This window comes from Ovis aries, chromosome 12 (genome assembly GCF_016772045.2).
Source record: "Ovis aries strain OAR_USU_Benz2616 breed Rambouillet chromosome 12, ARS-UI_Ramb_v3.0, whole genome shotgun sequence".
Lineage (NCBI taxonomy): Eukaryota > Metazoa > Chordata > Mammalia > Artiodactyla > Bovidae > Ovis > Ovis aries.
In genome coordinates, this window is record NC_056065.1 from 37,464,632 (window position 1) to 37,608,810 (window position 144,179).

At 40.2% G+C, this 144,179-nt stretch overlaps 1 protein-coding gene across 3 annotated transcripts; it reads left to right on the forward strand.

Annotated features, from left to right (window-relative positions):
- The first annotated feature begins 23,166 nt into the window (after positions 1–23,166).
- PRRX1 (paired related homeobox 1) lies at positions 23,167–101,512 on the forward strand. 3 transcript variants are annotated; one of them, XM_027975594.3, is made up of 5 exons: positions 23,167–23,787; positions 83,605–83,780; positions 88,476–88,657; positions 92,424–92,495; positions 98,202–98,253. In XM_027975594.3, the coding sequence occupies exons 1-4, from the start codon at positions 23,547–23,549 to the stop codon at positions 92,476–92,478; spliced, it is 654 nt and encodes a 217-aa protein (XP_027831395.1). In that variant the 5' UTR covers positions 23,167–23,546; the 3' UTR covers positions 92,479–92,495; positions 98,202–98,253. The 3 variants fall into 3 exon arrangements, with proteins under 3 accessions (XP_027831395.1, XP_014954687.2, XP_060252064.1); XM_015099201.3 differs by lacking the exon at positions 92,424–92,495 and having other exon boundaries at positions 98,202–101,512; XM_060396081.1 differs by lacking the exon at positions 98,202–98,253 and having other exon boundaries at positions 92,424–93,052.
- Positions 101,513–144,179: the final 42,667 nt, after the last annotated feature.

Here is a 144,179-nt window from a genome sequence, read left to right on the forward strand (position 1 = left end):
TAGTAATGAATGGCTCTTGATTATAATAAACACAATCAGTTCAACTCTTCTTTGTTTAATCAGTCACAGAAGCCAGTCTTTGACTATCTAAGATTTATATCTGACTTCTGTTAACAGAATTTTATATGCTCATTAAGAAGTTAGTTCACTCCTGAAGCAACTAAATTCAAAAGGTATAATATCAGGTAACATTGTGTTTGCCTTCGAAGTGTCTATAAATTTCAGCAGGTGTCTTTGGGTACTCAAACTAGCTAGTGATGCTATTTTATCACAGCATCAAAGAGAATTGAGAATTGTAACATGACTATATTCATGCAATGATGTTCTACCATTAAGCTTTATTAGTCAAATGTCTTTCAGCATGGTAGAGCTGAGCTTCTGCTCACATGGGGAAAGGGGGAATAGGGTTAGCTGGTCATAGGGTGAGATGCACAGGGCATCAGTGACTTAATGGATCACCAAATCCTGCTAGAAATATCCTTCCTGAGGCCTGTGCATGTATTGTACACTTCCAAATATATTCCAAATTATTCAATGTTAGTAATACTTTTTGTGAAAGTTGCTCAGTTGTGTCCAGCTCTTTGTGACCCCATGGACTATATAGTCCATGAAATGCCCCAGGCCAGAATACTGAAGTGAGTAGTCTTTCCCTTCTCCAGGGGATCTTCCCAATCCAAGAATTGAACCAAGGTCTCCTGCATTATGGGCAGATTCTATACCAGCTGAGCCACTAGGGAAGCCATTTGATTTGTACTGATTTTAAAGATGATAAAGCAACATTATCCTACAGCCTCTGAAGTCTCTTTTTGAATTAATAAACTGTATGATAGCTCCCCACCTGACTTTCCTTCAGTCTGGGTGGCTTATTGGAGTAGACTCTACATTTTAGACATTGTCCTTGGAAAATTTATGATTTATCAGTGAAAATCCTGAGAAGTAATAATAATGAGAAATTTGATTGTATCTCTTGCTTAAGTTTTCCAAAAGAAAGCAGATTATAGCAATTTAATTATATTTCTCATTTATTGACCCTAATATCTATAAAGATATGTGTTCCTTCTTGGTGTTTCCATTGTAGCTTCTGCATCTAAAAAGGGATAATATATTTTAAAACACTGTGTACTTGCATGTTATAAAACTACAAATATATAATTTATTTTAAATGTCATCAGATAAATATACATTATATGTAATAAACATTAAAATATAAACCTTTTCTCTTTCCATGTAATTATCTGTTTATTAGGAAATATCCATCTGCTGGAAATGGCAAATAGAAATGGAAAAAAAAAGTAGTTGATATTCAACTACTGACTACCAAAATGGCATTTCTGAGACATTTTTTATGACAAGATTCTTAGAAGCCAAGCACTGTGGAAAGAGAAAATAAATCTCTAATTTTTTTCTACTCTTTTGAAATATCAAGAAGCAGGACAGGCTGACCTGAATATCAAGTTCCCATGGGTAGAGAGAATCAGAAGACATACATCCTTTCCATATAGGAAAGTGAACAAATTCTACTTCTTCCAGGATAAAAGACTACGGGAAGAAAAATTTAAAGAGACATGGAGGAGGTTCAGTTCCTTAGGCATTCTCCCCACAAAGCCCCCGTCCTCCATTATCCCACCAACTCCAGGGGATTTTCCTCCTACTTCCTATTTGCAACTCTTAGAAGAGATGATCTCATAAGGTACTATCTTGTATCAAAACAAAAATAAAGAGCAAACTGCTGCTGCTGCTGCTGCTGCGTCTCTTCAGTTGTGTCCGACTCTGTGTGACCCCATAGATGGCAGCCCACCAGGCTCCCCCGTCCCTGGGATTCTCCAGGCAAGAACAAGATGTCCATCAGCAGATGAATGGATAAGAAAGCTGTGGTACATATACACAATGGAGTATTACTCAGCCGTTAAAAAGAATTCATTTGAATCAGTTCTGATGAGATGGATGAAACTGGAGCCGATTATACAGAGTGAAGTAAGCCAGAAAGAAAAACACCAATACAGTATACTAACACATATATATGGAATTTAGGAAGATGGCAATGACGACCCTGTATGCAAGACAGGGAAAGAGACACAGATGTGTATAACGGACTTTTGGACTCAGAGGCAGAGGGAGAGGGTGGGATGATTTGGGAGAATGCCATTCTAACATGTATACTATCATGTGAATTGAATCGCCAGTCTATGTCTGACGCAGGATGCAGCATGCTTGGGGCTGGTGCATGGGGATGACCCAGAAAGATGTTATGGGGAGGGAGGTGGGAGGGGGTTCATGCTTGGGAATGCATGTAAGAATTAAAGATTTTAAAATTTAAAAAATAAAAACTTAAAAAAAAAAAAAAAAAAAAAGCACAGTAAAACCTGTGAGAGAGAGATGCAGTAAGTCCCAACCAGCTTTGTCATAGAGGACCTAGAAATAAATGCAAGATTCATTCATGGGCCATGGATCTTATTTGTGGATCTTAGATTCTCTCTCTCCAGCCTTTGTGAGACTTGAAACCCATCTCTAACATTCTCAGATACTATCCAAGGGAAAGCCAGGGGGATGGAAAGCAAGCTGAAAGAGTGAGCATTAGAATCCTCAAGGATAAGGAATATCTCTGAGAAACTATTCAGTCCCCAAGAGTCTGTGATACCATTACTTACTGAATTTAAGATTATTTTGGCTTTCCTGGATGAAGGACTAGGGGAATAGATCCATTTTAGAAATTAAAGAAATTACTTTTTTTTTAATTTGAAAAATAAAGTGTTCAATCATCAACTCTACTACACAAATCATTTTCTAAACACATTTATCTTCCCTTTTAGAGATTGAGTATATTGTGTGAAGACCTGAGTTTTCTGTTTATTTGCTTGTTTGTTTTGTTTTTAAAAATCTTCAGTGCAGTGTTCAGAGCACTTATCAAAAGGATCCTAATCCTAGGAAGCTGAGTACAGTGGGCTCAGCTTTCAAAAATGGTAATGGGTGTGAATATAGAGAAAAAATAATCTAAGTATCCTTTGATTTATAGGATATATAAGCATACGCTTTATAATTCTTTCTTTTCCATTTTTCTACCAAGAAATCAGATTGAGTATATTCTTTGCATGTGTTAAGTAAGTGAATTAGTGAATGAATGAGTATCTAGGGAAGAAAGGCCTGGGGGATCATTTTTAAAGGACACATTTTGCTGGTTGGGATCTGAGGTAAACAGACATGAAAAGTGCAATGAAGACAGACATCCTGTTGAGAAGTAAAGTTCTGGGTGAAGAGATGAATACTTTGAATCTTTCAATATAGAAAATTAAGCCTCACAAGGATTACTGCATTGAATTATATTTGACCTTTAATCTCAAATGCCATTAAAAGCAACATAAGCAAAAAAAGGATGTTGGAATCTTCACTTCATGTGCTGTCTGACTCACTATTTATACTTTTCATTTGAATTTCAATAAAGCTCTCTTTGTTCTCTTACGTGAGAAATGGGTTCAGGGTTTTTATTAGTCTTCTTGCTGCAGCAGGGTGCAGTAGCTGAACTTCTTCTTCAACCTGCATGAGTAGAGATTCATTTTTCAATTGAGGATGTTATCTCTAGAAGGAATGTATTTCTCCAACACAATTCAAGAGCAGAGTCATGATAACAAGTCTTCCCAATGATCTAAGAACAGGGATCTGGCTCCTGGCAGCTGAAGAACATGCTGATGCCAATATGGCAAAGGCATCTTTCACTACAAGTAAAAAATGGCACCTTTCAAAAATGGTAATGGGTGTGAACATAGAGAAAAAATAATCTAAGTATCCTTTGATTTATAGGATATATAAGCATACAGTTTATAATCCTTTCTTTTCCATTTTTCTACCAAGAAATCAGATTGATTATATTCTTTGCAGCCAAATATGGAGAAGTTCTAGACAGTCAGAAAAAACAAGACCAGGAGCTGACTGTGGCACAGACCATGAATTCCTTATTGCCAAATTCAGACTTAAATTGTGTAGGGAAAACCACTAGACCATTCAGGTATGACCTAAATAAAATCCCTTATGATTGATTATACAGTAGAAGTGACAAATAGATTCAAGGGATTAGATCTGATAGAGTGTTTGAAGAACTATATATGGGAGTTCATGACATTGTACAGGAGTCAGGGATCAAGACCATCCCCAAGGAAAAGAAATGCAAAAAGGCAAAATAGTTGTCTGAGGAGGCCTTACAAATACCTGTGAATAGAAGAGAAGCTAAAAGAAAGATACATTCATTTGAATGCAGAGTTCCAAAGAATAGCAAGGAGAGAAAAGAAAGACTTCCTCAGCAATCAATGCAAAGAAATAGAGGAAAGCAATAGAATGGGAAAGTCTAGAGATCTCTTCAAGAAAACTAGAGATACCAAGAGAACATTTCATGCAAAGATGGGCACAATAAAGGACAGAAGTGGTATGGACCTAACAGAAGCAGAAGATATTAAGAAGAGGTGGCAAGAATACACAGAAGAACTATACAAAAAGATTTTAATGACCCAGATAATCATCATGGTATGATCACCAACCTAGAGCCAGACATCCTGGAATGGGAAGTCAAGTGGGCCTTAGGAAGCATCACCACAAAGTTAGTGGAGGTGATGGAATTCCAGCTGAGCTATTCCAAATCCTAAAAGATGATGCTGTGAAGGTGCTGCATTCAATATGCCAGCAAATTTGGAAAACTCAGCAGTGGCCACAGGACTGGAAAAGGTCAGTTTTCATTCTAATCCCAAAGAAAGGCAATGCCAAAGAATGCTCAAACTACCACACAATGGCACTCATCTCACACACTAGTACAGTAATGCTCAAAATTCTCCAAGCCAGACTTCAACAGCATGTGAGCCACAAACTTCCAGATGTTCAAGCTGGATTTAGAAAAGGCAGAGGAACCAGAGATCAAATTGCCAACATCCACTGGATCATCGAAAAAGCAAGAGAGTTCCAAAAAATCATCTACTTCTGCTTTATTGACTATGCCAAAGACTTTGACTGTGTAAACCACAACAACCTGTGGAAAATTCTTCAAGAGATGGGAATACCAGACCACCTGACCTGTCTCCTGAGAAATCTGTATGCAGGATAGGAAGCAACAATTAGAAATGGACATGGAACAACAAACTGGTTCCAAATAGGGAAAGGAGTATGTCAAGGCTCTATATTGTCAGCCTGCCTATTTAACTTGTATGTAGAGTACATCATGAGAAATGCTGGGCTGGAAGAAGCACAAGCTGGAATCAAGATTCCCGGGAGAAATATCAATAACCTCAGATATGCAGATGACACCACCTTTATGGCAGAAAGTGAAGAGGAACTAAAGAGCCTCTTAATGAAAGTGAAAGAGGAGAGTGAAAAAGTTGGCTTAAAACTCAACATTCAGAAAACGAAGATCGTGGAATCTGGTCTCATGGCATCTGGTCCCATCACTTCATGGCAAATAGATGGGGAAACAATGGTAACAGTGATAGACTTTATTTTGGGGGGACTCCAAAATCACTGCAGATAGTGACTGCAGCCATGAAATTTAAAGATGCTCGCCCCTTGGAAGAAAAGTTATGACCAAACTAGACAGCATATTAAAAAGCAGAGACATTACTTTGCCAACAAAGGTCCATCTAGTTAAAGCTATGGTTTTTCCAGTAGTCATGTATGGATGTGAGAGTTGGACTATAAAAAAAACTGAGCACCAAAGAAATGATGCTTTTGAACTGTACTGTTGAAAAAGACTCTTCAGAGTCCTTTGGACTGCAAGGAGATCCAACCAGTCCATCCTAAAGGAGATCAGTCCTGGGTGTTCATTGGAAGGACTGATGTTGAAGCTGAAACTCCAAAACTTTGGCCACCTGATGCGAAGAGCTGACTCATTTGAAAAGAACCTGATTCTGGGAAAGATTGAGGGCAGGAGGAAAAGGGGACAACAGAGGATGAGATGGTTGGATGCCATCACTGACTCAATGGACATGAGTTTGAGTAAACTCCGGGAGTTGGCAATGGACAAGGAGGCCTGGCATGCTGCAGTCTATGGGGTTGCAAAGAGTGGGACATGACTGAGAGACGGAACTGAATGAACCAAGAAAAGAAGTATGCCTGAATGCTATGATGCAACTTCTCTCTTTACTCCACCCCCCCAAAAGAAAGCAAAGACTGAGTCCCAAACATTCAATGGTACCCTACTTGAGAATAGGAACCCTTTGGTGAGAAAAATGAAACAATTAAAATTCTCTTCTTCCTCGTGATATATCTAGATTTTCAATTGCCACTGTAAAGTGACTCAAGAGAGTCAAGTGAGGATGGCTCAGATGGTAAAGCGTCTGTCTACAATGCGGGAGACCCGGGTTCGATCCCTGGGTTGGGAAGATCCCCTGGAGAAGGAAATGGCAATCCACTCCAGGACTATTGCCTGGGAAATCCCATGGACAGAGGAGCCTGGTAGGCTACAGCCCATGGGGTCACAAAGAGTCGGACATGACTGAGTGACTTCACTCACAAAGGTAGGGAAACAGGGAGTTTTGAAGCTAAATTTATACCAAAGCTTACATTTACAGTTTCAAACCATTGAACTGACATTTCTTTACATCACTGATACACACCAGCACAACACACAATTTTGCAAGGTAGTTAAGATCACATGCCTGACTGTCAGAGAGAACCAAGTACTAATATGGCTGGGTAACTCTCCTGGGAAAATTACCTAATGGTAGTTCCCTTATCTGTAACAGGGGATAGTAAAACCCTCCTCCCAGGGTTATTGCAAAGATTAAATGAAATAATGGTTATAAAACATTTGGCACAGTGTTTGGCATATAGTAACTACTCACAAAATAGTAGCAATTATTACTATTATTACAGCTCCAAAGTTATGAAGTTGAGATCACCATGAACACCTGTGTAGCTACGAGAACACTGGCATGTCCTTATATATTTCAGACATCTGTTTTCAGTGCTATAAACCTGGTATATCATTTAATTGAATGCATAAAAGCATAGTTAAGGTTCTACTAAATATCAGAAGGCAATTTGTGAAAATGATTAATGCTTCTTAGACCACATGATATTTTAAGCATTTTCTCTCATGCTTCTACTCACTCTTACAGAAATTCTCTGTGAAAGATAAGTGGTAAATGAGTGGCAGTTTCTGCAAGAAACATAATATGAGATATCTTCAGCTTTTGAAGTGGAACATGGAGGGAATCAACTTTTTAAAAAATAAATGGAACAAACAATATATGCTCTTTATGTCTGGCATTTTTACATGAAAATTATCTTTGTAAGACCCATCCATACTGTTGCATGAAGCAGCAGATACTATTTAAGTGTATAAATATGTGCTGAGTTGCCTCAGTAGTGTCCTACTCTTTTTGTGCTATGGACTGTAGCCCACTAGGCTCCTCTGTCCATGGGATCCTTCAGGCAAGAATACTGGAGTGGGTTGCCATGCCTTCCTCTAGGGGATCTTCCTGACCCAGGGATTGAACCCATGTTTCCTGCATCTCCTGCATTGCAGTCAGATTTGTTACTATTAGCATCACCTGGGAAGCCCCATAACACAATTTATTTATACATGATATTGTTGAGTATTTGGGTTATTTTCTCCTTCAGTATGTCATAAATAGTACAGTTACATATTTTAAAAATAATTAAAGAAACATTTATCTGGGTATATATTTCATATATTGAACTGTCCTTGCATTCCCATAATAAATCCCACTTGGTCCTCATGTACAGTCCTTTTGATATGCTACTGAATTTGGTTTTGTTAGCATTTATTGAGAATTGTTTATTTATGTTCATAAAATATATTGGTCTGTAGTTTTGTCAGAGGGATTGGGGGCAGGAGGAGAAGGGGACGACCGAGGATGAGATGGCTGGATGGCATCACCCACTCGATGGACGTGAGTCTGAGTAAACTCCGGGAGATGGTGATGGACAGGGAGGCCTGGTGTGCTGCAGTTCATGGGGTCGCAAAGAGTTGGACATGACTGAGCGACTGAACTGAACTGAACTGATACTATCTTTGTTAGACTTTTTTTTTTTTTCATATATCACATTTATTTCTTCCTGGTTCTTCTTTGTTGTTATTCCAATCCACAAAAACAGGTAACTAGACAAACCACAATTGTATAAAATGCCAGCTCATCCACTTTTTTCCAGCCCCTCCACAGGGCCCTTCTTTTGTTAACCAATGAAGTATTTTCTTTTGAAGAGTTCACTGCCCTTCCTACCAGAGACTTTGCAGTTTTCAACAATCTATTATAGTTTTACTTGTCTTAAAAGGAGCCAGAATTCCATTTATTTTCTTAAGAATGTTTAAAATCGTATTGAAACAAAATGGTTGATTTGAATAAAGCTATATGCAGCGTTTCCTTGTTGTTGCTTCTAACCATACCCACTCCACCTGAATTCATAATGAAGATGTCTTTGCTGACACCAATTTGCACTTACTTTCCCTTCTCTTGGCCTCTGCTGGTGCTTGCTATACAATGCCCACAGCTAAGCCCCAGATTCCAATTGCATAATTTCTTGGAAATGTCAAGTTTCCTCAGATTGTGTGCCTGCTAAGTCACTTCAGTAGTGTCCAATTCTTTGCAGTCCTATGGATGGTAGGCCACCAGGCTTCTCTGTCCATGGGATTTCCAAGGCAAGAATACTGGAGTGGATTGCCATTTCCTTCTCCCTTCGTTAGACTTAATTTCCTGTGATTTTTGTCTTTGATCCATTGTTTAAGAGTGTATCATTTAATTTCAACAAATGTGTGAATTTTCAAGTTTTACTTCTGTTGATTTCATCCTGTAGTAGTGATGAAAAATGTGCCAGGTACATTTAAGGAGAATGCAAATGCTGTTATAGTTAAGTAGAGTGTTCTGTATGTTTATCAGATCTCACTGATTTACTGTGGTAAGTTCTCTGTGTCCTTTCTTATGTTCTACCTGTTATTGAGAGTGGAGTATTGAAGTCTCTTTCTGTTAAGTAGAGCTATTTTCCCCTTCAATTCTGTTAGATTTTGCTTCATAAATTTTGCAAGTCTGTAATTAAGTATGTAAATGTTTATAATTATAACATATTCTTGATGTACTGAAGCTTTTATCAACATATACTGTTCTTCTTTGTTTCTTTTAACTTATTTTTGATTTAAAGTCTATTTTTTCTGATATTAGTATAGCCACCCTTGCTGTCTTCTGATTACTGTTTGCATGCACTATCTTTTTCCATTCTTTCACATTCAATCTGTTTGTATTTTTGAGGAAAGTGAGTCTTTTATAGATGGCATATAGTTTGGATCATGTGGTTTTATCCTTTCTGCCAGTCTCTGTCTTCTGATTAGAGTATTTAATATATTTACATTTAAAGTAGTTGCTGATAAGTAGAGGCTTACTTCTGTCACTTTGCTATTTGTTTTCTGTATTCCTTACAGCTCTTTTGTTCCTCATTTCCTGCATTAGTGTCTTTTTTTTTTTTTTTTGTAGTGAAACATTTAAATTTCTTTCTCATTTCCTTTTGTATATTCAATGGCTATTTTCTTTGTGGTGACCATGGTGATTGTGTTTAACATCCTAAGATTATAACACTTTAATTTGAATTTATACCAACTTAACTCTGATAGCATACAAAAAATTAAATCCTCTAGAGAGGATTCAACCTATTTTAGAAGGAAAGAAAGAGGAAAATCAGCTCAATTTAATCTAGGACTAAACTCTTCACAGCTCTGTCACTATCTGTTCCAGTTGCTGACATCACAAGTTTACTGTTCATATTGTGTGCTCTAAGACCTAAATTAATAATTCTTCTAAAAAATGCATTAGTCTTTTAAATCATGGATATGACAACATGTAGATTTACAAACTAAAATTATAATAATACTAACTTTTAGACAATAATTAAAAATGTATTAGTCTCTTAAATCATGTGTAAAAGACAGTGGAGTTACAAATCATTGTGTGATAGTATTACCTTTTATAGCTGCCATGTATTTAACTATTGAGATTTTTACTTTTTCAGATGGCTTCAATTTATTGTCTGATTTCCTTTCATTTTACCTTTCCTTTGTGCATTTAACAGGGAAGTTCCAATGGTAATGACATCTCTCAATTTTTATTTATCTAGAAATGTTTTAATTTCTCCCTCACTCTGAAGGACAGTTTTGCTGTACATAGGATTCTCAGTCGACAGTTCATTTTTTCCTTTGAGCACTTTGAATATATTGGCTCCTGGCCCCCAAAGTTTCTTATGAGAAAAATCTGATGATCTTATTGAGTATCCCTTGTATATGATGAATTGCTTCTTGCTGCTTTCAAGATCCTCTGTTAATCTTTGATTTTCAAAAATTTTATTATAATGTGTCTTGGTGTGGATCTCTTTGAGTTCATCTTACTTGGAGTTTGTTGAACTTCTTAGATATTTATATTCATGTCTTTCATCAAATTTGGAAAGTTTTCTGCCATTATTTCTTCAAATATCCTCTCTGCCCACTTTCTTTCTCTTCTCTTTCTGGGACTCTCACACTGATTAAGTGGTCTGTTTGATAGTGTCACTTAGGCTATCCTCAATTTTTCTTTCATCTTTTTTCTTTCTATTCCTCACTTTTAGTAATTTCCATTGTTCTATATTCAAGTTTGATGATGTTTCTGCCTGCTCAAGTATGCCTTTGAATCCTCTAGTGAATTTTTCATTTCAGTTATTGTACTTTTCAGCTCTGGGATTTCTTTTTGATTTCTTTTTATATTTTCTATCTCTTTACTGATATTTTCAATTTGTTTACGTATCATTTTCTTGAGCATCTTTAAAACAGTAGTTTTTAATTTCTTCACCCTGTATTTCTTCCAACAGGTATTTTAAAGGAACATTTATTTATCCTTAATAGACAATACTTTTTTGCTGCTTTGTTTGTCTTACAACAATTTTTGTTGAAAACTTGATGTTTGAATCTAATAATGTGAAAACTTTGAAAATCAGATTCTCTCATTTCCCCGGGGTTTGCTGTTTTTCTTTGTTTCTTTCTTGTTTTATATTTATGTTTTCTTTCTCTCTGTTCCAAGGATCAGCCTGAGGTGGAAACTTAAAATCTTCTCAGGTTTTTTCTAAGCCTTTACCTTTCCCATGCATGGTCATTTTCTCATCTTCCTCTGTATGTGCAGTTGCTTTTGAATGCCTTCAGCTTTAGTGTCTGTCTCCCAAAAGGGGGAAAAAAAAGAGAAAAACAAAGTAAGGAGAGAGGGCTCTGGCCATTTAGGTCCCTTAGAAATCACTTCAGCCTGAGGGGAACAGCTTGAAATTGGGGGAAATACAACAGTTGCCAACCTCCTTTTTGCATCTCTATGATCACAATCAGTGATCAACAATTACAGCACTATTTCCTGATATTTGGAGAGTAGGGTTTTTTGCCTACCCTTGCTTCCACAAGCTGTGTCTAGCTGCTGCAACAATGTGTGTATAGTTGCCTGCTGTGAGGCTGAGGCTAAAGGATGGGTAGTTACTACTGTGCTAAGAGCTGAAATTGACTGGTTAACCTCAATTTACTGTCCATGCCTTCCTCTGAAAGTTTTGCAACTTTAATTTCCTTCAATATACTCCAGAGTTTTAAATTAATTACACAGGACAGATTCTGCCAGTAAAATTGTTGTCACAGTAGAAAGACAGTTTTCTGGTGCTTTCTACTCCTCCAACTCCCCAGAATTCTCTCTACTTCTCATTATTTCTTTCCTCCACACTTCAGACTGGTTATTTTCTTCTGATCTATTTTTCAGGTAATTCTTTCAAACCATGTTAAATATCCAATTAAACTCATCTAGTGATTGTTTAAATTCACTTGTTGTATTTTTTAGTTCTATAAATTCCATTTGATTCTTACAGTTTCAGGGGCAGAATTCCTAGCCTATTAAAATATAATTACTTTGATTATATTAATTATTGCTATTTTAAATCTGTGTCTGCTACCTCCAATATTTAAGGATACCTTGTTTCTGCTGTGTATTTTTTCTCATGATCTTATTTCCTAATATAGCTTTTTTTTTTTTTTTTTACTCAAATGCTGGCCATTTTATATGAAAACAATAGTGACTCTGGATGTTATATTCTTCCAGAGAGTATTCAACCTATTTTAGAAGGCAAGAAAGAGGAAAAGCAGCTCAATTTAATCCAGGACTGAACTCAGTCTTGGTAAGCTTCAGTCTTCACCTTAGTTTCTTGCATTCTTAGGTTGTAGGTTTCTCTACTTCCTAACAGAGAGCCTGAAGAGTTTCCTGAGGATTCTCCTCCTTGATATGTCATGAACTTCAATTTTGGTCTTCCTAACCCTTTTGGGTTGACAAAATTGCTAATCTGCTTTTTATTCTCAGTATGTTATACTGAGCATTTTGTCTTATGCAGCTAGTTAGCAACATCCTGATGGGGAAATGGTATTAATGTTGGTCTTATTTGTCTCAGCCTTACTTCTCTATGAAATCTCAACAACTCCAAACTCTAATTTGTCTCTCTTCATGCTCATACAATTGCATAAAACTCTGCTGGATTATCTGCTTCTTAGCAGGTACTTTTTCTTTTCTTAAAAAAAATCTGTTGTTCTATTCCAAAATGTGGCAGAAAGTGGCAGTCAACCCAACAGTTAAGGAAGCTTGGAGAAAGTTTAGTTTACTTCGAAAAGTATTCTTCTCTGGAACATGATTTTCAAGTGTTGGTTGCCTTGGAAGCTCTTAGATATTCAGAGTAAGGACGATATAAGTATTTCAGATTTTCTAGTTGCTCTTGAAAAGAGCATTGTTGGTCTGCTATTAGCTACTACATAATAGAAAAGGGGGGAAATTTTAAACTTTTGTTGAGTATTTACTATTGCCAGGCACATAGTAAGGATCTGCCAGGAGTAGATCCTTACCATGCTACATTTTTTTCAGCAGTATCTTGAGATGCCGAGACTCAGATATTAGACTCAAAGGGGTTACATAACTTGCTCAAAGTTTTTAAGAGGCAGAATCAAGAAATACAGTTCCAATGCTTTTAAATCTTTTTTCATGATACCAAACTCAACATGGAACATAATAGACTATCTGGTAATGATTACAGGTTAATAGTAAAGTCCTACCTTATGCCATTTGGTTATATATACTTGGATATCTGAAGTCCCATATAATAATTTTAATAAGGAAACTGAGATAGCGAACAGTAATGAAAATTAAAGAGATCACTAAATCTTACTCTTCAGATTCAGGCAAATAATTCAGACTTCTGGCTTGAAGAAGAATATGCTCAAAAGAAAAATTGCAGCAAGAGGAAAAAAATAAAAAGATGAGTAGAAAAGGGGAGCTATTTAAAATCATGCATGTTGGAGAGAAGTGGTTCCTGTGTATTAAATGCAGAACTGGACATCATGTTTAAGAAAAGCAAAGGTATGATTTGCATAGAAAAGGTGAATAGTAACTTAAAGTGTTGAAGTAATAGGTTCACGATCAGCGAAGTGTTGAAATAATACATTGTTTTAGACTTAAAAAAAAAAACAGATTTCTAAATTCCATTATGTAAATTCTTCCTTCTTATCTGTAGTGATGAAAAGCATGAAAAGAATGGCAGGAAAATGTGACTGGAGGTAATAATCACTGCAACTGGTATACATACACATTAACTCACAGCATCCTTTTGAGGCAGACAAGAACAAAAATGTGAAATTTGTTACCAATATTTACTGTTGAGCAAAATCTAAAGTAAGGCAGATATAGATGTATTCAACATAATAGATAAAAACTTTTAAAGGAGGTAAAATATATACATACCTAACCAAACAAATAAAGGACAGAAACAGTATGGACTTAACAGAAGCAGAAGATATTAAGAAGAGGTGGCAAGAATATACAGAAAAATATAAAAAAAGATCTTAATGACCCAGGTAACCACGATGGTGTGATCATTCACCTAGAGCCAGACATCCTGGAGTGCAAAGTCAAGCTGGCCTTAGGAAGCATCACCACAAACAAAATTAGTGGAGGTGATGGAATTCCAGCTGAGCTATTCCAAATCCTAAAAGATGATGCTGTGAAGGTGCTGCATTCAATATGCCAGCAAATTTGGAAAACTCAGCAGTGGCCAGAGGTCTGGAAAAGGTCAGTTTTCATTCCAATCCCAAAGAAAGGCAATGCCAAAGAATGTTCAGACTACTGCACAATTGCACTCATCTCACACACTAGCAAAGTAATGCTCAAAATTCTCCAAGCCAGGCTTCAAAAGTACGTGAACCGAGAACTTCTAGATTTTCAAGCTGGATTTAGAAAAGGCTGAGATCAAGTTGTCAACATCCGTTGGATCATAGAAAAAGCAAGAGAATTCCAGAAAAACATTTATTTCTGCTTCATTGACTACGCTAAAGCCTTTGACTGTGTGGATCACAACAAACTGTGGAAAATTCTTCAAGAGATGGGAATACCAGACCACCTGACTTGCCTCCTGAGAAATCTTCATGCAGGTCAAGAAGCAACAGTTAGAACTGGACATGGAACAACAGACTGGTTCCAAATCGGGGAAGGAATACGTCAAGGCTGTATATTGTCACCCTGCTCATTTAACTTATACACAGAGTACACCATGAGAAACAGTGGGCTAGATAAAGCACAAGCTAGAATCAAAATTGCCGGGAGAAATATTAATAACAGATATGCAGATGACACCACCCTTATGGCAGAAAGTGAAGAGGAACTAAAGAGCCTCTTGATGAAAGTGAAAGAGGAGAGTGAAAAAGCTGGCTTAAAACTCAACTTTCAAAAAACTAAGATCATGGCATCTGGTCCCATCACTTCATGGCAAATAGATGGGGAAACAGTGGCAACAGTGACAGACTTTATTTTGGGGAGCTCCAAAATCACTGTAGATGGTGACTGCAGCCATGAAATTAAAAGACGCTTGCTCCTTGGAAGAAAAGCTATGACAAATCTAGACAGCATATTGAAATGCAGAGACATTACCAACAAACGTCTAGTCAAAACTGGTTTTACCAGTAGTCATGTATGGATGTGAGAGTTGAATCATAAAGAAAGCTGAGCACCGAATAATTGATGCTTGTGCACTGTGGTGTTGGAGAAGACTCTTGAGAGTCCTTTTTACTGCAAGGAGATCAAACCAATCAATCCAAAAGGAAATCAATCCTAAATATTCATTGGAGGGACTTATGCTGAAGCTGAGGCTCCAATATTTTGGCTACCTGCTGAGAAGAACTGACTCACTGGAAAAGACCCTGATGCTGGGGAAGACTGAAGGCAGGAGGAGAAGGGGATGGCAGAGGATGAGATAATTGAATGGCATCACCAACTTGATGGCCATGAGTTTGAGCAAGCTCCTGGAGTTGGTGATGGACAGGGAAGCCTGGCGTGTTGCAGTCCATGGGGTTGCAAAGAGTCAGACATGACTGAGCGACTGAACTGATCTACTGCTGCTGCTGCTAATTTGCTTCAGTTGTGTCTGACTCTTCACGACCCCATAGACTGCAGCCTACCAGGCTCCTCTGTCCATGAGATTTTCCAGGCAAGAGTACTGGAATGGGTTGCCATTGCCTTCTCCACTTAACTGAACTAGAATGAACCAAATGAATGGAACAGACAACAGAAGGTGTAAGCAGGTTGGTTGTTGATCTGTGAGCTAATACTATGGGAATAGTGGAGAAACTGAGGCTGAGAAGTGAAGACCTGTTTAGAAAATTAGAGAGTTATAGGATTCAGGAGAGGAAAGCAGGTGGAAAATGGGTTGTGCTTGGTTCCAGATTTATGAGAACAGCAAGCTCAAGAAGGTTATCCAAAGTGGCACACCCACTGGATATGCTATAAATAAGCACTAAAGTCAGCTGAAGAGCCTTATGTTTTAAACTGGCCAATTTTACCCAGGCTTGAGGCATTTTGTACCCATCCTATAAGATTCTATTCCACTTTTCCTTGGCTTAGAAACAGCTCTAAGGGCCCGATGTTTGGGAGTCTGCAGAGGCAGCAAGCCAGCCTGGGCCCTCAGCACAGCTCAGATGTGTTATTTAAGGCCAAGAATCCAGTGAGCATGCAGGTTCTCTATCAGATTGTGATTATATATTAAAAAAATCCACCAGGCCTGAGCCCTTCTAGATAGGATTGAAGGGTCAGCAATGGTTTCCCTGGCAGTGCAGTGTGCTGCTGCTTGCTTAGAACCATTCCCCGTTTTAAGCTTCCTAGTCACAGGCATTTCCCCAGGGTTTTTCTAAAATAAGAAGATAGCAAGAATTTAGTGTCCTATTTTTCCTTAGAGTCCAAAGGAACCTTAACCTGGCCATCTGAGAAAGGAAATTAACAAAGCAGAGGAAGGGAATTAACATTATTTAAATGATGACTGTGGATAAGGCTATTCTGCTTTTGTTTTCTTCTTGTCTAATCCTCCCTATGGCCATTTGTGGTTCATCTGAATCTGCCTGCAGAGTAAGACTTGGCTTCCTTAGGACAGAGAAGGTATCATACATTCATGTTTCCTCTGAGGGCGTTTGGCACATCTTCCTGACTACTGATTGTTATTACACTTATAAATATAATGTGAATACACTAAATATTATAGCTACATACTCACATGTAATGTTGCCTATTCATCTGCTCCAGTGTTACTTAAACTTCATTTGCAATTTGACAAGCACTTATTTGACTACTTAGCGGCTCAGATGGTAAAGCATCTGCAAGCAATGCGGGAGACCGGCTTCCATCACTGGGTCAGGAAGATCCCCTGGAGAAGGAAAGATCCCCAGGAGAAGGAAATGGCAATCCCATGGACGGAGGAGCCTGATAGGCTACAGTCCATGGGGTCACAAAGAGTCCGACATGACTGAGTGACTTCACTCACTCACTTATTTGACTACTTAGTGACAGGATTGACACTAGTTAGATAAAATAGGCAGAACTGAGTGGTTACCTGGATAAGCTGGAGGTGGTGTCAAAGCGAAAGGAATTTGAGGTAACTGCTAGGTTTCCTACTGGGGAAAGAGGAGGAGCATGGGAAGATAAGGCTGAGTTCAGTTTTGGACATGCTGAGTTTCAGTCAGTTCAGTTCAGTCGCTCAGTCATGTGCGACTCTTTGCGACCCCATGAATCGCAGCGCACCAGGCCTCCATCCATCACCAACTCCCAGAGTTCACTCAGACCCACTCCATCGAGTCGGCGATGCCCTCCAGCCATCAGTGCGTGGGCTTCCCTGGTAAAGAATCCACCTGTCTCTTCAGGAGATGCAGGTTCCATCCCCTGATTGGGAAGATCCTCTGGAGAAGGAAATGGCAACCCACTCCAGCATTCTTGCCTGGAGAATCCCATGGACAGAGGAGTCTGGTGGGTTATAGTTCATGGCGGTAGCAAAGAGTCAGACAGGACTTAGTGACTAAACAACAACAAAATGAAGTGCAAGTTCATCAAGAAAATAGCTATTCTTTTTTTCAGGGTTTACTATACAGTAAGCACTATGTCAAATAACTGCATGCATTCTCATGAACATTTGTGGTTTGTCTTATTTGGAAAGATGAGTAAACTGACGTGTAGAGAGACAAGTAGCTTGCCCAGTTTGCCCAAGGTGACAGTGAATACGTGGCAAAGCCTAAGATTTAGATGTTAGGCTCCCTGACAAACCAGTGGTAACTGACCCATGAAAGTATGAGATCTTCTACCCTTTTTTTTTGGAAATGACAGAGAGGATGAGGCACAGAACTCTGGATAATATGAATATTTAAGGGGTAAGCCGAGGAGGAAAAAGAACCCTCCACGAAAGCCAAGAAGAAGTGGTCAGAGAAACAGAGAACCAGGAGAAATCTCGAAAAGAGAGTGCTCAATACTGTCAGTTACCGCAAAGGCATTTAGCAAGTGAAAGTCTGAGAGTGCATTTGCCAACGTGCAGGTCCCCAGTGTCTTTAGTGGCACATGCAAAGTCAGTGTCCAGTGATCTGAAGAATATACGGCTCCAGTGAAACTGCATTAGGTCCCGCGTGGATATGTTGGGCCTCCCAAACTGTAACAAAATGAACCTATTACCAGCTCACTACTTGGAAATGTGTTTTTAGTCCTACTTTCTTTGATTATTGCAAAATTCCCAAATAATCCAATAGGGCTATTGGATGGGGGTGGGATGTGTAAAAAGCATTCACCCATGCATAGGAAAAATATTTCTAAAATGCCACTTATGATAAGAACCAGAAGTGGGAGGGCAAAGGAGAGTTTTTTCCAAGTCTGGCATAAAAAGTCATCTCAGAAACACTAAAGTATGGGAATGCTGCACAATCTATCTTGCATTTTACTCTTTCTCCGTTTTTGTTGTTGTTGTTGTTAATGAATACATATACTAGAATGTCAACCAGGAGGAGGAAAGCATTTCCACCCCTATAGCATGTTATTTGCATGAGGGTGGTATTGTCTTGTTTACATGTCATGGAACCTGTGACCTGTCACACGTGATTATCATGTCAGCTTATGAATATGTCAGAGACTGCAACTCCTGGCTTCCACCTCAGAGGGGAAACTGCCTAGGGTCGGGGGTAGGGGAGCATTCTGCTAGCCAGATGAGGCAGAGTTCTGCCAGCCCCCAGTGCCAGGGAACCCCTGGGCAATAATCAATACCAAACCTAACTATGAATAGGACCACCCAAGGGCACATGGCTGGGAACCAAACCTCCTTCCTACCTTGGTCTGATCTCTTGGCAACTTTCCTTACTAGTCCCAGATTTCCTCCCACTTACTTGGGGAGGAATCTAGAAACAGGAGTTATTTTTAAAAGGTTAGGGCAGGAGGAAGGGTTGGAAAGCCACTCTCAGATACTGGAGCAGTCATGAGGAAGAGGGTTCCGGTTAATTACACAATCCAGAGCTTCACATTTTAATAATCACTGATGGATGGATGGAAGTCAAGACAAAAGCCAAGGAGAGATCTACACATGTTTGGAGACTTTGAATTAGAAATGCTCTCTTCTAACTCTTCCCCAAAGGAAGTCACATGGGGAAAACAAAGTAGTGATTAGGGAACTACACAGGCCACAGCCTTCTCTGAGGCCTTCTAAGTTCCCAGGCAAAGCCTGCCGCCTACTTGGGAGATGAGCATGTGCTCAGAGCCACAGCTTCTCCTCTTCTGACATCTTTCTGCCAGATGGTTGTTCTCGCATTCTAGAGGTGCTTGGCCCTCCTGGTTCCTGCAACCTGAGCCCAGAGAACTTTGATCCACTAGTTTTCCCCTCCCTCTACCCCTCTGATGAGCAGGACCTGGCGCCTAGAGGAAAGGAGAGGCCAGGTGCAGAGACCCTTGGTGCTCAAAAGGAGCTCCCTTGCCTGCCTCTTTGTGCTCGAAGTACCATGTCCCCACTAACTCCAAGGCTGACTCTGAGGGTTCCGGGTCAGCCATCTCCCACCTGGTCAGCTGGCAGCAGGAATGGACACCTTTCACCATTTACCTGGTGAATGAGCTCCTTGCTCACGAATTTCCCTGTAGAGTTATCCTGATCGCTTTTAATTACAATCCAGAATCTCAATACATTACAAATGTTTTGTGTAAACATAATAAGGGTGTGGATCCAACCCACTAGTAATTGTTAATAGAAAAAAAAGCAAAAAAACCCCACAAGGACCTAAACAAACAAACAGAGATCAGTTCTGCAGGATCTGTGCCAGGAGGGGACCTTCCTGGAGGGTCCTCCCAACTCACCCTTGCTGCCCTAGATCCCTGCGGTGAGAACTCTTGGACTTGGTCTCTGCTGTTGAGGCCTATGGATACCCTGGAAGGAGCTGCCTTCTGGAGCAGTGAGGAGTCCTGGGGACCTTTCCCACAGGATTTCAAAAAAGCATGCCTGACTGCAAGAGGTGGGGGTGGGAGTGGAGTGCCGTCTGCCTTCAAACCTGGTCCCAACTTGGCATCTCCCTTCCCTTGGACATCCAGGGAGTCTGCCTCTTAGTTCCAACTTCTTCTGGGCTTCAAGGACACTCTGTCTACCTTCTGCCCCTCAAGTAGCCCTCAAATGCCAACCCAATTCCTGGAGCGGGCCTCCCAGGCTTCGGGACTTAAGCGCAGAACAGACAGCCCCGCTGCAGCAGCAGGACAATCCCGGCACAGTCTGCTGTATTGGTATTTGGTATTTGGGCTCTCGGTCCAGAAGACATTTTGGGGAAATATTGCGCATAGAAATGTACATATACATACGCATAAATTACATATTTGGTCAACAAATGTTAAGCAAATGTGTCTGGTGTTTCGTTGAAATTGTTAGCATCTTGGTATTGGCAAGATCGGTTGATAGTATTCCAAGTGGATGATATTAGAGAGCACCTGGTTTCCCTGAAAACACTGCGGAACAGTACTGGAGACGTTCAGTTACGTTTCCAACTGTTCATCTCTTCCCAGTCGCTCGCTACCTCTCGCTTAACAAGCAGGCAGACGGCACACTCTGGACAAGGCAACTTTCTCCGAAGTTCAATCTCCTCTCAAATGACGGAGATCAGCGGGTCTTTGGGGGAAGTGGCAAGTCCTGCGGAGTGTCAGAAGCCTCTGGTTTCTTATCCAGACCTTTGTCACAAAGCGCAGTTCGGTCGGTATCAAGGACGAGAAGAAATAGTAAAATAGAACCATGTAATGAGGGTGGGGGAGGAGGGAAAGGCTAGGGCCTGCTCCATTTCTGGGAAGATTCAGGCTGACTCGGCTGCGGGGACAAACCCAGCGGCTCCTCGCAGTGCGTGGAAAGGAGAAACAGCCCCTCGGCCCTTTCACCCAAGCGCGTGCAGCCGGACGCCGGGTGAAAAGCTCTCTATGAGATAAAGTCGCGTCCGTTCCAGCCGGTGGCACCGACACACGCGGCGCTCGGCTTCAGCGCCCGCAAGCAGTGGTTTTGGAAATCTTCGCGCAAGACACCCGCCTCCAACGCTCCCACTCCTGCGGGCCCACCCGGGAGCTCGTCCGTCTCCCACCAGCCTCCCGCTAACCCTGCCGCGCAGCTCGCCCCGGCCCAGACGCGGACAGATGTTTAGACTTGGAGCGGCGACCACTGGAGAGACGGAGCGACGGGCTCGGCGCAATGCGCGACGCTGGCGGGGCTCTGGGGCTCCCGGTCGGGGGCGCGAGCTGGCGGGTGCGGAGGAGGGGGCGGAGGGGGGAGCAGGGCGAAGGGATGGAAAGAGGAGGGGGGAGTGGGTGGACTAATGATGAAAAAGTCTTCTCCATCCCGGCTCCTTAATTAAATGCATGGAAAGAACCGAGGCGAGCACATCTGGTTTCAATCTGCAGCCCTTTGATGGCATCAAATGTTCTTTTCCTAGATCAGGGCTGGAAGTTCTGGGCTAACTATGGCCGTTTGGAGCCCAGAAACCATTTACACACACCCGGACCCTTCTTTCTCTCCAGCCCAGCCTCTGGGTTATAGCAGGAAAAGTTTAGTTATCAAGCGAGTGGGGGAATGTGTGTGTGTGCGTTTAAAGAACATAAAACGCCACAAATAAGCACTTAATATTTTACTTACTCGTCATATAGTAACTCATTTCTAATGAGACTATTAAAGCTGTTACTAAATTCCAACAGGTCATGAAAAAATCCCTCAGCACCTCTCTGTCCTCTGTCAAGTTAGGGCTCAGCAGTCGGACGACAAAGCCTTATCCGTAGATTTAGACGCGGGTTGGTCCACCCTTCTCAGTCCTTCCTCCCCTCCCCCACCCCGCGCCAGCCGGACTGGACCCTGAGCCTCCGTCCACAGCTGCTCTAGGAGTGCCCCGCTTCCTCCGCATCTGGGCAGCGCGACCCTCTCGGCTTAGCGTCGTAGGCTGGGGAAGCAACCTTGGCCGCACCAGAGAGGTTACGAAATTGGCCAGGATTGGGGGGAAGGGGAGCAATTATGACAAACTCCTAGAGTCCTTTCTTGCAGCTAAATAAATATGTAAATTTCCTACTGCCTGGCCCTGGGATTCTTAGCCGCGCGGAGAGACTCGAATCGATTCAGAGCCTTCTAGATCCCCAACCTGCCTTTAGTCCACGCAAGAAGCGTGGAAGAGCCTTCCATTATGATCGCTCTGGTCATTTTATCACATTATTTAATAGACTCTCTGCAGAACCGAATGTAGCCTTAATCTCCTTGCTCTCTCACTTGCTCTTAGGCGCTCCTTCCACCCCCACCACCCCCAAATTGTTAGAACAGCAGGAAATGTTATTTTTTTTTAAAAAAAAAGGCAGAGAGAGAAGAAAATTTGATTGAGACAGTTGTGGATTTTTTCCAACAAATTTCCCCGCAGCTGTTATCAAAACATGCAAATGAGATTTTCCAACAGGATCTTAAATCTGGAGGAGTTAATGCCGAAGCAAAATAATCAGCCCGTTTGAAGTGAATGTGGGTTTCAGTTTGTCTTTTCTCCCCGTGATACTATTGCATGGGAATGATAATTAGACCTTTACTTAAAAAATCCAAAGGGGCTCTCTTCCTTTCTTTTCCCTCCCTCTTCTCCCCCCACCTCCCTCTCTCCCTCTCTTGCTCCCTCCCTCTCTCTTTCTCTCTTGCTCAGAAGTTGGCAAAAGGGGTTTTCTTAATCAGACTGTTTTCTGGTCTGAGGGAAAGGAGGAAGAAGGAGATTGTGATGGAGAAAGGGGGTCTGTAAACCGTCAGGCACCGCACAAAGGCTTTGCCACGTAATTACAGGCTCCTATTAAGTCGAGATCTGCCCTCCCAGGGGTCTCCAATTTTCTTGTATTCCCTACAAAGCCTCCTCTGCATGCCAGTTTGTGCCTTTTGAAGTGCCAGAGAGCTTCTTGATCCAACTGAGAAGGAAAAGGGAGCTCAGCGAGAAGAGGGGGAGAGAGCGAAGGGAACGGGGGAAACCCACTACCACCCTCCTTCGGACTCTTGGAGCCCCCCGCTTTTTCCCCCCCTCCTTACGAAAAGTAAAGTGAGACTCCTGCTCTCCAATACATCTGCAAGACATCACCCTCTCCTCCTGAAACTTTAGTCACTCCTGAGAATCCACAGGAGTGCAGAGAGGGGGAACACGTTTTCTTGAAGATGTTTTAAAGCTGGAACAAGCCTTCTTCTGTTGGTGCTTGAACTCTTGCCTGGGAATAACTTTTTTAACCTTAAAAAAAAAAAAAAAAAACTCACTTTGATTCTTCTCTCCCACCCCTTCTTCTCTCTTCTTCTGTTTGCCTAACTCCCCCGCCCTGCTGGCCTCTCCTTTCCTCTCTCCCCCTTATTATTATTTTTAGTGCGTGCGTGTGGACGCTTTTGGAGAGCTGGAAGGGATTTTTTTTTCTCTCTCTCTCTCTTGACTTGAACATAGGGTGACTTTTCATTTTATTTTTTGGTGTGGATTATCTCTTTGGATCGCGCCGGACTTGGCCTCAGGAAAGCAACCGAGGCTGTCGAAAGCTGCTGGTGCAGAATTCTCTGCTCTTACAGAAGGGGGTCCCCCGCCCTCTTTCCACTTTTTTTTTGTTCTTCCCCTCCTTCTCTCTCTCTCTCTCTCTCTCTCTCCACTCCCCCCCTCTCTCTGCCCCACTCGGCTCCTCTCCCCCCTCGCGCCCACAGCGTTTGGTGTTGATTCGAGCGGGAAAGGGGGGTGGGTGGGATCGGAGGGGAAGACCATGACCTCCAGCTACGGGCACGTTCTGGAGCGGCAACCGGCGCTGGGCGGCCGCTTGGACAGCCCGAGCAACCTCGACACCCTGCAAGCGAAAAAGAACTTCTCCGTCAGTCACCTGCTAGACCTGGAGGAAGCGGGGGACATGGTGGCGGCGCAGGCGGATGAGAGCGTGGGCGAGGCGGGCCGGAGCCTACTGGAGTCGCCGGGACTCACCAGCGGCAGCGACACCCCGCAACAGGACAGTGAGTGAGGGGGCGCATGCCCGCGGGTGTGTGTGTGTGTGTGTACCCCGGATCGGGGGCGGGGGCGTCCGGGCTGATCGGCTGGAGCTCTCCGGGGGCCGGAGGGAGAAAGTTAGGAAAGAGGAGAGGTTGGTGGCAGTGGCCAGAGGAAGGGCCGATCACAGACGGAGGGAAGAGGAGGACTCCGCCGAGGAACGAGCCCGGGCGGACGCCTGAGGGAGGCTCTGAGGCCCCGGCTGGGGTCAGGGACACTGCCCGCCGCGGACTCTCGCAGAAGCCGGCTGCGCTGCCTCTCCGTCCCGGACGAGCGCGGCTGGCGGATCTTCTCGCCAGCCGGCCGAAGAGGCTGGGCAGGAAAAGGGTCCCAGATCGGTGCAAACTCGGGGAGCCCGCCCTGTTTGAGAAGGCATAGGGTTAGGGATGCTGAGTCGGGTCCAGAGGGCTTCTCCTGGGTGGAGTAAGCGGGTTGGAGGGCGGAAGGGACCGAAGAGGCGGAGGGCACCGCGTAAAGCGAGGTAGACCCGCGCTGCTTTCGCGGCGCAGCGCGCGCGGGCTCCGAAGGCCGGAGGTGCCAGAGGGGCGGCCCTGGAGCGCCCGGCTCGAACGCCGTATCCGCTGTCTGTCTGGGAATGTAGCCGACACCTGCCTAAGGGTTTAAGACTCTCGGCAGAATGAAAGGCCTGAATGACACGGGGAAACTCAGACGAAGCAAAGGGAGGGTCCTTTAGGGGTGAAACCCGAGCCGCTGCCCCGCATGGTCCCACACAGGAGAGATGCGCTACGGAGGCCCGGGCTCCAATGCCAAGCCCAGTGTTACATTAGGAGAACTCTCCCTAATAGCTCCAAGATTTCCAGAAAAGTCCATGTAGAGTCTCCTTTTGGCACTCTCCTTGATTGCTATCGCGTCCCCAAGGAACTCTCGCCTTGTTACTAGCTGTGCCTTATAAAACCTGACTTCAGGTATATCCATACGTCCTGGAGGAGTCTATAACAGACCTGTCACCTGCTTATCCCAGGTGAAATGGGGTTGGATATTTCCTCCTCAAGGTTGCAAGAGTCAGAACTTGGCTGGAAGTTTTTAAATGAGGCTGATCCCTTTCCATGCTATTATTTGCTGACTGCTCTTTGGTCTTGGAACTCAGAGGCTGTGGAACCAGGGAACCCACTGGCAATCTATGATTTTCAAATAACAGTGCCAAGGTCAGACTCTTGGAAAACACATAGCAAAGCAAACAGGATTTAGAAACAGCTGGAAGCAAGTCCTGTGCAAAGTGGTGGGAGAGCAGCGCTGAAACAGGCCGCAGGGAGAGCCCATCCCTACCGCAGGCCGCCTGCCCGTCGCCCTGCATCCCTGGTCCAGGCCTGGGCTTCCCTCAAAGTATTTTAGCCAGAAGCAAACTAGGGCCCATCCGCCATTCTATGGCCATGGGCAGAGGGTGATGGGGGATCTGACCTAGCCAGGCACTAGGGAAAAACTGAGGAATGAAGACCCGGTGTCCCCAAGTCCTGGCTAGGTGCAGAGGTGTCCTTGTTGAGGTTACTGGCACCTTCTGGGGAGCTGCTCGCTGGTGGCACAGGCAGGGAGCAAGTTAATAGATGGTGTAGGTACTTGTAGCTCAAGAAAATGCACTGTGAAATAATATTTAAACACTTTACTAGGGAATATTTTACCAACTGAGCTATCAGGGAAGCAAAGAGTAGGGAGAATAGCATTCTGAATTTTCACATGCCTATCACTCAGCTTCACGGCTAAGTATTAATCACAGCATTTACCATTATTCAAAGAAGGCTGGAGCCACAACAGAAATCAAGGTCGTGAAGAAACTGCAGCACAGAAGGTCAGGGTGCATTGAGGGAGACCAGCCAGGGTTGCTTTGCCCCAGGAGCAAGCAGAGGGCTGTGTAAAGCAAGCCCAGGGTGGGTGGCCAGAGCAAGCCCAGGGTCCACACAGGCCAGAGCTGGAGGGATGATGATAGTTCCTGTCTTTTGACTTTATGTGGATGCAAAGAGAGGAGAGTTTGGGTTCACAGTGGCCTCCTAGTGGGTACCCAGCAAGGCTGGGTTGAAGAGACCAGCTAGGAAGCACCCCTAATCTGAGGTGAGGCTGCAGGCTGGTGTGGGGAGGCAACTCAGGGATGGCTTCTTCTAGACCCAGGCCTGAGGCTGCGCTGAGCACGTGGCAACTGTGGGCGCTAGTTTGCTAGGGGACAGGCAAAGGGCAGCAGGAGGAGTTGGGGATGGTCTATCCTGAGGGAAAGGGGATGAAACCTGTGGGAACCTGCCCAGTTGATACTTGAGTACATCACAGAGTTTCTAGGAGTAAGGAATGACCCTGAAAAAGGAAACTGAGATTCTGGGGGAAAGCATGCTTGAAGAAGAATAGTAGACGAACAGTTCCAGCAGGAGGCCACAGAATGCAGTGTGAGGTGATGGGGATGAACTTTTGGACACCTGGGGCTGAGGAAGTAGCCAAAATCACACACACACCCAAACACCGCCATAGGCCTTGCTTTCTGGGGATGACCAGGGCCCATCTTTCTAACAAATGGGTAGTTGCTTTTAGAAGCCGCGTTTCCTCAGTCTCCTTCCCCATCTCTGGGGTGAGAATGAGAGGGTCTGGTAAGTTGAGTGGTAGCAAGTGTTCAGGAGGACCTTTGTCCTTAGTCTTGGGCCCCAACCAGGAGATGCCAAGGAAGCTGTCACAGTTACCCAGAAGTCAGGACTGGTGGAGCGCTGCTGGACTTTCAGTTTGCCGTGGACAGTGAGGCTCAGACTGTGAATCAGAGAAGAGAAGAGTCTCCAGGCAGAGGGCAAGAGCTAGGCTTGCCAGCTGCAAGGGACAGAGGATGGCACCAAGAGTCAGGTGCTTTTTGCAGCGTGCTGGGTGTCTACTCCGGAGAAGACAATGGCACCCCATTCCAGTACTCTTGCTTGGAAAACCCCGTGGATGGAGGAGCCTGGTAGGCTGCATTCCATGGGGTCGCCAAGAGTCAGACACGACTGAGCGACTTCACTTTCACGTTTCACTTTTATGCATTGGAGAAGGAAATGGCAACCCACTCCAGTGTTCTTGCCTAGAGAATCCCAAGGACGGGGGAGCCTGGTGGGCTGCCGTCTATGGGGTCACACAGAGTCGGACGCGACTGAAGTGACTTAGCAGCAGGGTGTCTACTCAAGTGAGAAACCATAATCTCCTTTGGAGAGATGGAGAACATTTCAATGACCCCTTTTCTTCTCAGAGTTATATAGAAACAAGTCCTCCCTAAAGTTTCTATTCAACTCAAATAAGTAAAACAGACTATATTTACACTTGCAATGTTAGATTATTAATTTTGCAGATTTTCCAGTTACAAACTGGACCCATCTTAGCAAAGAGGAGCCAAGCACTGTCCAAAGTGAAGGCTTGCCACTGATCTCCTGCAGGCCACACCACAAGTCTCTTTCCCCTCTTTTTATTCACTCCACTTTCCTCTCTGTTGAAGGATTTCTTTCTCCTTTTACTGATATTCCCAACCTAGTAAATTTCTCAAACTTCTGGGTTCAAACACTTTCCGTGATTAAAGAAACGGTTCTTTAACACCGTTAGAAATCCAGTGGCTAATGGGGGAGTGCGGCGTGTGAAGGGTGGGTTGGCGGTATAACAGAGGTAGTCAGGGAGAGGAAAGAGGAACAGGGCATAAAAATAGGCAGACCTACCCCTAGGAGGACGGTGCATCCTGCTGTCATTTCTTAATCTGAACTTCTGCAAACTCTTAAAAAAGCGCCTGCCTTCCACGTTCCCAACCTCCAAATTAGTGAAACCAGATTGTCCTAATAAGACCTTTTGTTGGAAACACATGTAGTCATAAAAAGGTAGAGGGAAAGTCAATTAGACACGCGCGCGCACACGCACGCATTCACAAGGCGGTGCTAAGTGTGCACAGGGAGCAGCTGGGCCCCGGGCCGCTGTGCGAGGCAAATACAGAACAGCGGCGCGGGGAAATCGATTTGTCACAAAGGGAGAGGTGTAAACGCGGCGCGAAGGAATCACCCGCCCATCCCGCCTAACGCACTCCCGGGGGCCTACTTCGGCACGCTCTTCAAGGCCAGGGAAACGCTCTGGAGAGCACCGGGCGCTCCCCTGTTGGAATTCACAGCGGAACATCGGTCCCCTCCGGAGTCTGTATTTGCAACACCTATGGCGCCAGAAATCTGCGGCAACACCCCGGGAACCTGGAGCCGGTGCCGCCACTCGGAATTTGGGCCTCAGTGATCTCGATTCAAGGGGAAGTCAACGAAATACACCGTTTTAAGCGTAGCCTGGAAATATTTTTTTCTCTTTAGAGCAGGCAGTGAAATCCAGGATCAAGAGAGGTCACTGAGTCCCCAGCGTCGAATGTCAAATCCAGAAAAGATGTTGTGAGTCTTGTTTATCTCACATGCAGGAGTGAGGGGCTGAATGGCCTCAATATTTCGAAGAAACTGACAGGCTAGTAACTTCCTCCCGCTTTGGAGCAAGGGCGCTTGGAGTTTGAAGCGTCGGGGAGGTGAGCCTCTAAAATCCGAGGCCCCGGCTGCCAATACTCCCCGGGGGTCCAGATCCCCCAATTTTAGAAGTCTGAGAGTCACTGGCTCTATCGTACATTTCACCGAGGAGGTCCTGGCGAGACTCCGGAGCGCCTTTCTCTCACCTTCGGCTCACGCAACCCTGCGTTTTTGCTTGGCAACCTTAACTTTCCCCTGGCGAGCTCAGTTCAGAACCAGGGGCGTCGGGTGGGCAGCAACAGGTCACACGGGTCCCTGCAGTTCCTTCGTCTTCCCAGGGGCGTCATTTTAGATTTTACGACACGGGTAAATAAATCATCTCCAAATCAACAAGTCACCCCCCTCCCGCCCCTTGCGAAAAAAATCCTCAGCAATTTCAGAGCCAAAATTATGTTCGTACTTCACCGGCTCAGATCCCCTCAGATAAGAATTTTGAACGTTGCTCTGGCCAGTAGCCACCTCCAGGAACATTACATTTGTTCACTTTTAAATAACATCTATAGATTATCAACGATGAGGATCTCTAGACCAATTTGATTTCTCCTTTAAAAAATGTGTTTCTTTTACGGTTCCTCTCCCCTATCTTGTTTGCCTGCTCCCTCTCTTTAGCAGGGCAAACCGTCTAAGCAGACCTGTAGCTCCGGGAGAACCCCAGTCCTTTGCCCGAGCAAGCGTCAGGGCCTCGGGTACAAGGAAGTTGCAAATATGTGCGCGCCTGTGCGTGCGAACTTCGCGTGCCTCCCGTTTCTGGCGGTGCGCACTTTCAATGACTCTCAGAATATGTATTTATTTTTTACCCTTTAGTAGAGATGGGTCAGTAAAAGCCATAAGAAGTACAAGTTTTAGGACTGGGGGAGTGGATTTGTAGAAAAGGAGATAAGGCTTGTATTGTGCTCATATTTTTCTTTGCAGAGGGTGGAAGAGCTTTGGAGGGAGGGCTGACAATTCTTCCGGGGAACAAAAACGGAGGTTCAGCATCCCCCATACAAGTGATTTGTAAGTTCAACCAACAGGATCCTCAGAGCATTCCTCCGAGCTGGGAATCCCGACATTTACAGGAAAAATTTCGGTAAAGGTCCAATTCCCAGTTGCCACTTGGTGTGGCAACATTTACAGAACTACCTGTGATTGCGCTCGATTGTAATCTGATTGGATGGTTTTTTCTTTCTTTCTTTCTTTCTAATTGAGGTTTTAATTTAAGGTGGGGCAAGCGCCAGTCCCATAGGTTTGGTGCCCCCCAACTTTTAAAAAATTCAAAGAAGATGCACATGTCAACAGCATTATTATTTATACACAAGATTTTGGATTCTTGTAAAATCAAATAGTTTGATGAGCAGGTTAAAAACACTCAATTAAAAACCAACCATCTCAAACAGTAAATAATAGTATCAACAAACCACCATGACTTCCTTTCCTCTGAATGCTGTTTGTTATAAAATCAATAAATGCGGAGATACAAGGTCGAGATGTTTGAGGGACAGTCATCGGTGTTTAGCGGTCAGAGGGTTTGATTTTCACGTATGAAAATTTTTGAGCAAGGAGTCTCCACCGTGGTCTGAATATTAGTAGATTCTTGGCATCCTCATTTGTCTAATTTAGTGAGGCAGCCTGAAGGAAGCAGTTGTACAGAGAATTATGGGCTATCAATTTTAGGTTTAAGACCAAAAGAAAGAAAAAAACCCCCACTACATTTCACTTGTCCTGGAACCACTTTTCTTGATGAAAAAATATTTGAGAAGCCGATTATAGGGGCAATAGCCACTTTAGGGGAGGGGAAGGGGAACAAAGGCACACGTGGTGGTGGGTTAGGGAAATTTTATGAAAGAAAATAAAGAAAACATGTCAGAACAAATCAATCACAAACACAAGTGACTTCTCAGAGGAGTCTGAGGACAAGCAGAGTTAAGGATTCCGCTGTTCCCCCTGAAGCTCTCAAATGCAGGAATTTATGTAGGTCTGAGTTAGGACCAGAATGCTGTCTTTGGGTCCTTGGGGCACCGGATGGCCCAGTTGCTTTGCTGCACTACCATAATGAGGGAACTCTAACTCTTAAGAACTTTGGGCCTCCTTTTTGCCATAACTGGTTTCCCCCAGACTCAGCTCCAAAGGAGAAATATGTTTGAAAAAATGTGAATCCCCAGGACCCGAGTTATGAGAAAAGACAGGGACAGCTTCTCTGGTTCCTATTTTGTCTACTTTCATGGAGTTATTTGCAAGCGATTAGAAAGGTTCTTAACAAGCGGATGAGAGACTGTAATGAAACTTTCATGCAGAAATGGCGATCGATCGCACTGGCCAGAACTGCAGACTCTGACTCTGTTTTGCTGGGTGGGTTGCAGGAGATGGGGCGGAAGAAGTAGAGTGAAGGAAAATTAATTCAGTAAATCAGCAAAGATAAATACAGCCATAGTATTTTAGATTTTAAAGTTCTCCATCTCTGCTGGCCTGGACAAAGATGCAATCCCCTGCCCCACCACACCTCAGCCCTGTTCCTTCCAATTCCAAGGGTGCTGGGGCACAGCTCTCAGCTAGATCGGACTCTCGAGCTTTCCTAGAAGCTCTTTTCCTTGCTTTCTCTCGCCGAAAGGGGGTGCATTCCTCCCAGGTCAGGGCTGGAACTTAACCCCCGCCTTCAAAAACTCTTGGGTGCCAGCAGGAGGGAGAGACATACTGGAAGACCCCTCTACACAAGTAGCAAGAGATGGGAGATATCACTAGACTGCTGAACTGTATGCTCCACATGCGTTTTAATGGAAACAACTTCTTTGCAATGAAAATGGTGAGGATTCCAGGGTTAGCAGAAAGAGGCAGAAGGAGAGTGGGACTAGATGACCCTGGATAAGTGGGTAATTGGGCTGATGCCTGGGTTCCATGGGGAAGGAGAAGGTTTGTCCCTGTGGAGGTGGGTGAGACTTTACTGTAGATGAACTCCAAGTATTTAAAGAAAGAGGGGCAGATTTGAGAGATATGGAGCTAGCCGTATCAATGAGACACTGCAAAATGGCCACAGAAACCCTCATAGTACCTGGAGTCCTTAGATAGGGCAGAGCTTTGGCCACCTTAGTGTTCCTTTTCCCCTCAAGGGAGAACAGTAGCTGCCCCCACTGTCTTGTGTGTGCATGCAACTTGGGCATTTCCAACCCCTGTATCTGACTCCTGGTCTCCACTGATCCTTCCTTCTGGGGCAAGAGTTTCAAGAGACTTAAGGGAAAGATGAGGATATACCTTTAGCAAGTCTTGGGATTTTTCTACTTCTCTCTTGGATTATTTCTCACTCTTTGACCTTGCAGGGTCAATAGGACAAGTCAATGCTGGGAAAAACAGAGTGGCAGAATGAATATTTTGTCTTCTTAGCATCCATGGTGGTTAATACATACTTTCCAAGATAATCTTGAGCTTGGTTATTCACTAGAAACAGAAGCATGAGGCCAGAACTGGAAGGGAAATTGCTTTCCCACAAACCTTTGTCTGAGAGTAAGAACGTTTACCTCATTCACTTAATTTCTCACCATCAGCCATGTCATTATGTTTTAAAGGACCTCACAGGGCTGGAAGGTGGTGTAGTTACAAATAAGCATAAAAACAGATGGGTGCTCTTCCAGTGCTCTGAATACATATGGGAAGGCCAAATCTTTTCAAAGACAATTGAGATATACAACTTAAAGGCCAAGGGGCCCAACTCAATAAAAATTTGAGCCAGAATATGCTAAGTTCAATCAGCTTGACTATACGCAAAGTGAAGGGCCTAGCTAGCACTTTGTATATATACAGAGAACCACGTTTTCTCAAGATTCCATTGTATTTATTCACACAAAGTCATGCTAGTCTGCAAAGGGTTTAGTAGAATTGGCTTGGGCCTGGTGAATGGTAGGGAGACGGTGTCCTGCCCTTCTGAGCTTATCCATCATCCTTTCCTTTGAATTCATTCCCTGTACCCCAGCTGGCTATCCACAACCTGTGTGCTGCAGAAAACACTGGTGCCTAGAGGCCACATGCTAAGTCACTTCAGTTGTGTCCGACTCTTTGTGACTCCACGGACTGTAGCCCACCAGGCCTCTCTGTCGATGGAATTCTCCAGGCAAGAATACTGGAGAGTTTTGCCATGCCCTTCTCCAGGGGATCTTTCCAACCCAGGGGTCCAGAAGCCTCTTAAATCTAGAATCCTTAGAAAAGATGAGGACTTTTGATCAATAATGTACCAGGCATTTTCTCGTATTTGTCCTCTCTAACAATTCATTTTGTAGTGGCCTAGTTAGAGACTTCATGGGGATTGAGGTTTGGGGAACTGGTTACTAGTCTGTTTCTTTTACAAGTAGCTCATAAATATGTGAAGTTGAGTATTCCAATGGAAACAGGCATTGAATCTAAATCTTCATAACTGGGCACTGACACATATCACCATTAATCCAGACTGGAAGGTGACACTAAATAATTATGTACATTGTGCCTTTTCTTTCAATTTTCTACCTGTGCTGCTTCCCTAAATACTGGATTATAGCAGTCATATACCACTGGGACAGGTGGCAAACTCTCGCCTGTGCTCAGTAAATGTTTATTAAGTGATAGAATGAGCTCCCTAAGTTTAGTGGATCCCCTTGCCAACCTAATGTAAGAACTAGGTCCCCTCCCCTCCTCTTCCCACTCTAAACCCTTTAAAGGCTTTAGAGATCTCCTCTGTGTTGTGTGCTTAGTTGCTCAGTTGTGTCTGGCTCTCTGCAACCCCACGGACTGTAGCCTGCCAGGCTCCTCTGTTCATGGCATTTTCCAGACAAGAATATTGGAGTGGGTTGCCATTTCCTTTTCCAGAGATCTCCTCTAGGCTCACCATTTTAGTAACCATCTATATACAAATGATTCCCAGTATATATCTTTAAGCCCCCACCCCCTTGGAGCTGCAAATCTGTGTATGCAGCTACCTATACATTTCCATTTAAACAGCACAAAATGCTTCAACCTCAAAACAACCAAAACATGGCATCAATGAGCTCCTTTTCCCAATCTTATCCTCTCATAGCTTTTCCTATTTTCCTGTATCAAAACATGTGGTTGCAATACTCAGAAACTTTGGACTCATCCTTGACTCCTTCCTTCAAGCCTCTCTTCAATCCTACTCTAAATGCCGACAAATTTCTCAAGTCACTTGAATTCATCTCCTTTTAAAATCTTTAAAATATCTCACTTGCTCGCTAAGCCATCTTCCTAACTTATTGGGTCTCCCTGTATCCATTCTTGTCCTCCTCTATGTAGATGATGACAGAGAGTGGATATAATAGATCTTCAAAGAATATTGGCTGAATGAATGAGTGAATGTTAGTGCATTTTTTACAACATGTATATATTTGAAAAAAATCATGGCTCTCCCCTTCTTTAGAATTCACAATTGCTTTTCATTCTTTCCTAACTTAAGACCAAATTTTTGTCCTGTTCTTTTAAAAAAATCGCTCTTTACAATCTATATTTTTATCTCTGCCCCAGCAATCTCCTCATTCACAGATACACATGCAGATTTGAACCATTCCTCTACTTTTCCCTGGTGTGCTAGTTAGGCTAGTCCATGTACTCTAGTCTCTTTTCTGATTCTTTGACTTCTGGTCTGAAACGTCCCTGCTCTGTGGCCCTTTTGTCCAAACCCACCTATGCTACCTTTCAAGGTTCTGCTCCCATGATCTACTTGCAACACCTTTGACTGCCTCTTTCAGACCAAGCAAATCCCTTTTTCAGTGCTTACTGTAGAAATAATCAGTTCCTGTGCAAATAAACCTTAATTCTTTTCTAAATATTTTGTGATTGTTAATTTACTTTGAGAAGTTTCTTAAGACTACAGACTTTTTTTTAGGAGGGGAAAAGATTTATTCCACAGTTTCAGTACACAAATAAATCAAATAGATAATTGCGGGGAGAAATAGATAGTTGCTTCCACTCAGTTGGAAGCATTGAGTGGTTCTTCTGTTTATGAAATCTTCAGTGCAAGTAATTTTTAAAATATGAATAATACCTAAGTGTGATTCAGGCTTATTTTAGAAAATGTATTATTTTATACTAAAAAGTTTTAGCGAGAAAGTCAAGTCCCTTATATTTCACCACCCTGAGGTAGACGCAGGTAACAGTTTAATATTAAAGTATTTCTTTTTATCTTTTGCACAAAGCTTGTATTAACATTCTTGATGGCCAATTAAAAAAAATATTTCAAAGATTGTGTTTCGCCCAAATTAAGAAAACACACACACTGAACCCACTTGCTCTCACCGAAAAGTTAAACAAACACACAAATAACAAACAAAAGCTCTCCAAAGATGATGAGAGCTGTGACATCACAGTTATTTCCCAGCGTTCTCAAGTTCCAGTGGGTACATTTCCAGCATAAAGACCTTCTGAGTAAACAGTTTCTTTTTCTTTTCTGCTTGTTCTAGCTGGGAACCTTCCCTAGACATGAGCACATGTCTCCTTTAGAAATTGGAAAAGCCTGCATAATACCTAAAGGACATTCCGAGACCACAGTTGGAGAGCTACTGCTCAAAAAAATTCGTTTTTACATGATTTAGTGAGGAAAAGTACCACAAAGCAAATTGCAGAGAAAATATCTTAAGGGACTGAAAATTTTCTATTATTATAGATCCCTGGATCTTAACTTTCTTTTATTAAATGTTTTGAGACTCATACATGTTTTTGTAGAAAAAGGAGGAGGAAAACGATATTTTTCTGTACCCTGCAGAATGATGATCAAGTTGGATAATGACCTATTCCAGCACACAGTAGTGTGTTTTGACAGAGAAAGAAGCACTTAGCAAAATCAAAGATAATGCATTTATCCAGATATGAAAGTCGGCAGTCCCCCAGCCCTTACTTAAAGTGATAATTGCAGAGAAAATATAAATTGTTATTATGAAGTCTGTGTAAAAATCATTCCCAGGCAAGTTTATGTTGAAACATTTGCCTGATGAGTGCAAATATTTTCTTTAGGGTAAGTATTAGCAAGTGATATAACAGCATATGGAACAAAATTTTAAAATGATTAGATAAAGCTAAATAATTCACCTTCTTCCTTCTCATGAGAAAGGGGGAACAGGGAGAGTAATCATCATTTTTGAGGACTAAAAACCACACTTGCCCAATAAAAGTTTCTGCAGTTTCCCACATTGCCTAGTTCTAAAGGAGGGGAAAAAGAGAACCACCCAGAGCGCTTTGCCTACAACCAGATGTGCTGTTCAGCTGCTCTAATCCTCAAGTTCGAGGGAAGACCGCAGGATGAATCCTCCACACATTTAAGAAATAAAACGTAATTTGGTTCATTAATCATGAAACTGAAATCTGCAGTCTTGCTACACGTATTTCAAAGGCTGAATCTCCTCTGACAAGAGAAAGAGAAAATAATATCACTGCACGTTTGACTGTTAGGAGTCTGTTCTCAGCTTCCCTCAGGGAAGAAGAGATTTTTCTGTGTATGATCATTTTTTACTCAAAATACATGAAGTGTTATTTAAATTTATAACTTTTTCCCCTTTACCCTAACATTCTCCTTTCTCAGGGTGGTGAGAATATCTGTTGTCTGCACTGTTTTTTTTTTTTTTTTTTTTTGGTTAGAAGATTCAAGGCTACCTTGAACAGCCAGGAAATTCCAGCTGTATTCGGGTAGGCCTTAAAAGTACAATAATTTAAACTGCAGTAATATACGCAGACTGCTGGTTTACTTAATTCTTTCCCTTTATTACTTGTATAAATTGATGACCTACTTTGTCTTAAAGGATTAATAACATTAATAATAAGAAGGATAAAGTGAGATAAAATATGAAACTACTTCACAGACTCTAAAAAAGGCAATTCTAAGAAGTGAGTTGGGATCACATAATTCTTTTTATTTTACAGATAAAGAAACTGTGGCTTGGAGAATTTTAGTGAACTACTGTTGAATGCCTTGAATCTGTCTCTCCTGATTCCATTTTATCTTTTTGTTTCATTGTGTCCCACCACCTTTGACGTCAACCGGATTCTTTTAGATACATTACTGTCTAGGGAAACAACACTGAGTTAGGAGGGTGACGCCAGCATGCCACTTCATGGTACACAGCTGTGCTGCACAAATCTCTTTTAATTCTTCTGACTCTTATTCTTTGTTATAAACTGGGCATATAACTTCCACCATAAACTGTGCCTATCTTCCTCATGGGAATGCAGCAGGCCAAAAAGATATTGCGTTTGTAAAAATATTTGAGAAATAAAGGGCTAAATTTATGTACAAGTCAGACAGGACTGAAGCGACTTAGTAGTAGTAGTAGTAGTAAATGATAAGGAATACTAAAGGAGGCTTTTCTAAATTAACAAATGAAGATCAAAAATAAGAATGCATTTCAATACATTTAAACTCTGTTCTCAGAAACAAGAATATTTAATTTAGATTTAGGGACACTAGGAGATTCAGAGCATCTTACTTTGTTTCTAGATAAATCCATGTTAAATGATGGTTCCATTATTTAATTACTGGTTGACTTTAGACAACTCTCTGGGTCTTGGTTTTCTTATCAAAAGAACTGGCACATTAATATCTATCACTCGGGTTTATTGTTTGGAATGATGAGATAATGTAAACAAAGACCCCAATGCCTTACTCCCCTTCTCCCTAAATGCTTGCCCTTTCCCTGTTCTGCACTTCAACAGCATCTCTGAGAAGTTCAAGCTCAGTTATGTGTTCAGTGTGGTTTCCCAGTCCGTGCTGGAGGCCATTTTATGTCATCGAAATTAGGACTATTCCCATCCTCCAAAAGTCACAGTCTTACGTCATACCCCTTACCGGATGACTAGGGAACATCCGTTTTTGATCTACAGTTAGGAGCTTATGCCTTACAATTTTTAGTGACACTCCTAAGACCACACCATAAGTTGCTGCAGCTCCAGGAGTCTGGCTCAGACATTCCTGACTAAGGTTATTTCTTTCAGGTCAATCTCCCCTTCTTTGGCATGAAACAGTATTGCACATCTTTTTAAAGTTCGAGATGGCATCAGCCTCTCATATCTCCATGTACTTCATCCATCACTGCAGACTTTTATTGTGACCGAAGAAAACAAATACCCACCCCCAATGTAGACATTGAATTTAATTATGACATATGCTTAGGATACCAGGTGTCAAGACTTCTTATCCAGACCTGACACAGCCAGTAAGTTTCTAGGAGGCCAATCATGTTACAGTTTCTCTGTGGTATAATATCTGTAACGTAGCTAACTCTCTTACCACTCCTCTGAGGTTTCTGTGGGGTTTACTTAATTTTTTTGCACATGAATAATATCATGTTAACTGTGATTATACATAAAGTTGCTATTCTTTTTGCCAACTTAGACTTCCTAACCAGTTGAGTAAGATAAACATTCTGTTCTCAGTTTGATATGTGACCTGCTTTCATATGTATGGCTTTGAAATCTGATAAACTTGGAAGACATACAGACTGCATTTCTATATCATGAAGCATCCAAGACTTTTTTTTTCTTTTCCAAGCAGTTAACGATTAACTCCCCCTGGCATTCTTCCATAGCAGAACAGCATGGCTAATGCTTGTGGTGTATGAAGAGAAAATGGGTCACTGTGGGTGAGGCACTTTGATGACGGTTTACTGCAAGACTTGTGTGCTAGATGTCTAGAGAAGCAGGGTGCCATATATCTTCTGCACACGATAGATGAGAGATTATCTCCTAAACATACTCAGTAGTTATTAGTCAGAGATTAGGAGCATAGCTCTGTCAGGATTATTGGTTCTGACATATGGAAAAATGTTTGTGTGTTTGCTAAAAGTACTTTGTGCACTTTACAGTATTTGGGGGTGTAGATAACTGGCTTACTGCTTTCCTTTAGGAAGCATGTAGTCCTCATCTAGGAAAATTGTCCTTTGGTCTTTGTAGTATTCCGTTCTTTCTCCTGTATATGTCTCTCCCACGAGCAGTTCATTTTTAATGATTTGGAGAAAAAGGATGAAGAGAAATAAACAGATAATCTGATTCTTTCCCTAATGTGTTTGCAATCTAATTCGGTATGTCTTTTTAAAAATTTTATTTCATTGATTAATTTATTTTTGGTTGTGCTGGATCTTCATTGCTATACTTGTGAGTGGGGGCTACTCTCTTAGTTGTGGTGTGTGGGATTCTCATTGTGGTGGCTTCTCTTGTTGCGGACCAGAGGCTCTAGAATGCGTGGGCTTCAATAGTTGTGACACACAGGCTCAGCAATTGTGGCTTCCGGGCTCTAGGGCACAGGCACAGCAGTTGTGATGCACGGGCTTAGTCGCTCCCTGGCCTGTGGGATCTTCCCAGATCAGGAATCAAACCCATGTCTCCTACATTGGGAGGTGGATTCTTCACCACTGAGCCACCAAGGAAGCCCTAATCCTGTATATCTTAAAGTGTGTTGCCTAACTCACCCATGTGCATCGAAAGAAAAAGTCTTAAAATGCAGATTCCAAGACCCCATCCACACCCAGTGAATCAGAATCTCACAAACATCTGCATTTTAAATATCCTGGATGGTTTTTATAGATCGCAGAGTTTGAAAACACTGATGTACACAACTTTCTCTCATAGTAATTGGCATCAAATGATGTGTTTCTTTGTGGCATCCACTGCGTAATGTGTTTTCCATTGTTATTTAACTCTCCCTAAGTGTCAATCTTATCTTTTTAACCAGGTGTAATGTAGTTTTGAAAACAGGGCAGAGAGGCAGATATTTTATAACTTCAGAGGGCTTAGCACAGTGTTTTTCATGTTGTAGATGGCTTAATAAAAAGCAGTTATTTAAAAAAATTAATGCATGAACAAAGTGGGAGATAAAAAAAAAATACATAGAGCACTCACTAGGTGCCTGGCACTGTTTTAAATACTTCACATAAAACAAAGAAAAACAGTTTGAGGCAATTATATGAAGTTGTAAAAATCCCAACTGTGATGAATTTTCAGTGATTGCTATCTCAGCTCTTCTGGGAGAAAAGCATGTGTCATAGAAGGGGCAGTCTATCACACAGATACTAATATTTTCAATTACACTTTAGTTTTAGGTAAGCTTTCAGATGTAACTATTGCACATTTAGAAAGTTATAATTCTGTATTTAATATCTTATTGTCTTACAAAGTTCTTCCTTCCTTTCTGATGGTGGATAAAGCACGGGTTTTCAAATATTATGCAATTTTGTGTACTTCTACATGGTCTGAGGAAGCTAAAGTTTAATTTACCCTTTTTTCAGACATTGTGGGAAGGTTGTATTTTGAAATTTCAACACTACTTTTCCAAGTTTGCCATGCTTAGAGACAAATTTATTCCATTAGTGGGCACATACATTAGCTTGGCACATACTAAAGTTACATCTCAAATGTCTCCTTTTAAGGTGTGCGCCAGGGTTTTTGCCCTAAATGGACATTTCTGTTAAACGTCAGGCTTTGCTTTTTTTCTAATGAAGTATATGTAAGTCATAGATTGCTGTCCAAAGAGTGTGTGGGGAGATGTGGATAGCCTTTTAAATGACAGATCATTCAGTTTAAAAGGAGTTGCATTTGGAAAAGCAGGGTTAGTGTGATTTTTAGAAAGCTCAGAGGAAGAGAACAAGAAAGGAGGGCCTTTGCAGCCATGAGAGGGACAAAAAGCAAGGGGAAAGCTTTCCTGGAGTCATAGCTGCAGCAGAGACTACTGCTGAGTTAGAGGCCTCGAAGCCCATCTGGGATCCTTTGGTGACATAAACTTTGCTCTAGCGGTTTATGACATCACTGGAACCCCCTGAGTGAAATTACAACTCCATAATTCACAGTTAGCTGTTGTTTATTTTATATTTAATCATTTGTGGAGCATACTGGCAGTATACTCAGGGGAACTATGTGGTTATGCTCCTGCAAATCTTGTTGTTGCATAATTAAGTACGTCAGAAGTAATTCTCCAGTGTCATAACATCCCATATTTCAGGTCTTGCAGATGCTGGCCTTGCTTGTGATTGTCCTAAAACTCTTTTTGTTGACTCACCTTATCAATGAGTTTTCCTCTGAGCCGAACAGTTACAAAAGGCAGCTGGGCTTCCTGGTTTAAATGATTTTCTGAGTAGCAAGCATAATGCTTCCATAGAAAACAATACTCCCCTATGTGATATCAATTTTTATAGTGTATCTGTAAAATGTGCTTCCATTCCTATTAACCCCAAAGAATGTAAAATGTATCAATGAGATAACGAAGAAGGTTCTTGGATTAGTAAAGTGAATTTAGATTAGTCTCTCTATTTCCTTGTGTTTGGCCCGGCTCAGAGATGATCCCACTTTAATGTCTTTGGATTTTTTCAATGGAGGAAGGGAGATAATGGAAAGATATTGAGATTCGTTGAGCACTCACCATGAGCAGGTACTGTGTTGGGTGATTTATACTACTTATGCTGTTTTATTTTTCACATAATGTTAAGTTGTAGATATTATCATGCCCAATTTACAGCTAGGGTTTTGAGACTCAGAGGGCGCTGAAGAACTTGCCTGAAGCCTGACAAAACCAGAACCTGCCTTGACCCCTCTGGTGCTCTGTATTCCATCACCGTATCATTTATCCTCCAGTGGCCGGAAAAGTGGAAGAAGATGGTTGAGTTGAACGTGACACAGAATGTGGCTCTTCTGTGACATTTAGTGGCATGTGGTACCCCTGTAACTGTGGTCCTGGACTGTGTATTGGGATTACAGTTAAAAAAAGAAAATAGTCCTTTAGAAAATTGCATTCTCACAGAGAAAACCTCTCATGACACTGGATACTTCAATGGCAATTAAGCAACAATGTCCTTAGTCACTCAGGCATGTCCAATTCTTGCGACCCCATGAGCTATGGGGCTCCTCTGTCCATGGGATTGTCCAGGAAAGATTACTGGTGTGGGTTGCCATTTCCTCCTCCAGGGTACCTTCCCAGCCCAGAGACTGAACCCATGTCTCCTGCATCTCCTGCATCTCCTGCATTGGCAGGCAGATTCTTTACCACTAGCTTCCCTGGTGGCTCAGATGGGAGAGAATTTGCCTGAGATTCCCCTGGAGAAAGGAATGGCTACCCACTCTAGTATTCTTGTCTGGATAATCCCATGGACAGAGGAGTCTGATGGGCTACAGTCTACAGGGTCACAAAGAGTTGGACACGACTGAGTGACTACTCACTCATAACTTCCTACTATGGAAATGATTTTTATTTTTTGTAGTGAAAAATAAGGTTTTATTTAAAAGAATCAGTCTGATTTGGTTATTTGGAATTGGAAATTCATTTTTCCAGATGCAGTATTCTAAGTAGTGATTAGGGTCCCTGGACTAAGACCCCAATAGGGGCTTAGTATTGACTCAGTCAGTGAAGAATCTGCCTGCAATGCAGGAGACCTGGGTTCAATCTCTGAGTCAGGAAGATCCCCTGGAGAAGAAAATAGCAACCCACTCTAGTATTTTTGCCCTGAAAATCCCATGGACAGAGGAGCCTGGCAAGCGCCAGTGCTTAGGGTTGCAAGAGTCAAACATGACTTAGCAACTAACCCCCACCAGGTCCCAGGAAGCCTCCCTCAGACTAGTAAACGTGTGATGTAGATAAAGAGCGGTGACAACGGAGGCATCCAGAGAGTTGTGTCCTGGACGAAGTGTCCCAGTGGCTCAATCGCGAGGAGGACAGGGGCGTCTTTCTCTTTTTACTAGTGTAAGTGCTGGGAAACTTTAGAACTGGATGGATTTAAGCTCTGGGCAGCCATCTCCAACTCCTGCCTCCTGAACAGCCGTGTCCGAATCCACCCCTCCTCTCTAAGTGCTCCCATATCATGTGTGGCGTGGTCGCATTGCCCAGTTTCCTTAAGAATGCCACTGAGATGGCAGTGCCTCCATCGTTCTGCTTACCCCTCTTCTCTCTTCGTTCCAGTAAGAATGAAGAACACACAGAACCAGTAGTTTAATGGGAAATAATATACTGAATTGCCATTATCTAGGCAAGTACTCAATAAACCCAGGGCTGCCCAAGGCTCCGTCTTCTGAGATTTGCTAATGAAACAAACTTGGAGACCTAGGTTGACGTCTGTCATGATTGTGGAAGACTCCTATTCCGTCTTTCTCTTTCTGACTCTCATTTCCTCGTGTTTGACAGCTGGGTATTGAGTACTTGCTTGTGTGCCGGTCACTATTCTGGGTGTTGGAGATACAGCAGTCAAACTGTCACAGAGATGGATTGTTTCTTCTCAGAAACCTTACATTCTCTTGGGAAATAAAGTCAATAGACACGTAAATAATGAACAATTAGATGAACGGTTCAACTACACATGATGCTAAGTCCTAGAAAGGAAATGAGCAGGATTATATGAGCAAGAATATAAATGAAATAACCATGATGAGCATAAAGAGCCTCTCAGCAGTGGACATGAATGGCAAGTGCAAAGGCCCTGTGGCAAGGACAAACTTGATAGGTCTAAGGGACAGAAAGGTCAATGTCACTGGAAGATAGCAAGTGATAGGATGTTTGGCAGATGAGATCATAGACATAGGGAAGGGACTGGTGATAGTGACCTCGTAGGTCAGGATGAGAAGCTGATAGCAGTCGGAAGCCAGTGGAGGGATTTAAGCTATGGAGTTTTAAAATCTGATTGATGTTATTTAAAAGAACAATATGATTGTTATATGGAAAATAGATATTAGAGGAGAAAGGAGAAGCAATTAAGAGGCTATCGCAATGAGCCACATTGGGAGGTGGGGGATGGCATTATGAACCAGTGTTATGAACCGACCATATGAACACGAAGCTGAACATAGGTATAGGTGGCAGGCACCAGATTGTGGTTACTCTAGGGGCTCCAGAGGCAGCTAGGAACCTGCTGGCTTAGTAGATAAGAGAGGCCTTGACTACTGGAGGACTGACCCCAGGTGCTTACTTTTCTTAGCCTCATCTTTTCTGTATTTCCTTATCCAGGTTTTCTCTCAAACTTGCAAGCCTTTTCTCAGCAGGCCCTCTGGAATCAGCTGACAAAGAAGCGGGAGTGGTTGGGTGCAGCGGGGTGTGAAATGAGAGCAATTTTTTTTCTTAAGTTTGTGATTTGAAAAGTTTGAGTCTGTAATTCAGGTACTGCCTGTAATTTTCCCAGAAAGGAAGGGTTCTGTTTTGAGTTATACAAAAGTGTCCTCTTTATAATTTAGCAAAACATCAGAAAGCAGTTTTGCTAAGGACCGCAGTGCAGATGCGTGATAACTGAAATGTCTTGAGACATTAACTGTATTTCCTAGGTTGGAGTACCCCCCATCCCTCCATTTTTAGTGCGTGTGCATGAATACACCAAAGGTCAGAAGTTAGTGAGGTCTTTTCTCCAAATGTACGCAGAGTTCAGATGAGCTGCAATCACAACGTTTTACCTACCACTGATCATTCAGCTAACAAGTATTTGTTGTGTTTAGCAACATGTCAAGCACTTTGGAGGATACTAAAGATACATATGACATGGGCTTTGGTCAAAAAAGTCACTCATCTAATTGGTGAGATGAATCTAATACTGGCCTTCACATAGCTCATTTTTGGTGTAATTTTAATACATCCGATCTTGAGATCACCAATCCTCTATACCTGTTCCTCCTCTTCTCCCGTCACACAAGGATACCGTAGGCTACCAGGTGGAACCAGCTCCAGCTTTCAACAGAAACTGCAACCCCTATTTGTCTTCTATTCTACATACCTGTTTCTCAGCTCAGACATTTCATCTCACAGGGGCTTGATCAGATCTTTCCTTTATAGTTCTTTACAGATGGAATTTTCCATGACCTGGAAGTGGTTCTAAGCTGGAGGAAGAATTTTAAACATGTGAGAAACTACTAGTTGGAAAGAAGAAACTTTGAACAGATACATCTTGCTTCTTAAAAAAATATTTTAAAAACTTTTTTAATCAGCATATAATTGATCTAGAATGTGGTGTTAGTTTCAGGTGTACAGCAAAGTGAATCAGTTATACATGTACATATGTCCATTCTTTTAGAGTCTTTTCCCATATGGGCCTTTACAGAGTATTGCATAGAGTTCCTGTCCTTATTAATTACCTGTTTATATGTAGTGGGCTTCCCTTGTGGCTCAGCTGGGAAAGAATCCACCTGCAATGTGGGAGACCTGGGTTTGATCCCTGGGTTGGGAAGATCTTCTGGAAAAGGGAAAGGCTACCCACTCCAGTATTCTGGCCTGGAGAATTCCATGGACTATATCCATGGGGTCGCAAAGAGTCAGACACGACTGACTTTCACTTTCACTTTTCACTTTTTAATATATAGTAGTGTGTATATGACAATCCCAGTCTTCCAATTTACTACCCCCACTCCCCACTTGTTCCCTGGTAACCATAAATTTGTTTTCTATATCTCATCTTGCTTTTGAAGAAGATTTCAAATTACCAGTACTTTAAGCATTGTGCAGCTTGTAGTACCATGAGAGTTAAGAAATGCCTCATTATCTCATCTTCCCCATCATTCTAAACCTTCTAACACTACTCATGATATTTCAAGTTATTTGGCAAATGATAAGTTATAGTCAGCATAAACATACAAGTATGCAATCGATTAAGCAGACCATGCAGAAAAGTTCAGTATTTGGAAAGAAAAGCTCGACCTCCTATAAACTGAATCCTGGAACATTTCAGACCCCTGACTTCAAGAGTAGAATTCAGAGACAGTTTATTAATTTCTTACCGCAGGGAATTTAACAATATGTTTCCTGAGACTGAAATATTGACTTTGCAACAGGGCTTATTTGAAGTTTTATTAGGCTTCTCGCTTCTTCTGAGCTTCCACTAATGTCTTTATTAATGATCTGAAAAAAGGAGCAGAGGAAATTTGGTCGGAATAAATCGTTTTACACCAATGGTAGCTAGAACAACCAGCCGTGCAGTTCTCCTGATGCAGGGGTACTTAAAGGATAGTGTGAGGTGGGGAAGGCCTGTAGCTTGGGAAGGCTGGTCACAGGGTGATTCAAGTCCTGACTAGTAGCTGACTAGGGACCAGCTCAGCAATTTTCAGAAGGCTGACTCCAAGCCAGGGGATTTACAGAGACAATCTGCAAGACACATTTAGAGGAAAGATGATTTGGGAATTACAGTGCTTTCATCCAGACTCAGAAGTTTAAAAAAATTTTTATTTTAGTAGATGAAAAATAGAAGAATTTGGATTTTGGAATCAGATAATCTAGATTTTAATCCTGCCTCTATTTTTGCTTATGTGTGCTATTTTTGGCCTCTATTATACCCATCTATAAAATGGAATGGTAATGCCTGCTTGATTTGTCTTTTTTTTTTTAAATCACGGAGTCTTGAAGGGGGCATGATTTAGAAGAAAAGATGTATATGGTTTGAGGTCTGATCAACACTAATATAAAAGCCTAGTATCATAGGAGGGTAACAAACTGCTAGGGAATCAGAGGGTAGATTTTTCAAATGAGCAGGAACACATGAGGAAAGGCTTCCTGGAAGAGGCAGCATTTGAGCAGGACTTGGGTATTGTAGAATTTTTTTTTAAAGTCAGAATATGGTGAGTTAAGAACACTATAAACACTAGGCAAGCAAATTTCAATGGACATGTACCTGTTCAATCCCACAAAGACACTTCCAAGCCTAAGGGGGAGACCTGTGAATTTCCTTGGCAATAGCTGACATTGCTTCTCTCTGTTATAGTTAAAGATACAGACCCTCTGTCTCCAGGCTGCCAATCTGGGCACTTTTCAGCAGCATTAAGCTCACTTCAAAATGATTTGACACAGCATTACATTTTTTAAAGAAAGCCTGGTCAATTTTTCATTAAAAGTACAAAAAACAAGTTGCTGTTTGTGTTCCAGATATTTTTTAAAAACTATGGTCTGGTGAGTGGAGAGTGGCAGCTTGGAAAAAATGCTGGTTTAGAGGACTGAAAACCTAAGAGAGCAGAAGCGAGCAGCTCTGCGCTTTATAACCCAGCTCTGCACTTTATAACCCAGCTTTTCATTAAAGGAGCTATTGGCAACCCTGGAAAGGGTGGGGGAAGCAGAGGGGAAGGAGAGAAGTGGGGAAGAGAATTTCTCGTTCAAATAATCCCATGGTTTTCAGCAAGGTCAAAAGTCTGAGAGTTCTGTGGTGCCTTGGGGAGTGGGACTAAGGAAAATGTGACTTGGCAAGGTCAGCAATTTCTGACACTCATTCAAATTCTAGCCTTAGGGGGGGAGCTATTTGATGAGAACAGAGGAAGAGGTGGCATGAATAGATGACATTTAACATCGGTAGGAGACAGGCGGCTGCAGCAGCTTGTGCACTCAATTCCAGGGGAGACATTTCCAGAACAAACAGAGTCACCTCTTAATTGCCTGCATATGGATTTCCCACTTGGTGGATTCTTTGAAGGTCTACGGGTTGCCGGTTGTCGACTTTAACTTGCACACTCCAGAGGTACTTCATTTCATTATCCCAGAGACTACATGTTGAGAACCCCCAATCAGCTGGAATCTAAACCTAGGCTAAACTTGTTAGAAATGTATGCCTCCTAGGTAAACGAAAACAAAGAAACTGTATAATATTTTTCAAGTGTGAATATAGAAGGCTTCTCCGACTACCTTTTGTTTTGGGGAGTAGAACTAACATTCATTGAATACTTTGTAAATGGTCAAGTTTTTCTGCTCTCCCTTAGAACAATCAAGAATTGATTGGATCTCCCTCCCACTCACCTCTTCAAGAGGGAGGAGCTATATGTATACGTATAGCTGATTCATATGTATGCATATGTATATGTATTGCACATTCACTTCATTGTACAGCAGAAACGAACACAACACTGTAAAGCAACTATATTCTAGTAAAAAGATGAAAACTAGACATACATGTGAGATGAATACCACACAAAGAAAGAATTGATTGAACGCTTCCTCATCCCCATCTCAGATGTCATTTAAGCTTTTTTGTTAATACTGGACTCTTTCTAGAGTAACACAAAGTTAAACAAAAAGCATAGTTGTCTATGATATTAAAAGCTTTTTAAAAAAAAGGTCACCTTGACCATCTAGGATTCTTTTTTTTTTTTTTCTTACAGGTCAGAGTATATTATGAATGGAGAACAATATAAATACAAAACAGGCAAATTTCAAACCCCATATGTGAAAGCTGGTTTTTAAATAATGAGAAAATGTTGATATCGTACATTTACAGTCTTTTGACATTTTGTTTGGTGAACAAGTTCATGGGAGGTATTCAGGGAGGTTAAACAAAAACTCTTGGTCTATAAACCTTCCTCTCTGGCCTCTAGACTTTGGATGTTCAGGGATGCTCCACACTTGTGAATTCTTTCCTCTCTGTCCTGTGCTAAGCCCACGGGAGAAGAGCTTTGCTCTGAGACAGCACCAGGACCCACTGGCTAGGAATGTAGGCGTAGCACAGCAGCCCGTTTCCTTGCCTCACTTCACATTCTACGACTACTCTCTGAGCCTCACCTTCCTTTTCCCCCAAATGAGGAGTACAGACCCTCCCGTTTAGAGCTGCTGTGAGCTTCCAGTGACATAACGTATTGAGAATGGTTAGCAATGTGCCTGGTGTGTAGCAAATTCTTACAGAATGGGAGTTATTTTATAATAAGCACTTGCTTGTTATTTTACAGTGGAACAGACACTGTGGAGTCCTTTATCACTCAGCCATAAAAACTGTGTGAATATTTCCTTGAAATATTTGTAAACATCTGGAAACAATTTAGTCTGAGGACAGTTTAGGTAACTAAAGGGACTCATTCTTAAAATGAATATATAGTCTCTGGAGACTCTGGGGTCAGAGAGCAAGTGACCAAATACTTCTAGTCAATCCACAAAGCTTTGTGGGGAGAGAGAGGGAAACTGAAGGAGGAAGAAAGAGAATGGGTGGAAGAGAAATAGATTTTGCTTAAAGCTAAGCCTCAAGCATATTTTGTTTGAGAAACGACATGTTGCTTACCCTGTGATTTCCAAGTCAAAGCATCTAGGTTATATATCTGTTTATTTGCTAAGTGACTTCTAAATCCAGTGCAGTACCTCTTGAAACATTATTATTGTTACTATTATTATTAAATCTATTAACCTAGAGATCTTGGGAGATAAAGCCTAGAACTACCTACTGAATTTGGACCCAGTAAGCAATATAAAATCACTGAAGGGGAACATTAGCACTTAGAGTACAATGTGGATCAAAAAATGTAATGTTTCATAGTGTTAAGAGATAGCTGTGAAATTAGGAGACACGTGCAAAAACGAAAGCATTGGATTCTTTCTATTTTTCTTAGACATTGCCTTTATTTAAACAATTCATTTGCAAAAGCAATTGGATTTTTAAATTTTGCTCTTGAAGATAATATAAAGTCAGGTATGTTTTAAGGGGTTCCAACTTTTAGCCCTTTAAAATTAACTTCAGATTCATGCTTGGGATAATGTAGACTTTAGAAATTTATTTACTTGTAAAATTTTATTAAAAAAAATTCTGAGTGCCCTTACTTAGTTAGCCAAATAAGGACATTTATATAAAACTCATATTCTTTTCTGACTATATTGTTTCATAAAGTAAAGGATACTATAGCACTAAAATAATAAAATGAATAAAACACAGGGGCTTCCCCGATGGTTTAGCAGTAAAAAATTTGCCTGCAATGCAAGAGAGGTAGGAGATGCAGGTTCGATCCCTGGGTCAGGAAAATCCCTTAGAGGAGGAAAGGGCAACTCACTCCAGTATTCTTGCCTGAGAAATCCCATGGACAGAGGAGCCTGGTGGGCTACAGTCCAAAGGGTCGCAAAGAGTCAGATACGACTGAACAACGGAGCACACGCACACAGAATAAAACATATGGGTGTATTTACCTTACTAAGAAACTCGCTGTTTTATACTTATTTCCTTTCCAATTTATGTTGGAATCTTGAAAGCTTTGCCTTCGTTCTGAGGACTCTTTTTTGGAAGTCTCTGACCGAGGTATTTTTTGCTTCCTATATATTCACTGTATAATTACCTATTTCATTATTGAAACTCAATGATTTCATGGTGACCCAAGTTCAAGTAAAATTCATATTATTCTTTAGCTATGCATTTTCAGCTCTTAGTTCTGTGTCCAAAAAAAAGTTATCATCAATATGCATTAACAACCAATTACATATTTAAAACCAGATGGGAGATAATCCGAGTTAAAAGTAGACATTTGCACCTCTTTTTCAGGAATTATTGATTTGTTGTTATTGTTCAGTCACTAAGTTGTGTCTGATTCTTTGCAACCCCATGAACTACGGCATGCCAGGCTTCCCTGTCCTTCTCTATCTCCTGGTTGTATTAAATCCATCAGGATATACTTTTATCTTATCCACTGGTACCCAATCTTAGATTCCCCAACTTCTTACGATCAATGATAGAAAAACTTCTAATTTTCAGTTATTTCACAACACCTAATGAAAATACACGTTTACTCTCTAAAGACAAAGAAAAATCTTGATTTATTGATTGGATTGATATTAATCTACTGTAATTCCATGGAGCCTTCTCTAGCTCTTAAAATACAGTATGTGCCTGTGTTAAGTTGCTTTAGTTGTATCCAGCTCTTTGTAACTCTATGGACTGTTGCCCACCAGGCTCCTCTGTCCATGAAATTTTCCAAACAAGAATACTTGAGTGGGTTGCCATGCCCTCCTCCAGGGGATCTTCCTGACCTAGGGATCAAACCTGCATCTCTTATGTCTCCTGCATTGGCAGGTGGGTTCTTGACCACTAGTGCCAAAATACAGCAGGGGGCTCATTAAAAAGCTGCTTGAATGCATAATGAATGATGATATTCCTGGCTGTCACAGGCTAAATGACACCAGGGACTGACAATTTTGAGTTTGCTTAATGCACCATAACTATAGCTTATTTTCTGGTCAAGTTTTTGCAACATGGAATCTGTGAGGGTGGGGAGGTAGTCCATGGAGATGAAAAGATGGACAGCATTCTTTTTTTGTGTGTGATAATGTGAGTGGAAACAAGGCTGTGCTCTGAGGAAGTTTTGTGTATTTAATTTTAATGTTTGTGACCAGAAGTCATGCTAAGAAGCATGTGATTTTTTTTTTCCACTTTCTGTATGATGCTAAGGTCCTGATATTCATCAGCTTAAAAAAATCTTTTTTCATTTCTTAGATATTTTTCTTGCATTTGGACACCAGGTGGCGATATGAGGTGAGATGTGGGAAGCTTGGGACTCTGAGGTTGGATCATGTCATAGAGTGAAAGGAAGCAGGTAATGATCTGGAGAACAAACTGATCAGATATAGTAGTGTGTGTGTTTAGAAGATAGATAAGTTAGAAAGGAAGACGTTGTAATGATTTGGCTGTATTTTGGCTAAGAAAGACTAGGTTGGCATTCATCATCTGTATGAAAAACACTGTTCTCACCAGATTCCAGACAGTAATTCCCATGGAAAATTCAGGAGTTACCAGAAGATGTGTTTCTCCTGCTAGCCATTTTGATTAGTATTTCATAATATACAAGACCCACCTTCCTCCCTTCTCTCTCTACATGGAATATATAAACCTTGGGCTGAATAATGAAACATGAATAGGTACTAATCACTTAGAACAGACTGGGGGAGGGAAGTTATTATACATAATAGCACGTTTTGCCACCACAAACAGTTCAAGTCTGTGTGGCTGTGTACAAGAAAAATTGGTTGAGTCTTAGCATTTAGCCATGCTGCTGCTGCTGCTGCTAAGTCGCTTCAGTTGTGTCTGACTCTGTGTGACCCCATGGACTACACCCCACCAGGCTCCCCCGTCCCTGGGATTCTCCAGGCAAGAACACTGGAGTGGGTTGCCATTTCTTTCTCAAATGCATGAAAGTGAAAAGTGAAAGTGAAGTCGCTCAGTCGTGTCTGACTCTTAGCGACCCCATGGACTGCAGTCTACCAGGCTCCTCCATCCATGGGATTTTCCAGGCAAGAGTACTGGAGTAGAATAGTCATACCCAAAAGCAAAATCAGTAATTACCATTACTAGATTGGTTTTGAATTTGAAAATATGAGAGAATTCATGTTTGGCAGAACCTCCCCACCTCCTGCTATATATGAGGATTTGTGTGATAAAAGTAATTATAATATTAATTGGACTTTAAACATTCAAATGTTTTTATAGGTCAGGATGGATTAAATATGGGCCACCTAGATTTTCTGTCAGAAAGATCAGGAAGTGTGATTCTGGAAAGAGTTTGAATAAAATATAGTTTAGAAGCTAATCAGAGAGATGGGAATTTCGGAAGAGTGAGAGCCAGGAGAGAGAACAGTAAGTTGGCTTGATGCATGCGCTGCCTTTGGGGTCAGACCAGAGACTACAAGGACTGATCAGAGATAGCCCATTAGAAAAGGCTTGATGCTTCCTCACTTTGGGTGGGGTTGTATCAGTGGCTTGTCAAGGTTTCCTGGTTAGGGAGGCTTGTGTTGGAGTTTTGGTGAGTGGAGCTGGCAGATGAATGGATAAGAAAGCTGTGGTACATATACACTATGGAGTATTACTCAGCCGTTAAAAAGAATTCATTTGAATCAGTTCTGATGAGATGGATGAAACTGGAGCCAATTATACAGAGTGAAGTAAGCCAGAAAGAAAAACACCAATACAGTATACTAACACATTTATATGGAATTTAGGAAAATGGCAATGACAACCCTGTATGCAAGACAGGAAAAAGACACAGATGTGTATAATGGACTTTTGGACTCAGAGGGAGAGGGAGAGGGTGGGATGATTTGGGAGAATGGTATTCTAACATGTATACTATCATGTAAGAATTGAATCGCTAGTCTATGTCTGACGCAGGGTGCAGCATGCTTGGGGCTGGTGCATGGGGATAACCCAGAGAGATGTTGTGGGAGGGAGGTGGGAGGGGGGTTCATGTTTGGGAATGCATGTAAGAATTAAAGATATTAAAATTTAAAAAATAAAAAACTAAAAAAAAAAGAAAAGGCTTGATGGCAGGGAGAAGGGACTAATGGTTTTGTCCCGACAGACAAAAAGGACTTAAAGAAGATAATGTGATTTTTTTTAAAAAGGTGCTTCTTGGACAAAATTTGGGTTTTAGATTGCTGTGGAGAGGGTAGAGTAATTCTTCCAAGTGAGAGACATATTTTGTTTACCAGTACAGTGGCTCAGTGGTAAAGAATCTGCCTACTAACGCAGGACATGTGAGTTAGATCCCTGGGTCGGGAAGATCCCCCAGAGAAGGAAATGGCAATCCACCAGTTTTCACTCCTGGGAAATCCCATAGACAGAAGACCCTGGTGGTACATGAGTTGGACTAGAGTTGGACATAAGTTAGCGACTAGATAACAACAACAAACAACGATTTTTTCCAGTGCCCATCACAGACCTGGAAAATTACTCCTCAAAAAGTATTTGTTGACTAAAGGAAATAAAGCATATGGGTTGGGTGCCAGCAAGCAAACTCCAATTGGGTGAAAAAATGTCTTTTAGCCAACCTAGGTGTGAAATATAAAGTGATGTCTTAGACACTGCTGATGGATTTAATCAGGTCAGTCTTAATCCAAGTAGTGAGAACCAACGTGTTTTTTTAGAGTGCCACTCAAATGAATGCTGACTTCAAGAAGATATTGCATTCATTTCTTCCTTCCTTCTTCCTCCCTCCCTCCCTCTTTCTTGCCCTCTTTCCTTCCTTCCTTTTTTTTTCTCATGTTTTTGTTATTATTTCAAGTACACTGAATTACATTGATCCCATTTTTCCCTCCTCGCTCTCCTTCTTTACCCCTCCCTTTTCTTTTTCTCCCCCTATTTTTTTGCATTCCCTTCCCCACCCTTCTTTTTCTCCTCACCTCTTCTTTCTTCCTCCTTCTGCTTCCTCTCCCTCTTGTATGAGTGACAAATGTGGAATTGAAAATAAATAAGCTAAACGAGCACAGTCCCAAGAGTTTAATGTAACCTTGTACTCTGGTGGCTGACAGAGATCTAACAGCAGGTTTCAGGAGACCCTGTGACCTTCTATTGGGGTGAGGGGAGCAATGCCTTATTATAACACTTAAACCTGCCTTTTTGCAACATTAAGAAATATTTAATGAACAATCACGTGTATGTGATACTGTGTTAACCATTTTGAGAACGCAAAGTTCCTTGTCTCTCAAGAAACTTGAGTTGATAGATAGATCTAGAATCTAGATTCTAGATTAGATAAACACAAAATAATTATAATATTAAACAGAAAGTGGCATTATAAGAGAAGAACAAATTATTTGCTATGGAAGTTATTTTTATCTTGGAAGCCCAAAACTGGAGTAGGATTTTATATTTCTGGGAAAGAATATGCATTTATTTTAACAATTTTCCAGAATCAGGAAGTTCTTCCTAAAACTGACATCCTTATGGGTTAAAAATCTAATTATTTTTCAATAGTTTCAACATTTTTGATTAAATTTTTAATTTGAAGGGTTTAACTCAAGAGAAAAACCTTGAAAATCCCAGTAAATGGGTTCAGTAAGACAGTTGAAATATTCTTCCTTGTTTCACTATTGAATTATATATTAGAATGTAGATCATTTTTTAGATTTAGTTAAAGGATAATCTTACATTGTTATAACCCTATATTACAGTGAGCATTATAACCTTATTACTAAGTTCTGCATTACATTTATTTGATGAAAAATCAAAGCAATTTTTATTTCAGGTTACTAGTATTCTCTTATTACTTTAGAATTAGATTTTTCCTAGTGTGGAATTTTTTTTTAAGATAAAAAATGATTGTCTATGACAAGTATTGGGAATTTAAATGGGTCCAATTGAGAATCTTCATGGAAGTAAGTTAAAGAAATCTTTTACTAATTAATGTCCCATCTCTCTCTCTCTCTCTCTCTCTCTCTCTCTCTCTCTCTCTCTCTCTCTCTCTCACACACACACACACACACACACACACACGCAGACACACATATATACACATACCCCTGCCTCTCTTACACTTCTGTGCATCTGGGGCTTTTGGAATTTTTATATCATCAAAAAGGCTTACATTCTGCAGAAAGCCCTTGACCTTAAGGTACCTTGGGAAACTTTAGGAGCTGGCCTAATCCTATATATATTCCAGGCAAAATTTGACAGCCTTATTGCTTTTCATCATTAAGTGATCCTGGAACTTTTCCTAAATAGTTGGGCATATTAACACCGGCATCTTGATTCATTTCCAACCCAACCTTCAATTTATTCCACTTAGGCTAGTCATAGCATTCTTCCCTGCTCCTTCCGTGACCTAAGCCATTCTGGGAGAATGCTGTGTGTGCTGTTAGTATTTGTAGAGGTCTCAGGTGACAGAAGCCACAGAAAAGCCAAATAGCATGGTTTTGTTATTATTACTAATCACAGGGCTCTACCTCAAAGGAATGAGGGTGAGAAAAGATCACTTAGCTTTGATAAATGACTTGCAAAATAGAATATGCTGTAGAAAGATTCTAAATATTACTATACATAAAGAGTGGAGACAGCATGCAAATGTGATTAAGGAGGTGGGGTCAGAGGGCGAAACTGGAATATGGGTGTACTTAGGGTCAATGTGACTGAATTGTGCAATGATGTAATTTCCTGCACATACCAATCTCAGAGTTAGGTTTTCAGGAAACAGGATATTTGATATGGCAGCACTGCCTTACTTATGAAGGGGACCAGGAAAGAACAACAGTTGACTTTCTTGCTGGGCTGTGATCCCCCACTTCCCCTACCCCAAAGCCCAATAAACTCAACAATCACTACTATAAATAATTTGAAAATTGGTATTACTAGATAAAACTTGCTCAGCCAGACTCTAAAAAGGAGAACTTTTAGGGATGAAATATTTGATAGTATGGTTGGTATGATGAATGCATAATGAGCTATTCATTACTTGAAATTTCTTAGAGATTGAATTTAAAGTATGAGAAGATCAGACCTTGAATTGGACTAAAGTTTGAGATGAGACAATGGATCAGGAAAGATCTAGTCTCTCAAAAATCTGATCTGATTGGAGGAAAGTGAGACATCATAGGAAAGCAATCAATCTACGTAGTATAAATTGCACACGAGTTTTTGCTTACAAAACAAAATGGTTGAGGGGCAGTAATTCCATTTTATTTCAGACACTTAGTTACTACTTTCCATGTTCTCTGAATGCAAGAAGTGGAAATGGTATTGTTCAGCATACATAGATACCACGGAGTTTTAGTTTTCGATAGTACTTCACAGTTTTTTTGGAGGAAGGTTGCTGCCACAAAGGATTTTATTACCACATTCTTTGGTTTCTAGGGGTAAGTGTGTCCAAAATCTTAGGTGCAAATGGATCCAAATTTCAGCAACACAAGGTTTTAGTTTCTTATTTGTGTTTGTTATAGTCCCTGCCAACACCTGGAACACGGTAGAAAGGTTGGATCAATTTTTAAAATGAATTTAGGAGGAAACAGTAACTTACAGAATCTCTGAACTCAAGGTTGAAAGAGAACTTATAAATGATTGAATCAAATATACTCTGGGATCTGGAATTCCTTCTCTGGTATTCCTGGCAGACAGAATCCAAGGCTTGCTTAAAGATTTTCACAGCTAGGAAGTGCACTAATAGAACAGATGTTTTCTTGGTAGAATGGAAAGTATCTTTACAAAATGTATGTGAAAACTTTGTGCATGTATCTGCTTGTGTGCATGTACAATACATATGCCCATTTAGAAAAGGCATATTCCCTATATAACTTCATTTTCTTATTGGAAAGCTAGTCATATGGGCTAAGAAATGTGAGCATGCTTATGGGGAAAATAAGAGAATTGGAATAGTGTTTAAAATTTGGGAAATGTGCCCACGGTATTTACCAGTCTTTTAAGAAAACATATTTAGGCTTTTAGTACCGAGCACATCTTTTTATTGACTCAGGACCTTCTACTATTTCACAATGAAAGCAGACTGTAAATAAAACGTTACTGATTTTCTTTTTTTCCTTTTTCCTGTAGTAACCAAATGCTTTCAGCCACTGGAGTCTAATGAGAAACAGCTGTGCTTGAAGTGTTGTTTCTATAGATAAAAAAATTTAAGTACGATAACATCTAAGGCTTTTTTGTTGTTAGAATAACAATAGATGCAGGAACTAAGAGGTGGCTAAAGGCATCAGTTCTTCTAATTTGTCATTTAGCTTCTTCATGAAATAAATTTGGAAGTGGCAGTCTAACAAGCTGGTGCACTGGGAGAGAGGCCGAGGTTCTCTGACATAGCATGCAGTTGCAAGAACTTGCAATGGGAGAGATTAGTACACCCACTGAGATGCCTTTGGAGGCCTGATTTATAAGATATCTGATATTAGAATGGCTAAATGCAATAACTCTACCCCCATAGACTATTAGACCTAGAAGGGGTTGGAGAAGGTGTCCTTCCAGACCTCTTATTTTCAAATTCCTATTATATGAGGAATTTGAAGTGATTTGTATAAGATCAGTTCACTAATTGCAGCCGAACCGCCTGTTAAATGCTTATTATTCACCAATGGCTTTTCCAAAGCTGCCTTCTGGTTGTAACCACTCAAAATAGGATGCTAAACAAATACTACATACCTAAACATTTAATCATTCCCCCATCCCCCCTTAGCAAAACCTTTCTGGAATGTATTTGATGCTGGTGTCGTCTCTGTGTTCACAACACTTGGTGAAGGAGTGTGTCTGTTTGGGTGGAAAGGTCATTCTTTCATGCTGCGAATACATACACGCATGAAATTCTCAGTCACAGTTAGATAGAGAAGAATATTTTCTTCTTCAGAGTCAGGATCCGAAGCCTTTATACTGCCAGCTGTGCTTGAGTTCTTTTCACATTGGACACATCAAACCCCAGTCAATTATATTTCCTATTAGTTCTTTTCACTTGGACATATCAACTCTCAGTCAGTTGTATTTCCTACTACTTCAAATCACTTCCTATAATAATACTGTAAATCAACTATAATTCAATTAAAAGATAAATAAAGATTAAAAACTCAAAAAGGAAAATAGAGACTATCACCACCAGCATATTTGGATTTGAATGTTGGCAAGAGAGTCAAACATCAAAGAAATTTTGCTGCAAAGCTTTTAAATTCAGTGGGCACTGGACTATGCTAAAATAAGTGAGGAATTTAAGTGGTGCTGTTCATTATTTTGAAATATTAAATCTGCAACATGTAAGCAATGATTTGACTAATAATTGATCGTGACTAACTATGGATGTGCTTTTTTAAACTCATTTCAGGGAGGAATCATTTTTAAAGTCTTTATTCATGAACCTGTAGTCTCATATTGGCATTAGATAGTTTAAGATATTCTAAAAAGCAGTCATTCTAAGTTACTGATTAATAATAAGAACAAAGTATAAAACTATATGTATTTGAAATCCTGAAACAATTTTATTTATTTGATCTTTATTTTTTTAAATAAAATGTGTACATATTTAAAGGTAAAAAAAATCACTACCTGTTTCTATTATAAAGTCATGTCTCTAGTCAATAATTAATTTATAAGAGATATGAAATCACATCTCCCCCCTACCCCCTACCGGCCCCTGCCCCCCGCAGCTATCCTAATCACATCTTCTCTTTTCACTTCTTTTCCTGGGTATACTCTTTTTTGCTGTATTTTCTGGGACCTTTGCTGGAACCCCAGCTGAGGTAGTATAGCACAGGATTAGGACAACTTGGGATGATTTTTCTGGGACTTTCTAGATGTTTAGTGCAGAGAGATAAAATATAGACATGCTTCCCTCTAGACTTCAGCGTAGAAGGCTTGGGCTTTTAGTTTTCTCTCCCTGTAATGGTGTGCTTTCAAACTCCAGTACAAGAGAGAGACAGAGAGATCCACTCTTCTTCACACCTGTGCTGGTTACTCATGCAAGTTGCCAAGTAGTCAGGAGCAAAGGAAAGAGTGATACGTGAAAAGTCCCAGGGTCACATGACAGTAAGACAGAGCTAGGCGTGCTTGTCTAGAGCTATTTAGAAACTCGGTGGGTGTTACTCCCTAGGGTACTAAATTGTGTCATTAGTCACAACCAACAGTGACATGTCTGTATTAGAGAAAAAGAGGCAGTCTTGAATCTCAATATCATATTTTTTTTTTGTCTTATGTTGCTTGTTCCCTAGTGTACAGTTCTCAGAGAGGAATGTGTCCCAGTATTCCAATAGTTATGAAAAGATAACAGAAATACAGCTGCTGGTCCAGAAGGGATGTGGTTAAGATTTGTTAAGCCTCTTGAAGTCCCTTACAAGTAAAAATACCTCACTGATTGATTCTGATGTTTCAATTTTCCAGCTAAAAAATAAACGGGCAAAGAACACATTTTGCCATTTGTGTTTGAGATTTGTATCTCTTTATTTACATGCAAATTACTTTAAAAGCTAGGAAAACCTATAAAATCGTAAATATTCCACACTGGGGACTCAAACTAAGAGTATTTGTCAAATAAAATGAATTCTTCAAGATCTGCTTTGAGCTACTTTCTTTGCATCTAAGCACAGCCTCTCTTAGAGGAAGGAAATAGTAAAGTTCTCACAGAGAGAGAAAATGTTTACCACTCAGTAAAAATCCAGGGCCTTGCCGTATGAAAGCTTTAATTTAGTTCGGCTCACTCTTCCATGGGTTAATTTAGAGCACGAATAAAAGGAGATTATTTTGGGGCAGAGAATCTGCCTGGCACATTCTCTGAACCTAATAGAGCTAAATAAAGCTACCCAAATGCCTGTGATTTTTGGAGGAGGTCACCCACAAGTGATAGCCCTCTGATAGTTTTTAAGAACACAGTGGACCAAGTGAGAAGGAACTTGCCCTAATCTGGAGAGGTCAGGGGCCTCAATATATGAATGCTACTGCTGCTAAGTCGCTTCAGTTGTGTCCGACTCTGTACAACCCCAATAGACGACCGCCCACCAGGCTTCTCTGTCCCTGGGATTCTCCAGGCAAGAATACTGGAGTGGGTTGCCATTTCTTTTTCCAATGCGTGCATGCATGCTAAGTCACTTCAGCTGTATCCGACTCTGTGCGACCCCATGGACAGCAGCCCACCAGGCTCCTCTGTCCAAGGGATTCTTCAGGCAAGAATATTGGAGTGGGTTGCCATTTCCTTCTCCACAATATATGAATAGACCCACTTAAACACACATTAACAGGCAAAGAAATGGAACGAGAACAAGCAAGTGTGCCTGAGCGTACACAAACACACACACACACAGACACACATCAGTGCGGGAGGCAGCAAGAAGAAAGAGAAAGTACATAGGCTTAGAAACAGAGTAACATGTGTCTCAGTTTTAGCTGGGTACGTACCTGGTTTCCATTGGGAAAGAGATAAACTTAATCTCTTTAAGTCTCAGTTACTTTATAGGAAAAATGGGAACAATTGGAGGGTTGTCATATTGGATGTGAAAAGTATAAACATTCACAATCACCTTACAACCCTAATGTTTTAGTTTTGATTTTTTTTCCTTGCCTTTACTTTTTCTGTTTTTTTTCCCCCCATAATAAATGTAAGACAAACTCATCACTGAAACTTAGAGAAAAGTATAGAAAAGACAATATTTTTCTATTGTCTATTATTACAGACAATATATCTATTATTGCATCACTTAGAAGTGAATACTCAACATTTTGATTTATTTCCTTCTAGTCTTATTTTGTTGAATATTGTTTCACATAGTTAAGAATAAACCATATGTCTAACTTGCATGTATACTTCCCTTGCATGCATACATATGGACATAAATGTTCACAAGTGTTCTTTCATAACACTAAAAAGCCTTTATAAAAACATATTTTAATACTGCATATTCCTTCTCCTCATCTTTATCAACATTACTGCCAACATCATCATTATCATCATTATCATCATTTATGGATCACTGTGTATAGTGATATATATATAAACCACTATAAACAAAAATAAGTGGTTTATATATATTCTTTTATTTTATTTCATTCTCATAAAATACTGATGTCTGTATGCTGAGATAAATATAGTCAATAAAACAAAATATTGAAAGGAATAGTTATATTAATATGTAAGTCTCTGAGAGAAATGCCAGAACCATTTAAGTTAAGTGGCAACAAGGCAGTAGTAATATTGACAATGACCTCATACTTCTTTGGAGAGTTAAATCTAGTGAAGATATACACATATGTTTCTTGAGGAAGATGCTATATCATTTATATATACACTTGAGAATAATCTTTAAAAAATCTAAAATCTAGAAAACAAAGCATCTTTTTGTTTTTCTGTTCCTAGGAAAGAAATCATTTAAAGATGGCTTAATGCCTCAATGAAATGCAAAAAGACTTCTTCCAAGAATACATAGGCACCATTGAGGATTTGGGAAAGTATTTTAAAATCACAGTAGAGGCCTTTTGCATATTAAAATTCACTATTTTTCTGACCAGTTAGCCTCTAAATGAAGCAGCTGAGAGGAATAAAACCATATTATTTCTTTAGTTTTCAGAAACCAATCTTGTCATTTCCATTTTTATCAACAGAGCTCATTCAGAGCAGAATTGGAGCAAAGTTGCTGCTGACTTGATTTGGCTAGAGATTCTTAAACAACGCCTTAAACAACCATCACGTCTTTCTGCTGGCTTGCTGGTCTACCAGCCTCTGTTAAATGAGGTGAAGGGAGAGAGAGTGCAAGAGATGGGGGAGTCAGTCTTCAAACAGGAAAAGAATGGGCGAGGAAGGGTCCAGGGGGCTCTCTGGGGAAGGGGCTCTTGGTGTTTAATGTACTAGTCCTCCCTTCAGAGTGGCCCACTGGCCGCCAAGGCTGGTGTTATCCTGTGTGCAATGTTGACGGTCTGTAATCCTTTGTCAGGGTAATTGACGGTGAAGTCTGCACTTTTGCAGCTAATGATAAATAGGGCTTTTAAAGGCTGTAATTTCTTGTTTAACTGATGCCAGTTGCAAATACTTTGTGCTGAGGAATAATTCCTCTCTGCCAAATAAAATACAGTGGAAGTCTGGGGCGTGTTTTTCAGCTTATTGTTAATCACAGCTTGCCTGACAGAGCACTTTCTATGCAGGAGATAAATGCTCGGGCCGTCTGGCTGCCAGTTTCAGTACAGAAAGGACTTTTCTTGTGGAAAAAGCTTTTCTGTTTCTCCAGCAAACATTAATAAGCCTTGTTTATTTATTTTTTTTAAATTTTTATTCTTGTATAAAACTCTTTCAGAGAGGCAAATGTTTGGTTCCTTGAAAAGAGGGATTCTTTGAGTTTCTGAATGTGTCTCACTTCTTCCTCTGTTCCATCCTGGGGCTGTGGTTTGGACATAGCTCCTCCAGATAAAGGGCAAGAAGGCAACTTTCTCAATTCACAGAAAATTGAATTATGAGCAGTGGGGTTGAGGATGAGTATCCTGAGGGTTCTGGCCATTTCAAGACTAAAGGGAAAGTTATAGTGAAAAGGGCTGGAAAATGGCAAAGAGGAGAGAAATAAGGGTTCCTGGTGAGCTCAGAAAGAGACAGGCTTGCTTGGATTTGAATTGGACAAGGCAACACAAAAACATGATGAGAAATACCAGTTTGCCTCAGAGTACAAGTGGATGCATTTCTGGCAGTTTCATATATATATCTAATGACATTTTAAATGTACAGTAGAGTTAGCAATTTAAAAATATCCTGTGGTCAGTATTTTGTCATATCTGATACTATATTTATGCAAATTTTCACTTTTTAGAATAAATAAGTTGATTAAAGTGAGACTCCTCAGGAGCTCAGGAAGCTCACTAGTTCTCAGGTAGAGAGTTGGAGGGTGGAGGCAATTTCTGGTAGTATAGAGCCTTTGATAGTGTTACTGCAGGTTCCTTATGGAGGGGTGCATGGTCTTTTGGGATATATATTTGGACCATTTGGACAGTCCTTCAAAGCTCTCCCATATATTAAAAAATGGTGCTTCTTCATGTCCTGAATTTGTACTTTGCATCTTCAGTAATTCAGACACACATATACTTAATAGATTGAAAGAAAGATGAGCAGGAGAGTCAGTGAGAGAGGATGGACAGGGATATTACGAATCAGAGATGCCTAAAGCACCCTAAGTATTCAGAGTAGCAGGATGGACCACATCACTAGCACCAAACTTTGGAATCTATGTAACATCGATGTTTGCCACATGCCCATCCAAAACTGTCCTCTATGCAGTTACCAGGATGTTATCTGACAGGCAAAACCGCTCCTGTCACCACTCCCCTGCTGATTCCTGTGCACGAAAGGATGGAGTCCAAATGCATGTTGTTAAGAGGCCCTCCACTCTCTGGTCTTACTTTTCCTACAGCTTCATCTTTTTCATCTTAGATCTCCCAGTGCTCAGCTTCAGCAACTTTTAAGAAAGTCAAGATCATGTCACTTAGCAGCTCTGCATTCTTGAGATACCTACTTTCCAGAACTTCTAAAGTTAAGACAATGCATGCTCCTTCATGGGGCTGGGATGAGAAATAAGTGAAGTGAAAATCCTCTATTAGGAATGAATAATATTGCTTCCTATCACTGCCTTCCATTACCAGTAGTCTTTCCCCCTAGGTCAAAATGTATATTTTTCCCTTCAAAATCCAGTGCAATTAGTCTGTGACTCTTTTTTCATCAATTTAGACACACTTGATCCTTGATTTGTTCCACAATTTTATAGTGTATGCCTCCATTACTTAGCTCATTTTTTTGAAGTTACTTGTTTATATATCTGTTTTTCTCACTAAACTGTGAGCTCCTTGTGGGAGTGGGGGCCACTGAGCTTTCATATCCATCAGGCAGTGGGTGTTCAATAAACATATGTTACACTGAATAGAAAGAAAACACAAATAGACAACCTGAATTGACTCATCATTGCAATTAATTTTTAATTCCATGGTTTAAAGGCTCATATAAACTTTGGGAATGAACTCAGTTTAATCTGCTGGCTACTGATTATTCCATCTCTACTCAAGCCAAATGCTTTGCTTGGTTTGTTCAAGGACTGCACATTTGCTAGATTCCCCCCTGTGGAGTTGGCATGTGTGTGGGGTGCACGTGAGGGGAAAGCAGGCACACATTTCTGCTCACAAATGTAATTTCCATCACAAAAAAACTAAAAAGAGAACTACCCAACTTAATTTCTTAGTGGGGCTAACCAGATCCTTTGATTGAGGTTCTGATGTCTATGTTCATATGTCAAATTTTGATTTTTTTTCTCATGTTTTCCATTGTTCTATCACACCCTTTCAAGGGTAAACATGTAATTTTTAAATTTTATTTTGATAGCACTTAAGACAAAGACAGTATAATATGGTTCTTCCATAAATGGCAATAGCAGAGTATTTCAAACAACTGGGGATTCCAGAAAGCTGAGGTTGTGGCAGTTCAGTGATTGATGATGCTGAGTGTAATGGATGGGTACTAGATCTATGCAATTATCTTATTCCCATTGGCCTTGTACATAATTGGATTTATCCTCCTAGAATTCTGGGAAGAATTTGTAACTAGTTGATCAGGAGAAGAATAGAAATATCTTGTAGGCTATAACTTCAGTGTTTAATATTTTGCCAAATCAAATGCTCAGACGTATTTCTCTGAATGAAACATCTCTTATACAAATCATACGATTGCAACCCAATCATATGTATGAAGAAGTCGGTATATTTATCTGTTTCAAACTCTCAGTTAAAATTATACCCAACACATGCTCACAAATTTCTGTGCACTTCTTAAAAAGTTCTTCTGTCTTTTGATAGCTTTAGGAACGAAGTTTCATAATCTCTGCATTCTTTGAGGAAAGAATGCTAGTTCTTTGAAAGACAAGCAGAGTAAAGCATTTTAAAACTTAGGCTCTATAGCCAAACTGACAAGGGTCAACTGTTAGCTCTGTGCCCCTGGTCAGGCTGACCAATCCCTTTCAGCCTAGGTTTCTTCATCTGCAACATGAGGATAATAATAATATGACCTCTTAATGAAATATAAAATAGTCCCTATAAAGTTCTGAAGAATGATTCTTGGAAATTAGTAAGTATTCAGTAACTTTGTAATTCAGAAATATTAGTTAAGTACTTGGGAAATCATATTAATGCAACATCACACCAGATCCTGGAAAATAGATAAAGTGAAAGTGAAGTCGCTCAGTCGTGTCCAACTCTTTGCGACCCGTGGACTGTAGCCCACCAAGCTCCTCCGTCCATGGGATTCTCCAGGCAAGAATACTGGAGTGGGTTGCCATTTTCTTCTCCAGGAAAATAGTAAGTACTCAGTAACTTTGTAATTAAGAAATATTAGTTAAGTACTTGGGAAATATTAATGCAACATCACACCAAATCCTGGAAAATAGATAAGAAAGGTACAAAACATTGTCTCTGCCTTCACAAAGTTTACAATAATAGTGTCTTATTTATATGCATAGTATTTTTAAGATGAAAACCATCTTCTTTGAATCTCACAACAATCCATTAAGATTTTTTCATTTGTTAGTAAAGAAACTGGAGCATAGGAAGGATGTGAATTTGTTGAATGATAGTGAGGGGCAGACAGGATGGGCACTCAAGCTCTGTCTTCTAGTTAGTGTCATTTCCAATACATGCCACTCTTTCCCTTTGAGTAGCTATTGAGATAATGGTACACTGTATAACAATGTGTTAAACTGTGTGAACCAAGCACTTAAAGCAATTAGAGTTAAGAAAAGAGAACAATAAATGTGATCAAGAAGAGTTGGGACAAGTAAAATAACATTTTTCATTAAAGATAAAAAAATGAATTTGTCCACTGTCCATCTAAAATTCTGAATGCCAACAAACACTGGTTTCCCTTGTATGTTAAATTAGTGTTACTTGGTTTTGCTGAACTATATTAAATTATTAATATATATATATATTTTCCTTAAAATTGTATTAAGTACTCTTCTTTCTTATACCATAAAGACATTTGGAATATAAATGAAATAACATATGTGAGGTGCTTTATGATCTTTGGAGGAAAGACACCATATAAATGCAGCCTCTCAACCCTCAGAAGTTATGAACACAATTACATTGTCTCTCTCTAATGGAATTTTGTGCTCTCCAACTGCATTGAGAATAAAATGGGAGACACAGATTTCTAGTTCTTTTCCTGAGGTTTAAAAATCTCTAGGCTGTGGTTAACTTCTGGCTTGAGACCACAAAAAACACACTCCAAATATTCATCATATCCAAAGGTTAAGTAGGGTACAAAGATGTAATTGATTTATTGGCCAATGGTCACTGCAGTCATTGTATAGGACTCTTTGCAAACTTGCCTTCTCAGCTGTTCTGTATGCTTAGAGGAACCTTGCACAGCAAACTAGACTTGGGAGAACCAATGACATACATCTTCCTGTCTCCTGTCCTGAGCCCCCACAAGGGATGATCCTGGAGAGACTCGCCATCGTGATAGTCTTTATTGAAACAAATAAAATGGTAGACAGATTTGCCCCAACAGATCTGCACCTTGTGTGTGACAGACTACACACCAAACTCTTCTTAATCCTAAATGTCAGAGTTATTCTCTTAGCCTGGGGAATAAATTGTTTTTTTTTTTCGGATTCTCTCCTTTTGGAAGAGGCATCAACTTGCAATGCAACTAACAGGCCCAAATTCTGTTGTTACTGGATCCATTGTAACATTATTTTTCTAGCCCTGACAAGAAACTGCTTTTCTAGAGGGACCCATAAAACCTACCTAGTTGCTTTGGTCTGGACTTTGAAACATACACTGCAAATGGTTCTAAAGGCTTGCATGTTACTTGGGTCCTGGTAGGATGGTGTCAATATATAAACTCTCCAAGTTTAATTAAAAGCCTCCTTAGTGATTCATCTTTAATGCACTCCTACTCCTTTTATGTCACTTTCCCTCCTCTGTGTCTATGTTATGCAACAATTTAAGACTATCAGATGGTAAAGAATCTGCCTGCAATGCAGGAGACCTTGGTTCAATCCCTGGGTCAGAAAGATCCCCTGGAGAAGGGAATGGCAACCCACTCCAGTATTCTTGCCTGGAGAATTCCATGGCAGAGGTGCTTGGTGGGCTACAGTCCACGGGGTTGCAAAGAGTCGGACACAACTGAGTGACTAAGCACACTGATACAGCACTTAGTTGTACCAACCAGCACAACTTGGCAATTGACTTACTTGGAACTTTATACACTCTGTCTTGGTCTATTTAAATTTTAAACATCTGAAATATCTATTTAAGATTTTGTTGTTGTTGTTTACAGCTGAGTCCAGCTGGCACTGATATTACGTGAGCCATTGTCTGGGAGCTCCTACCTAGAAACTAATATGTCGAAGTGAGTTACCAGATATAGCTGGCGTAAGACTAAGTAATAATGATAGGTCTTTGTAGTTTCAGTGGGCTATGTGGAAAGCCCAAACAAGTAACATCTTTCACAATGCCAAGAATTGGTCCTTTGCACTGTGGGCAATTGGATCTGCTTCTGGTTCTCATGTATATAGCATTGTTGCAGTTAAACCCAGGATTCGCTGAGCTGAATCATACACAGACTTATACAGACACACAGAGGCACACACACATGCATATACACACAGACGTTTTTATAAAATATGTCCCCCACCTCTAAATGTCAGATTATTTTAAAATTTCGGAACTTTATGAAATGTTTTTTCATCTTTACTTTCTTTTCAATTGTTTGTGTATGTGTGTGTGTGTGTTAGTCATTCAGTCATGTCTGAGTCTGAATACCTGCTAAATCTGAACATTTTCTTTAAAGTTTATCTAAAAGAAAATGAGCATCTATGCAATGTTGAAATAAAAACATCCACAAAGATCATCAGTAATGTTATTTAAAGCATCGAGAATACTACAGATTTGACCACAAAAATGGGTATCCATGGAATTATATAATTATAGATTCCAAAATTTGAGATAATTAGGAAACAAATATATTATTCTTTACTATATACCTCTCTGAGGGCACAGATTTATTCACTGGTCAACTATTTGAAGAAGCATTTATAATTTAAAATCAGGAAAAGATATTAAAAGTTTAATAACATGCCCTATTTGATAACAGTAGAGATGGAAACCAAGCTTGGCAACGGTACATCCTTAAGATCACATAACTAGGAAAAAAAAATCACATGAATTTTTAGAACCAGACAGGTCAGGAACCCAGGATATCTGACTTTCACCCACTGGAGTACCTCCCCACCCCACCCCTGCCAATTATATAAAATTGCCTGTATAATAAAATTCTATGAAAAGACATGAGGATCAGATTGCTAGGAAAGGGTATAAAATCACTATTGTGAAAATCTGATCTGGTGCTATGACTAATTAGAGATAAACTTTGATATAAAAATAGACTTTCTCTAGTCAAAAGGTTAACTCTACTGATGTTACTTGGTGACCCCCTAGGCTTAGTGGCCAACAAAGTTAGTGCCCGTTCAGCTTTTGGGAAGTCCTGAGGCTGGTGCTAAAATGGACGTGTTCAGAAGAGAAAATCATGATAATCCTCCAGCCAAGCAGCTTTACTTCCAGATTGACAGATCATTAGTAAAGGAAGAAATGTAATGAAGTTTTCAAGGGGCGTATGACCACTAATTCTGGAAAATCTTAGTATGAAGACAACCAAATAGAATAAAGTGAAGAAGACTACCAGCGGGTCTGCAAAGCACAACTGAATAGCCAGAAAGGGACCTGATTTCCTTATAGGTAACTCCGTCTTTGGCTAGATTTCGAAAATGTATAGCTGCAATTTAGGTCGGTCTCACCTGCCGTCCATATGCACACTTTCTTTAACCAATTTATGCAAACATAACTTTTTTTCCCCAAAATCTCTTTTCCCTACATACCTAATCCATATTATGGTTTGGTGTTTGTGTGTGTGTGTGTGTGTGTGTGTGTGTGTGTGTGTGTGTGAGTCACCTGAGTTCATAAAATCTTCCATTTTATTTCAGAGATACTTTGTTTTAAAGGTTCTGCCTTTTGGTAAGCTAGCCACATTGTCAAATCCTACCCCATTTTAATTAGAATTGCAGAAGAATAGAGGGGAAAGAAGAAGAAAGCCAGCAAATGAAAGTTCTATCAGCGACTAAAGAATGGTTCTGCAGTGGAATTCAACTCTAGTTTGTCCTGGTTTGTCTTTGTTCTTGGTTCAGCATATTGCTATAAAGTCCTTTCTTGACAGTAACTTAAAATCTGGAAAAAAAAAAAAAAACAAAACCTCAAGGTAGAGAAATCTTTAAAAAAGACTCAAGGATGAGGAAGGAAGAATGGCTGTATTGTATTGAAGGCATACTGGAAACAGCTGTCAAGGAAGAGAGTGATTTAGGTGGTGACTAAAAAGCCACTGTTCTTACCCTTGGTCATCCTCCATTTCTAGTTATCTTCTTTTTAATCAATAAAACTTGTTATAAGGCCTTTCCTCTCTCCTGGCTTCTTCCTGTTATGAGTCGAGCAGTATAAAGTCTTCTCGCCAACCCTCAGATGATGGGGAGTTGGAAGTGTTGGCTATGACATGACTCACAGTGACATGGAGATTACTCACAGATTTCCACTCCAGGCAGACAGAATCACCTATTAACAAGGAGCTCTTTAGGGCTGTTCAACAGCAGGGGACATGATTCAGTGGAATAAGATTATCCCTCATGGATTTTTGAGTGCTTTGCCCAGAATCTTTTTTTCTCTCAGATGACCTTAGTGCATCAGCTTCCTTACTAGTTAAAAGTCACATATCCCTAGAGAGGAAATCACCATATAATTAAGGTTTAGGTGTGGTTGACAGACAGTAATGTTCTTGTATGTTGGAGAATGAATTAGTCATGCTCTTTCCCAAGCTCCTTTACCAGTGAAAGGGAACAGAAACACAGTTACTAGAAACGACTAACTAGAAGAGAATACAACCTAAAGCCAAACATGTATTTTTAGAACAGATAAAACCATATCAGGTCAGGACTAAAATGTTCAATAATTCTATCTGTGTCATCATCACCAAGGTCAAACATTTAATAAGTGCTATTGAGATGTATAAAGCTCTGTTCTACGTACTTATCTGCCTCAAGGCTTTCTTCTAACTAGGGAAATAATTACTGATAGGGAGTCATATACAAAGAAAGTGCATGAAAGCCCCAGATAACACATGCTGCTGGAATTTACATGCCTTGTAGAGAACGCAGTGACCCTTCATAACAGGAAAGTTTGTGTGCCAAGACTTTATAGAAGCTCATCCCTGAAAGGGCTGTCAGGTTTGATGGCTGAGTGTGAATCAACAAGGTGTATAGAGTAGCATTTTCACCAAGCACAGTTAACATATATGCATTCAGTCATTCAAAGAAAAGAGCCTAAAGTATATCAGGCACTAATGCTAGAGGGTGGGATACTACAGTTAAAAGTCGGAAAAGGTTCCTGCCCCCTTGAAGCTCATATTCTAGTGTGTGAGCCAACAATAATTACAAATTGTCACAAGTTACAAAGCAGATGGTTCATTCAGATGTTGAAGCTCATATTCTAGTGTGTGAGACAATAATAATTACAAATTGTCACAAGTTACAGAGCAGATGGTTCATTCAGATGTTGCAAGGGCAGTAGTTACATCAATGTTACTTCTGCTTGGTGACCAGAGAAGGTCTCTATGAAGAGCTGACAGGTTAATGGAGACGTGGAGGAGGAGAAGGAGACATCAATATAAAGAGTCAGTGGATATAGGGAAAGGCCTAGGATGTGTGGTTAGGCAAAGACATACGAGATCAAAGAAGAACATGAATGGAAAATGAGGAGGGTGTGGTTTGTCACACCCTCAGTTGCACAGCTGGAATGGGGTGGATGGAGGGACAAGTCATAATGCAGCTGAGGAAGTGTTGCTGAACTCACACATGACAGAGGGAGGCTCATGCTAACTGTGTCTCCTCACCACCCACTTCTGTGTCTCCGCTCTCCTTCACTCGTGAATGGCTCTGATGGCCACCGCATCTACTGGAATATCTTTTCTCTGTTATTACTTTATATTTCAAGTGCCTGTGGCCTCATTTCCCAAACAAATTATAAAGGTCCTTGAAGGTGGACTATGTATAATCTCTCTCTATTTCTCAGGGCATCCACTCGCCTGGTGTGCAGTAGATACTTAATATTTGTTTGAATGGATGAAGATGTTGATAGCGAGAGTGTATGTAGGTCAAGAATAGGTGTGAATGTTGTTAGCGGCACCAATCTAGGGACTAGTCTAAAGTGGTTGACATAGTGTTTCAGTAAGTCTGCTGTCACCCGACCCCTGGTTAGGTGGTCAAAACTAGTAGAAGTAACAATAGAAATAGCGTTATTCTCATTTCTGTTTCCCCCCCCCCCCCCCCCCCCCCCCGCCTTTGAACACTTGCTTCAGTTGTATCTGACTCTTTGCAAACCTATACAGGTGGACTGTAGCCCACCTGGCTCCTCTGTCAATGAGATTCTCCAAGCAAGAGTACTAGAGTGAGTTGCCATGGCCAGGGGATCTTCCCGACCCAGAGATTGAACCTGCATCTCTCATATCTGCTGCACTGGCAAGTGGGTTCTTTACCACTGGCACCACCTGATGTTAAAATAACTGCTTCTTAGTGAAAGTCACTCAGTTGTGTCTGACTCTTTGCGACCCCAAGGAATTTTCCAGGCCAGAATATTGGAGTGGGTAGCCTTTCCCTTCTCCAGTGAATCTTTCCAACCCAGGGATCGAACCCAGGTCTCCCACATTGCAGGCAGATTCTTTACCAGCTGAGCCACAAGGGAAGTGGCTCAGAATATTGGAGTGGTAGCCTATCCCTTCTCCAGGGGATCTTCCTGACCCAGGAATCAAACTGGGGTCTCCTGCATTCCAGGCAGATTCAACCCACTCCAGTATTCTTGCCTGGAGAACCCAATGGACAGAGGAGCCTGGGAGGAGTCCATGGGGTCACAAGAGTCAGACATGACTGAGTGACTTTCACTTCTTTACCAACTGAGCTATTAATAACCTCTTAAATTTTCTCTTTCCCTAGACTATACTTAATGGGTGAACTAATTTCTTTTAAAATAAAGATTCATGTTAATTTCAACTTGAAGACCTATCTCTGTAGAGTACTCTGAGCATGGAGGAACAGGTCAATCACCTCAGCTTCCTCCAGGAATGAGTAATTACAGAACAGTCTTCATCCACTGCATCGTCTAGTGAAAGATTTTCCAAAACAAAGAACAAAACAAAGCAAAACAAAAAGCATAACAAAAACAAAAGAACACATTTCAGTCATTGTCTGAAACAGGCAATTATTAAAAGTTTTCTATTGGGCTAGATGCTGATAATTTGAAAGCAATTGTAAAAACCCACAATGCTGGATTTGAAAGAGATCTTGGTTACCGAGTCCAACCTATAATTTTTCCAGTAAGGACACTGAAACCTAACATCAGAGATTTGGTCAGTAATCCTATTGAGTTAGGATCTGAGCCTCCTGATTGCTAACCTAAAGCCCCAACTGTCAATTTCCACAATTGCTTCATAACAGAATTTAAAGCAAAATAGGAGGAAATGTGTACACCTAGTTGTTATAATTTTAAAAAATATATTGGTTATATCTTAAAACAACTCATTTTACAGACAAAAATGTTGAAACCTAGAGATGTTATAGTGTGATACAGTTCTCAAAATATGTCTGACTTTAAATCACTGGTTACACTTTGGCTTTTTTAACTCTTTAAAGAGAATTTTAAATTCCCTTCTCTTAAACATTGTTTAAAAATACCAATCTTCTCATGTTAACCATTTTGGCAAACTTTAGTCTTTATATTAGTTCAATAGAGGACAGAAATGGTAGGGACCTAACAGTAGCAGAAGATATTAATAAGAGGTGGCAAGAATACACAGAAGACCTGTACAAAAATGACCTTCACAACCCAAATAATTACGATGGTGTGATCACTCACCTAGAGCCAGACATCTTGGAATGTGAAGTCAAGTGGGCCTTAGGAAGCATCACTACGAACAAAGCTAAGTGGAGGTGATGGAATTCCAGTTGAGCTATTTCAAATCCTGAAAGATGGTCTTGTGAAAGTGCTGCACTCAATATGCCAGCAAATTTGGAAAACTCAGCAGTGGCCACAGGACTGGAAAAGGTCAGTTCCCAAAGAAAGGCAATGCCAAAGAATGCTCAAACTACCGCACAATTGCACTCATCTCACACACTGGCAAAGTAATGCTCAAGATTCTCCAAGTCAGGCTTTAGCAATCTTTGAACTGTGAACTTCCAGATGTTCAAGCTGGTTTTAGAAAAAGCAGAGGAACTAGAGATCAAATTGCCAACATCCAGTGGATCATCAAAAAAGCAAGAGAGTTGCAGAAAACCATCTATTTCTGGTTTATTGACTATACCAATGTCTTTGACTGTGTGGGTCACAATAAACTGTGGAAAATTCTGAAAGAGATGGGGATACCAGACCACCTCACCTGCCTCTTGAGAAACCTGTATGCAGGTCAGGAAGCAACAGTTAGAACTGGACATGCAACAACAGACTGGTTCCAAATAGGAAAAGGAGTACATCAAGGCTGTGTATTGTCACCCTGCTTATTTAACTTATAGGCAGAGTACATCATGAGAAACGCTGGGCTGGAAGAAGCACAAACTAGAATCAAGATGGCTAGGAGAAATATCAACAACCTCAGATATGCAGATGACACCACCCTTATGGCAGAAAGTGAAGAAGAACTAAAGAGCCTCTTGATGAAAGTGAAAGAGGAGAATGAAAAAGTTGGCTTAAAGTCCAACTTTCAGAAAACAAAGATCATGGCATCTGGTCCCATCACTTCATGGGAAAGAGATGGGAAAACAGTGGAAACAGTGGCTGACTTTATTTTTCTGGGCTCCAAAATCACTGCAGATGGTGATTGCAGCCATGAAATTAAAAGACACTTACTCCTTGGAAGAAAAGTTATGATCAACCTAGACAGCATATTAAAAAGCAGAGACATTACTTTGCCAACAAAGGTCCATCTAGTCAAGGCTATGGTTTTTCCAGTGGTCATGTATAGATGTGAGAGTTGGACTATAAAGAAAGCTGAGCGCCGAAGAATTGATGGTTTTGACCTGCGGTGCTGGAGAAGAATCTTGAGAGTCCCTTGGACCACAAGGAGATCCAACCAGTCCATCCTAAAGGAGATCAGTCCTGGGTGTTCATTGGAAGGACTAATGTTGAAGCTGAAACTCCAACACTTTGGCCACCTGATGTGAAGAGCTGACTCAACTGAAAAGACCTTGATGCTGGGAAAGATTGAGGGCAGGAGGAGAAGGGGACAACAGAGGATGAGATGACTGGATGGCATCACCAACGCGATGGACATGGGTTGGGTGGACTCTGGGAGCTGGTGATGAACAGAGATGCCTGGCATGCTGCGGTTCATGGGGTCGCGGAGTCAGACATGCCTGAGCGACTGAACTGAACTGAATTAGTTTGATGTCAGAGACAAGAGTAATACCTAAGAAGGGCTTTAATTTCCTCTTTAACCTTCTTCACTTACTGTAGACATTGTTATGGAATTATCCTTGGCTCCATCTTTATTGTAAGGAAAAACTAATTCTCTGTTCTCAGTGGCTTTCTCTGCTATAGGCATCTGTCCTTTTAACTTGAGATGAAAAACATAAGGAAATATAAGTCATGCTTCTATCCTTAAGTGTTCAAATGCCTCATATTTGTCTTTTATTTTGTCCAAAAAAAAAGAGTCTTGTTCTACCAGTACTGTCCTTTCAAGAGCTGAGCGGACTTTCTAATTATGTATATCTCCTTCATTGCTACCTGCCTCCAGCTTTATATATTTTTAAAGAAACCTATTTTTTTTACCATATTTTTCTTCAGTACATTAAAAATTTTTACCCCCCAAAAATGAATCATTAAAAAAAGTGACTCATGGCAGTTGCCTCCCATGAAGACACCAGTTTCTACAGCTAATGTCAAGATTGATGTTGTGTCTTTTACAAAATGACAACAAGCCTTACTACAAAGGAAAAATGCTACCCAAAGAAGGCAGTGGCTTATGACTCCTCTGCAGCTTTGTTTGTAATCCTACTCAAATGCCCCACGCTTCCAAGGGGACCACACACCTGGAATATTGCAATTTTAGAAAGCTTTTAAAATCTCAGTCAGAACTCACTCCTTTCCCAGAACTTTGCTTTCCTTGGTTTCTTTGTATCCCTTTGGAATTCATCAAGGCGCTCAGACATTTAGAAAAAAAAAATGTCACTGAATAAATATTGAGTAATATGACCCAACTTTTGTGTTTTTAGACATGTGGCAACCAAATTAGTCAACCCAAGGCAAACAGCCTGAGGAATCATTGAATTTTCATAGCTTGGGTTTAGCTCTTGGCTGTCTTCCTTTTTCCTGTCTCTTTCTTTTTTTTTTTTTTTTAAACTCATTTTCAGTGAGATGACTTTTTAAAGGAGTAGGTTGCTTACCTGTCTTTGGGTGTTGGAATCTGCCTGCTTTCTGAAGGTTTCTTTTCAAAATTTGTATTGAGAAAGGAAAATTGCCTTGTTAGAGAGCCAGGAAATTGATTAGCAGTAAGAAAAGAGATCCAAATGGGGCTTTCGGGACTAACTCCAACACATGATTTCCATGTGCAATTTTGAGTCTATGGTCATACTTCAGTTCTTTTTAGTTTATGAAGTTTTTACTCATTTTTCATGCTCCCTAGATCTCAACGATGCTCCCCCATCAAACCTAACTAAGCCATAGCAACATATTTGTAAGTTTTTCTCACCATCTCCCCAGTTAGGCTGTGATAGAGCTCTTAGTGAGCACTTAGATACCAGCAAGCCACGAATAGAAGAAAAAAACAGAAGGAAAAAGGAAGAACAGCAGTGACTTTGACTAGTCCCTCTCCAGGGAAAAATCACAGTAGCCGTGGTAGCTGTGAAATCTACCACTTACACATTGATTGCTATGCGTCAGTCTGTCTGCCTGCTCCGTGTTTGTTGAATTTTCAAATGACCCTAGGAAGTACATAGTCTTTCTTCCATTTTATTGTTTTGAAAATTGAGGCTCAGAGAAGTAAAGTGTCTTACCCAAGTCCACACAGCTGATAAAGCAGCAGGGCCTATTGGAGAACACAGGTCATTCTGATTGCCAAGCCAGTGACCTCACTTCTCTGCTCTGCTGCACTCTCCCGATTATAGTGTAGTTGGCTCTCATTAAAACACTCTCATTTCCCACTTTTCTTGACATCCAGAAATGAATTGAAAAATGGGTAAATAAGTGATTAATCCATAGAGAAATTGGGAGTAGTTTACATATCTGAAGCCGGAATTTTATGTCTTTATCAAAGAGAAGGTACTGAGTTAGCCAAAATGTTCATGCTTTCTGTAACATCAGCTGGGAAAATCGGAATGAACTTTTTGGCCAAGCCAATATTATTGTGTACTCCTAAGATAATAGTTCTACTATATGAATATTTTATATCTGATTACTACTTTGTATTCACTGAGCATTGGAAAGAGCTTCAATTAAATACATAAACTTTGTACTCTGAAATTACAGCCTAAAATAGACCCAGAGTAATCTGGAAAGTGACAGCATGGGGGAAATTATCAACATAGTCCCAACAGAGCCACATGGGAAGGCTTGCTTTTTACCAGATATCCTCAAGATTCTGCTCAGGAGTCCTTTCAGAGAAATGTCTTAAGACAGTTAAAGTAGATAAGATGATGTGGATTGTGTTGGTATTTCTGACTCTGTGGCACTGGATTTCCTACAGAGGTAAAAGGAAATATATAAGGTGAAGTGAAGAGCAGTACACACTATTATGATGCCTCACATTCGCCAGTGTTTTCTATTTCAAATGAGACTTGGCTGTACTCAGAGAGCTTTCAGCTTGTACCTGAATCTGCATGAAACCACTATAGCTTTACACAGAGTCACTGATCCATCTTTTGGGTGAAATCCATTCAAAATAATGCTATTTCATACATTTCTAAAGCATTTTCTTCTGCAAAGAACATATACTCTCCAAATATTTAAGGTGTTTTAATGCTACAATCTAAGGTTTACGACTCATACTTGACTAAAAGTAAACCACGTGTATACCAAGTTGATGATAAAGGAAAAAATGTACTCATCAACAACCATCATGCAAAGGTCAGGTTCTGGCAGCCGAGATGTGATAATTCACCATAAGATGAATCACAGCTGTACGGTTGGACATTTGTATTGGCTGAAACCTGGCCACTCTCTTTTTTTAAAAAAACTTTTTATCTTGTATTGGGGTTTGGTTGTTGTTCAGTAGCCAAGTCGTGCCTGACTCTCCGTGATCGCATGGACCGCAGCATGCCAGGCCTCCCTGTCCCCCACCATCTCCCGGAGTTTGCCCAAGTTAATTCCATTGCATTGGTGATGCCATCCAACCATCTCCTCCTCTGCCTCTCTCTTCTCTTTCTGTCTTCAGTGGGGCTTCCCTGGTAGCTCAGATGGCATTGAGGTAGAGCTGACTAATATCGTGATAGTTTCAGGTGAACAGCAAAGGGACTTGGCCGTACATATACATGTATCCATTCTTCCCCAAACTCGCTTCCCATCCAGGCTGCCACATAATATTGGCAGTATTGTTTCATTCCACTCCATTGGGGTGGAGTTCCCTGTGCTAAAACACCTGGTCCCTATTGACAGTTGCTGGCATTCAGTGGTGGAGGATCCTGGGTATGCTGCTGAGAGCTGGATGTGCTACTGAACTTGGCTTTGGTCACTGGGATGTGCTAAACTCAGTCTACAGTCATCCCAGTGAAGGACCTATGTGCCATTTATCGGAGCACTTATTAAAAGGATGCTGTCCTAATTAGAATTGGAGCTTAGTGTAACCAAAGAAACGCAAATGAATGCCACAGCTGTATCTCACTGCTTTTCATAAGCCTTGCAATAAAAGCTAAACAGTTTTTAGTGGCTTTTACAATTATACTTCCCTTCAATTTTCCAAAGGTTACAGGGCCTGAACCACACAAATCCCATTAAAGTAAGTAGCTGTTGTGCAATATAAGTTCCTTTGAAAACATTCTTCAATGCCCATAAAATGATCAGCGGGCTCCTCTGTAGATCCGCTTGCCTGCCATGTTTTCAACCAAAAGACAGATGACAGGCTTTGATGTGGTGGTTGGTTTCTGCTACTGAAGCTGGCGTTTTATCTTCTTGCATCAGATTTCTTCTCAAATGGATGTGACTCAGGCATACGAAACACATTTTTTTTTCTTCAGATTTTATCCCTAAAATATGTTTTTGCTGTACCTTTAAATTACATTTGGCTGACCAATTTGGAATCTCAAGTCTCCCACAAGATACAGAGTGGGAGAGGGTCAGGGTCTTTGGGAGTTAACTGGAGCCCAAGTGGAGAGTACAAAGCCTTAGTGAGGAGGGATCACTGTCTGCTGTCTGGTCCTCAAGCTTGAGGCTGGCACTCCTCCCTGTCTTTTCCCCCCTCCCTTTAGTGTAACTCCAGCAGTCCCAAGTAAAGTTCAGAGTGAATTTCAAGCTAGAGTCAAGAACAGAGCTATTGTTTCTCTTTAACTTCTCTGTGAAAGCCTGAAGGGTCTCCTCCCTAGAATTTAGAGCTTTCTTTTCTGAAGAGGAGCTTGATAAGTATTCTAACATCCTATTCCATTGGAAACTCCATTCTCTTTAAGACTCTTCCTCCTGTTTGTTTCAATTATTCATTATCTTAGATCTGCTTATCTTGTAGGAAATAAAAATGAAGGACTAGCTGCTTCATTTAGGGGCTAGTCAGAAGCACATAGCTCTCTCCCATCGCTAAATCTGATGATGAAGCTATTTGAAAAAAGAAACATGGTAAAAGAATGTTTTTTCCCTCCACAGGTAAAATTATCCAGGGACAAAAAGATAACGTTAACCTAAGTATTTGCTATGTGCTGTTAAAAAGACTAATTGGAATTCAGACATGATTCATCCTCTTAAACTTTAGGTAAATCACCAGGATGGGTCCTGGTGCTCAGATAGTAAAGAATCTGCCTGCAATACAGGAGACCCAGCTTTGATCCCTGGGTTGTGAAGATCCCCTGGAGAAGGGAATGGCAACCCACTCCAGTATTCTTGTCTGGAGAATTCCATGGACAGAAGAACCTGGCAGACTACAGTCCATGGGGGTCACAAAGAGTCAGTCATGACTGAGCAACAAACACACACACAAATCACCAAGGTTCTAATTTTCTGATATTATTTCTGTACCACAATACTCTTTCAAATTTTATTGTCTCTTAATTTATCAAAAGACCTTATGTCTTTTTAATAGAAATACCTGAGTGCATTGAGGTGATAAAACATTTGCATAGAAAGAAATGAATCATACTTTTTAAAAAATATTTGATTATACACTAAAATATGTATAGGAATTTAGATATGAAGGAATCAATATGGATTGGAGGTATCAGCAAATTTTATAAAGTAGAATTAAAGTGTGTCATAGGAAACATATTTTGCACTGTGTCCTAAAAGGAAAGAAAGAGAAATGCTAATCTGAATGTGGAGAGAAGATAGAAGATGAGGGTTTACTACTGTATGCAAGTAACCCTGCACATACTTAACTGGTGAAGCAACGACTTACAGAGGCCTTTGAAATGGAAATCCAAGAACATCTCGATCAAAGTAGCTGTCCTAGATGAGAATTGTTGCTTTTTTTTAAATGGCTTTCCTGGCAGAAATAACATGTAGAACACACGGACCCCCTTCCTGAGACCCTCTTTATATGGGTAGTATGGATAGACCTTTTTTCCCATACAGAGTTTTCCCAGGGTAGTGTTTTTTTATTTATATCTCTGACTTAATTGTCTCACTCCTGCGTGGGGTGTCTATTGTCATTTGCACTTAAAAGTAAGGTGGAAATAGAAGTCCTGGGTTCCACACTACTATATATAGAATGGATAACCTACAAGGACCCACTGCATAGCACAGGAAGTGATACTCATATTTTGTAATAACCTATAAGGGAAAAGAATCTGAAAAATTATGTGTATATTTTTATACATATTGTATATATACTATATATTGCATATATAAGATACTATGTAATATATAAAATATGTCACACATATACAATATTATATGTATAATATTATATAAAATACTACTATATATAAAATAATATATATAGAGAAAATTCAGATATATATATCTGAATCGCTTTGTGGTATGCCTGAAAATAACACAACATTGTAAATCAACTATACATTAAAAAAAAAAGAAGTCCTGGCTTCTAACTCTGGCTCAGTTTCAGCTTGTATTGTGATTTGAGGCAAATCACATCATTCTTCTAGACCTCATTGACCTCGTCTATAAAATGAGAGGGTTGAATCACATAATTTCTCTGGTTTAATGTGGTGCCAATATTTTATGACTCATGAATCAAGTGAAAATTCACCTGTTATTAAGATAAACAGGTGATCTTATTTTTTTTGCTTGTTTTTGTTAGAAAGCATGACAATAACTACATTCTTGAAATTTACACAATCGTAACATAATCTTCTATAAAATCTGTAAACACCTTGGATTTGAAACATAATTTTGATAAATATGTATCCATGTACCCTGGTGGCCCAGTGGTAAAGAATCTGTCTGTCAATGCAGGAGACACAAGTTTGATCCCAGGGTCGGGAAGATCCCCTGGGAAAGGAAATGGTAACCCATTCCAGCATCCTTGCCTGTGAAAACCTATGGACAGAGGAGCCTCGTGGGCTGTAGTCCATGGGGTCATGACAGAGTCGGACGTGACTGAGCGACTCAACAACAACCACCACCCTGCGGTTATTCTGCACTTTGGTGAATCCTGCCCGTTCCAGAATTCCAAGTGCATGAAGTCGCTCAGTCATGTCTGACTCATGGACTATAGCCTGCCAGGTTCCTCTGTCCATGGGATTTTCCAGGCAAGAATACTGGAGTGGGTTACCATTTCCTTCTCCAGGGGATCTTCCCAATCCAGGGATTGAACCCTAGTTTCCCACACTGCAGGCAGGCTCTTTACCATATGAGCCACCAGGGAAGCCCTTTCCAGAATTCCAAAGAATTAGCCATTTCCTGATGTCCAGTTGGCTGTCAGTATCCTTGAACAGCATCCTTCTGAACTGATCTTTTATCGTAGCTGTTTTTACGAGAAAGATAATATTCCAGCAATAATAAAAATATACTAGTTTCTCTCCGCTATGTTCAACCAGAGTTTATATGCTAAGTCTTTGTCACAGGTGTTTCAGATGTCTCCCATTTGTAAATGTGCTCTATTTTGCCCACATTTCCTTTCATGCCGCTGATGAGACTGTACTGGATCCTGTTCTGTGCTCCTGGGGGAAAACAGGGAGCTCGTAGTTTGTGATTAGTGAGCAAAGACAGACAAGCCCAGGGCTGCCGCTTGAGCTGTCTGCTGCTCCCTCACTGTCTCTTCCTATTATATTACACTTGTGCTCTGAAGGATGTTTACCAGAGCCACACTCCTTGGACCCCTGTCATTCGTGTGTCTTTTCTCACCTTCAACATGATCTGGACTGGTGTTTTCATTTGTTAAAAACAACAAGGACATTCACTGGGAAACTTCTGCTGGAATCCTTTCAGGTCATCACAGCTATTTATTCTCTGTCATAAACTATAATTCTCCATTTCCCTTACCCCCACATCAGGGGAGTTGGTGGTTTATGGTGGACAGTCAGTGGAATTTGAGTGAACAGTGGAAGATTTCAAAGAATGACTGAGAGATTCTGTAGCAGGTTGTAGCACTAAGAACAACACATAAAACCTTCTTGTTCTCCATCACAGTTTGGCAGTACAAGAAGAAATGGGCTTCCCAAACAGCACAAAGGATTTAGAATTTGTGGTTATACCTGTGAAAACAGTTCCTCTGAGGAAAGAAAGCAAATCATGGGATTGGGTTAATAAGGAATTTCCTTTATATGATTAAAATGGCCCAGGGTCTGTCTAATTGGTCTCAGTCTGGGATTGGTATGGAAGTTAGAGATTTTTTCAGACTTCTGTTTAACAGGAACATGAAATGCAGGTGTGGTGCTGTCATAAAGGCATGAATGACTGAGAGAGAGAGAAACCTGAAGTTCAAGACACGTAGAACTGTAAACAAAAAGATTTGGAAAGAGAATGGGAGCAACAGGAATGCCTCCATATATTCAGCCATGAAGGAGAATACAAATGCAAGGCAACAACCGAAAGATGTATGATCCTAGGTGTTTGAATTGTAGTGTTGACATTGTTGTAAAGTAATTTTTCTAATAGCTAAATGGTGGTAAAAATCAAGGGTGGTGTTGAAATCTTCCAGGCTTTGATTGTTGTTGCTGTTGTTCAGTCACTCCCAGAAATCCTGATAATCAAATTGGCTTCATTCTCAAGATGCCACTGATCTGACCTTCTTTCTTATTGAGAGTCTCACAGAAGTGCCTTCAAAGCAGGGCTCCTGGTTGAGGCACCACGATGGAAAGAACCAGAGAGGTGGTCGATTCTGAAGACAGCCATAAAGATGAAAGAATGAATGTCAGCCGCTTCTTAGACACTGAATGGGGGAATGGGGCTGAGATCATACGGTTTTTTTCCCTACAGAAACAGTTTCCTCAAGACAGGGAAAGTTTCACATTTTCCCTGGACACAAATTCAGCAAGCATGTACTGTATACGAGTGCTTTACCTCTCAGGAGGGAACGAGCAGTCTCTGTTCTGAGCTCCAAGGGCATCACTGGTGAAGCAGCACTTGTGAAGAAGGTGGTCTCTCATCAGATGTCTTGGAGGCCTCAGGTAGGCACAGAGAGATCTGGGCTGGGAGTTCCTAGATTTAAGCTGCACTTTGAATCCCCACCCAACTCTGGAACATGCCCCCAGTCTATAGTAATAACACTATAGCTCAGGTGTGGATCATTCCTCCTGGGACATCAGGATTCACCCTAGCAGTTTTCTTGGGTGTTTTGTGTGTTCATAGTTACAGAGGGTCAGGAGACTTCTGTTTTTCAGTGGCTCGGTCATGTCTGAGTCTTTGTGACCCTGTGGATTCTAGCCCTCCAGGCTCCTCTGTCCATGGAATTTCCCAGGCAGGAATACTGGAGTGGATTGCCATTTCCTTCTTCAGGAGGTCTTCCCAACCCAGGGATCAAGCCCATGTCTCCTATGTTGGCACGTGGGTTCTTTATCACTGTGCCACCTGGGAAGCCCTCAGGAGAATTTACATGTTGAAGAAAAGTGACTTGAGAGCTACGTCCATTGAATGTGGAACAAGTGGCCACATGCTCTTTCCCTCCATCCTCACTTTCACTCCTTGTATTTTCCTTCGAGATGAGTGGGAAAAGCGATGGGAAGTGTGAGTCTGGTTCATCAGGCAGAGCATGTGACTTGGGCCTGAGCAACTCGAGCTGTAAATCTCTGAGTACTGCAGGGGCTCAGCGGTGCCTTGGGTATGAGGGTAAGGGCTAAGACAATGTTAGCACAGCTGGTACCCTGCTCAGCCCCACAAATCCATCGCTCCTGCTGGACCGAGGGAGGGCGGCAGGACAGGATCACACTACTCTCTCACAGCCCGGGGCCGGCTGGACCAACTGGCCATGGTGCCTCTGGAGGAACTCTGAGAAAATCAAGGAGGAATCTTGATGGCTAAAAACTTGAGGACGTGATTCTCCAAAGGTTCCTAAGACTTCAAAGCCCTAGAACTCAAATTTGGGGTGAAACTGGTTCATGGGTCTTTCAGGACTATTCTTGAGTTCTTAGTGAGTTCGAGGTCAGCATCAGCTGGGGTGGGTAGGTGTCGTAGCACTAGCCCTGATCTAAGCTGATGCCCTTGACGCCTAACTCAGCAACAGCATGGAGCCTTGAACAAACACAGTGAGGGATTATTTGCTTTTTCCAGGAAGATGCATGGGAAAAACTGAAATCCTTCTTATCTGTTTGAATATGGCTTTTCCTTTATAACTGCATTTGTGTTGATGTGGGTTTGTGGAGGTGACATAACCAGGGAATTGTTCAGCTCCTTGGTTATGAAATTGTGAATGAACACAGCATTACCTAAGACAAATGAAGTCCAAAGCAATCTCTTCTCCTTTCCACATCTCTGGAGATATGCAGAGAATATAGAGAGGAGTGAAATATTTCTTTTGCCCTCTTTCACAAAACAGGCTTCAGGGAGCATATGAAAAGATCTCTCTGACAGTTCAGGTCTGGTTGAAGATTTAGAAGCAACAAACAAACATCAAAACTGTGGTGGGCTCTTGGCGTATGAACTCGACAGCACCAAAACCTGTATTTGCCCCTGGAAAGTGGCATTTGGCCCTAGCACTTTGATGAGCATGGGAGCCAAGGAGACAGTTTCACTGTAGATGTACAGTGAAGAGGCATAAACCAGACCTCTGACATGACTTTAGCTCCTTTATCATCAATTTCTTGTATTCCAGATGATCAACTGAACTCAGAGGAAAAGAAGAAGAGAAAGCAGCGGCGGAACAGGACGACCTTCAACAGCAGTCAGCTGCAGGCTTTGGAGCGTGTCTTTGAGCGGACACACTACCCAGATGCGTTTGTGCGAGAAGACCTCGCCCGCCGGGTGAACCTCACTGAGGCCAGAGTGCAGGTAACCAGAGTGCTCCCCCCTCAAAGGCACATCTCTGAAGACTGTGGAAGAACACCACTTGTAGATTTCAGACCAGGGCTGATAGTAAGAAGGATTATACATGGGCAGCGTGAGGACAGAATCAGTTTCTGATTGTGTTTCTTTTGGCAGAAGCATATTTAAAAAAATCAAAGTGAAGGCCTTTCAGTAAGGCAGAATATGCCTTGCTAGTGGTCTCACTCCTCTCACTGTTTCCCACCCTTTCAGATTTATGTTATAAACACTGTCCATCAGAGCATTTGACTCTGCACCTTCCCCACCACCTTGCCCCAGCTTTCAGCTTGAGCACTCAGGTGGTCAAAGAGATGAACTCTCTGACCCCCACCTCAGTTTTCCTCCCCAGACTTTGGGAATGTCCAAATCTTCAAGAAACATATTTATAGTGATGGACATGGATGGCAGTGGGGAATGAACATATTAAAGACCTTGAACTTAGAAATTGCATTAAGAGCACATTTATGTACGTGATTCTGTGTTTCTGTGAAGTGAAGAAGGGTAAGTGTATATAAAACAAGCTGAAGAGAGAATAGTAATTCTTTCAAATATTAATGCCATGACTCATCAACTACAAGCCAGGCGTCTAGAAATAATACAATCTGTGATTAGGAATGATAATAATAACTAATACGAGTTGAGCCCTTATATGCCAACCAGTGTCCTTAGTTACATAACTGATCTGTCTAATCCTCACCCCAATTCGGTGAGGTGGATAATATTATTCATCCGACAGATACGGAAACTGAGACTCAGAGGTTAAAGGATTGTGTATAACGTGACACAGCTAGGAAGGGGCTGAACTAGAATCCGAAGACACATATGCAGATAGAGAGTTCATGTTTTTAAGCATTACAGTAGATTTTAGATAAATACGTAAATACAAGTCCTCTGGCTACATGCTTTTTCAAGCAGTGCTTTGCTATCTCTGCTCAGAGTCCAGATTTGATTATCTTCCATATTGCTAGAGGTAGGCTTGTCTTCCCTAATCAATTATTGTTTGTAAATCTGTGTTCAGTCTGAGATTGAAGAATTTCTTTTTGAAAAATACCTTAAAAAATTTATTTGCTTTCGGTTCTGCTGGGTCTTCGTTGCTGCGCAGGCTTTTCTCTAGTTGCAGAGGGCGGGGCCTGCTCTCCTTAGCAGTGCATGGGTTTTCGTTGCGGTGGCTTTGCTTGTTGGGGAGCATGGGCTCTAGAGTACAGATTCGATAGTTGCGGTGCATGGGCTTAGTTGCTCTGCAGCATGTAGGATCTTCCTAGACCACAGATCAAACCCGTGTCTCCTTCTTTGGCAGGTGGAATCTTCATCCCTGAGTCACCAGGGTAGGCCCTGGGCTTGAAGGATTTCTTTCTGCAAATGATAACTCTCTTGATGGGGGACTTGGGCTAGGGTGTGGGAGGGTGTGGAGGCTAGGAACTGTATGCAGAACCCTATCTTGTGAGAGATATTTGTAGAGTTGAGGGAGAGGGTCTGAGAGGGTGCCTCAGCCTGAAGATAGTGTGCAAGCATTGTCCCTGGGAAATGAGGATTTCACCTAGAAGTCCTCTCCAGGAGAAAAAAAAAAATGTCTTTGACAAAAAGGGTAAGTTGCCTGGGCACTGTGGTACCCCCAAGGATAGGTTAGGAAAAGGCAGATGTGAGGATGCTGTTGTTACTATGTGGGCGTCTCAGGGCTCAGGTGAGAGTGGTCCACAGGCGCAAGCTCAGTTCTGCTCTCCATCCTGCGGTCCACAGCACAACTCTGAGGTCTGCCTTCCCACATCCTCTTCCCCCATGCCGCACACCACGGATCTCCAAACACATTCCCTGTTTCTACTCTTAAATCCTTTCTTCTCGCCTTCAAAACCCATATTTTTTTTATGCCCCAGGCTTGGCCTACAGTGGCATAATAAATAATTTTAGGTCAATAACTCACAATGCCTGAAAGTACCACTTTTGCCATGGCGATTTGAATTTTAAACAAGGGAACCTGAACAGGGCAATGCTGGGAATTAACAAAAAAGGGTGAAAGAGCGATTTTGGATTAGGGAGCTAAATTGGTCCCATCACAATAAGCAAATGACTTTCTTATATTTGAAACTATTTTATCTTCTTCCTTTTCCATTCTACTATGTTCTAAAGTCTTTTAGAATTGTGAACATTTCCCATGTAAGCAGGACAGAATTCTCCCTTTGTGAAGACTTACCCTTTGCCAGTCTGAACCACTGCCTCTGAATCTGGCCTTCTTTATATTTATGACCTTTATCACAATGTGACATGTATTATATTGAGTTGTACGTAGGCCAACTTCCCCAGCTAGACTGTGAATTCTCTTGGATAGAAGCCATATCTTATCATCATGGCAATCTCATTTTTTCCCTGTCTTTTTTTCCTTTCAAATATTTATCAAGCATCTGTTATTCTCTTGGAACTGGTTTGGGTTTGCTGGGGATAAATAATACACTGGCTCTTTCCTCAAAGATGTTCCAGACTGGGAGCCGACAAGACAAATGTGCAGAGCATACTATTATCAGAGCATAAGATGATTCCTACACTAAAGGAATGTTCAAGAACTAGTGATAGATCAGAGGAAGGAATGATTAAATCTGCCTGGGGAAAAAGAGAATACGTCAACATTGAGTAGTCATTCTATGCCAAATCTCACCATAACCTGTGAGTTGGTATTATCATCTTTATTTGATTGTGAGACAAAGGATCAGAGACATATATAACTATCCAAGGACAAATCTCTAAGTCATGGAGCCAGGATTTTTCATTAACTCTGTTAGATTTTAAAATCACATTCCTTCCACACTAACATTTCACAAAGAAGGTGATGTTCAAGTTAAATCTTAAAAAAAAAAAATGTGTCTTTGACACCTGGATAAAAGGGGAGAATACTGCTGACAGAGAGAACATTCAGTGCGAATACATATAGGTGGGAAAATAGCCAAATACATTTGGGAGTCTTAACTCCAGAGTAAGATCTGAAATGATGAAGCACCAGTGCATGAGGGCCAAGTGATACAGAACGTGGCTGAATCAATGGACAATGAGCTAATTCTTGAACAGTCTTTGTTCTAGAATAAAGATAAGATATTATCTTTGATATGTTTGATAAAACATTTTGATTTTATTCTATGGGTGACAGAGAGTCAGTGGATGATAGAAAGCTAAAGAGAAGCACTAATATAATTATATTTGCATTTAAAATGATAACTCTAATAGGAATGTGAAGGACACCTTAGAAAGAAAAGAGCTGAAGCCAGAAAAGATTCTTCCTCTGCTGATTTGCGCCCTGGCCTTCCATGGGGCACCAATCATATGGTATTCTATGTGAATGTTGCCAGCTAGCACTGTGAAATTTCCTACTCTACACTATAGGATTTCTTTCTCCCACACCTTGTCATGCCTTTCCAGAACTGTACCTAAAATTCTTGTACTGCTGTCTTTCAAATTTACATGTCTATCTTCTTTTAGTAGATTGTGAGCTGCTTATGAGCAGAGAGTAAGTCTCATCTCTCCATCCCAGTATTTAGGCCAGGAACTAGAATGCAGTCTCCACAAAGACTGTGAATGAGTAAATGAAGGAATAAAATTCCCCAGCAGTACAGAAGAGTTGTAAGATCATAAGTCAGATGTTCTTGAGCTCAAAAACTCAGCCATTTATTACTTCTGTGAACTTCAACAGAGTCCATCTCATTGAGATGGTTTTCTCAATTCTGAAATAGAAATAATAACACCTAATTGTGGAATTGTCATAACTATGAAAAATGCAGGTAACATGTTTGTATAAATTCCTAGTCCTAGTAGCACTTAATAAATGGTAGAGTTTTTATTAGCTGTCATCAATGGTATCAGCGCTGCCCATTTCCTTGGAAGCCTGAAATTAAATATACTCCTGAACCAGATTCCAGCTTTCAGTATCTGAATTTCTGTTTCACAAGTTTCTTTCTAGAACTTCAGGAGACATGCCAGAAGTGTTGGAACATTAATAATCAGTGACTGACAGGAGTCAATGTATGAATCCACAACTCTTTCATCCCTCCAGGGGGAGGTGTGTGCCCTGTGTTATCCTTAGGGTCCCTCAAGGATTAAGCTCCCACAGACAGAGCTGGTTCAGTAGCACACCAGTTAGCGGCTGCTTTTCTTCTGTTACTTCCTCCCTCTTCTGTGGTTGTTCCTTTGGCCTCCCAGATAAACTATTTGCTTCTGAAATCCTTAACGCAGGGTCTACTTCTGGGAAGATGGGAGAGTTTCTTTAAATATCCAGTATCATAAAAGCAGATGATGTTTCTGCCCTTTGAAGAACTTTGAAGAAACTTTAAAAATGTCATTATACCTGTGGCAGAAGTCTGGGTGAGATTTTTCTTTTATAATTCCGAGAGGAATTATAATCCACAATCTGCTGTCAAATGAGTTCGTCACAGATCCCATATCTGGTGGCTTGATCACTGGAAGCACCTCTTAGTCTTTGTTCTTAATAGCCCTGGAACATGGCCCACTGGGGAAGGATTATGGCATGCTTTCTGTTGTTCTAGGAAGAATTCCACGCTTAGCCTATATCTTCCTTGGGAAGGTATTGTACGGTAAAAATCAAGCAGGAGTTTATTCATGGAACCTCTCCTTTGTTTTTCCTCTCCCTCCTCATGCCCTTCTCTCCTTCTGACAATCTTCCAGGTGTGGTTTCAGAACCGAAGAGCCAAATTCCGCAGGAATGAGAGAGCCATGCTGGCCAATAAAAATGCTTCCCTCCTCAAATCCTACTCAGGAGACGTGACTGCTGTGGAGCAGCCCATTGTACCTCGTCCTGCTCCAAGACCCACTGATTATCTCTCCTGGGGGACGGCCTCTCCGTACAGGTGAATGACTGGCCCACTCTCCCTTGCTCCACCTCCACACATTTCTCAGCGGTTGGTCACATTCAAAGCTGCTTGTGCAGCTGGCTGACATTTCTTACTGGGTTAACCTCTTCAGAGACATTCAACTTGCTGACATCCCCAGATTTTCACAGGAGATCACTAGTTGCCCCAGGAGCAGGGTCTGGGGCAGAAGAGAGAGGGGCAGGCCAACAGCAGTCTCCTCTTGGACTCAGGAACTCTTGCAAAGGTTTCAAAGATGGGGAAGAATCTAAAAGAAAAAATCGTTAAGCTATGCCCAGAGTCCCTCTTGCAATCATTCTGGAACAAAACTTTATTCCATTTCCAAACTGGACAGACCGGTTCGATTATGCTCAAGTAGGAATTTAACACGTAAGGCTCTAAGTGTAGGACCAAAGGCAAACTTGACAATAAAACTGATGTGGAATGAAAAGAAGTAAGGAAGGAGGGGAAAAGAAGGAGAGGGACAGAGAGAGAAAGGAGAAAACCCAAGATCATTCAGATCACTCTAATGGCCATAGTTCTTTATTAAGAGGTGGGAATGTCTTGTGATCCAAGATGCTTTCCTGTCCCATTGCTAGTTCTTGTCAACTTATTTGTAAGTTCTTTGGGGGTTAGTTTGTGTGGGTTTAAAAAATATATATATGAAAGCAGTGTATAATTTTCACTAAAATTTTTATATTTAAAAGGTGAAAAATACGAAGGAAGCAAATAACATAATATTATTTCAATTGCTTGGAAAAGCTTTTAACTTTCATCGATTATGCTGTTCAGAAAAAAAACAGGCGAATGCCAGAGGGAAGCTGAAACACTTGTGCGTAATGCATCGTCATCAGTCTGAAGTGCCCATTTGAACCTAAGCCTGTGTACTCTTAGAAACCAGGTCAAGGCTCTATTTTCTCTGGTTAATTGCAGCAGAGGAAGAAGTATTTACAAACCACCTACTATGCTTCTGTTTATCTTTCTATTGTTAAGGTTAATTAAGAGTTTAAAGAGAGGTTTTAAACTAAGCGTAAGAGATTATCTCCCAGTTGATGCTGAGTTCCTGATGTTAAATGCAACATTAGTGAAATGCAGATAGTTTCAAATTTGATCTCTCTAGTTAAAGCAAAAACCTTACCTAAATATTCTTTCTGTTTGAAATCAGTTCCTTGAAAGAAATGCCATAAATGCATTTGGAAATTTCTTTTAAATTCCCCATTATGAAATTAGCCTGAATTGCTTTGGTCTATGCTTAGGAAATTGGAAATTACTATTGCTCTTAGACATAGTATGCTTTGCTGATTTCAAAAGATTAGTCCTATTTGTGTGTCCTTTTTAAAATTTGGACTCCTCTCCCAAAGGATTTACTGAAAAATATATTTTGCAGACCATTATAAAATCACATATTCTTTAATTTTTTAAGTAAGTGAAAGATTGCTTTGGTGGGTTTTTTTGTTTTTTTTTTTTTTTTGTTGTTTTTTTTTTTGATAAATATTGGTAGCTCATAGACTCATTAAATGGTTTGGGAAATGGATGTGGATCAGAGCTTGAAGTCTCTGGTTTGAATTTGGTCACAACCAGGAAGTTTAGCTCCTTTTTATTTATTCCTGGATCCTAGTAAGGAACTTTTTTTACCAGCTGTAATAACCCAGATGGCTGTCATGTGGTCCTTACCAGCGAGAGACAGAGCGCAGTATCCTGCATAGTGGGGATGAAAACCTTAATATTGGACTAGATTACTTGGACCTCAGCAGAAGTTCAAATCCCATGCCTGCATTATACATACTTTGTATATGGGCATCTAACTGAAATTATTAGCATGCAATTTATGTATGCTTTTTGGGGAAGTGTTATATTTTAATTTGAAAGATTGTGTAGAAATACTAGATACACTTTAAAAAAAACACTCATAATTCCACCATCTTGAGATAAGTATTGTTTATTTTTGCAATTAGAGTTCAGTATTTTATATAGTATAGACATAGTGTAAATACTATTTTGTATTTTGCTCCTTTCACTTAAAATCATATAACCTAGTTACTTCTTATTCAATTCATGGTATACTTTTATATCTTTTCTCTCTTAGACACAGAGTTTGTTAAAAATAATTAAAAATCTCACAGAATCTGACTGTTCATATTCTGTATGAAGAATTAATTAATCTCCAGATTTAAGTAGAAAAATGATGGTTTAAACAGTAATTTAATCAACAATTATGTTTTTGACCCAGTGTTGACTGAAGTGTTTATATTTTGATTAATTTCAAAAAGTGGCAAAAAATTATCTTGTTCCTTAAAGATATTTCTGCTGTGTTTAGAGCCAAAATACTCATTATGATCTCACATTTGAAGCTTGGTAGGAAATATAAGTGTTTTTAAGGAAATATAAAAGAAAACCAAGTGATGAAAAGCAAAGGAAATGATAGATCTTTTGTGTTATGGAAAATTAACTCGATATTTCTGTTGGTACTATTATGTCAAATTAGTTATCTCACATGTGACATTCATTAAAAAGCATTTCTCTTGGTTAATCCTTGGATGCTTCTGTGTGGCAGCTTTGTCCTTGATCTGGTTCCAAAGAAGAGACTGAACACTTGCCTGAATTTAAGCCTTTGGCACGCAGAGTTAGAGCCAGGGCTCATGAATCCTGTTTCTGTCTAATGTTTGAGGCCATATAACCCTACTTTCATTCACATTAAATCTTACTCTACTGAAAATAGTAAAAAGAGTAAGACTGGAAAGCTACATAATCATGCCTGTTTGATTCAGGATTTGTCTCAGATGTGGGAAGCATGCCTGCCACTGAGGTCCATGTTCTGGAGTGTGTGGGCATTCCCTGACATGAATGAGACATGCAACCCAGGGACTGTGAGGAGACATTTTTGCCAGAGAGGACAGTTTGCTGACTTCCACAGCTTTCCCCTGGAAGAAGCGAGGAGGAAACCAAGTCTCAAAGCAGATAGCTTGCATACGGTCAGAATTATAACATGGGAAACAGCCAACACTTTTTTTTTTTCTGGGTGTCTTATATCCAGAGTGGTGGTTGTATAATTAATCATCCAAACTGGGACGCTTGTGAGAGTAAAAAGGGGGTGCTATTAATAATGACACAAGGACAACAGGCCTAAACTGGGATTGTCCCTGGCAAACTGAGACATATGGTTCACTCTATTTATAGCATGTCCTGACCTCCTTCATTACCTCGAGGATATTAGAGGTGATGATGTCAGGCAGGCAACTGAGTCGCCCAGAGTAGCAAAGTAGTCCCTAACTGGACACTACTGTCTTGGCAGGTGTCTTCTTTATCTACTCAAAGCCAGTTGAAAGAAGCTTGTCTTCAGCGCGCATACCCACTGCTTTGCTCAGAACTGTTTCCTTAGGCAAATGAAAGCACACACAAGCACCAGAGTTATTAGGACTCCTTGACTTGGACAGTTTTGCCTCTTGGGCAGCAGTGATTTACCAAGTCCTGGACTTTTGACTGTTGTTTGGGATGAAGTAGTCAAGAAACCTTTCCTCAGGGACATCCTTTCCTGTGAAAGATAAAGAATGGTCTGGCTCTGCAGTACTGGTCTGGAGTGCCATTTCCAGAGGGAGGGCTGGGCTTCAAAGGGAACTAATGACAAGTGAAAGAGAGGCCAGTGATCCTTATCCACGATTTCCCTCCCCCAACCTTCTCCTCCCCTCATTTGATCGTGGTCACAGTGCTGCCTGACATCTGCTGAACGCATTTGGCTCATTTCTCCCTTTCACACTTTCAAAAATAGATCCTCCTCCCTCCCAAGATGTTGTTTACACGAGGGGCTTCATAACGGATTCTAACGGAAGACACTGAAAAGGTAACTTGTCAGAGGGGGAAGAGGGTGGCTCTGGGGGTAGGGTGTAAGTGGGAATTAAGTATGTTCAAGAAAGTGGGGCTTACAGTCCTAGAAATGAAAGCAGTGAGGTCTTCCAGTGGGAAATACTATTGGAAACCAGAGCTGCAAGAAAAATACGTCCATAGAGTTCAGGGTAGGCTGATAGCCTAGAGAAGGACTCTTCAAGGAATACTGGGCTTATGAATCACCTGGGATCATGTTACAGTGCAGACTCAGATTCAGTAAGTCTAGGGCAAGACCTGGGAATTGTATGCCTAACATGCTCCCATGTGATGCCCAGGCTGTGGACACTTGGTACACGCTTTGAATAGTGAGGCTTTAGGGGATATAGGACAGAGGTCAGAAGAACTATGTTCTTGTCCTGGCTCTTGTTGCTCTTCAGACCAGTTGAGTCATGAATCTCTTATGTGCCTTGTATCTCTAAGATTGAGCTAGTAAGAATTTCCCTATTACGTATCACACAGGGGCGTTTGGAACCTATAGTTAAGCAACGTGCATTTCAAAAAGAAAAACAAAAATCACTGAGATGGCAGAAAGATGCAAGACTTCATATATAAAACATTTTTAGAGGAAAAATGTTTACAATGGCAGATGGATCACTGAACATGCAGTGCAAACTGAAGTCTTAGTAATGAAATATGGTCCAAATGTGTCTACTTAAAGAGCTAAATGCACATTTAAAGAGATCAACTTCTGAGTTTTAAAAAGAGAAGTTGGAAATGGTTACTTAAATTACAAAAGATCACTTCCCAAAGGATTTATCGGGTCTCTCTTTAAAAGTTTAAATTCCCCTAGGAAAACTCATATTGAATTTTATTAGATGGAAGCACGTAAACCTCTGTTGTTCTTGTACTGACAACAGAACAAACCCAAGAGATGATCTCCAACGTTTACACATCACAGACAGACTCACAAAAACCTCAAGCTCTATAGCCTTTGGAAAAATCTGAGATTCCCTAGGATCTCAGAAAGACACACAGACTTCTTGGGCTGACAGATCTGTCTTTGGGGTGAATTTTTTCATAGTTTGTTATCATTTGTCCGGAAGGATCAAATAGAAAACAGAGTTGAAAACTGAGTCAGGTATTATCCACCCCCACGCTCAGCTCTCCTTAATTGTTTTGTGATTGGTGGGATTGCATTCTGGGTCACTAGAAAGCAGAAGGGGAGATGTTCATAAGTTTCCTGGCTTCCATACCATGCATAGTATCTTCCATACTTCCTTTGGTGTTTGACAGCCATTTTAACATATTATTCTTTAGGACAACCTCTCAAGGTAGGTTGAAATTATCAAAAATGATTTGTCCCCCTGTGAAAACAGAACTCTAACCCTGCTGGTGGTTAGCATTCTGCTGTCTATGGCTGAGCTCCATCTGTTAGGAATCTCCAAATAAGGAGATGGAAAAATTTCAAGCTTACTCAAATGTGTCAGCTCTGTGCAAGTTCCAGAGCAGATTTGCTGAATCAACAGATGGGATGCAAGTATTTCTTTTTCATCTCTGATTCCTCAATGCCTTTTATTCATCAGTGTGATTTCTTGGTCATGGACACAAAGAACTTTACATTCTTAAAAACCAAATAGAAATGTTGCTTTGGCCAAATGTTATAAAGCCCAGTCTTAGTACTTATCTCATGTCTCCATCTTGTTAGAGGAATAGGCAGAAAGCAAGATCTCTAGGTGTCAGTAAGCAAGCTCTTTGTGTTATCATGTGCTTAATAAATTAATTAGTTTTAACCTCATCTTTTTAGCCCAGGAAGCTTAATCCTGTTTAGGAAGGCCATGATCTTAATGGCTCCCAAAATTTGGTTGAAAACAGCTTATTAACCTTACCGGTTTCTGTCTTGTGAGAAAACATTTCAAAGTTCTCTTTATTTTCCTAACACAGAGCTTCAAAAGTTTTGATGACATGGAAAACAGGTGGTCATGAACAATCTTTCAGATTGGCAGCCACTCAAGGCTTTCTTGCATCTGTTGTTACTTTTGGAAGTGGGTCCTCTCCATCGTATTTCTAAGGCCTTTTAAAAGAATGACTAAGCTGTTTTTAGATTAATTTTATCTTTTCTGACAGTAACATGTCTTGATTGGCACTGGTATGTCAAAGGACTGGTCTCTACTTGCCTAAATGGCACTTTTAATTTAGATTGAGAGACTAGACTCATGTCAAACTACTGGAGGGAAAACAGACTCATTTTCTTTAATATATGCACAAAATATCGCTGAGGTCTCTGCCTATACAGTTGTGTATTCTAAGCATTTATTTAGAGGCCGTGAATTCAGACAGTCTTACTTCTTATGGCTATGCAATGCTGAAATGTTAGACCAATTTTTGAAAGTTTATTTATAACTGTTCTAAACATTTATCAAGTGAAAATCTTATCACTTATCAAGCATCTAGGATATTGCAAAACTCATTCATTAATAGCAACTGCTTTTTTAATTCAGATAACCTTCTAACTTGAGAGCTACCTATAAGGCATTAACATGGTCTCAAAACACAGTGGTGTCTTTATAAAAGAACCACAGTACGATTAGACAAGAGTGATATTCTCAACTCTGCAAACAAAGCCTGTTGTTTAAGGAAAGGTGTCTCAGTGAAAATCTAGTTTCCCAGGTAAAATACAACTCTGATTTCACTAATTTTGGTTTGAGATGGGAAGTGGATCAACATTCATCTCATCTGGAATATTAACATTTGGCCTGCATTAGAGAGAGAGTCTCAATATTTCCAAGAAATGTGTTACCATACTAAGTCTTCAGACTAGAAAACCAGATGACACTAGTAAATTATGAAGTTTACAGCAAAATTGTTGTATAATAGACAAAATTGAAATCACAAGTACAACAGACATTTCTAGAAAACAGTAACAGCATCTTCAGCAAACTAATCCCCCACAATTCTAATTCCCTTTGTCAACTAAGGAAAATAGACCACACTCTTGATTATCAAAAGAAAGAGAGAATCTCTATTAAATGAGACTTTCCTTGTTTAGAATCTCAAAGGATGTCTCAGGAAACTGAGTCAAATTCTTAAAAGCACAGTATTCCATCTTTGCCATATTTCTAATTTGCCATCAGAGAACCTTTTCTCTTTTTGCTGTTTCATGAAATTTTAGCTTCCTGTTTTCAGAAGCCATTCAATTTTATTCTCAGTATGTAACAAAAAAACAGATAACTCAAAATCCCAACATATCGCCTATACATTTAAACTGGTACCATGTATCATCTTTAGGACTTAATTCTCTCACAGAAATCTGGCTAAGAAAGGCTGATTTGGTTGATTTCATAATATACAACTTAGGTTCATTTCCCAAATCCAGGTCTCTTTTCTTAGATACTTAGATTTTTTTGTGTCTTTGAAATCTTAGATTTCAGTATATCCTAGAAATTTCTCAAGTATGTGATTTATGGATTTGCATTTCTTTCTGATAGGGTCTTGAATGGAAGCATGTAATTCATATTGAACTTAAATGATAATACGTAAATGGATTTTGAAAATAAGTGAAACTTGGTATATTGTAACAGAAAAAAAAAGTGTCCCATTTTAACAGGTTGTTCTGATTATTTTTTTTTCTTCACTCCTAATTAAAACCTACTGAATTGAGACTGTTTTTCAGCTGTTGTCTTTTGGTAGATTGTGGTTGAAGTAATAGTCTCTTCAGTAAATCTAACCTGCACCAATATTTATTCATTTTTTGGTTACTGTTAATAGCTATTTGTGGTGGATTAAGAATATGCTAAGAATATGCAGTCATCAGCCCCTGCTTGTGATATGTCCCTTCTGGTTTTTCTCATCCTAGTAAGATACCAAGATTAATGGGAAGGACTGGTTCCTTAAAATAAAAGTCTGTTGGTAAAATACTTTTAGAAATCTTTACTCACAGCAGGGTGACGGAGATCACTGATACTGAGCAGTTATCAGTTTAATCATACAGTACCTAGATATTTCTCAGTTACTTATCTATTCACTAAATACTTTCTTGAATGCTAAATATGTGCTAGATATGGTGTTAGCTCTACCTGGAGGCACAGTGGTGAACAAGGCAGATGTGGTGTCTCATCTATGGAGCTTATAGTTGAGGAATTAAAATAAGTGCTAAAAGGAAAAGTACAGGGTGCTATAGATGAACCTAACTTTGTCTAGACAGTTAAGATCAGGAACCCAGAAAGGAGTAAGGATTTTCCTTTTCAAAAAAATGAAAGAGTACAGTGTTATTTTGGAACCCTTCCGAGTCTTCCTCTTGCACTAGGACACCCATATAAACACTCACACACATACCAGTGTTATAAGGGTCTTAAATTAAGGATGTATATTTCTAGTAGGACATAATTATAATTTTTAACCCAGTTTTCCTGGGTTAATTGCTAGTAACTGAGCTGAAACAGGCTATTGTGAGTCTTGAACTATAATTCTTGACTCGAAGTCTTGACTACATGGTGTCCCAAATAAGTATTAATGATATAATCTTCCTATTTGTAGAGTAGCTTTAGTTTTTTTCTCTTTCTGGTCCAACACTTGATCCCCAGAACCACAAACTCCTGTGTGGCTGACAAAATTGCACAGGAATGCAGGCACCAGAAGAGCACCTGTCATTCCATTTATAAGTCTATCTCATCCCAACCCTCAGTTGAAAGGTATTTTGCTAATCTTAGAAACAACTAGAAATATGCTCATTTAATTAAAATGAGTTGTCCCTTTATGGCTATTTAGTATCAAGTAATAGATACCTTGCATCCTAGTCTAAGAAATCTTTACTTTTCCTTTTAAAGAAATTCTTGGATGTAATTAACAGAAAGCCACCAATTACAAATTTCTGCCCAGTGGTATTCCTAGGTCTTAATTACAGTCTCTGACTTTGGGTTTTTCTCTGCAGTAAGAACAGTCAGAAACAATTACCTCTGAGGTCAGGAATACTGAAACTGGATCATTTGCTAGTTTATATAGGGTATTTAAACATTTCCAAAATAATGGACATGGCATGCAGCTTAAGCTGCTCAAGTACTTTTGAGTATATAAAATCAAGGCCAATAGGGATGGAAACTTCTTGATTCGGCAATACTTGGTACCATCAACCAGTGGATCAAGAAAGCCAGAGAAGTCATCTTAGGTTGTTTAACTGGTTCTTCAAGGAAACTACTTAATATGGTATTCAGTGATTATCTAAAATGTGTTAAAATGTTTTAGAATTCAAGTCAGCTACCTAGAGTGAGGAAGGCAAAATGCGCAAAATGCCCTTTAGTTTCTTTTCCCAAATGCCTGCTTCTCTTCCTCCTTGCTCCCAGAAACTAGTGATGTAGGCAGGACAAGATTAAATACTGTTTTAATCGGTCAGCTGATGAAACACCTGTTATCCACCATGAGCAGCTTTCTTCTCTCACCCCAGAAATAAATCATTACTCACTGTATCCAACACAGAAAATACTTCCCCCCTCACCTTGTTCCACTCTCCACTGCTTTCCCCTGCCCTTCAAAACACTTGCCACTAAGGACCTTCAACACACTAAGGGCCTTAGACTAATGAAAACCTGGGGCTGTAAGGGACCTCAGAGGTCATGTAGTCCAATCCGCCTGCCCCCATCCTGAGAGTTGCACCCATCTGGGGCACAGACTTGCGACTTCATGAAACTAATGCCTGTTATTCTCCCTGCTCTCTCCTTTGTCCCTACAGCGCCATGGCTACTTATTCTGCCACATGTGCCAACAATAACCCTGCACAGGGCATCAACATGGCCAACAGCATTGCCAACCTGAGACTGAAGGCCAAGGAATATAGTTTACAGAGGAACCAGGTGCCAACAGTCAACTGAGGAAAAAAAATAATTAAACAGGCCTAAGAAGAAATCAAAAACCATAAGACACCTATCCTGCTCTGTCATTTCTACATCTGCTGGAAAAATAAATAAATAAAAACAAACAAAAAAACCAGAACTAAACTATTGGGACCATGGCAGAGAAAAGCAGGAGAGGAGCAAAATGAAAATTAGTTAACAAATGTTCCTCCTCCCTCTGGGATACCACCACCACTTGTTTCTGTGTGTGTTAATTTTGTTTTTCCTTCTCTTCATATGCTTTGCTTAATATACTCTGAGCTTCTTCAGTTAAGTTCAGCCCACCCACCCCCATGATTGTATAGGTTTTAAAAGAATCGACAGCAGCCAAAGAAACCATATATGTATATATATATTCAGAATACTTGCCTATAGTCTCCTCAGTGAACCTCAGTGCCTTACCCCATCCTTCTTCTCAGCTCTCTGATCAGAAGCTCTAGGAACTTCTGAAAAGCCAAAGTCTTTCTGAAGAATTGGTGCCAGACATAGTTCCCTTGCTCATTGTCTCCATCTGTGTTGGTCATGGTAAGGTTATTCCATCAGCTGCTATGGGGGGAAAACAAAGCAATTGTATGCAACATCTGGTCACTGCCCTGTCTAATCCAATGTGATTGGCTATGTCTGGCTAATTCTACTCTCTAAGCTCTAGATTTAAGCTCTAAGCAATAGAGGATAATATCACCTCACTACTACCCCTCACCCCTATCCAAGCAAACAGCCATCTTAAGTTAAAGACATTTGTTGTTTCTTGAGTAATTTGCTAACATAGGCTTATTTGATAGAAGACTTATTTTTCACTTGAGAGAGGAAGAGACATTTCTCTAGGAAAACAAACACTAAGTTGTGAAAGGCATGGCCTACATCTCTTTGGTGCCTTAAGGGTAGTCAGATGCACACTTATATATATACTGTATATATTTATATATTATATATATATATATATAAAATATTCTTACAAGCTTGAGTTTGCAGTTTCTCAAACACTACCAAGAGCAAATTCCACACCATTGCCAATGTCCTTATTTCTACCGTGGTTAAGACTTTTTATTAGGGATCTTGTTTCCTTTCTTTCTCTACACAAAATTTTTACTATGGCCACAGAGCAATTGATAAAGCAGCTGTTTGAGAACAGCTGTAACTTTCACGTTAGTGTTTTAAATACATTAGAAACAATCAAGGCTCTGAAAATGTCCTTGAGTTTGGCACCTGAACTCTGGTGAAATGCTGATACATACTAAACAAGCATGAGAATTAGACTTAGCAGAGGAAAAGCCATTTAGTTATCTGTCCTTTTCCTACTCAACAGGAATAGGAAAGATACGTGATTCAGTGAAATACTTAAAGGTTTATCTAAATTCTAAGAATTTGAAAGGCAATTGTTGGCTATTTGTATCTTCTAATCTATTGAAATAAAGTTTAGTATCTAGGGCTGGGAGCCAGGACTGACTGATCTTTTGTTTCTTTCTCTTTGTTTCCACCCATGCTTTCGTAACTTGTCAGGTAGACATGACCAAACCACACTATCATGCCGTGCCTTGGTTTACCTTTTTTTGGTAAAATGGGTTTAACAATACCTACCTACCTCACAGGGGTGTTGTGAGGCTCTAATCATTTGCTCCTTTATTCTTTCCTGTACTCTCTGTATGTCCAGCACTTTGTAGCCATGGGAGGGAAGGGACTATGAAAGTAAACTATGTTAATAGAAGGCTATGGTACCCAGAAGCCTTGTTTTCTAGCAAGGAGATGCTACCTTGCTGTAAATACTTATAACCTTGCATTTGGAAATGAGAAATAGGCTTATATTTGCAGACCTCTCAAAAACCATATCATTTGACCAAAAAATAACTTGAGACACACAGAACAGACATCTCTTTGACTTATATTTTCATCTTGACCAACTTGGATTTATAATAATTTTTAAAATTAGTCAAAAAGTTTTAGATTGATTTTGGCCAAATATGCCAACTGTGAGTAACAGGCAAGGATTTGGGATTTAGGGTGCACTTTCAGTACACATTTGTGATTTTCCCTGGCATATCAGATTGAATTAATGGTGGTATTTTCAGTCAAATAGTCATCAACCTGAAAATGTATTTCCGGTGTTGATTCTAAACTTCCTTTAAAGAAGGAAGCCCATCTTATATGCATTTGCTTTCATCAACTGATTTCCTCTTCTTTTCACATACTATTAAGTCATTTCTTACCGAATGGTTTATGTAGGCTGGCCGAATGACACACATTACTGCTTCCTAAAGTATTCTTCAACTGATTCTCTTGTCCCACTAGCTGCTGAGGATTATCAAGGTTTTATCCTAATAGATCAAAACATTTTTTGTGAAAAGAGTGCAGTCCAAGAAACTAGTGAACCCTTGGAGTTTGGGGAGAACAAACTAATAGAAGATTTGGGGTGTATAGTGCAGGGAATCGACATCATAGGTGAAAAGATTTTGCTAAAAATGGGGGGAATCTTAGAAGAGGGAGTAAAGAGATAGAGGATCATATAAAACAAGGTCATTTGAAACTTTCATCCTGACATTCATTTTGAGTGGTAAAGAGAAAAGCCTGAACCCCCATAACCCTAGTGCTGGATGAAATTAGGCAGTGCCTGGGCAAGTGCTTGCTGTCCAGGAATATAGAGTAATCAATGCTGTCAGCCATAGGAGCTTTTATTGCTAGTGAATCAATACCACAAACATTAACTATGTAAGGATCTGATGGAGAAATGTACACAGGGTACCAGCACTCAATTTTTTTCATTCATTATTGATTTAAAAAAAATAGAAGTTTCATATGTGATTTGAAAGGACAGCATTCTGGCTCCTAAACCAGGTGTGAGAGGGCCTCAGGGCCACAAAGTTCAAAGGCATAGCCCTGTTCTTCATCATCTATACCCAGATAACAGATGAATACATGCCAACTGTCTGTGTTCCCAGTCCCTCCCCAAACAAGACACTGATTTGTAGAGTACTTGGCAGGTTAAATCAAGCTGGAAGAGGTGACTGGATAAAAAAGGGAATGACCTTTAGGGTATAAAGATCTCATAAGAAATGTAATATGTAAATTATATCTTGCTTTATGATGTAAAATATACATTGTTTGCGCTAGAATAGAAGTGATTCCTTTTCAATAAAAAGAAAGAAGGATACAACTATGTCTGCTGAGTCTGATGGTTCTTTTCCCTTTGAAATTTAAAAACAGATCTGCTAAGATCTAAGACTGCATTCAGAAAAAAAGTGAAGGTAAGAGGAATTTCTGAATAAGATAACTTCTTAGAGTATAGTAATATTTTCTACATATTTTGTTTGTTTCTCACAAAGACAACAGTAGGAGAAGGTGGGGGCACTTTTCAGTAGAATGAGTAAGTGCAGAATGAACCTTTAAGGAGAGTTTGGCTATTTTTCACCCACCTCTTTAGTATCCACAATAATGTATATCATTAGACAAAACAGATTAATAACAGCCTTTTCTTTTAGAAAGAAGAAGTAACAAAGTAAAATTTCTTAAGCACCTATTGTTACAGTATTGAGTGTGTAGTAAGTGGGGGAGGGGTGGTAGAAAAATGAAATAGGGAAATGAGGTTTTTTTCATACAAATTAAAGTAAATCTGATTTAAATGGCAAATATATCATGAACAAATTTATGCAATAGAAAGTGAAGTCGCATCCGACTCTTTGCGACCCCATGGACTATAGCCTACCCAGGCTACTCCGTCCATAGCATTTTCCAGGCAAGAGTGCCAGAGTAGGTTGCCATTTCCTTCGCTAAGGGATCTTCCCAACCCAGAGATCGAACCCAGGTCTCCAGCATTGCAGGCAGACGGTTTACCCTCTGAGCCACAGGGAAGCCTATAGTTCAAGACAATAAATGTGTCCAAGAAATAAAGCAGATGGGCGTTCAGAAAAGGAAGCAAGAAAACACTGAGCTGGAATGGGAGAGAGTATTACTGAAGAACTGGGACTTGAGTTTCTTCAGCAAGGATCTGGGCAGGGGAAGGGGAGGCGATGGATTTCAGGTGGGAGGAGTGGTACAGAAGAAAGGATGAAGGGAGGGATACAAGAATGAGGAATTTGTGTTTCAGGACCATGGCAAGATGGGCCTAGAAGGGATGGAGAGCTTATTTTGAAGCAGAGTAGAAGAAAACACTGAAGACTGAAGCTGATTCTTCATCTTGCAATGCATTATGTGTCAAAGGAGTATTAGGCCATCGAGATTCATTGAAAGTCTGCAGGATTGTTGTGGTAAAAGGATGCAGATGAACTAGAGCAGAACAGAAACTGGAAGCAGAACAGATAGAAGAGGAACAGAAAACAAAGGATGCATAGGAAACATCTTGCAAGGAAAAAATCAACAGAACTTCATGATTGGAGAAAGAGACTGGAGTGAAGTAACCCTGATTCGAAACCTGGGCACGAGGGGGATGAATCACTGACAAAAATCTGCAAAAACAGGAGAGGGCCAATAACAGGAGAAAGGTATATTGCACTCTAAGGACTTCCCTGACAGTCCAGTGGTTAAGGCATGACACTTTCACTGTGGGGGACATGAGTTTGATCCTTAGTCAGGGATCTAAGATGCCACATGCAGCATGGCATGGCCAAAAAAAGAAAAACCTGAAATGTAAGTGTTCAGTATGTGAAGAAGTAGGGCTTAGAACTGAGGTCAAGGGTCGAGACAGAAATTTGGGATTCATCTTTAAGGAAGTGACACCTTGAGGTCTGTATGAATAATTCTTTGAGAAGAAAGAGTATCATTGTGACTCAGATAATTATTTCAGTAAGTGCCTTTTGGAAGTAGTCAGCCCAGGGAGAAAGACAGGACTTTGAAAAACACTTCCAATTAGGAAGAGAGCTACTGAAAGCAATTTACAAAGAGCTTTTTAAAAAATATGGGAGAGCTCAGCTTTTTTGTTATCTCAGATTTAAGAAAAGAGAAGTTTTTAAAAAGAAGGGAATCACATTTCTCTAATAATTAACAATGTTGAGCATCTTTTCATGTGCCTCTTGGCCATCTGTATGTCTTCTTTGGAGAAATGCCTTCTGCCTATTTTTTGACTGGGTTGTTTGTTTTGGTGCTGTTAAGCACCATGAGCTGTTTGTAAATTTTGAAGATACCACCTCACACCAGTCAGAACAGCCATCATCATTAAAAAAAAAAAAAAAATCCACAAACAATAAATGCTGGAGAGAGAGCAGAGAGAAGGGAACTCTCCTACACTTTTGGTGGGAATGTAAATTGGAGAACAGGATTGAGGTTCCTTAAAAAATTAAACATAGAGCTACCTTATAACTCTGTAATCCCACACCTGGGCATATATCCAGAGACAAAAATTATCTGAAGGGATACATGCACCCAAATGTTCACTGCAGCACTGACTACAATGGCTAAGACTTGGAAGCAACCTGAGTGTCCATTGACAGAGGAATGGATAAAGAAGCTGTGGTACATATATACAGCGTAATATTAGCCATTAAAAAGAATGAAATAACGCCATCTGCAGCAACATGGACGGACCTAGAGACTGTAATGCTAAGTGAAGTAAGTCAGAGAGAGAAGGAGAAATATTGTATGACATCCCTTATATGTGGAACCTAAAAAAAAAGGTACAAATGAACTTACAAAGCAGAAAGAAACTCACAGACTTAGAGAACAAAATTATGGTCACCAGGGGGGAAAATAGGGGGAAGGAATAGTTAGAGAGTTTGGGATGGAGGTGTACACACTGCTATATTTAAAATGGGTAACCAGCAAGGATCTACTACATAGCATATGAAACTCTGCTCAATATTATGTAGCAGCCTGGATAGGAGGGGAGTTTGGGGGAGCATGGATACATGCATATGTATGGCTGAGTCCCTTCGCTGTTCACCTGAGACTATCACAACATTATTAATCGGCTATACCCCAACACAAAATAAAAAGTTTTAAAAAATAAATGAAAAGAAGGGAATGCTCAATATACTCAAATGCTGTAGAGCAGACCAGCTAATTGGAGATAGAGAAGAGGCCATTGGATTAGTGATTTTCTAGAGTACAGAGTACTTGAGTGCTGGAAGAAGGTACTTTGCGGCAAGTTATGGTAAGAATAAGTGCTTGATAAAAATGGAAGCAGTGGTTATATACCAGAGGCCCCCAAACTCCAGGCCTTGGACTGGTATAAGTCCATGACCTGTTAGGAAGAAGACGTCACGGCAGGAGGTGAGCGGCAGGCGAGCAAGTGAAGCTTCTTCTGTATTTACAGGTGCTCCCCATCGCTTGCATTACTGCCTGAGCTCTGCCTCCTGTCAGATCAGTGATGGCATTAGATTCTCATGGGAGCGGAACTCTACTGTGAACCGTGTACCTGAGGGATCTAGGTTGCATGCTCCTTATGAGAATCTAATGCCTGATAATCTGGTTTTGCACTGCGGTGAGCAGTGTAAGTATTCCATGTAATAATAATAAAATACACAATGAATATAATGCACTTGAACCATCCCCACCCTGCCCTGGTCTGTGAAAAAAAATTGTCTTCCACAAAACTGGTCCCTGACGCCAAAAAGGTTGGAGAGCACTGCTATAGATCACTTGCTTGAGATTTTTGGCATTGAAAGTGTATTAATAAGAATCCGTTCAGTGGCAGGTGGCAGAAGCCTATCAAACTAGTTCAAATTACTCAGAGCTTTACTTAAAGGACACTAGGGTTGCCTACTGAACCCAGAGAAATACTCCTGGAGCCAGAGTAGCTCTTGGGATCCCAGGCACTGGAATGAGGCCCATACCCTCAGGCCTAACAAGATCCATACACCTTGCTCTGGGTCTCACCAGCACTCCTCTGACTGTGCAAAGAGTCTATGGGGCCAGATGACTGTGCCCACCTGGATTCTGTATCTCTCATTGCAAACCATCCCTCAGGCACTTGGGGTTTAGAAGTTCCTTTCCAAATGATCTGGAATCCACGTTCAGGGTTTCCATTAGCCTCTTTCCCTGGGACGACTATTTGTGGGGGTTGGGGTAGATAGCTGGTCCTCGGATATGCATGCTGCAGTTATTCCCAGGTGGCTCAGTGGTGAAGAATCCACCTGCCAATGCAGGAGACACAAGAGATGTGGGTTCGATCCCTGGTTTGGGAAGATCCCTTGGAATAGGAAATAACAAGCTGCTCCAGTATTCTTGCCCAGAAAATTTCTTGGACAGAAGAGCCTGGCAGGCTACAGTCCATGGGGTCGCAAAAGAGTCGGACACAACTTAGCGACTAAACAACAACAATGCGTGTCTACTTTTGGTGCAGGATGGGGCTGGGTGAGAAGAGAAGTGGGGAGGCTACAGGCTGCAGTCTAAGGCCTGGCCAGAGGCTCTCTACACTGCCGTGTTCTGGAAAGGAACTATAAAGCAAACAGTCTGAGAATTTAGAATGAGAACCTGGCTTTTCCTGTCATTATAGATGGGTTTATTAATGGAGGAGGGTGGAATATAATTTGTTTAACAGTTTGTTAGCTTAATTTATAACATTAGTGTCTGTATGTGAATGTGCAGGCCTTTGTTTGTTCTCTAGCCTGAATATGGCTCTAGCATCCCCATGGATGAGCCACCAGGCTTGGCTGCCTTTTGATTTAATTTCTGGAGATTACATTAACTAGAAATCAGTGCCAGAAAGCTTTCTGAGTCATAAATCTCCAATATGAACCCATTCTGGCCCCACATTTTTTTCTCTCTTAGAAATTGGACTCAGACCTCTGTGCATCTATAGGACCTCAGCTTGAAGGCTTCTTTCAAGTCTTCCTTGGGATAGGGTGACAGGAGTGTTTTGAACAGAGTTTATCTGTCCCCTGGTGGCTCAGATGGTAAAGAGTCTGCCTGCAATGCGGAAGAACTGAGTTCAGTCTCTGGGTTGGGAAGATCCCCTGGAGAAGGAAATGGCAATTCATTCCAGTAAATTTGCCAGGAAAATCCCATGGACGGAGGAGCCTGGCAGGCTACAGCCCATAGGGTCGCAAAGAGTCAGACACAACTGAGCAATTTCATTTTCACTTTATCTGCCCCTTATCAGTCAGCATATCAATTTATTGTGGTTTACCTGAGTTGTGGTTTACATTATGCTTGTGGGGAGACAGAACAGCAGAGAGGTTTGAGAAGGGGCCGAGAAGGAAGATTCCAGTTATTGCTTTAGTTCCTCTTAGCCCCAGTACTTTCCATTGTGTCTCCTTGTGTTTCCAACGTCTTTATTTGACAAGGGGGGATTTCTGTTGCAATTCAGAGTTTTCTACAGTCTGACCCTTGGAGTCTTGCAGACCTGGCATTGGGTTGAAATCCTCCCTGTTGCACAGAATACCTCAGGTCATTTAGTTTTAGAGTGAAGGCCTGTAATACTCATTTCTATATTGTCTGGTGCACTTTAGTTGCAAGTGGCAGAAACCCAACTGAAATTAGGTTGAGGTGGTTTAAATAGGGTGTTTATTAGCTGGATTTGGAGGTAGATCAGAGGAAGAAAGAAGGAGTCAAGGGAATCGAGGTAGTTCTGAGAAGCTCAGTCACTGGAACTGAGACTTGACATCACCAGAACCCCCTGTCTGTGTCTTATCTCTGCAGGCAAATTTTCTCCATGGAGTAAGGAAATTGGCTGCTGGCAGAGGAGACCTGTATCCTTTTAGCTTAGAAGAAAGATCTGAGAAACCATCTCCTGTTATAAATATCCTGGGAGATAACTTTAATGTCCTGGCCTGGTTTATGCACACTCATGATCCAATCACTGAACCCTAGGGGTGGAGATGTACTAAGTGTCTAGACCAGCGGTGTGTGCCTTTTTCAGGCACCACTTGAGCACCAGTGCAATGCCTCTTGTCCTCACTTCTACATCTAGTCAGTACTGAAACATTCAATCCTCAGTATATTTCCAGAGTCTTGTAGATAGAACATCAACTAAACCAATGTATAAATGCTCCCCACTTTCATTTTCAGGCATACCAATTTTGGACATCAGTCCTGAGTGATGGTGGCCACCTTGATAATGGATCTTTGCATTGGTTTTCCATTTTCATCCTTTTATTCCCTCAGCTCCTCAATCCTGCTCCCTGTGACCCTTTTCCAAATAAACCATCTGCATGTCAGCCACTACCTCCATCTGTGCTTTTCTAGGGAGAGGGTGAGGGGAGGTCTCTGACTAATATGGAGCTTTATCTCTTTTGCCAGGGGGCATCCTCTCCAAAACTTGGATTGAATACTGGGAACCTGTTGTTACCAGAAGAAAGAGAGAATGAAATGAAATGTAGGCAGATAAAAGTAACATAGGTTCTCCAGATCGAGGAAGGAGAAAAGAACACTTTGACTGTCAATTGTTTTCCATCTCAATTGGTATTAACTTGCTTCTTGCTGACGTTGACAAATGCTTGCTGCAAATACATCAATTAAAACTGTATCAATTCCTTTCTTCATTCTTGTTGAAGAGACAACTAGCATTTCAACAGAGTCCGTTTATTCTTCTCTCTGGGCACATGGATAGGTTTCATTCCCCAGCATCCTTTGCAGGTAGGTGTGGTCTTGTGACACCTTCCAGATAATGGTATGTGAGCAGCAGTGGTATTTGACAGTTTTGATCCTGGCTCATAATTCCGACCTGCATTTTCCCTTGCTCTTTCTTCCCTGTGGCTGAGTGCTAAGACAGCATCCAATCAACTTTGGGAGCCACATTTTAAGGATGGTAAAGCAACAGTCAACCTGGGACTGGAGATGTGACTTCAGGATGAAAAGCTGCAACTCTTGCTGACCTGGAAACATTCTGGAGTATTATATGGTGGAGAAAATAAAGTTCTATTCTGTCAATCCATGACATGACAAAGCCTATTTGTTAACTGCAACTCAGCCCAACCTAAAACCTCCTTTTCCTTTCCTCTCCCTTCTTCCTTCAATATCATGTGCATTTCAAGATCCTTGTAACGCATAGACTTATGAGTTACACATAAGCACACATTCTTCCATGTTGGACATTTGAATATTATAGGATATGGTTTTGTAGCATCTTGTGCCCTTTGTATAATACATAATTAACTGAATGTTGAAGTAAATAAATAGACTAACGCTTTCAATAAATTAGTGCCTGACACCATGGAGTTCCTGGAAAATATGTCAAAATGTTATTCTAGTTTTAAAAAAAGGCAGCATTCCTGAAAGTATGAATGCCAGGTCATCTACAAACTGAAGACATCTGAAAACTATTTCTTAAAGTCACATATTTATCTGCTTAGTGACACTCAGTTACTCAGAGGTAAAATAAGGCTAGAAATCCTGGACAGCTAGAGAAACTGACATATGTGCACAGGAAGACATGAATAGAAATGTTCATCATAGCACAGCTTGCAATAATAAAATATTGGAAACAAATGAGATGTCCATCAAAGAGAGAATAAACAAACTATGATATATTCATACAATGGAATACTATTCAGAAATAAAAAATGAATAAATGAGAAATGGCTGCACACCTCTAGTTGGAGACATCTCAGAAACATCACTTTGAGAAGAAAAAAATAAACTATAGGGATATATGACACTATTTATATAAAGTTTTTAAATAGATAATAAAATTATATATTTTTTATAAACACATGTGTATGTGGTAAAACACACATACATGTAAATAAAAAATGAAATAAAAAGTAACTTCAAAATACTAATTCCTGAAAAAAGCAATTTCTGAGTAAGGAGGTAGGGGACAGAATCTGAAGAAGCACACTAGGTGCTTCAAATAAATCTGAACTATTTCATTTCCTTGAAAAATATGAGATGAAAATAAATACTGAAGTTTGACAAAAGCTGGGTGGCAAGCACAGTATGTTCAGAATACTGATCTCTGTACTTTTGTGTGCTTATGATATTTCACAGTGTGTTAATGTGGGAAAAAAGAATGGGCATGTATATCCCACAGTCTCAGCAGAGGGTCATGCAAGACTGTTGGTGGCTGTGTTTGTGGATCTTCAACTTTGTTCTAGGGCATCCCTGGCAGCTCACTGGTAAAGAATCCACCTGCCAATGCAGGAGACTTGGGTTTGATCCCTGGGTTGGGAAGATCCCCTGGAGAAGGAAATGGCAAGCTTCTTCAGTATTCTTGCCCAGAAAATTCCATGAACAGAAAAGTCTGGTGGGCTACTGTCCATGATGGGCTACAGTCCAGTCAGACACGAATTAGTGACTAAACAACAACAAGAAGACTTTGCTATAGCCAAGCGGGGTGCAAAGATGTTATAACACATTTTTAAGAGGACTTAAAAAAAAGTTCTACATATAACTTAACTCACCCAATCAAGCTTCTAGACATGGAAGAAGCAATGCCCCTTAAAGATTTATACCAAGAATATTTCCCTTGGATTACTACCATAAACCTAAATTTCTGCCTTCACAGGAAGGGTTTCCAGGAGTCTCCCATTACCTGGGCTGTATAGATATCCTGTATATAGGCTGGAAATATATATATATATATATATATATATATATATATATACCCAATTTATATTATATATATATAATATATTCCATATATATGGAATATACATATGGAAGCTATATTCAAGGTATAACTTCTATATCTTGAAGTTATTATTAGCCATTATCACTCCTGCATAATCTTAAAGGCATAGGACATAGTTTTGATGCATGTGATGGAAGCAGAGGAGAAGTATGTGTGTGGGGTATGGGAATCCTGTGGCAGAATACCAAACATTGATGGAAAAATCTACAGAGGAGACTATAGGGAATAATATGATTAAATGGAAAAAGCATGGACCTTGTTTCTAGTCTCTGCTTTCTTATTTGTGGTGTAATCTTGGCAGGTTATTTATTCCCCATGGGCCTTTTTTCTTCTTTTGTAAAGTAATACCTACACTGTGGGCTTCCCTGGTGGCTCAGTGGTAAAAAATCCACCTGCCAAACAGGAGACATGGGTTGGATCCTGGGTCAGGAAGATCCCCTGGAGGAGGAAATGGCAACCCACTCCAGTATTCTTGCCTGGAAAATCCCATGGACAAAGGAACCTGGAAGACTATAGTCCAGGGGGGTCACAAAGAGTTGGACATGACTGAGCACCTGAGCATGAGCACAGTTACCTACACCACAGAATGATGGAGGGATTAAACAAGGCATCCTATGGGAAGGATTAACATCCTACTTAAATCACATCATAGATTTCCTTTTCTATTTGTACTTACAAGCGACATCTCAGAAACATCTCTACTGTATCTCAGATACAGTAGACAGAGTCTTGGTTTGCAGGTTAGAAGGCCCAGATTCTGTGCAGTGACATAGCTGAAGGAATTCAAAGATGAGAGATATGTAGCAACCAATGAGAGAAGGAGGAAAAACATGGAAAGGAAAAGAGGGAGTATATAGAATGTGTGTGACTGCCCTCTTCTTCCAGGAATTATATACTAGATGTTTCTCCTGTTGCCTGTGCTGTGCTTAGTCGCTCAGTCATATCCGACTCTTTGTGTCCTCATGGACTGCGAGGCTCCTCTGTTCTCCGGGCTCCTCCTCCAGACAAGAATACTGGAGTGAGTTGCCATGCCCTCCTCCAGGGGATTGTCCCAACCCAGGGATTGAACCAAGGTCTCCCACATTGCGGGTGGATATTTTATAATCTGAGCCACCAGGGAAGCCCAAGAATACTGGAGTGCGTAGTTTGTCCCTTCTCCAGGGGAACTTCCTGACCTAGGAACTGAATCAGGGTCTCCTGCATTGCAGACAGATTCTTTGCCATCTAAGCTACCAGGGAAGCCCCTCCTTTTGCCTCAGTTCAGTTCAGTTCAGTCGCTCAGTCATGTCCGACTCTTTGTGAACCCATGAATCGCAGCACGCCAGGCCTCCCTGTCCATCACCAACTCCCGGAGTCCACCCAAACTCATGTGCATCGAGTCCGTGATGCCATCCAGCCATCTCATCCTCTGTCATCCCCTTCTCCTCCTGCCCTCAATCCCTCCCAGCATCAGAGTCTTTTCCAATGAGTCAACTCTTCACATGAGGTGGCCAAAGTATTGGAGCTTCAGCTTTAGCATCAGTCCTTCCAAAGAAATCCCAGGGTTGATCTCCTTCAGAATGGACTGGTTGGATCTCCTTGCAGTCCAAGGGACTCTCAAGAGTCTTCTCCAACACCACAGTTCAAAAGCATCAATTCTCCAGCGCTCAACCTTCTTCACGGTCCAACTCTCACGTCCACATATGACCACAGGAAAAACCATAGCCTTGACTAGACGGACCTTAGTCAGCTATCTACTCTTAAAATTGAAGCTGTTTTCCCTCCCTGTCCTTTGGGTACAAAAACAAAACAAAGTTTACAAGCCTCTTTTCCCCACCCCCTTGCAAATTCTACAGAATAGTGAGTGAGAAGAGTTTTGATGATTTTTTTTCTCTTTTGTAACACAAAACCGTCCAGCCCTGCAGAGCTGATTCTTGAGGGAAGACAAAGCCCCCAGGTTATTTCACTTCAACCCCCTTTCCCTACTGTTTCTTGCTGTGCAACGCCCTTGATACTCAAGGATGGAGTGTTTGGTGTCGGTTAGCCGAGGAGAATTTCCCTCAGCCTGGACAGCACTCCCTATTCCTCCTGACCCCTTACCTTCCCCTTTTGGTCTGCAGGTGAGTTTTCAGTTTTCTTAAAGTTAACTATTTTTGTGTAGTGAGAAGAAAAGCAGCCACCATAGATACCTAAGAGAGATTACAAAATGTCCCTTCCTCAAGCTTTAAAAAAACTGAAGTAGGGGACTGTGTCCCCTCTGCCCCTGCTGCCTCTTTCACCAGTACCTAACTCAGCTCCTGTCCTCCCAGGTAGAGAATGAACCTCCTTCTCCATCTTACCCCAACACCAAATGAATTGCTGATGGTGGGATTAAAAGTATCCTGCAAATATGCTGTAGACAAGAGATGCACAAAACACAGGGGTAGAATTTTGAAGAAAATGTAAATCAGTTGAATACCAGGCCAGAGGAACTGGTCTCTAGACAGATACTATAGACTGATCCCCAGGTGGCTCAGTGGTATAAAAAATCCACCTACCATTGCAAGAGATACGGGATTGATCCCTGTATTGGGAAGACCTCTTGGAGAGGAAATGGCGACTCACCCCAGTAGTCTTGCTTGGGAAGTTCCATGAATAAAGGAGCCTGGAGGACTATATTCCATGTGGTCACAAAAGAGTTAGACATGACTTAGCAACTAAACAACAATATTATAGACTTTAAAGTCAAGAGTACTCTTAGGATAGGATAGATCATTCCATAATGGTGAAAAAAAAATTCATAACAATTTTAAATAATAACATTTTAAAATAATACTTAACAATATTTAATGACAGTCTTAAAATTTATAATCCATACACTGACAGAATTACAAAATAAAATTTAGAAATTCACAATAGAAATTGGAAATTTTAACATACTTCTCTCAGTAAATGATAAACACTAAAAATTAGAAAGCTTATAGAAGAGTTGAACAAGACAATTCATAAGCTTTGTCTTTACACATATCGATCATATAAAATAAATTTTAAATATCAGAGAACTCATATGAGTGAAAGAAAGTGAAAATGTTTATTGCTCAGTTGTATCTGACTCTTTGCGGATCCCATGGGCTATGGCCCACCAGGTTCTTCTGTCCATGAAATTCTCCAGGCAAGAATACTGGAGTGGGTTGCCATTTCCTCCTCCAGGGGATCTTTTGAATTCAGGGACTGAAGCCAGGTCTCTTGCATTGCAAGCAGATTCTTTACCATCTGAGCCATCAGGGAAGCCCCATGTAGGCAGCGTACTATATAAACTATCTTTTTATCATAAATTAATTAAATGCAATCAAAAGAACTATGATGGGGAAAACACTACGGGCCATGTTTGAAGTTCATGGACAGCTTTCAGTATTCCAGAAGAGGAGATTCAGGAAGGTACTTCAGTGTTTTAAGGAAAGGAGATAATAGGCATTATACCTATATGGGTATAGGGGATAAGCCCTACAGCCAGTCAAAGGTCCTGATAGTCTGGCTCCTGGAAACTTCCGAGCAATTAACCCTTGTCCCTATTCTGCTGTATTGGGTTCAGGTACATACCCAGGACTAAACTCATGTTGGCCTATAGGAGTTGAGGGAGGTGGCTGAATGTACTCTATTGAATTGGTCCCAGTGATAACATATTACATAACAGTAAGTTTGATGATCTCAGGCTTATACTCTGACAAGCCTATGCTCAGACCTCCTCTGGCCTGTATAAGACTGAGAATGCTGGGTTTCCTGAAAAGTGACATTACTCATTCTTTTAGACATTATAAGCCATAATTGCAGAATCTTAGGGTGTAGAAATTTGCCCTTCCATCTGTCCTAGAAAATGTGCTGTATATCCTGACATCACTAACTTTATTAAGGATCCTTTAGAAAAATGATCCCAGATTGATTTTCTAAAGCAATAGCTGTTTGAACATTCATAAGTTTAAGCCCCCTAATGAAATGTATGAAGTATTGTTTGACTTTGCTTCCCAGAAAACTATAGAGTATATGCTTTTTGAGAAAAAAAAAAAAAATGAAACAAGAGAGTATGGCCACAAACAAGAGGATAGGATTTAGTCAGGTACTTTATGCTAAATTGGCAGGATTTGTAGACAGGTAGATTGGGATTTTCATTCCTGGGAGACTTTCAAAAATTAGGAAACTTATTATAGCAGTCCTTACATACTTTTTTTACCTGATGACTTTATCCTCAGACTGGTAGCTAGAAAGTTGAAAATGTCCAAGAGAATTTTTTAATAAGTTTCTCATTTTTCAACAGAAAAAAATAAGGAATTTTGAGATAGATAATGATATAGTACAGTTCAATATAATTTTTGACTGAATAGGATTTTTTCATTAGTATGTATTTTGAATCTATTACATGACATTCTAGAAAAAAATAAATCTAACCTATAGGAATAGGAGTTCAGTGGGTTTCCTAGGGCTGGGGTTGGGAGGACTGACTACAAAGGCTACAAGAGATCTTCCTGAGGGATAGAACAATTCTCTACCCTGACCTGGGTGATGGCTCCATGATGGCACACATTTGGTAAAGTTCATCAAGCCATACTCATAAACTATGTATTTGTACGTAAATTATACTTCAATAAAGATTAAAAATAGTATGATTGTAGAAATCTAAGAAAATGTTAGCAATATCAATAAATCATCTATAATAGTAGTAGAAACAGAAGTACCTTGATGACCCCGTGAAGAAAGGTTTAAATTGTAGGAAGGGGGAATCTAAGAACAGTTATTAATTAATGACTTGAGCTGCAAAGCAATGAACAAACTTTTGGTACATGCTGGTTAATTCAATTAACTGGGCATTCATACCAAAAAAAATTCCCATTGTAATTTCAGAGAATATTATTTATTCAGAATTTTTTTGAAGGCCTTAAGGATTAGGGTCTGCAAACAAGCAATTACAACTGTTATCATGATCCTAATTATTTTAAATTACATTTTCACTTCCCTTGGTGAATAATATATCTTATGTTCACATGGAAGTTTCCTGAAATTTAAACACAATCTACCATTTGAAGATAATAACGTTGGTACCAAACACAAACAGAACCTGATTTTCCAATATGAGATAATGTGCTTCCATTTCACATGAATGGAAATCACAGAAGGATAATGGAGAAAACCTAGGGTGTTACTTTTTAAAACTAAAATTCAAAGACGGATGTCAATCTATGAATATGAGAGCTTGACGGTAATTTAGGTAAAACCACAGACTGATCCTAGATGCTAAAATTTTCTCTGCTGAGACACAGTCAGGTTGGTTCTAGAAGCAAGCCTAAATCAAGAAGAGTTATACATTGTACTCTCTCCAAATGGAGGCTCACCAATTTTAGTGAAGGAAAAGTGACTTGTACATTTTATTCTAATTTTGAATTAGGTATCTATGAGGACAATTTTAAAATACCCTTTTTAGAGTATCCTGATATATTTTCAATGCTTGAATGGCTAGGCACCAATATGAGTAAAATGCCAGCAAGATGCCAGCTTCTGGTTAGCTGGCCGTTCTTTGGATTCACTGTGGAATATACTAACTGTCAAGTTCGTTGAGTTTCACACCTCTTGTGGCAAAGTTAAATTCAAAAAAGAGAAGAAACAACCCTTTGACATATTTGCTTACTGGGCAGTCCTATCGCATAGACTTCAGAATTAAATCATTAGTGTTGATGAATTTTCCTAATTATGCTTGGGAACCTGGCACACAGTTTTGAGAGTTGCTTCATGTTGTCCTGCCCAGCTTGAACTCTAAAAATTATTCAATTGCTAAACCAAACATGCCTTAGGTTTGCCAAGGAAAATAATCTATTTTCCTATTTCCTGTGCTCCATCAGGGTACAAAACACAGAATAAGCCAAAATTCCTCCACAGTGGGCTTGCAGTCTTGAGGAGACCATTATTTTTGATGCAGAAAGTCAAATATTTTTTCCAGACCCAATTTTCTTGCTAACCACACCGAGCATTGAGAAATCAGCAAGCGCCTTCTTGGGAAAAATTGAATTGAAGAAGGAATCTGGCTTTAGAAAACAGGAAGTGGTTTTCTAATACTGTATAAGGCCAAGAGAGAAAGACATCTAAACCACATTGTCAAAGGTGTGTGAATAATTTCTAGAGGCAGTGACTATTCCTTCTGAAGCTTATCTAAACCAAAGCCATCTTTATCCATTATTCCTCATATAATGACAAAGTTAGGATAACACCAATGGACTTTTCTCTCTGTTCAAGGAAGAGGAGATCGAGTTGGGAAAGACCAGTTCAACACTTTAAAGAAGCCTTTAGTACAAACATATTTCATCCATTAGGGTAATGTTTTCCTCAGGCTTGTCCAGGAATAAATCCCAATCTTCTCCCCTTAACATCCCAAAGACACAGTTGATTTGTTTTTAGTTGGGGCAATGAAATGTTTAAATGGGAAACACATGTCCATTTGGTCTGGAGAGGACATGCTAGGAGCTTCTTGTTTACGAGGCCCCCACTCAGCAATAATCTGACAGCCACAGAAAGACTAAACAAGCAACTAGCAATTAACTCCTAAATAATAGTTCTTCCTGGGAAGATAGTGGATTTTAAATCCATGCAGAACACTCAGTACCTAATATAAGATTTAAAAGGCTCTTTATTTCAAAAAGGAAGAAGTGCTGTTAAAAACCTTACTTAGTTGTTGCCCTTCTCTTTCTTGGAACACAAACAATTTGATCTAACTGTTCCACTCAAATGCTCATGATGCTGCCTGTCCTAGGTGATATTTCCACTTAGATATTTCTTCCCAGCATTTCTTTGACCGTTATATTCTTTTATAAATTCTAAAACCCAAAGCACAATCTGGGAAATTGGGAAGAAAAATATTATCTCCTAAGACCGGAGAAGGCAATGGCACCCCACTCCACTATTCTTGCCTGGAAAATCCCATGGATGGAGGAGCCTGGTAGGCTGCAGTCCATGGGGTCACTAAGAGTTGGACACGACTGAAGTGACTTAGCAGCAGCAGCAGCAGCAAGACAATTACCCTGAATAAACAACATAGAGAAGTTCCTGAATCAAAAGAATTTCGGGAGATGGTGACATGTGGAGTGGAAGTTCAAGGTCAGCATTTTTGGTGCCAGGACAAGAGCACATGGCGGGGGGGGGGGGGGGGAGGTCACAGTTTAATCAGTCTTGCTTGTAGGGGTTACCATGGCATTAGTGTTTGCTTATGGCCCTGTGGGCTGTGAAGAGTGAGTCTGTCTTGTAAGTAAAATAAATATAGTAAGTAAAACACAAGGAATATTTTATACAACGGCTATGAGTGGTGTTTCTGGAAATAACAGGTTTTCAAGACAAAATAAGTTCTTAAACTGATAATGTTGACACATGATTTCATGTATACTACTCTTAACCTTGTTGGAAGATCTAAATGTTACATTATTTAAATTCCACCCAATAGTGTTTTCTGGTGTTTCCAGTGTTTGTGTATTTGCTATCAGACTATAATTCCTTTTTAGTACTATTAAACTTAATATATATCATTTATTAATAATGAACATTAATACAGTAATAATTAATAATAAATGTATTTATAAAGAAGAGTTTCCCAGGTTTCTCAGTGGTAAGAATCTGCTTGCTAATGCAGGAGACACGAGTTCAATCTCTGGGTCCAGAAGATCCTCTGGAGAAGGAAATGGCAATCGCTCTAATATTTTTGCTTGGGAAATTCATGGACAGAGGAGCCTGGGAGGCTAAAGGGTTTGACACAGCTTAATGACTGAGCACCCATGCTTGCACATATTTATAACCAAACATGTTTTGTATATTCATAATAAAAAGTAAAGAGCATAATAATTTATGACTTTGGGAATTCTAATTTTTTGTTTCTAAATCCTAGGATTAATACTTGGGAATTTGAGGCACTAGTCCTCGGTGAACTTGGGAGGAAACATCATTCATGAACAGAACATCAAGTTTCAGTATTTAGTGCCTTAGCAAAGAATGGTCAAAATATTTTGAACTTAGAAATTGGAAGAGCTAGATTAAAAACCTTCTTACAGAGACATACCCTCTAGACAGCCTTCAGCAACCAACTGGCAATGTGGAAATACTAACACTTTACTGGATTGTTGATGAGCTCGAAGAAGATTAAGAATTTTGCTTTGTACCCTTTTATGTACTTTAGGTAAATTCAGGCAATTATCTCAAATAGTCTTGCCAAATTTTGCATGCCCACTATAAAGTTGGAAGGAGTCAAAACTGAGGCGGAAGGCTGACTGGGACATTGGTAGAAGGAGCTCTGTGGCTAGTTCCAAGTATTCTGCCCATAATAAAGAGACTTCTCCATCTGCAAAATGGGATCAGGAAGGGGCATGGTGAATGGCTCATGGATTTTGAGATTCTGGAGGTGTCTGCTGACTGCCTCCTACAAGTTTCCAGATTCAGCGGCCTTTATTTTCAATGCTAGAAAATCTTTTACCAGCCTAATGAGAAAACAACCAGAAAAGAATCAACTAGAACAAAAATAAAAAATCAAATGTGACCCAAGAGACTGATATGTACACACTGTTATATTTAAAATAGATAAGCAGCAAGGACCTACAGTACAGCCAGGGATCTCTGCTCAATAGTCTGCAATATCAGCTTAAAATAAAGAAAAAATGTGACCCAAGCATACTATCCAAATATTTAAGGTCATAAGGATACCTTAACCATCCAGCTTTTCTACTGTTTCCAATTTCAACCACTGAAGTACTATATTAAACTTCCTACCACATCTGTATAACATCCGTACTCCTTTCTTTAATATTGCTCTTTAATTTCGTCCATTTCTAGTCTTGTCCAAAACAATAATAAACATGAAATTATTGATTCATGTGCAAATTTTATTTCCCTAACACATATTTGTACAACTATTACACATATCATAACACATTGGTACATAACTATTACAGTAAACAAATGCCCACATGTCTACCATTTCAGATTATCTTGTCTACCACTGGACCACACTTTGATAAAGAGTTCTAAAGACTATTTTCACTGAGTTTACTAACAAAGCATAAGGAAAGGCATTTTGTCTTAAGTGAGTAAATGAAAGCAGACCTGTGAAGTCACACAGGACCCCGTGCCAAGAAAGGTCCCATGTTTGGTCTAATACTCTGCTGTCACCTTCCTAAAATTCTTAATAATTTTTGAACAGGAAGCTCCACATTTTCATTTTGCATTAGTCAGTTCAGTCACTCAGTCGTGTCCAATTCTTTGTGACCCCGTGAATCGCAGCACGCCAGGCCTCCCTGTCCATCACCATCTCCCAGAGTTCACTCAAACTCACGTCCATCGAGTCAGTGATGCCATCCAGCCATCTCATCTTCTGTTGTCCCCTTCTCCTCCTGCCCCTAATCCCTCCCAGCATCAGAGTCTTTTCCAATGAGTCAACTCTTCACATGAAGTGGCCAAAGTACTGGAAATTCAGCTTTAGCATCATTCCTTCCAAAGAACACCCAGGACTGATCTCCTTTAGAATGGACTGGTTGGATCTCCTTGCAGTCCAAGGGACTCTCAAGAGTCTTATCCAACACCACAGTTCAAAAGCATCAATTCTTCGGCTCTCAGCTTTCTTCACAGTCCAACTCTCACATCCATACATGACCACAGGAAAAACCATAGCCTTGACTAGACTGACCTTTGTTGGCAAAGTAATGTCTCTGATTTTTAATATGCTATCTAGGTTGGTCATAACTTTCCTTCCAAGGAGTAAGCGTCTTTTAATTTCATGGCTGCAGTCACCATCTGCAGTGATTTTGGAGCCCCCAAAAGTAAAGTCTGACACTGTTTCCACTGTTTCCCCATCTATTTCCCATGAAGTGATGGGACCAGATGCCATGATCTTCATCTTCAGAATGTTGAGCTTTAAGCCAACTTTTTCACTCTCCTCTTTCACTTTCATCAAGAGGCTTTTTAGTTCCTCTTCACTTTCTGCCATAAGGGTGGTATCATCTGCATATTTGAGGTTATTGATATTTCTCCTGACAATCTTGATTCCAGCTTGTGCTTCTTCCAGCCCAGCATTTCTCATGATGTACTCCGCATAGAAGTTAAATAAGCAGGGTGACAGTATACAGCCTTGACATACTCCTTTTCCTATTTGGAACCAGTCATTTTGCATAATGTGCTGCAAATTATATAGTCAGTCGCAAAGGGATAAAGGACTATAAAAAGACTGAAAGCACAGAGCTAAATCAACACACCTATGAACACCTTATCTCTGACAAAGGAGGCGAAAATATACAATGGAGAAAAGACAATCTCTTTAACAAGTGGTGTTGGGAAAACTGGACAACTGCCTGAAAAAGAATGAAACTAGAACACTTTCTACCACCATACACAAAATAAACTCAAAATGGATTAAAGATCTAAATGTAATACCAGAAAATATAAAATTCCTAGAGGAAAACATAGGCGAACACTCTCTGACATAAATCACAGCAAGATCCTCTATGACACACCTCCCAGAGTAATGGAAATAAAACCAAAAATAAACAAATGGGACCTAATTAAACTTCAAAGATTTTGCACAATGAAGGAAACTATTTAAGCAAGGTGGAAAGACAGCCTTCAGAGTGGGAGAAAATAATAGCAAATGAAGCAACTGACAAAGAATTAATGTCAAAAATATACAAGCAGCACATGCAGCTCAATACCAGAAAAATAAACGACCTAATCAAAAAATGGGCCAAAGAACTAAACAGACATTTCTCCAAAGAAGACATACAGATGGCTAACAAACACATGAAAAGATGCTCAACATCACTCATTATCAGAGAAATGCAAATCAAAACCACAATGAGGTACCATATCATGCTGGTAAGAATGGCTGCTATCAAAAAGTCTACAAACAATAAATGCTGGACAGGGTGTAGAGTAAAGGGAAGCCTCTTACATTGTTGGTGGGAATGCAAACTAGTACAGACACTATGGAGAACAGCATGGAGACTCCTTAAAATTCTGGAAATAGAACTGCCATATGACCCAGCAATCCCACTACTGGGCATACACACCAAGGAAATTAGAATTGGAAGAAATACATGCACCCCAGTTTTCATCACAGCACTGTTTACAAGAGCTAGGACATGGAAGCAACCTAGATGTCTATCGGTAGATGAATGGATAAGAAAGTTGTGGTACATATACACAATGGAATACTACTCAGCTATTAAAAAGAATGCATTTGAGTCAGTTCTAATGAGGTGGATGAAACTGGAGCCTATTATACAAAGTGAAGTAAATCAGAGAGAAAAACACCAATACAGTATGTTAACACATACATATGGAATTTAGAAAGATGGTAACAATGACCCTATATATGAGACAGCAAAAGAGACACAGATATAAAGAGCAGACTTTTGGACTCTGTGGGAGAAGGCAAGGGTGGGATAATTTGAGAGAATAGCATTGAAACATGTATATTACCATATGTGAAACAGATGATGATCAGTCCAAGTTTGATACATGAAACAGGGCACTCAAAGCCAGTGGGGCAACCTAGAGGGATGGGATGGGGAGGGAGGTGAGAGGGGGGTTCAGGACTGGGGGACACACATATACCCATGGCTGATTCATGTCAGTGCATGGGAAAAACCACTACAATATTATAAAGAAATTAGCCTCCAATTAAAATAAATAAATTAATTTTAAAAAATGATTGGCATTAGAACATAGTTCAAATGTGACAGTGAAATTTGTTTTTTATCAATAATTCTTTCCAATGAATTATTAAGTAGTTATGAGAAAAAAACTATCACTCTAAAATTATGCAAGACATACATGGAAGATTTTTTTTTTTAAAGTAAGATATTTGCTACTTTATACTAGAGCTTGTAGTCAGGTTGGGGAGTTAAGGTGATATTCATTAATCAATTAGCTACTCTATAATTAAGAGCTAAATATAAAGTAGATAATAACTATAACAGTAGTTTAGAAAAGAAAGGCATCTCAGAGCAGGAACAGTTGGAAAAGATGTGAAAGGGAAAGATTTGAGCTACTTACCATCTCAGATATTTATTTTTATAAATGTCTATGCTAAACTGTCATGTAAAGTCCTCCACAGTCTAGTCCCAACCTCTCGTTCCATCTTCTCTAACCAGTTTCCCCAAGGGACAGATCTGTCCCTAAAACTTGAAAAACCAAGCTCAAAAGTATCAATGGAGGCTCATATACCATGTATTTAGATGTTTAAAGTTATAAAGCAAGGTGAAAGTAGAAAGTGAAACGGTTAGTCGCTCAGTTGTATCCAACTCTTTGTGACTCATAGACTGCAGTCCAACAGGCTCCTCTGTCCATGGGATTCTCCAGACAAGAATACTGGAGTGGATTGCCATGCCCTTCTCCAGGGGATCTTCCTGACCCAGGGACTGAACTCAAGTCTCATCAAAGGTAGATTTTTTACCGGCTGAGCTACCAGGGAAGCCCATAAAGCAAGGTAGTAAACTTAAATAACACCTGTCAGAGTATCCTGCCTGCACTGATTATCCTATCTTTATAACAATCTGGAAGGCTAAGTTCAAATTTAGATTTCCTGGACTCTTAAGAATGGTGGGGTGGGAATAGCTGGCTCCCAGCCTCAGGCTTGCAGCCTGCTCCCCTTCTGTTACCGTATCCTGCTTTAGCCCACAATGTGAGGAGCCTCATACATACCATATGGACTCCCAGCTCACACACCCACGTTCATCCATACCCACTTGCCCCAAATATCTGCCCATTGTCCTCACTTGAGTACAGATGAGTTCACATCAGCAGCATGATGTGCCTTGGGAAGATGAATTTGGGGGAAAGGTCTGTGCAGGTCATCAAGAAGGATTAGGAACATTTGGGTAAGGAAAGAATGGATCCCAGGAAACTAGATTGGGGTCTGCAAAGGGCAGAGGTGGGAAGGAGGGTTATAAGGGGTGGACATGTGCTATCAGTAGGTATATCTTTTTGCTCATGGACTTGTTCCATGGAAGGTATTTCATTGAGGATGACTGAAGCCTGCTCCTGCATTACACAGAGCCTCAGGAAGGTACAACCAACAAACCCTATGTGCTCTGCTGTGCTTAGTCTCTCAGTTGTGTCTGACTCTTTGTGACCCCATGGACTGTAGCCCGCCAGGCTCCTCTGTCCATGGAATTCTCCAGGCAAGTGGGTTGCCATGTCCTCCTCCAGGAGATCTTCCCAACCCAGGGATCAAACCCAGGTCTCCCACATTGCAGGTGGATTCTTTACCATCTGAGCCACGAGGGAAGCCCAAAAATACTGGAATGGGTAGCCTATCCCTTTTCCAGGGGATCTTCCCAACTCAGGAATTCAGCCAGGGTCTCTTGCATGGCTGGCCGGTTCTTTACCAGCTGAGCTACCAGGGAAGCCCACCTTTTGTGCTACCCACTTTCTAAACTGAAAGTGTTAGTTGGTCAGTTGTATTCGACTCTTTGCAACCCCATGTACTATAGCCTCGGAGAATGCAATGGCACCCCACTCCAGTACTCTTGCCTGGAAAATCACATGGATGGAGGAGCCTGGTAGGCTGCAGTCCATGGGGCCGCTATGAGTCGGACACGACTGAGTGACTTCAATTTCACTTTTCTCTTTCATGCATTGAAGAAGGAAATGGCAACCCACTCCAGTGTTCTTGTCTGGAGAATCCCAGGGACAGGGGAGCCTGGTGGGCTGCCATCTATGGGGTTGCACAGAGTCGGACACGACTGAAGCGATTTAGCAGCAGCAGCAGCAGCAGTACTGTAGCCTATCAGCTCCTTTGTCCATGGAACTCTCCAGGCAAGAGTACTGGAGTAGGTTGCCATGCCCTCCTCCAGGGGGATCTTCCAGACCCTGGGATCAAACCCAGGTCTCCTGCATTGGAGGCAGATTCTTTGAGCCACCAGGGAAGCCCACTTCCTAATTTCTCCTTTTCACTAAAAAAGTTTTTTTAAGTATCTCCTTGTCTTTATACACAGCACTCTGTCTTTTGTTCACCTAGAATAACCATGCATACTCGTTGAGTATGATAACTTGTTCGTATGCCAGTTGATCTTTAAAGACCTGCAAACTCTGTTAGACACAGATAGTTCATTTCTGCTTCGCAGTCCCTTAACATTTCATTTGTGTCTCTATGACGGCCTTTATTACCATGTGTTGTAACCACTATCTTCTCTACTGGATTATAGATGCTTTGTGCATGCTTGGTTTCTTGCATCAAAAGAGGGATTGGTGATATACAGTACTTTGTCTTAGAAATAGATTTACTAAGAGAATAAATGAAAGAAATGTACTCTCATGGCCCCAAATGCACCATGCTATGTAGAAGTTTATTTATCTTGGAGCATTACCAGTCTCTAGGAGTAGACTTAAGCATCTACATGGCACCATCCTGATGGAAACTGGAAACATTTAGTCATCTAGATGTTAGGTGTCATGGAGATAAATCCCCAGATGACTGACTGAATTTTTCAGTTTTCATCAGAATGATTGGCATTGTGTATATAGGGCTTTATGTTAAGAACCCTTGTACACACACTGCAGTAGGTTAAAAAAAGTTACTATTAGAGACACAAATGCTCAGCAAGCTATTAATGGGATGCAGCATTCTTCATCATGTGCTACTCACGTGAAAGCTGACAAGTTTGGTGCCAAAGGTGATTTCAGTTCATCAGTTCTCATTGTCATTAGCAACTAGCATTTATTAGGCAGTCACATGTGCAAAGCACATTTTCAAATGAAAGACATCATGGCAACCACTAGCCGATGAAAAGTTTTTGTTTTTTAAAGCCATGGAATCAACTTTCCTTCTGCCTACCAGGCTATTTTATAAGAATTCTGCCTAAAGAATTCAGAGCATGTACTATACTTTGATTATTAAAATTGCACCCATTTTATGGAAGTCCTCTATTTCACCAGTTCCCTCCTCTTTGTTATATCCTTGTTCTGTATTTTATCCCTAACTTTAATAATTGAGCATGCATTTGTTTGTCATGGGCTTTCCTGGTGGCTCAGATGGTAAAGAATTGGTCTGCAATACAGGAGACCTGGGTCAGGAAGATCCTCTGGGTCAGGAAGATCCTCTGGAAAATGGAATGGTTAACCACTCCAGTATTGTCTGGAGAATTTCAAGGACAGAAGAGCCTGGTGGGCTACAGTCCATGGGATCGCAAATAGTCAGAATGACTGAGGAACTAACACTTTCACTTACATTTGTTTGTTATATTCTGCCACTTAGCTTGGGTAGCTGAGGTACAGTGGAAATGCAAATAGAAATACTAAGAATCAGAAGCCTGAGTTCCACTTTACTTCTGTCATTTGGGGATTTGAGGAAAATCCCTGAACCTCTCAGAAGTGAAGTTTCCTGATTGGTAGTTAGCAATACCTGCCTTATGGAGTTGCTGTGAGGATGAATGAGATACTGTATGAGAAAGCACTTTGAAAATTTTGAAGTAATGTTGTCCATAAGTATTCAGGGTTATCCTTAATTGCATTTAAGTATACCTTTCTGGGGCTTCCCTGGTGGTTCAGTGGTAAAGAATTTGCCTACAACGCAGGAGCCATGGGTTTGATCCCTGGGTCGGAAAGATCCAACCTCTTCCAGTATTCTTGCCTGGAGAATCCCACCGTCAGAGGAGCCTGATGGGTTGTAATCCATGGGGTTGCAAAGAGTTGGATATGACTGATGGCGACTTAGCATGCACACCTCTCTATTTGAGTTGAGATTTTGTCCCTTTTCAAAAACGAACTGGTGATGTCTGAGTAATGGTTCTTTTGGGTGTCCAGATATAACAGCAAAAGAAGTCAAATAAAGCATAATATTAATAAACAGTAATGATGATGATTGAGATGGGTAGGAAGGATCATCTTTAAAGCCCAGATGGGAAATTCCACACCTGGAATTTTCCAGAGATTTCCAAAGAGATCCCATGACTTCTGATGCAAATTCCAAAGCTCAGTGTGCTCCTTCTATTGCACTGTCCTCCCCTTGGCAATAGTTTCCCTTAGGGAGTTATAAGATGAGACCTAATTTTTCACGTGCTTTTATAAGGCTCTCATGATGGAAGAGCTGGAGAGCATTAGAAACCAGCTCTGGCCAGTGCGTCCAAGCGGTGCACAGAGCACAGGCCCTGGGGTATCTCATGCCAGGAGCCTGCCACCCAAGCACTGCTATTCCATGTGGTGCGGTGAGAAAAGATGGCAGCCAACAAATATAGAATTGCACCTCCTTCCTTGGAGCAGTGACATGGGTAAATGTGTCTGGCAGCTTTTTCTGAACAAACACACTTGGCTGGACATTCCCCTCAGCTTCTAGAGGAATTCGAGAACACAGATATTTTAAGGGGGAGAATATAAGTGCATATTACAGAACTGACAGATAGGATTCAAGAAAGACCTGCTTAAGATTAGAACTAGTCCAGGGAAAGGCCCAATGGCTAAAAGCAGTAGTTGTTTTAATTGCACAATGATACCACATGGCGGCTCTGGAAAGAACTGCACTGAGAAGACGAAATGTCTAAAAGCTGTTTTCCTTGCAGCAACCTCTTTCTGCCAGGCATGGTGAGAATTTCACAGAACAGGTGCAATTAAAAATAGGAAATCCACTGAATATTAGAAATTGCTTCCTAAATATTTCAAAGAAGTATTTTATTTTTTATTTATTTATTTTTAAAATATGATTTATTTATTTATTTGGCTGTTAGCTGTGGCACATGGGGTCTTCAAACTTCTTTTGGCATGAGGAATTTTTAGTTGTGGCATGAAAATTCTTAGTTGTAGCATATAAACTCTCAGCTGCGGCATGTGGGATCCAATCCCCTGACCAGGGATCAAACCCAGGCTCTCTGCATTGAGAAGGCTGAGTCCCAGCCACTGGACCACCAAAGAAGTACTTTTAACTATTTTCTCTTATGAAACCTTTTCTAATAGTCCCCGGATGGGTAGGAACCTCACAGGACTGGATGTGGTAATCACCCACTTCACCCTTGTCTTTCTCACCCAGGAGGGGTAAATCCCTTAAGGACAGGGCAGTGTCTTTCATCTCTGAATGGCAGACTAGTGTAGTGGAGACAAAATCTATGAGACATCAGCCTGTTTCCAGGATTAACTGTGTGACCTTCAGAATATTATACACTTACTAGACCTAGTTTCCTACTTGAAAAAGTGAAGGTCAAAATAACAACTTCAAAGAGTCATTGCCAGAAAGATAAGTTCATGGGTGAACACTGCCCAGTGTATAGCAGATACTTGATCAACATTTGTTGAATGAATATAGGATGCATCTGTAAAACATCTGCTATTGTATTTTCTATTTTGAATTCGGTATCTTCAGTATTTTATTTAGAAACGCAATTTAAAAAGAAGCATTAAAATAAAATTTTCTCTTTGTGTATGCTTCCTGTTCTTTCTTTTGATCTTCTCTCATATCACTTCCGGAAAATACTCCTTGAATTGTGCTTGTCTAATTTTTTTCAGCCTGTCTCTTTAATCTCTCTTCTTACTACACATATCACTATGTTAATAGATTTGTGACTTGAAAATACTCGCTTGACTTGCCACTCCATCAACCTAATTTTTTATCTTTCTCCATTTTACTATCAAAATTGTTAAGTGAGCTTTCTCCTTCTAATGCTTTTCTGTGAAGACATACTATAAACTCTCAAAACTGGTTTATTACCCACTATGCTACAGAAAGCAAATATATTCTTTAATATCTTCAATGACTGTAATCACTAAATTTATGGACTTTAAATATTATATCTTAATTTTTAATAAATTCCTTTAAGAATAAAAATTCTATGTTCTAGGTGCAAAGCCACAATTTCTTTGTTTTATACTATCAAATGAGTCTCCTTAAAGCCCTTTGGACTTAAATATATATACTTTACCAAGATATAAAAATAAAGTGAGGTAGGGTATATGAAAGTTCTTCGAACACTAAGAAGTGTTCTATTCATATTAAGAATTATTGCTCTTATTACTGTTATTAGGGACACAAGATGAGTTAGAAACAGATCTTATTCTGGAGGACCCTACTGTCTACTTGAGAAGAAAGACCTATGCAAGATAATTTAGAAATAGGCAGATGATTGCCGAAAGAACCAGTATAAAAGTTTTCTGGAAAACATAAAATGACTAGGCTGGATAAGGAGTGGATAAGGAGTAGGCATTTGATTACCCTTGGAGTTAATCAAAGAATGATACTGATACAGAGAATAAATCTTTGAGTAGAATCTTAAAGATGGATAAGGAAAATGGTGGGAAAGTGATTTCAGGTAAACAGCCCTGTAGGATATATATGGTGTAGCAGTGGGTGAAAATCTTGGAAAACTAAGTAAGAGCCATAGGGGTGATACAGCTATATCACTATATAATTCCAAGTTAGCCTGAAGACATTCATATGGTACATAAGTGGCCAGATGTCCAATTCCAAGGAAGCAAATATTCTGATCGATTTACTTTTGGGGTCATAAAACATTCCTTATAGCTCTGGCATAAGTGTAACTTTTTATGGTATATTAGCATTTACATTTAAGCAGAAGAAAGCACTTTTTGATTTATTATATAGAAAATTAATTGAAGAAAGACTAATATTTCTTTGTTATAGTTTAACCCAGCGGACTTGACGCCAGCAGAAGGCCCTGTGGAATCCAGTTCTTAACTCCCTTACTTCTGTTTGAAGCTGTCAAGGCTGTCATTCAGTCAGAATGGAATCCCTAAGGCTAGGGAATCTGGTGCTCTAGGCTGTTCCATGCTGAGGCTTGGGAACCTGCCCATCCTCTCCACAGGTCTGATAGCTATAATTATATGTGGGGAGGACAACGCCATAATCTGGGAAATGAGTAGATTCCTGTCATGCTCAGAAACAAGGGATGATAGTAGCAGTGTTAGTCGCTCTGTGTGTGTATGTGGTGTGTATGTGGTGTGTGTGTATGTGTGTGTGCTCTGTCGTGTCCGACTCTTTGCACACTCAAGGGCTGTAGGCTGCCAGGCTTCTCTGTCCTCGGGATTTCCCAGGTAAGAATACTAGAGCAGGTTGCCATTTCCTTCTCCAGGGGATCTTCCTAACCCAGGGATCGAGCCCACGTCTCTTGCTTAGTCATGTCCAACTCTTTGCAGCCTCACAGGCTGTAGACCGCCAGGCTACTCTGTCCGTGGGATTCTCCAGGCAAGAACACTGGAGTGTTTTGTTGTCCCCTCCTCCAGAGGATCTTCCTGACCCAGGGATTGAACCTGGGTCTCCTGCATTGCAGGCAGATTCTTTAATGTCTGAGCTACATACATATATATAATACATGTACATACTTAAATAAATGCGTATCTGCTAGATTAGAGAGGTGGATCATAGCCTGTGCACATGGACTGAAATTCAAGAGAGAAAACAGTTTTTAGTTACTTTAGAAAGAATGATTATATATTAAAAGTTTGTTATATATGTAATTGTATATTAGCAAGGCACATTAACAATAGAATGCTAATTAAAATATGTCACCAAAGTATCAGTATTTTATAACACTTTTTAGACTTAATTTTTGTTATCATCTGAATTATAAAACAATCTATTAGAACAGTTTATTATTTTGAGTAGTCACTTCCTTCACCCTTGAATTAAATCAAATTGTTCAAATTTTTACTATGTCTTATCACAGTGCATAATTTTATTTTTTGAAGAGCAGCTCTATTTTCTATAGAAAGATGAGAGATAATTTTTTTAAAAACACACTAGATTAGAATAGGATGTTCAAGTGTCCCTTCTGACACTGTCATAGCATAACTGTTTTTGAACTCTACTGAATTGTCCTGCCCCTTAGATTTCAGCATCCTCATCTATTAGGTAAAGGCTGTACAACCTCTAAGTTCCTGACAGCTCTGTGGTTCTTTGAAATTACTATCCTTTTCTTGTTCTTCTTTCTTCTGCTCTCATTACTTCTATTCTTTCAGATAAAAATTTTTTTTGCCAACCTTGTTTATTTATCTGTTATTTTTTATCATCTTTGTTTAGCTCAGCTTATTGACTAATATAGTCATAAAAGATTCCTCTCCTTCAGCCTAGGTTAATCTCATGTTGATTACTGAAGTGCAGTTTAACACTATTAAAGAACAGAGGTTTGGAGGCAGGCAGACCTGGTTTGAATCCTGGCTCTCCTACTTATTGTCTCAGTCTGGGTGAGTCACATTAATTTCTTGGCATCTGGAAATAGGGTCAAGAATGTCTCCTTTTTAAATTTGTTGTAAGAATGACTTGATCTGTATACTTATGCCAACACATCCAGCTTTTCAGTGTTGAGTTTCTACCTTCAAGCAACCTTCTTCTTTCCATCAAAACATGTTTATTCAGTGCTTACCATATGAAAGCATGCTTCTAGATCCTTGGGTACTTTGATGGAGCATATGTCTCAGAGACAGACAGTAATCAATATATATAATAAAATACGTTTTATAGTGTATTAAAAGGTAATAATTGTTATGGAAAATAGGGAACAAAACAGAGTAAGGAGAGTCAGTAATGCCAGGGGAGGAAGCAAATTGTAATTCTAATGTAGTGCTTGCCTCTGGAGCAGAATAAGCGTTATAGAGGCTGATTGATAGGAGATTGACATCAGAGAACTAATGGGTAGTTGGATAATACAAGGCCCATAGGTCATTGTAGAAGGTTTGGTTTTAGCATAAGTGACATGGAGGAATTTTGCAGCATGTTTAATAGAGGAGTGCCCAGATTCAATTTTGTTTTTTAAAAAGGATCACTCTATCAGCTGTGATGAAGATAAACAAGGATATCCCAACTTCAGCACTATTGACATTTCAAGTCAGATGATTATTTGTTGTGGCGCTGTTCTGTGCATTTATAGTATTTAAAGCATCTTTGACCTCTACCCACTAGAGGCCAGTAGCACCACCTCCCCAGTAGTGACCATCAGAAATGGTCTCCAGATATTACTAAATGTCCTTTGGCAGAGGGCACAAAATTGCCCTCAGTTGAAAGCCACCTGGATGGACTACTGAGGGGCAAGAATAGAAGTAGGAAGATATTTCAGGGGATGACTGTAATAATCCCAACTAGAGATCATGGTAGTTCAGAGTGGGATGGTAGCAGAAGATGTGATAAGCAGTGGTTAGATTCCAGATAGATTTTGAAGGTAAAGACAAATAGAATTACTGATGGAATAGATATATGATGTAAGAAGAAGAGTTAAATAGAGAGAAAAGATATTTTTGAGAATGGTGATGGACAGGGAGGCCTGGCATGCTGCAACTCATGAGGTCGCAAAGAGTCGGACACGACTGAGTGACTGAACTGAACTGTAAAGGCTTTGGCTTGCACAAATGAAGTGTGGAATTGATGTTAACAGAGATATGTATTGCTATGGGAGAAACAGGTTTAGGGAAAGCAGCAAAGAAAATGAGGAGTTTAGTTTGGAACAGGAAACTTTGTAACCTGCAATACTTAGAGGTAAGGAGACCAGGAGAAACCAACAAAAGGAAGTTGAGAAGGAGAAATAGCAAGAGAAAACGAAAGAAAGTTGATGTTGCGAAAGCCTAAAGAAGGTATGTTAAGGAGAAGTTATCAATAGTCTCAAATATTGCTAATGGTTCAAGTAAGATAAAGCCTGAGAATTGACCATTTGGGTTTAGCAGTGGAGAAGTTATTAGTGACTATGTCAAGGGTGGTTTTGACCAGGGTGGAGGTACTAGCTTGAGTAAAATGACTTTAAGAAATTAGAGTAATCAAAAATACCAACTACAGACAACACTTAGCTGCAGAGGGAAGCAAAGGAATGGGGCTAGTGATTATAGATGACGCAATATTTTTGTTTTTGGTCTTAAGATGAAAGAAATAATAAGATATTTGTAAGCTGATTGGAATTTTCCAGTAGAAAGGGAAAACTGATGTTATAGGAGTGAGGGGAAGAACTGGAGTAATGTCCCTGAACAGATGAGAAGGGGTGAAATCTGTGTAAGTAGATAACTTGGCCTTACATAGGAGCATAGACAGGGTTATATGTTTGACAATAGATAGTAAGGCAGAGTATATCATCACATCATCACATCATATAAGTTGATGTGGCAATGGGAATCTGAAAATTCTCCTATGTTTTCTTCAGTTTTCTCAGGAAAACAGGGAACAAGGTCATCAGCTGAAAGTGGGGATGAGGGAGGAGATGTTGAACATTTGAGGAGGAAAAGAAAAGGTGTTAAATATTCATCTGGGACACTAGGAGAGTAAATGAACTAGGTGTGGAAACCTTGACTTGCTGACAGCATTAAGACCAATGTGAGGTTCTTGGTTATAAAGTTAAGATTTTTTTTCCAGCCATGCTCAACTACCTAAGTGCAGGCATGGAATAGAGGGCATGGAACAGATGGGATAGTTGGGCTTATGGGCTGCAGCTTTGACAAAGTGGGAAAGGGCAAGGTTACTGAGAGTATAAACAATGGAATGATTCTAATGATTAGCTATAAATTTAATCATATAAGGAAAAGGAAAAAAAAAACATCAAAGGAGTGAGATCCAGTGAGAAAGTGGTAGGGTTATCAATTATGATGAGTTTGAAGGACTGATGGTTGGGATTAGATTGATGAAGGGAGTGAGTGGGAAAAATAGAATAAGAATTAAAAACAATGTAATAAGAATTAAAAACAATTAATTAAAAATAATTGCAGTTATTGGTAGTGACAAAGTCCAGGGAATGATCATGGGAGGGTGTGATTGGGGTCATGGAGGATAAGACTATTGATAGAAGACAAGTCAAGGAGCTGAGCGGCCACTGTCATTCTAGATGTGTGAGCATAGAGAAGGTGAGAAGTAGAATAACATGCTTAGTGTGTTAGTCACTCAGGCATGTCTGACTCTTTGCAACCCCACGGACTAACTCGCCAGGATCCTCTGTCCATGAAATTCTTTAGGCAAGAATACTGAAGTGGATAGCCATTTCATTCTTGCGGGGATCTTCACAACCTAACCCAGGTCTCCCGCACTGCAGGCAGATTCTTTACTGTCTGAGCCACAAGGGAAGCCCATGCTTAAGAGGCCCTCAATAAATTGACCTTAATTTTCCTGAGCCTTTATTTTATCATCTATAAAATGAAGATTTTAGCCTCCTCCCACATACTTTAGAGGGCAATTGTAAGGATCAAATGGTACAATATATCAGGAAATGCATTGTAAATAATGCATCAATGTACAAGCATTGTTACATTTGTTTTTGTTCATGGCTTCATGGTATGGGGCAGAAATTCAGTGAAGTACTAAAGATTTTAGATTTTAAAGGATTAATAATAGGGAGCTATTTTAGAATCCTAAGCAAGAAAGTGACAAAGTCAAACACAATCGGTAGGATTTTCTCGTTTACATTGGCTAGAAATTAATTTGTAATTATTTACTAGTTATCTCTCTTCTCTCTTTTCTTGTACAAATTTTACACTATCCCTAGACAAACAGATTAGATCATCACTGTTTCTTAATATCACCTTAATATTCTCATTGTTTACATGATAACATCTATATTCCTTTGCTTGGTGTTCAGTAGCCTCCAAGATCTGATGTAAGTTTGCCTTTCTGCTCACCTGCTGTGCACCCTAATCTCCTCCAAGATTTCAGAATACCACATAACACTTCATGCTATTCCATACATCTGATTCTATTTGATACCATATGCCACCTACTCAATAAAGCCTTTGACCAAAGCTCATCTTTCTTTATTTTTTGTGTCTTTATTATTGAATACATGTATATTCATATAATTATTAATCAATTATTAATTGCTATTGTATCTGTCCCCCTGGCCTGTAAGCCCTTTTAGGGTAGGGTCATACCATATTTATCTTAGTAGAAATGAGCAATGAATTTCATACTCATAAGAACCTGCTGCTGCTAAGTCACTTCAGTTGTGTCCGACTCTGTGCGACCCCATAGACGGTAGCCCACAAGGCTCCCCCGTCCCTGGGATTCTCCAGGCAAGAACACTGGAGTGGGTTGCCATTTCCTTCTCCAATGCATGAAAGTGAGAAGTGAAAGTGAAGTCGCTCAGTCGTGTCCAACTCTTAGGGACCCCACGGACTGCAGCCCACCAGGTTCCTCCATCCATGGGATTTTCCAGGCAAGAGTACTGGAGTGGGGTGACATTGTCTTCTCCGCATAAGAAACTATTATGTTTTTTATGCTCAATAAGTATTTGTTGGCTGAACAAATGAATGGAAGATTGACCGAAGTCCCCCTACTTACAAAGGGCCATGCTGAATGTTGTGTTGACTATTTTACACTTGATCTTAGCCAAAAGGCCAAGAAGCAAAGTGTTGAATATTTTAAAAAGGAAAAGTAGGTATATGTGCTCAGTAAAACTTGATTCATTTAAGTGTTTCAATTTCAAAGAGCTTCCCTGCTAAATTGGAAACTGCTGGCACAGTTAGAGAAAATGGAGTTTGACATGTCAGTGAAGTAAGACAAGGCAGCTGTGGCATAATGGAAAGAGAACTAAACTAGAATCAGAAGCTCTAGTTTCCAGTACCATTCACCTGCTAGCTCTATGACTTCAGCCACCTTGTCTCTGAACATCAGTGTCCTCATGTGAAAATAAAGAAGACTGAGCACCCTAGAAGTGATGTTTTCAAACTGTGGTGCTGGAGAAGACTCTTGAGAGTCCCTTGGACAGCAAGGAGATCAAAACAATCAATCTTAAAGGAAATCAACCTTGAATATTCACTGGAAGGACTGATGCTGAAGCTCCAGCACTTTGACCACCTGATGTGAAGAGCTGACTCATTAGAAAACAACCTGATGCTGGGAAAGAGAGGGAAGAGGAGAAGGGGGCGACAGAGGATGAGATGGTTAGATGGGCATCACTGGCTCAATGGGCATAAATTTGAGCAAACTCCAGGAGATAGTGAAGGGCAAGGGAAGCTTGGCATGCTGCAGTCCATGTGGTCACAAAGAGTCCGATATGACATAGTGACTGAACAACAACATCAAAAAATGAGATATTTAGATTATGTGACCTTTGAGGTCTTTTCCAGTGTTAATACTTCATGATTCTAAAATGCAATGAAATCATCAAATTGCTGTCAAACTCAAAAGCAAGTTTTGCCAAGGAGAGCCATTTACAAATTTCTGGGCATCCAGTAAACTTTACTAAACAACATAACTGTTCACAAGACAGAATAACAAATTATAATTCTTTTATTTTTTCCACTAAGGCAAGATGACTGGTTCTACAAGTTATACACTGTTCTCAGTTCAAAGTCCCAAGTTTTATGCCCCACATCTGGTCTAGAAGGCATGAATACACGCATATCTTCTTCAGGCTAGATGGAAAATGTGTACCCCACCTCTGTTTCAGTGGGCAGGCATGAGCAAATGCACATCTTCTTCAATCTAGATGGAAAATATGATGTATTTCAGGTTAAGCTCCAACCAATGTGCAGAGAATCACTTCTGGAACCTTGAGAAATATATATATATATATATATATATATATATATAAAACGCTGCACAATTTCAACCAAATTGGATTTGATGTTTGCTGCAGAGCCTGGAGACTTGCCTCTTGGCAGAAGTAGATTTTTCCCAGTTGGTTTCAAAAGTCTAATGATATGAAACAACAGCTTGCCTTGTAACTTCTAATAGACTACATCTGCCTCTAATGTTTGAGAGTGACCACGACAGCACTCCAGTAGGGATCTCACCATGCCCAAGAAGATAGCCTTGTTCTTTTAAAGAGTAACGTATCGTTTCGTGCACACATGCTCGTGATTGAAGGATCTAGGATTAACAGTGGAGAGACACACAGGGAAAAAAAGAGTAAGGTTTTATTTGCTTAGGGCAAAAACGAAATACCTCAAAATTCAACTTCTTAGACCATGATTGATTGTGCTTTTATTTCATTGCCACAAAATAAGTAGCATGGTAAAATGAAAAGAAAAAAAAAAAAGAAAAACTGTGGACTTTGGAGGCAAGTGACTCTGGGCTTAACTAGTAGCTTCTAAAATTTACTAGTTAGGTGTCCTGAAAGAAGTGATAGGATTTCTATTGGTCTTTTTATTCATCTGTAAAACAGGGACATATTTCTAACACACAGAGTTCTGAATTAGGTGTGTTGGTGGGTAAAACAAATAGATACTTTAGGTAGAGCTAGTGGTAAAGAACCTGCCTGCCAATGCAGGAGATAAAAGAGACACGGATTCAGTCCCTGGGTCCAGAAGATCCTATGGAGGAGGGCATGGCAACCCACTCCAGTATTCTTGCCTGGGGAATCCCCATAGACAGAGGAGCCTGGTGGGCTATAGTCCATAGGGTCACAAAGAGTCAGGCATAACTGAAGTGACTTAGCACACACACATGCACTTTACATATGTTAAATCCCCAAATTCTGTGTTGTGATAATAGTAGTGAGGATTGCTATTTTAAACAAATTAAATGTGTTGTTTTAAAGTTAAGAATTGAAGTTTTAGTCTAACAAACAGAAAAGTGAAGCAGCCTTTCTATCAAGTGATTATTAACTGTAGACAAGGGGCTGACTGCCTGTTGCCTCTTAGGAAAGAGAATTAGCAAGGCTGGCTTCATGGGCGTTCTTCCTGTGCAGTTGCAAAGGGCCCTGTGCTTAGAAGGGCCTCATGCTTGGTTTAATGCTCTGCTGTCGACACCTTGAAATTCTTAATAATTTTTAAACAGGGGTGATGCATTTTCATTTTGCACTGGTTCCTGAAAATTACATAGTAAGTCCTGAGACTTAGAAAGGAAATGCAATGCTGTATGTATGCTTGCTCACATTTATGAAAAAGAATGCACACATGTGGAGGAATTATTCTACCTCAAAATAAGAAGAGACATTAGCATTTATGTATTTGGTTTCTGAAGGTAAAGTTAATTCTGAGTTGGTTTTGTAGAGTCTAAGTAGAGTAGATTCAATATTTACATACATAAACATAGCAAAGATGGGAAGATAAATCAAAGGGTGGCAAGAACATTCATATACAAAAGCTCTCAAATCAAAAGCATTTTTTAGCTAGATTGCCTGGTTTCAAATCCCAGCTCTGCTTACCAGCTGTGTAACTTTGAGGAACTTGCTAAATCAGATTATTGTCTATAAAATGGGACAGTTGCAATCTCATTGAATTATTGTAAGGTGCTAAGAACACTGAGTGTCCAAAACTATTACCTATTAGTATTACTTACACAGTAAACTTAGCCAGGTTTCACTAATAATACCTTTGAATTTTATTGCCATCATAAGCCATACCCACTTGAGAATAATGTTCATGTTTTTTAATGTGCAAAGGGAAATATCAATAAGTAGCTTAATAACTGGGAATAAATGTTTAAGTATGAGTCATTCATTTACATATGTATGCATATATATATATATATATATATATATATATATAACAGTTAATCACTCAGTGTTATATACTAGGTTCTAGGTCAGATGTTACTGGTAAGCTGATGATGATGTTAATTCTCTCAAATAACTCATCATCTAACAGAATATACAAACCTGCAATCAAAAAATTACAACTAGAGTATGAAAAGACCTACCGAGGGATAAGTACCTGGTATAATGAAATCAAAGAGACGTGCCCCTAATTCATTCTTGAGGGGATCAGGAAAGGCTTCAAATAGGAAAGAAAATCTAAGATGAAACCTAAGAGATCATTGAAAGTTAACTATATGAAGAAAGGGGAGACCCATAAGCCAAGTCCTAGAATTGTTTATAAAAATTACTCAAGGTTCAATATGACTAGAATGTAGAGTGTAAGGTGGAAGAGTAGAGAGAGAAAAGGCTGAATAATAGAGGGGCTAAACTATTGACTTTGCAAGTCTTATTCAGTTTAGACCCTATCCTGAGGGCAGGTTGAGTCATTGAAATTTTTAAGCAATTGAGGGACATGATTAAGTTACAGTTTAGAAAATTGACTGTAGTATGAGTAATACATTGGAAGCGGGAAATTATTGTTATTAGGTAGATAGAAGGCTGTGATATAATCCAGGTGAGAGATGATAAAGACTTGAACTAAGGTAATGTAGGGTCACCAAATAACAAATATATAGAATCATTAGGACATTGAGAAATAGAGAGGGGAAAAGGAAGGGGTGTTCACAAAGTTTTGGGCTTAGGGAATTGTTTGGTTGGTGATAAATCACTGATAGCAGTGCCTAAGAGGATGCGTAAGATTGGAAAAAGTGAACGCTTAGTAATTCATTTAATTTGGGACATGATGTGTTTGAAGTGTCCTTGGAGCATAAAATAGAAATGTTCAACAGGTGATTAGGCACGTAGTCTGAGATTTGGGTAAGAGATTTTAGCTTAGGCAACTATTTGAAAATTATTAGCATAGAGATGAAAAGTGAAGCTATGAAAGGAAGGGAACATGTTTAGAATGAGAAGAGATTAGGATTTAGGAAAGAACCCTGGGTCAAATAGAGGCAGATAGAAGAAAAAGAAATTACAAATCAAGAAGCAGGCAAGAAAATAGAAGAAAAACCAGAAAAGTGTTATCAAAGACTGTAAGAAAGTATTTTAAGAAGTGGGGAGTAGCCAAAAATGTACAAACGTATCAAGTAAGGTTAAAGACTGAGATATATCCATTAATGTCTACAACAAGGGCACGGCTGATCTTGGAAAGAAAGCTATAGTGATGTTGAAAGCCACCTTATACATCACTGAAGAAAAAATAAAAAGTGAGGAAGAACACAGGAAGATAGATAATGTGAGCTGCCTGTAGATAATGTGGGTTGCCTACAGTGGAATCTATTCATACATTCTGAGAACAATGGAAATTTTAAAAGATACAAAGTAAATCAACCATGGCCTATGCCAACCACATAATAAGGAAACAGAGAAAATGCCAAGTCCAATTAACATGTAGGTAGAGAAACGAATAATTGAGATTAACAGAATTGGTTCCAGAACTCACAATACAGCTGAGAGTCAGTTAGGGACTGAACAGAAGAGAATGTTATAACAGGGTAGGATCCTTGCAGTGACAGAGCACAATCAACATCAACTAAACCACCCAAGAAGAGAAATCCACTTTGGAAAATACTGAAAACAGAATAGAAGATCCCATGAGTCCAAAGCATTGAGTTCTTGGGAGTCAAAAAGGAACAAACTTGGAAAATGTACAGAAACAGGATTTGGAAGGGAGGAGACATTTTGGGAGCTGGAGATGCCTTTGGAGGCTGGGTGGTAGAGGTAAAACAAAATTTAAAGCTAAGTGGTGTTTTAATGAACTGTCTTACTATTTATTTTCTATTTGTCTATTCTATTTTTTGCTTTTTTCCCCCTCCTTTTCTATCCTCTTTTGGGCTTTTATTGTGCTCATCTTTGCATGACATGTTCTCTTGGCATCTCTAATTTTCTTGACAAGATCTCTATTCTTTCCCATTTATTGTTTCCCTCTATTTCTTTGCATTGATCATCGAGGAAGCCTTTCTTATTGCTCCTTGCTATTCTTTGAAACTCTGCATTCAAATGGGTATATCTTTCCTTTTCTATTCTGCCTTTAGCTTCTCTTCCTTTCATAGCTGTTTATAAGGCCTCTTCAGATAACCATTTTGCCTTTGCGCATTTCTTTTTCTTGGGGTGGTCTTGATCATTGCCTCCTGTATGATGTCACAAACCTCCATCCATAGTTCTTCAGGCACTCTATCAGATCTAATCCCTTGAATCTATTTCTCACTTCCACTGTATAAGTTTAAGGGATTTGATTTAGGTCATACCTGAATGGCCTACTGGTTTTCCCCACTTTCTTCAATTTAAGTCTGAATTTGGCAATAAGAAGTTCATGACCTGAGACACAGTCAGCTCCCAGTCTTATTTTTGCTGATGGCATAGCACTTCTCCATCTTTGGCTGCAAAGAATATAATCAATTTGATTTTGGTATTGACCATCTGGTGATGTCCATGTGTAGAGTCTTCTCTTGTGTTGTTGGAAGAGGCAAAAGATATTAAGAAAAGGTGGCAAGAATACACAAAAGAACTATACAAAAAAGATCTTCATGACCCAGGTAGCCACAATGGTGTGATCACTCACCCAGAGCCAGACATCCTAGAATGGGAAGTCAAGTGGGCTTTATGAAGCATCACAAAGCTAGTGGAGGTGATGGAATTCCAGTTGAGCTATTTCAAATCCTAAAAGATGATGCTGTGAAAGTGCTGCACTCAATATGCCAGCAAATTTGGAAAACTCAGCAGTGGCTACAGGACTGGAAAAGGTCAGTTTCCATTCCAATCCCAACGAAAGGCAATGCCAAATAATGCTCAAACTACTGCACAATTTCACCCATCTTACATGCTAGCAAAGTAATGCTCAAAATTCTCCAAGCCAGGCTTCAGCAATATGTGAGCCATGAACTTCCATATGTTCAAGCTGGTTTTAGAAAAGTCAGAGGAACCAGAGATCAAATTGCCAACATCTCCTGGATCATCGAAAAACTAACAGAGTTCCAAAAAAACATCTACTTTTGCTTTATTGACTATGCCAAAGCATTTGACTGTGTAGAACACAACAAACTGTGGAAAATTCTTAGAGATGGGAATACCAGACCACCTGACCTACCTCCTGAGAAATCTGTATGCAGGTCAGGAAGCAACAGTTAGAACTGGACATGGAACAACAGACTGGTTCCAAATCGGGAAAGGAGTAGGTCAAGGTTGTATATCGTTACCCTGCTTATTTAACTTATATGCAGAGTACATCATGCGAAATGCTGGGCTGGATGAAGCACAAGCTGGAATCAAGATTGCCAAGAGAAATATCAATAACCTCAGATACACAGATGACACCAATCTTATGGCAGAAACCGAAAAAGAACTAGAGAGCCTCTCGATGAAAATGAAAGAGGAGAATGAAAAAGTTTGCTTGAAAGTCAACATTCAGAAGACTAAGATCATGGCATCTGGTCCCATCACTTCATGTCAAATAGATGGGGTAACAATGGTAACAGTGAAAGACTTTATTTTTGGAGGCTCCAAAATCATTGCACATGATTTTGAAGTGACTGCAGGTGACTGCAACCAGGAAATTAAAAGACGCTTGCTCCTTGGAAGAAAAGCTGTGACTAACCTCGACAGCATATTAAAAAGCAGAGACATCATTACTGTACCAACAGAGGTCCATCTAGTCAAAGCTATTGGAGAAGGCAATGGCAACCCACTCCATTACTCTTGCCTGGCAAATCCCATGGATGGAGGAGCCTGGTAGGCTGCAGTCCATGGGGTCACTTAGGGTCGGACACGACTGAGTGACTTCACTTTCACTTTCATGCATTGAAGAAGGAAATGGCAACCCACTCCAGTGTTCTTGCCTGGTGAATCCCAGGGACAGGGGAGCCTGGTGGGCTGCCATCTCTGGGGTGGCACAGAGTCGGACAAGACTGAAGCGACTTAGCAGCAGCAGTCAAAGCTCTGGGTTTTCCAGTAGTCATATATGGATGTGAGAGTTGGACCATAAAGAAAGCTGACCACCGAAGAATTGGTGCTTTTGAACTGTGGTGCTGGAGAAGACTCTTGAGAGTCCCTTGGACTGTAAAGAGATCCAACCAGTCAATCCTAAAGGAAATCAGTCCTGAATATTCACTGGAAGGACTTATGCTGAAGCTGAAACTCCAATATTTTGGCCACCCGATGTGAATAACTGCATCAGTAGAAAAGACCCTAATGCTGGGAAAGATTGAAGGCGGGAGGAGAAGGGAACAACAGAGGATGAGATGGCTGGGTGGTGTCACCGACTTAATGGACATGAGTTTGAGTAAGCTCTAGGAGTTGGTGATGGACAGGGAAGCCTGGCGTGCTGCATGGGGTCGCAAGGTGTCAGACATGACTGAGTGAATGAACTGAATTGAACTTGTGCTTTTAAAAGATTCTATTTCATCTTCATTGTTGGATTATTAGCTATAACTCTTTGTCTTCTTAGGACTTGTTTTAAGATTTCTAATATACATCTTTAAATTTTCACTGTCAACCTTCAAATGATATTACTCCATGTATTTTACAACAACTTTACAAAAGTATACTTCTTTTTGTCCTTTACTGATTTTATGCTATTGTTGTAATACATTTTACTTTTTCAGATTTATAAATCTTATACTATATCATTTTTATTTTTGTTTAAAACTAAAATCATCTTTAAAAATTTAAATAATAAGAGAAACTTTCTTATAGGTTTATACAAGAATAAAGGTGCTTTTCTCTCCTTTTGTAGATGCATACTTCCATCCAGGTGTTATTTTCTTTCTGACTGATAGAATTCCTTTAATATTTCTTGTACAGTGAATCTGTCTGATGCCTTTTCTTAGGTTTTATATGTCTGAGAATGCCTTTCTTTTTGCATTTTTTAATTGATATATAGTTGATTTATCTTATGTTAATTACTGCTATGTAGCAAAGTGATTCAGTCATACACATATGTATTCTGCTTCCTAGTCTTTTCCAATATGGTTTATCACAGGATATTGAATATAGTTCCCTGTGCTATATAGTAGGACCTTGTTGTTTCTCCATTCTATATATAACATTTTGCATCTGCTTATCTGAAACTCCAAATCCATCCCTCTCCCACACCTTCCCTCTGGGCAACCACCAGTCTATTTTCCAGGTCCCTGATTTTGTTTCTGTTTCATAGGTAAGCTCACTTGTGTCACATTTTAGATTTCACATATGAGTGATATCATATGGTATTTTTTTTCCTCTTTCTGACTTAGTTCACTGAGCATGATAATCTCTAGTTTTACCCAGGCTGCTACCAATGACGTGATTTCATTCTTGTTATGGCTAAGTAGTATTCCCTCTCTTTCTAGTTTAAAGAAATGCCCTTTATTTTTGAAAGATGATTTAACTAGGTATAGAATTCTATGTTGACATTTCCCCCCTCCTCAGTACTTTAAAGATGTTGCTACACAGGCTTCACGCTTGTGCTGTTTCTGACAATAAATCTGTAGCCATCCTTACCTTTATTTCTATATTTGTAATGTGTCTTTGTTTTGCAAATGCTTTTTGGTTTTTCTCCTAATCACTGATTATACGCAATTGGATTATGATATATATTGGTATAATTTTAATCAATACTCTTGTGCTAGAGGGTTTTTTTTTAGATTTTAAGATTTGTGTATTTATAGTATTTATCAAATTTGGGACCATTTTGGCCATTATATCTTTAACTACCTTTTCTGTGACCATTTCACCTTTTAGGGCTCCAGTTATACATATAAAAAAGACCACTTAGAGTTGTCCCACAGTACACTAATGATCCTTTTATTTTTTCACTTTTTTTCTGTCCGTGTTTTACTTTGGAGAGTTTATATTGTTATGTTCTCAAACTTACTGATGTTTTTTCTGTGATGTCTTATTGTTCAGTTGCAGCCCCATGGACTGGTGTCACGAAGAGTTGGACATGACTGAGCGACTGAACTGAAATGATAGAGAAGAGAGAGTGAAAGTGATAGAGAACTTATTTAAAGAAAAATAGCTGAAAACTTTTCTTTCCTGGGGAAGGAAACACTCATCTAGGTCCAGGAATCACACAGAGTCCCTTACAAGATCAACAGAAAGAGGACCACACCAAGATACACTATTAAAAGGCAAAATTTCAAGATAAGGAGAAAATCTCAAAAGCAACCAGAGAAAAGCAGCTAGTTACATTCAAGGAACTCCTGTAAGACTATAAGCAGCTTTTCAACAGAAACTTTTTAGGCAGAAGTGAGTGGCACAATACATTCAAAATGATAAAAGAGAAAAACCCTAAAATCAAGAATACTCTACCCAGAAATATTACTATTTAGATTAGAAGGTAGACTAACTGCTCCAATAAAAATAATTAGAGTAGGTAAATGGATACACAAAAAAGATCCATATATATTCTGCCTTCAAGAGACTCAGTTCAGACCTAAAGACACATACCTACTCTGAAAATAAAAGAATGAAAGAAGTATTTTATGTAAATGAAAGTGAAGAGCAAGCTAAGGTAGCAATATTTATATAAGACAAACTAGAATTTAAAACAAAGACTGTAACCAAGGGACAAAGGAGGGCATACATAATGTTAAAGAGGTAAACAAGAAGATATAATAATTGTAAATATATATGTACCCACATGGGAGCATATAAATATATAAATCATGTCTTTAAAGAAAAGAAGAAACTGACAATAATAGTAAGAGACTTTAATGCCTTACTTACATTAATGAGCATATCATCCACACAGAAAATCAATAAGAAACACTGGTCCAAAATGATCTATTCGATCAAATGAAATTAATATATATAGATATAAATATACAGAACTTCCCATTCAAAATCAGAAGAACACACATTTTTCTTGAGTACACATGGAATATTCTCCA

What these genes read in the sequence shown, in the direction of transcription:
- PRRX1 (XM_015099201.3), top strand. Translation starts at nt 23,547, where the DNA reads ATGACCTCCAGCTACGGGCACGTTCTGGAGCGGCAACCGGCGCTGGGC. An exon ending in TCACTGAGGCCAGAGTGCAG is followed by an intron (nt 83,781 to 88,475) that starts GTAACCAGAGTG and finishes ACAATCTTCCAG; the next exon opens with GTGTGGTTTCAGAACCGAAG. An exon ending in GGGACGGCCTCTCCGTACAG is followed by an intron (nt 88,658 to 98,201) that starts GTGAATGACTGG and finishes TTGTCCCTACAG; the next exon opens with CGCCATGGCTACTTATTCTG.